The following is a 144,179-nucleotide window of genomic DNA, read 5'->3' on the forward strand; positions in this document are numbered from 1 at the left end:
CAATTCTCTACCCACCGTTTAATTTAGCTAAAGCTTGAACCAATTAAAGAAATAACGGTCGTATTATTTGTGTAATTAACCAATAATACCTTATCATACTTTGACCTTTTCATACTTGTACATTAAAGTAATAACTTAATTGTGCAAGTAAAACTTAAGTATAATTTGACATGCCAGGGTTTATTAGTTTCGCTATGTCTATATGGAGCTGTCCGTCCGTCCACCTTTGGCTAAGTACTAGAAAGCTGTATTAAGATGATACGGGAGCTGATATGTAAATATTTTAGGTGAATATATCCGTCTCGCTAACTAAACTAGTGCGATAAGGACAACGCTAGGTTAGGCGAAAAATCCTGCGTAGTAATCTCAAAAAACGATATTTCGTACTCGACTGTTTCCTCCACCAACACTTAACTAAATGTAACGAAATTTTGAGATCTAAATGGTAATGAAATTATCTGTGTTAGGTCTAATTCTATATCGAATTAATGTCAGATTTGAATACCATGCTTCTCTTTGCGGCCTAGTAAATAAGGCCGTTTTTGCGAATATTTGAAGTGCACTAGCACTTTAAGAAACAAAAATATCAAAAAAGCAAAACAGTCCGACACATATTTCAACACAGATGTGTTGGAAAAATCATTTCTCCAGCTTCAAGAACCACGGAGGAAGCAGTCGAATACGCTTGTATTGAGAAATGGTCACTCCTGTTGCCTCTTAATTCGAGCCCAACATTTTCAAATTCTGTCAATCATGATCAAGTATTACAAAAGGGGTGGTAAGTACACTTAATAATCGCAACTAATGCAGATGAGTATTATCCGCTTCAGCGAGTGTCTTAGAGGGAAGTTCACTGGGGGAACATTGTTCCATTCTTTTAGTGAACGAGCTAACAAGTAAGACTTCTTATTATTATGAAAGCATTTTCATTTTTTCATCTTCGGGATTCTTTTTAATTTGCGGATCTATTTATCTAATGGGGAAAACTAAAGTAAGTATAATATGTACAGTTAATCCAAAATACGATTACTTTTAAATATGAAGAGTTAAAGCGCTACTTATGTTATGTGGATTATTGAACAACTAGTTGGTGGTGATCCTACTTACGAAGCATGAGGCCCCGGGTTCCTGAGTTACGAATGTTTTTTTATGTATTTAAGTATCTATCTACATCTCACTCTTATGGATTACTTCCATTTGCTAACCAAAACTTATGTAAGTTGGGTGACCATGCAATATTATGGTACCTTTGAGCTGATCTGGCAAAGAGATGGCCATATAAATTCTGTGTTAAAACAACGCAACATTATTGTGCTGGCTTTGTTAGAATTGTCTCGATAAGTGTTAGTTGCCTGTTGAAAGAGAAGTACAGTCAGCGATAAAAGCTGGGATCAAATAAATAAATATAATAAATCAATATTATAGGACATTATTACACAAATTGACTAAGTCCCACAGTAAGCTCAATTAGGCTTGTGTTGAGGGTACTTAGACAACGATATATATAATATATAAATATTTATAAATACTTAAATACATAGAAAACACCCATGACTCAGGAACAAATATCCATGCTCATCACACGAATAAATGCCCTTACCAGGATTTGAACCCGGGACCATCACCTTCGTAGGCAGGGTCACTACCCACTAGGCCAAACCGGTCGTCAAGATCAAAAATGAAATTTTATTTTTAGCCGTTAAGGATATTCATAAAAAAGTACTATACTTGCCGGTTGCTAAAGCAGTTACGAATTGGACCTAAAATATTCTATTTGGCAATCAGTGACGAATTGGAATAAGGCATTTGTTATTCTATTCGCAGCTGATTATTTTAAAAAGTATATCTACGCTAAAAGATTAGGTATAATTTGAAAATTATTCGTTTTGTTTTAGTCAAATGTTTAAATGTTTAGTTTTATTTTTTTCTGACATTATTTAAAAGACGTGTAAGCAATAAAGATATTCCTAAAAAAAAAATTGTCAACATATTTTTTGGCCACCTTGTATTTACAACATTGCAAGATTTTACTAGCGCTAGAACAGTTTTTAAACCCATTTAGCTAATAGTGTAGATTGTCTTGTCTCCAGCAGGGAGGGTCAGAACTCGGAACTAGATCCGTAGACAATAGACACATTTTAGCTCCACTGGGGCAGATAACGTGAAAGTAGAGATGAATAAGAAGCGCAATTTGCGCTCGGCATTGTGGGAAGAATGTTCGAGAATTTTATTCGGAGCTGGGGTTTAAAGCACGTTCGGTTTTGTATAGCGTACCTATACAAATCTTATAAAATAACTTAATTAAATTACACAACAATTGTGAGCTAAGCTTCGGTTGGGTTTTAAAACAAACCTTCCGTAGAGATCAAATTATCCTTAAATCCCGGAATAATTTCATAATCTGTGAAAGAGTTGCGCTTATGCTTTTTTATCCTTAATATGTCAAATAAAAGCAACTCAGCGACGCAATGCAACAACAAACCACGAAATGGTATGTGCGGCATAAGACTCGACATGTTGATTTGGTTTATCATTATATCAATAGAAAGGCGTCCTGCTGGACGACAGCCTGCGCTAAACATATTCACAATGATCGATCTTGCACTGCCATTACCCAAAAATTTAAACTGTTGGACTCCAACAATAACCAAACCAGATCGTCACCGTTTGCCATCGTATGCTAACCTCTTCGAAAACGTTGTCGACAGAATATGTTCGTTTCTCCTTCTCGACGGTTGGTTCGTATGGTTCTACAAATTTGATCGTGTCAGATATTTTTGCCTTCGTTGTGTAACTTATTATTGCAAGTGACTATAGTTAGCACAAACGGCACGTTCTCGAGAACGTTCCCCGTTTTGTATGGAGAACGGCACAACTATACATGTGACTACAGGGGTAGGTACGTTGTCAATTATTCCAGTGAATCAATTTAAAAAACATCACAAGGGCAGTTGCCCTTGGAAATAATTATCTCCAAAGGGCATAACAGAAGCGCCATCATACCACCTTCATTACGACAATCATGGCCCTCTGATAAGCGTCTACAACAATGACGTCATATAATGAAAAGCCAAAACTCTTCGACCTACACGGGCCATTTTCAAGTAAAAAATCTGTACCTCCGCTTATAAAAACGCAATTTTCCCGCTCCTAATATAAGCGAAATTGTTTTCCCGGCGACGATATTAGCGCAAAGATAAAGTCGTTTCGCAACCTACTGAAATATATCACGGCCTTTTTCATGTAAGTAGGATGGCCCGGTAATTTCTTGGCACAAGAATAAATAGGCATTATAATTTTCTATCAAATACACATGAGCATTATTCCGATTTAAAAATATGATCTTAATTTCACAGCTATTAAGCTTATTCTGCCCGGTAGGGTTTAAAAACCCCATAACAACTGTTCAGGCATCAGAGGCATCAGAAAATCGATTTGAAAAAGTACAATTCGGTAATTAATTGAATAGGTTTTCATACGTCAATTATGCTTCGATAACCTTCTTAATAAATATCTTAGCATACATTTCCTTTCAACTTTCGACAAGACAATTAATGCCTAATAATCGTAAACAGTTAGTGTAAGATTACAACTTACGCTATCATACCTACAATAAAAATAGTAAATATTTCAAACACAAGTGATGCGTAGCTAGAAATACCCGCACTTCTCTTTTATTGTCTCCATAAATATCCGCACCTGGCCCGCGGCAAAAATCACGGCGCCAAACAATGGCGCAGGAAACGAGCGCGTTTCCTTTCCATCCGAACTAATTAAGCGAACTCTATTCAGATAGTGCCCGTTTTTGCGCAAAAGCAGGCTAACTATTCAATTATCTTACTCTAGTAGATAGTAGTAAATAGTTTTGTCGATCTTACTTGTACTTACAAAGAATATTAGGAGTAACATCGGTAATGGAAACAGAGCTTTGTGTTTAAATATTGCGGTTTAAATATTACGAATTCGATATTTTGGGGATAAATAAACAGCTAGAGCGAAGCCAGTAGAGAAGCGGTGTTCCAAAAAGCTCTAATTATGAATTGTTAATAACGACTAGTAGTAAAATAGTAGGTAATTAATTTATTAAGAAAGATTTTATTAAGTTTAGAATAAATTTAAAAATGTTTTTTTTTTCTAAGCTTAAAAGCATCGTTCGCAGTCGTTTCTGATTGTTAATAATTAAGATTTTAACGTAACGTAAGTTAGAGATATGAATATAGATAGATTTAATGTAGAAACTGTATATATCCCTACGGATAAAACGTTAGCAGATGGGGCTGTTATCTCCTAGCAACTAAGCTGTGTTAAGCACGAGGGGTTCACTCATCAGCTTGATGCGGCTTGAAGCCATAATGATGCCCACGTTATTAGTGTTGGAAGTGTATCTTTATAATTTGACTACCTACGTCAAGGATTGTGTTCCTTTTGATTGCCCCTCGATAATCATTTTCTTTGTAAACATGTCATGTAAAATTGTATAATTTTATTAAATTAATATTACACTTATTTTCAACTGCGTTTATCACTCGAAAACGCCTTTTTTACACCCTTGCTTATAAAACAAATTATTGTAGTAGTCGTACTTAATACTATTATGAAATATTTCCTTAGTGAATTAGTAGGTATAAGGGTTGCTTTATTACAAGGTGGGTACATAGGATATACTGAGCAACTTTTACTGTAGACCCCAAAGGAGTTTAGCTCAAAGTAAGCCTACCATTTTCTCCGTTGGGCTACAGTGTCTATCAGTTCTTGACGTCTTTTGTTTATAGTATTTAAAACATCATCACAGTAGTAATTAAACCAAAAAAGCATTTTTTTCAATATCGTTCGTTAGCGAATGAAACAACGCGCCAAAAGTACCTATCTGGCACCCTGGAACCCTTCCAAATATTGATAAAAATATTGATACAGCTTGCGTTAAAAAGTATCTACCACAGTCTAATTATTCTACATATATTTTAGACTCTTTCTTCTACATTCAACAGATATTTTAGAGAATGGTAGATACTTTTGAAGAATAGTCTGATACGTTACTTTTGATTCTGAGTGTATAGCTTTATATTTATATAGAGCGAGGGCGGAGAATAAGACAGATAAGCCGAAGGCAATTTCATGCTGCAAAGCTTATTAAAGCTATAAACTTCTTATCATAAAAGAAATTAAACAAAAACAATACAAATTTAACGCGAGCATAATTACACACCTCAATTTAGCGTCTAAAGGAGTTAGAGCGATCATAAAGAGGTTTTACTACTACGCCATAAAATCACGTAGGCAGGGAGACCTTTAATGCAAAATCCGCTTATAAAGTGTAGGTCCTTGGGGGATTCCTCAAGTTCATTCTCTCTCTTTATGGATGGTGATATTTAAATTATAATGTTTGAGTTTTAGATGCTTCAACGGAAGGTCGTCGTCTTTTTATGCACATTTCATATGAAGAAAGAAAATTGATCTAGAGAGGTGAATAATATCTCGGGCGGCGGCCGTGTGGTTCATGATTTTTAAATGGAGGTAGTTTGTTGAATCCCTGATTTTTCGGTGTATTATTTTTGGAGCTTTATAGTTTACACCTTATTGTAAGCCAGACTATCAAGCGGGCCGCACTTTAATTTGCTCTACCGTCATACTTGTCTTTCAACTGTCGTCTACTAGCTATTAATACACACCGACGGGAATATCAAACTAATTTCTATGAGGTAGCGTTATTTTGTCACCTAGGTACTATTACCACCGTCGGTTTCCATCATCAGATCAACCCGTTGTCATCATAACATAATAAATGTAAACCCAACTACACAAAGATATTAACTAGACGTTAGGTCACCACAATGAATATAAGCTATTTTAATACTACGGTGCTTTTGATACAACCACAAATGTATTCTAAAAGTAGTTAATATTAGTAGGGCCCAAATGAATTAAATTCCATACGTTTTACTAAAACCTTACGAATTTTATTTTGCTAAAAAAATAATTCAGCAGGTAATGTCACTTGTTAGTGTTTGATCCTTTCGCATTTTCTCAAAGGTTAGCTGGAAGAGATCCCTTTTAGAGATAAGTTCGCCTTTGTATATACCATTTTGTTTTGTCTGTTTTGTGTTAACCTGTTTATGTGCAATAAAGTGACATACATACATAATGTATCAATACTTTGTTTTTATCCAAAACGTCACACTAACTGACGCGACGTCTCAACTTTCACAACTGATAACTACCTATTTACCCAATACATTTTGTTTTAATTTGCGGTTGTATTCAAAATATACGTTTTATAATATAAAACTCTTTAAAATGCCATTTCTCACTTACTCAATTAAAAATGCAATGTTTATTCTTAACTAACACGGAAACAGAAAATATAAACTCCGTATTAATTTCACTCATTAGCCAACTGCTTTGAAAGATGTTTTCGCAGCAAAGTTTCAGAGACAATGTTTCCTTTACTCTGCGAAGCTAATGTTTATTCTTTAACTTTGTTAAATATACGAGTAACAATGAGCGAAAATGTTGGCAGAGGAAACAGAACGAGTGTTTCGCTTTTGAGATTCCATCATAGGTACTTAATTAATTAAAAGGAACAGCAAATTGAAGCGGTTTTGAATTTAAATATTTGGGGAAAATCCTACACATTGATCAATCTTCTGCAAATACTAAGGAATTCATATGTTTACTAGCTTTATAAGCTTCTTTAGAATACAGGCATGCAGGCGCAAATATGAAAAGAAGAAATAGGTAATTGAATACTTAATTCTGAAGTCAGTGGTACCCACCAATAGAGATATTGATTAACTTATATAATTATTAACTAAACCAGAAACGATTGCCTACATTTAGGGCCAATTCGAACGTACATTGGCATCAGAATGATATCTGAATTATGTAATTTAGTTATCGTACGGACAAGTACGAGCGCAATTCACAATAACTAAATGGCATCATTCAAATATAATTATGATGTCAGTGTACGTTTAAATTGGCCTATTACAATATCTATACTCGAGTCGTAATGTATAGCACCAATAAGAAAAATGCAGACATAAGCGAAATGGAGCGACAGTAACGTAGATACACAACGAGTAATATCAATTTGAGATTTCGTAAGTCGAATGCCTCTTATGATTCCTATAAACTATGACAGTTTTATACATCAAAAGAAACGCCCTTCGGATACCCACCAATGATTCATCAACGATTTTTTTAGCACGCAGCAATTTCGATTTCTTTGTTCAAGGGACTGCAAACAATGACATTATTATCTAAAATTATATAACGTTATTACCCAATTATAAATTCCATCCTTGTACCACCATTATCCTTGTCAGCTATGGCCCGACGCGCGCGCCTTCCGCGTGTTTGTTTTCTATTCAAATGATACCTAAGTCATATTAGTCCTTACTATTCCCATAGGATAAGGTACAAAGAATACTTCAAGGTGTTATTTGTGTACCATTTACATGCAGGTGACAAATAAGCGTACAGCGATGATAATGATGATGATGGGCAAAAGATACTATAATAAACTAATAAGGCTGCGGTATGCTTAAAATACCACCCGCAACGGAAGCGTGCCGTGACGTCACGACAGGCGACTAACCGCTGCCCGCCGCGGACACAGATGCCTAGTGCGGGTGGACGACTACCACGTATCATACAAACAGTAGGTATTACGAGGGTTGCTACTTATATATCCGGAAACAAAAAAAAAACAAACAAACGTACACGGCTGAAAATGGTTTTATTGTTTTTCAAAGTATTCCCCTTGATGATCTATGCACATTTGCATTCGTGTGAACCAATTTTTGAAGCACTTCTGCCACTCCGCCTGAGGTACCTCCATAACATTGATGTAATGCTCCATAACGTGTTGTTTGAATGCGTCGACAGCATCTTCAGCGGTCGAAAATCGTTGACCGCGTAATTTATTTTTTATATTGGGAAATAAATAAAAATCATTGGGTGCCCAGTCAGGGCTGTACGGCGGATGACCCGTTAATTCCACATTTTGACCTTCCAAAAATAGAGTTGTTTCGCGTGACGTATGACAGCTGGCATTGTCATGATAAAGAATGATTCTTCGTCGCTGGTTAGTTTTACGAATTTGTTCAAATACTTCCGGTAAGCAAATGGTCGTGTACCAATCTGAATTAACCGTTTTACGGTTTTCTAGTGGCACTGTAGCTACATGGCCATCAATACCGAAGAAGCAGGCCACCATTTGTTTCAATGTACTTTTTGCACGAGTAACTTTCGTAGGGTTCGGCTCATTTTGAAACACCCATACCGTTGATTGTTGCTTCGTTTCGGGATCGTATGCATAGATCCAGGATTCGTCACCTGTATAGATGTTATAAACGGCCTTTAAGTCACCACGGTTATATTTTTTAACATTTTATTGCACCATTCGACGCGAGCATCTTTTTGCTCCTTAGTTAAGTTGTGCGGTATCCAACGCGATCAATTTTTTTTTACAGCTAAATGATCATGTAATATTAATGCTAGTCATAGAAATACCCAGAGTCGCCTCTATCTCGCGGTACGTAACATGTCGGTCGTTTATTATAAGTTTTCGCACAGCCTCAATATTTTGTGGTACAACGACCGATTTCGGGCGACCTGCCTTAACTTCGTCCGTAAGCATACTACGTCCACGATTGAACTCACTAAACCAGTAATACACAGTAGTTTTAGATGGAGCTTCATCACCAAAAGTTGAAGTTAGTTGATCTATGCACTGTTGTTGCGTTAAACCACGCCGAAAATCATAATAAATCATAGCACGAATATTTTCACGAGTGAGTTCCATTCTTGCAGCGAGATGACATTTAAAACCCGTCAAAAACAAAACACTAGCGTTAATAAGAATGAAAAAATATACCAGCCAATACTTAAAAAAGTTCAAATTTTACCATGGAGGTCAAATATACTATTTAAGAAGATTGTAATCCCGGTTTCCGGATAGGTATATAAATAGCAGCCCTCGTAGTAGGCTTACCCAACTGCCTTAGCAGTGTCAAACTGACACTATATTCGCTAACGTCTGCGTATCTTACTTTCTACACATCTCGCACTAATATGCGAGTAGAAGCGAGATACATAGAAAGTTAGACATGGTATCGCACACGCTAGCGAATATGTCAGTGTCAAACTGGACTGGTGGTAGCCGTACAGATTACATTAAACTTATAATATAAGTAGCCCACCGTTTCTTTTGTAATAAGTTCTATTAATTACAATCATACGATCATTACAATAAATGTCGCGGCGGGTTGGACGCGGTATTGCTGTTTGAAGGCCGATCGCCGTCCGCGGCAAGTGAACCATACCACGCACATACATATAGGAACATAGCATTTGTACCAATTTTTTATCAAGCAGACTGATACGTCTGCGAGCGATACTACAAATTTCGTATTAATTGAAGGAATTTTATACAGGAATTTTTCCTTTAATAATATAAAATGTATAGCATTTGGTGTTTAATCAAGCAGACTGCAGCCTAAGGACCGGTATGTAGAGCTACGAAACTTCTTATAGGTACAGCAAAATTAAGGTGTCTGTAGTAGTAGGTTAGTTTATTTGTTAGCATGCATTTTTTGCAGGTGTTATATGAATATCGTATAGCCACTACTAATTTAAAATCATAATCCTACTAGGTTGGTAATATTGAAATGTTGCACACATGTAGGTCAAAATTCTATTCGATATCTCATTTTAGTTATTTTAAAATATGCCTAAAAATTTAACAAGTAGGGTTTTTAGGGAAGAGAAAACGATTGATATAACTTTTTTATTAAATTATGATAATCCTTCAATCCAAATTGATAATAAAGATAACAACTAAATATTTTTACTTAATCTTGGATAATCTCGGTGTAGGTACTTCCCCGATACACACCTCTCACATGTAGATTATCCGAGATTAAGTAAAAATATTATCAACTTTCAATTGATAGCTACAATTTAGATTTATGAGCTACAAATGCTACAACGTTGTTACTCATTAACAGACATGAGAACAGCTAAGCGCAAAAACCATCTCACATCTTTAGCATCTCGATAAACAGCCTATAAACAATGTAATCCCAATAATACAACATAATTACCGACTTCCGAAACGCGCGATCACATTTCCTCAATTACTGAGGACAATTTCTAATTGGTAATCAATACATGTCATAACAAGTCGATGAACCAAACAACAATGAGATGATTTCAATAATTACAATAATTGTGAGCGCAAAAACCTCTGCTGCTCCGACGGTATGATATAAAGACCCGAGATGCGTGGTGACAAATCAAAGCAGTGTTACAGAACGAAGCGCGCGGATTACTGTTGCGATTTAACATGAATTATTTGGTGAGGTTATTTTTATATTTGTTGTTAAAAATATATGAATATTAAAGTGCAGTGCAAAGTGAAAACATGAATAAATATGGTATTCGAATTTCGGCTACGTAAAAGCAATCCATCCGTTAGGCCTTTAAAAAAAATATTACATTAATTAAGTACCTATGTAGAGTCAAAAAGGTGTTTTCAATTTATTAAGACTGAAATCACGTACGACATGTACGTATCATCGGGACTTAATGTACAAAGTTTACTGTTTTTTTTATAGTGATAATACTGATAATCTATACCCATAAGTATTACCTGAAATTTGGTTGAAATAGGTATCTGCATGGTAGCTATAGCAAGCTGCAAGAAGTATATTTATTTAGTTTGATTGGCGGTCAGCTAAATAATAAATAAAATTTTGGGGCATTCTTACACAAATTGACTTAGCCCCAGATTATTCTCAATAAGGCTTGTGTTATGGGTAGGTATTACTACACAATATTTTGGTACCTAATAATAATTAAGAATCATTGGTTAAGAATAATTAGTTCAAGCGTCAATCAGACTTAAATAAGTAAAAATAAGTATAATACACAAAAAAATCGTGTGAACCCTCACAGGCGAGATTCTGACTCACACTCAGTGTTGGCCGGACGCTAATTAGAATTGAATATATTAAAAATTAACCATTACAAATAGAACCGTAAACTGTAACCGTCCGTTACGGTTCTAATTAACGTTCGGCCAACACTGCTCACACTTAGTTTATCAACTTATTACGATTGATATTTATAATTTTTTAATAAAATTTAAAGTTTGCGAGAAAACTACGTGTTCTACAAAAAGATACTATTGTTTATAGTGCATTGCATTTCAACGTCGTTACATAAAGGTGTTACAATATAATTTTGTGTAGGTACAGTCACGTCTGAAAATATCGGTTCGAAAAATATGCCTAAAATATGTATACACCACCTTAATATATGGGCAATAAAGTCGTGTATACATATTTTTGGCACTTTTTTGGTATCGATTACGATTGTATACATATTATAGGTATGATAACTTATATTCCTATATCTATGCTATAGCATTGTTTACTATATGATAATTACTATTAATAAATCGATTAGCTTGGATTATCAGTCTCACGTCTTGTTGGATTTGTGTAACTAGATAATCACTCTGTTTTACGGTATTGATAGAGACGATTTGTGTCATTATCTATAATGGAATTTGAAATTAGTCTTCACGCATGGTTCCTTGGCCAAAATCAATAAATCAATCACAAATAGTTTGCGAATACTACTAATACGAATTTTCGTAATGCAGTGGAAGATTTTTTTTAAACATACGGTGAAATTGCGCTTAATAATGATAGAATGTCACATGAAACTATTAGAGGTTTATTAAAGGTAGACTGGCAGAGAATGCCTTCTGACATTAAGTCCGTCATTTGTACTTTCATGTTTTGTACAAACTAACTATTTCTGTTTAGCCTTGTTGACTGGTAGAGAATGTCTCAAGGCGTTAAATCCGCTATTTGTACTCTCTTTTTGTAAATTTGTGAAATAAAGTTTAAGGAAATAAAAAAAATTATGTTTAAATAAATAAATAAATAAACTATATCTAAATAATACAAAAAAATACGGAGAGAATTTTGAATTTTACTGTTAATGTTAATTTTGGTGGTATTATATGCATGTGCGTCAAACCGTAAATAAATACTCCTGATTTACACCCAATCGCGCTGCAATACCCCTAAAGAGCACAAAGGAGATGCATTTAAGCGAAAATGCCGAGTTACTGGCGTTAAATTATGATTTTCACACCATTAAATTAAATTACACAGCGCTTGCAAGCAGCCCACAACCGGGCCCGTGCATGACGCGTATCTCAACTTTTAATATTCACGAAAACTTTGTCCAACCGCCTCCATTGAACTATTATTACTACGTACGAACCGGCACAGAGAACCAGTATTTTACGCAATGAGTTGTTATTGTTTTACCAACAAACCATAGAAGCGGAGCATGAATCTCGCGACCTAAACGCGTAAGCGCAATTAATTTTTTCGGCCCTTACGACGTTTTGGTCGCGTGGTACAGGTTGTCAAGCCAAGCCATCTTCTCTGCAGTAATAATAACTTAATGACCGCCTCGCAGTTTTTATCCAATATTGAGTCAAACCAAGCTAATACTGCACTGACACTTGACAAGAAAAATAGTGTGAAGTGCCACTACAAACCTAATATTCTTATGAAAGTATGATGTTTACCGTAGAAATGCAGGAGCGAGTTTAATTTTCCAGTTTTAATTAAAAAAAAACATGCGGAATTTTTAGCAGTAGGTCATTGTCATGAATGAACACATAGTAATCTAAATAGGTAGTATGACAAACAGTTCGTATAATACTAATTTGGTATTAATTTGAAAACTATCAAAGTAACCGCATTTTCCTTGTCATCCCATTTTACGGTGAACTTGCATAGTTTAGACGGACTACATAACTTTGACCTTGAGTTATATTAACCTCGTGGTCACTTTTATATTGGTTTCATCTTAGTGTTGCGCTTGTCTTGTGAATAACGTTCCCTATCGCCTCCGTTTGCCATATTTTTGGAGGCTGCGATTCGATCAACGGCGCCGCCGTTAGTAAATAGGATGTTATCCATTCGGCATTTTTGCATAGCAATTGAATGAAGGTTATCGAGCCGCCGGTGATGATGAATTCAATTATATACACAATCATACTGGAAAAACACAGAATATTGCAAAATGTTCATTATAGTTGCGCATTGATAGCACAGAACTAGAAAAAACTACACCTGCATAATATATTAATCATAAGACGCGCTGACAGCGGCATCTGAGTCAGCCACCGGCCAGGCTGCCAGCATGCGCGCAGCACAAAGGTTGCTAGGCCTGTCGCCTACACTACCTAACGAGGGATTTTTCACGAGCGGGAGGTGGTAGTGTTAACTAGATTCGTTTACCCAATGTGTATAATTAATATACATGTGCAATTTTCGTAGGCACCTCCCTATGGCTATGACACCCGCTAAGCCATTTTGGTTGTAGGGCGTGCTATAAAATATAGATACTTGCACTCGAAAAGTATTACCACTAAATTCTTCGATATGGGATATGATCACTTTTTTATTTCAGGTCCTATAAAAAATTTATGAAAAAAAATGGTTTTTTTTTTGTTTTCATTCAAGCATAACGTTACATTTCATTTCTTTTCAGACCATAATTTTAATATCTTGCTCGCTGGCCGTCGCGGCGACGCAGCGGCTAGAAGAAACCAACACGGATGGACAAAGACGAAGCACCGGTGGCTACGGTCTGCTGAGACCCGGCTACGGCAACCCTGGCTACGGCGGTGGATATAACAGGTTTGTCATTACAAGAGGCCTATATGAACACGGATCACCGGTCTGTCTGACGAGACCCGGCTACGCAACCCTGGCTACGGCGGTGGATATAACAGGTTTGTCAGTACAAGAGGCCAATATGGACACGGAGCACCGGTCTGTCTGCTGAGACCCGGCCACGCAACCCTGGCTACGATGGCGGATAATATCCTATAATACCCTATTCATATGTCATATTATAAGAGGTTTGTCATTACCGTTACAAGAAGCCAACACGGACGGACGCCGTACCGGCGGCTCGGTCTGCTATATCCATTATCGATTTCCGTAGCAAGTAGGACTACCGGCTACGGTAATACTACTAACTACAACAGTGTATTAATTATATAACAAATTGGTAGCATATGGCTACGGTCTACTAAAAGCCGGCTAAGAAGAGGATCTTACTCTTTCTTTTTATAACCCGTCTTAGTCTCTCCGCTCTGCTCTTATCTTGATCTTCAATTATAGGTAATAATTCAGCCTATATACGTCCCTGCTGAGCACAGGGCACAGGCCTCCTCTCATGCGCAAGAGGGCTCGGGCTATAATCCCCACGCTAGCCCAATGCAGATTGGGAACTTCACATACACCTTTGAATTTCTTCGCAGATTTATGCAGGTTTCCTCACGATATTTTTCATCACCGAAAAGCTAGTGGTAAATATCAAATAATATTTCGTACATAAGTTCCGAAAAACTCGTTGGTACGAACCAGGATTTGAACCCGCGACCTCCGGATTGAAAGTCGGACGTCATATTCACTCGGCCACCACCGCTTCCATCAATGTTAGGTAGCTTTTACGATCTGCTCAACAAGTTATTATATTTTTTGTACTTGATTGCTTTATAGCGGCTACGGCGGTGGTTACGGAGGTAGTTACGGCGGCGGTTACGGCGGTGGCTACGGTGGCGGCTACGGAGGAGGATATCAACCCGGCTACGGCGGTTACCAACCCGGTTATGGCCAAGGAGGGTACCCCGGTGGTTACCCTGGCGGTTATTCGGGATACCAAGGAGGTTTTGGAGGTAACACTATGTTATAATATTCATGTTTCGTTATTGTTTCTTTTTTGTAAATACTTACCGCACGCTTATCTATCAATTTATCCTTTTTCTTAAATATAATAAGTGTTTATGTTAGTGTTAGCGCTTACAATTTGCTTTAAAAAATATTTTAAAACTTCTTGTAAACCACACCAAAGGTCAAATATTTCTGCCTCTATAAGATAGCGTAGGTAAATTTCAGAAAATTTAGGCCCGTAATTTTGCACACAATGCAAGTATCTTGTAAGCATATGTGCGATTTCCGTGTAGATATTTGATACAGTAAGCAATTTAAGAAAAGATACACGTGTAGATAGATAAGTCGATAATCCACTAAGATACGAGTATTAGGTTACAGGAAGTGTAAATAATAACGATAAGTAAGTAGAAATCACAAATACCTCTTATAATTTATCTCAGACTCTCCCATTAGGATCCACCTCGTTCAGAGCCAGGTTAAACTAATGGATTAATGTCTCCAGGCGGATATCCTGGATATCCCGGTGTTGGGTACCCGGGACCCGGGAATCCGGGATACGGCGGATACCCCGGTTTCGGAGGTTTGTACATACATATGTGTACTTATAATCACATAAACTATGCACAAACCAAGGGAGTAGTAAATTAATGGAAAGTGTAGATAATATTAATTCACGTGCCTCGACAACGCTTTATTTCCGTTGATTTATTTAAAACGGAAGCGTTAATGCCTACGCTGAGGCGTGCTTCCAAATCAGAGAAGATTTATTCAATCCGCAGTTTACAAACAGTTACCAAGTTTCGGAACTGAATATTAACTAGGTAGGTATATTAAATGTCATTTAGCACTTGTTTTTCGGTGAAACGGTGAAAGTATTTCAAAGTTACCAAATAGTATAGTCATTATATCCAAAAAAACCGACCCTACCCGTAAATAATGTTCTTGGATTTTTTTTTCGTAGGTCCCTCGGGGGGGTCACTGGGGGTGTAAATTCAAAAAGTAGACTGAATCAGGCTCCTGTGTATATTCGAAAAATGGTTTTTCTTGAATAACTCGGCCATTTTTGATTTTACAGTAAAACCGTGAGGACAAAAATTGTAGGAAATTTGATTTTCTACAAGTTTGGTCCTCACAATTTTTCTTCTAGGATCGATATTTTGGAAATTAAACCTGAAAAACGCGACGAATTCAAAATATTATCATTATCTCCTATGTTCCACGAGGAGGAGGATGTTAACGAGGGACCTACAAAAAAAAAAGAACTGATTAATCACGGGTAGGGTCGGTTTTTTGGATATAATGCCTGTAACAAAACCACTTTGGACTATCATGGGGCATGTAGCCCGAGCCCTTTGCGCAATTACAGGCCTGTGCTGTGCCCAGCAATGTAATGTATAACGACTGATCATGATAATTTTATAATTAATAGCGTTGTATAATCGAGATACCTAAAATGTACGTGTGTACAGACGATCTATCTATAAGAAAAATATAATAAAACATTTGACGCGATTGATTAATTTACTACTCTCTGAACTAACATAATCTTTCGTTTGGTTTTGGGTGTCCTGTATGTATATTTATGTACTATATAGTCGACATACCTATTCACTCCCTGTTTTGTTTACCTACTACTAATACATAGTTGGGTAGGTAATAATCTGACATATAAATAATTTTATTATTGTAAAATAGTGTTTGATATCTATTAAACCGACCATGTATTTTTAGGTTATTCATAATCGCCAGAGTACTAATTTGCAACTCAAATGCTCAATACTCATTCCAGATAGATTTACTAGAACAAGTCCCAACTTTCGTTTTCCTCCAGCGTTACTCATGCATGACACATTCTTTGTTCTACTGACAGTCCATGCTTCACTGATTTTACCGACTTATACGCCCTGAGGGCAAATTCTGAAACTTAAAATATAATATCAATTTGATTACAACGTTAGTTCATCGAGCTCGCATGTAAAAACTGTGCTTTAGAGTGAGTGCAACGTACCATTGTCGGGAGTCGACATTGTCAACTGACCTTTCTTAATCCTTATTGCAACGACATAAGGTCCTATTTAACTGTCATTAAAAAGTGCTTCTGTCAATGGAAACTGTAATAAAATTATCAATTTCACCCCAATATTAATATCTGAATGCGCCGTCAGCTCGCCAGGCCACCTTGTTAGAAAAGAAAACATCAATGAAATCAGGAGGGGTCAGAAAAACACCTCTATGAGATTTTCTATTTCCTGGAGATATCTCGTTTCCCGGAGAAAATTTACCATTTTCCTCTTACCCCACCAGACCATTATTATTATTTATCGATTTGGCGTTTACACATTCAACCAAAAACAACTGGCACACGCAAATAATGTATTTTCGATATAATTCTGATACGTCAATCCACATCCGAGAACGACATCAAGCCAGAGGTTGATAAAACGTAGCTTCACCGCATTTTAGTGCTCATGAAAATTCTACCTCAGCTTTATCTCGTGAAAATACTGACTTCTGGGCTAGAAATTACTGGCCTTTTTATTACAAGGTCCCTAAACACGTAATGTTCATAAAAATGTTACTAAACAAATGAATCGCAGTCATAAACATCAAACACAACTTATTTGTTACTTATTACGTAACAAATAAGATGCTTGAAATAAATAGTATTAATACTAACAATTTACTTTGCGCAATGCTAATATTTTTTAACAGATTGGATGCGTTGGTTCACCTTAGGTTGTCACCGTATCTTGTAAAAGCATTTTAAAAACTCATCGAAAATAAACCCTCGGGAATGTTGTTTTTCATTTTTGTTTCGTATTATACTTAAATGTAATAATAACTATACAACAATTGCACTATTTTTCAGGGTACCGTCCAAATTATCGGCCGAACTATCCTCCCAACAATTACGGTTACCCGGGCTACAATCAGTGGAGGCCGAGCTACAACCAATACCGACCGGGCTTCGACCGACAATATCCCGGTAATACCTATACATTAACATTATTTAGATTCGAACTAGTGTTTGCACGACGGATTTGAAATTTTGTATCCGGATTGCAAACCCAAATTCGAACATATCTGACGTACGTCCTGTTGAACTTTCCTCATCAATTATACGGGGACCTCAAACTACAATTATGGAATTTATGGTTACCATTACCGATAGAGGTCAGGTTACGTTCCAAACAGGCGAGCATACTGAAATATAAAAATTATATTTTTCAGATAAACACCTACGAGAGAACAGAGTACCAGCAGTCTTACAATAAAAAGTAGAAATTTGTGTAGTGTTAACAGGAAATGTAGTGTTGCGAGCTATAAAATTTCTCTATTCTATATTAATTTCTACTGTTTACTGTCGTACTGTACTTATCTTTTACCTGTGGTGCAGGTAACTCTGGCAACTACCTCGGTGGCTACGACGGCTTCAACGACAACTTTAGGCTGGTTGGAAGGAAGGTGGGCGAGGACAAGAAGACCAGCTCCGAAGAGAAGTTCACTGTGTAATCTTACTCATTTTGTTGTTCATTAAATTATTGTTTTATATATACGATTTTATTTCGTAACACATAAAAGGCTTGGCAGTGCAAACTCCATTTTGAAATAGACGAGTGATATTAAGGTTACAATCATTGACATTATAACTACAGATAGGTTAATAGGCCTTGCAAAATTGAAGTGCTTACAGTTGCTCTTTAGTCGCGCCTACCGAAGCACCGAGCACCCGCATACCGAAAGAGATAAGCTTATGTCCAACAACGAGTGTAGGCTGTGTAACATAGATGAATAGTGTGCGAAAATTAATCAACAAAGATAGTTTCATTCACCTAAGTGATTATACAGTACATATGGCACTACTTTACCGCCCTAGTGCGACAACTAGTACGTGCGTATGTCGAAAATTGAAAGGGCCATATGCTGTACTGTAAAACGTTGTACAATACACGTGCAAAAACGTACTCGCTACTCGTGTCGATTTAAAACCCTCCCTTCGGTCGTCTTTTAATTTATCGCCACTCGTTGCAAATTTCCTATTTTACTCCTGTAAACTTCCTATTTTCGCACTTGTATCGTAATTATACTATTTGTGCTCCATACGTATGAGCATAACCTATCTAATCTATATTTTTACAGTGTGTAAATCCAATACAGGCGATAAATTAAACCAAATATAGAATTAACAGTCTAATCATTAATTAAGAAGTTTTTTTTTAAGTTACTAGACACGAGCTTTAAAAAGCTCATATCTCGTAACTTGTGTTGGTTTACATTGCGGGCCGAATTATTTTGTATGGTTAATATTTTGTATTTCTAAGCAAAATTTATCTCAATAAACTTCTCAGGTCCACCGTTGAAATAATCTCTGCACTGCAAGATATTTTTGGACAATTAAATTAAACTGCGCTCCGCAGCGGGTTTTGGATACTAACTAATAAAACAAAAGTATTAGAGTACATATCTCCTTTTATATCATTACATATTATTACTCACATTTTAAATATATTTGAACGCGACCGGCAAAACGTCACAATGCTTGCCGCAAGGACGTCTTAACAGGTTATTCGTATAAATATACAAGCAAATCTCGTCCTTATGGCAAGTGACAAAGTGGGACGCTTTGCCGGCCGCGGTCACATTTATTAATTTGCTTAATTTATTCACAAATAAACAAAACAGTCACTGGGATTAAATAAAAATTCATTTTATTAGTATTCTACGAGTCAGTCCCATACAAACGCAGTCTTACGTCTTTTAAAGATTTTTCTTCGTTTTTAAATTGATTAGAACTCCTCGCGCTTCTCCGGTTTATTTTGTCATTGAAAAAGAAAGAAACTTCCTCAGTTCAAAATGCTTATACTTTGTGCGGCACCTTTACCTACAAGCTCCAAAAAAGTCGCATTTATACGAGACATACGTAGGCCACCAGTGGGGGGATTTGCCTTAAGGCCCGGGCCCAGAGCTATCAATTAATAATGGGCCTGGGGCCTAGGGCGGCCAAGGCCGCAAATGCGCCACTGTAGATAACACATTAAAATACTTGTATACAATAGTGATATAATCAAGCTTTTCAATCTCGTACCTACTAAGGCCACTCAGCAAGCTTCGTGGTGTTAACACGGTAGTCAACTGAAAAGCTCTGCATTATATCACGATTGTATAAAATACTAAATAAAAACTATATCAAACAATAACTTAACCTTTCATATGTATGTGGTGGTCAAAAATCGTAAGTTCAAATCTCGGTTTTGCCGTAACGAGCAGAAAATCGAAAATCGTTCTCAAAAAATTGCAAAATATGGCTAAAAATTCGATTGGGTCCTTATCATACACAAGAGGTTAAGATCCGCTGAACCAATCGGAAGTCATCGAGTTGAAGAACGACGCAGCGCCAGAACGGGCGTTGGCGAAGTTGATGGGCAGTGATGACGTCATCAGCTCCGAGTTGTCGGCTCTGGGCTTGTTGGGGCTCGCTGACGTCATTGGCTTTTTCTTTATCTAAAAATCGAATGGGGCGTGAGATTTTGAACTTTATGTCGTCGGTATTGGCATAGAGAAATAATTAAGCATAGAGTTCTCACTCCATACATCAGTTTTCTTACCAAAACGTTTATTATTTTCGTAGTCGACATCTAGCATAAAACAGCGGATTTATCAGTACTGCTACTTGACAACAGTTGTCGCGACGAATGAAAAGCCTAATGCTTAACAACTTTCAGCTAATTTTACATATAACCGAATTACCCGGAACTCTATTTTTAGCTCCCTCTGCATGTAATATTAGTTGTATTTTTTTCGTCAGTCGCAACACTCGTGACATGTAGTGATAAGTAGCGGTACTGATAAATCCGCTACTAGACGCTAGATGTCGACTACGAAAATAATAAGCGTTTGGGTAAGAAAACTGATGTGCGGAGTAAGCACTCTATGCTTACTTATTTCTCTATGGTATTGGGTAATTTGTAATGTGTTAGTTGGAGAAGGTAATGAACTAATACTTCTGATGTGCCGTGAGAAAGTTTTTAAAATTGCGAAATTTCCACGTAGAAAAACTTCCGAACTTCTCAGAATTTTGTACGGAAACCAAATCTTTCCAATTCCAAAAAGTAAGTTTACTTTGTTTCATGTGATTTTTTCTTGAAATTTCCGAGAACTTCCAGCTTTTCTTTACAATACACAATTTTGGTCCTTGAAGAATGTATTTAGTCACAAATATTAAATGAATAACTCGAGGACAAAACAGTCAAGATTAATTCAGAAAATAATGTTGTTAGAGACATAAAAATGTTAATCATGCGTTCAGGGTTTTATAATGCCACTGTCACACTGTTCATACCCAAACAGCTTCAGAGAGGGATGAATGCTCCGTTGGCACTAGTACAATTTAATAAAATTAAAAAAGCCATTTGTGACAATCCAAATCAAAAGGGACCTTATGGCGGTCGGCGCTTACGCCATTATTAGCGGCGCGCCAATACTAATACGGTACTACGCGCCGTAAGCGCCGACCGCCATAAGGTCCCTTATGATATGGATTTTCACATTTGATCATACCATAATGATCTATCTTCACATATACGTTCATAACTGACGAATCAGGTCAAAATTATCAAAACAGTAGGTTCCCAGTAACTTTGGAAAAATACCCGGTATTATTGGGAATATTACCAGTAACGTACAGTCAAGTGTAAAAATATGGGTGTATACATCTTACTCAAAAATATATCCCATAGCATCTCATTCCAGTGTAATAAGAGCGTAGTACCATATTTATGAGACGATTCTTTCGATACATATTTGTGCACTTGACTGTACAGCGCCGCGGCGCGGTCGCCGCTGTAATGCTATCTGTACTGAAGTACAGTGTGTGTAGCTTACCGGCTTGTCGAGTTTCTCCCGGCTGGGCGGCGTGGCGACGGGCAGCAGCGAGAACCAGTGCGCGGCGCCGGCCGCCAGCAGCGCCGCGGCGCGGTCGCCGCTGTAATGCTATCTATGCTGAAGTACAGTGTGTGTGTAATGTGTAGCTCACCGGCTTGTCGAGTTTCTCCCGGCTGGGCGGCGTGGCGACGGGCAGCAGCGAGAACCAGTGCGCGGCGCCGGCCGCCAGCAGCGCCGCGGCGCGGTCGCCGCTGTAATGCTATCTATGCTGAAGTACAGTGTGTGTGTAATGTGTAGCTCACCGGCTTGTCGAGTTTCTCCCGGCTGGGCGGCGTGGCGACGGGCAGCAGCGAGAACCAGTGCGCGGCGCCGGCCGCCAGCAGCGCCGCGGCGCGGTCGCCGCTGTAATGCTATCTATGCTGAAGTACAGTGTGTGTGTAATGTGTAGCTCACCGGCTTGTCGAGTTTCTCCCGGCTGGGCGGCGTGGCGACGGGCAGCAGCGAGAACCAGTGCGCGGCGCCGGCCGCCAGCAGCGCCGCGGCGCGGTCGCCGCTGTAATGCTATCTATGCTGAAGTACAGTGTGTGTGTAATGTGTAGCTCACCGGCTTGTCGAGTTTCTCCCGGCTGGGCGGCGTGGCGACGGGCAGCAGCGAGAACCAGTGCGCGGCGCCGGCCGCCAGCAGCGCCGCGGCGCGGTCGCCGCTGTAATGCTATCTGTGCTGAAGTACAGTGTGTGTGTGATGTGTAGCTCACCGGCTTGTCGAGTTTCTCCCGGCTGGGCGGCGTGGCGACGGGCAGCAGCGAGAACCAGTGCGCGGCGCCGGCCGCCAGCAGCGCCGCGGCGCGGTCGCCGCTGTAATGCTATCTATGCTGAAGTACAGTGTGTGTGTAATGTGTAGCTCACCGGCTTGTCGAGTTTCTCCCGGCTGGGCGGCGTGGCGACGGGCAGCAGCGAGAACCAGTGCGCGGCGCCGGCCGCCAGCAGCGCCGCGGCGCGGTCGCCGCTGTAATGCTATCTATGCTGAAGTACAGTGTGTGTGTAATGTGTAGCTCACCGGCTTGTCGAGTTTCTCCCGGCTGGGCGGCGTGGCGACGGGCAGCAGCGAGAACCAGTGCGCGGCGCCGGCCGCCAGCAGCGCCGCGGCGCGGTCGCCGCTGTAATGCTATCTGTGCTGAACTACAGTGTGTATGTAATGTGTAGCTCACCGGCTTGTCGAGTTTCTCCCGGCTGGGCGGCGTGGCGACGGGCAGCAGCGAGAACCAGTGCGCGGCGCCGGCCGCCAGCAGCGCCGCGGCGCGGTCGCCGCTGTAATGCTATCTATGCTGAAGTACAGTGTGTGTGTAATGTGTAGCTCACCGGCTTGTCGAGTTTCTCCCGGCTGGGCGGCGTGGCGACGGGCAGCAGCGAGAACCAGTGCGCGGCGCCGGCCGCCAGCAGCGCCGCGGCGCGGTCGCCGCTGTAATGCTATCTATGCTGAAGTACAGTGTGTGTGTAATGTGTAGCTCACCGGCTTGTCGAGTTTCTCCCGGCTGGGCGGCGTGGCGACGGGCAGCAGCGAGAACCAGTGCGCGGCGCCGGCCGCCAGCAGCGCCGCGGCGCGGTCGCCGCTGTAATGCTATCTATGCTGAAGTACAGTGTGTGTGTAATGTGTAGCTCACCGGCTTGTCGAGTTTCTCCCGGCTGGGCGGCGTGGCGACGGGCAGCAGCGAGAACCAGTGCGCGGCGCCGGCCGCCAGCAGCGCCGCGGCGCGGTCGCCGCTGTAATGCTATCTATGCTGAAGTACAGTGTGTGTGTAATGTGTAGCTCACCGGCTTGTCGAGTTTCTCCCGGCTGGGCGGCGTGGCGACGGGCAGCAGCGAGAACCAGTGCGCGGCGCCGGCCGCCAGCAGCGCCGCGGCGCGGTCGCCGCTGTAATGCTATCTGTGCTGAACTACAGTGTGTATGTAATGTGTAGCTCACCGGCTTGTCGAGTTTCTCCCGGCTGGGCGGCGTGGCGACGGGCAGCAGCGAGAACCAGTGCGCGGCGCCGGCCGCCAGCAGCGCCGCGGCGCGGTCGCCGCTGTAATGCTATCTATGCTGAAGTACAGTGTGTGTGTAATGTGTAGCTCACCGGCTTGTCGAGTTTCTCCCGGCTGGGCGGCGTGGCGACGGGCAGCAGCGAGAACCAGTGCGCGGCGCCGGCCGCCAGCAGCGCCGCGGCGCGGTCGCCGCTGTAATGCTATCTATGCTGAAGTACAGTGTGTGTGTAATGTGTAGCTCACCGGCTTGTCGAGTTTCTCCCGGCTGGGCGGCGTGGCGACGGGCAGCAGCGAGAACCAGTGCGCGGCGCCGGCCGCCAGCAGCGCCGCGGCGCGGTCGCCGCTGTAATGCTATCTATGCTGAAGTACAGTGTGTGTGTAATGTGTAGCTCACCGGCTTGTCGAGTTTCTCCCGGCTGGGCGGCGTGGCGACGGGCAGCAGCGAGAACCAGTGCGCGGCGCCGGCCGCCAGCAGCGCCGCGGCGCGGTCGCCGCTGTAATGCTATCTATGCTGAAGTACAGTGTGTGTGTAATGTGTAGCTCACCGGCTTGTCGAGTTTCTCCCGGCTGGGCGGCGTGGCGACGGGCAGCAGCGAGAACCAGTGCGCGGCGCCGGCCGCCAGCAGCGCCGCGGCGCGGTCGCCGCTGTAATGCTATCTGTGCTGAACTACAGTGTGTATGTAATGTGTAGCTCACCGGCTTGTCGAGTTTCTCCCGGCTGGGCGGCGTGGCGACGGGCAGCAGCGAGAACCAGTGCGCGGCGCCGGCCGCCAGCAGCGCCGCGGCGCGGTCGCCGCTGTAATGCTATCTATGCTGAAGTACAGTGTGTGTGTAATGTGTAGCTCACCGGCTTGTCGAGTTTCTCCCGGCTGGGCGGCGTGGCGACGGGCAGCAGCGAGAACCAGTGCGCGGCGCCGGCCGCCAGCAGCGCCGCGGCGCGGTCGCCGCTGTAATGCTATCTATGCTGAAGTACAGTGTGTGTGTAATGTGTAGCTCACCGGCTTGTCGAGTTTCTCCCGGCTGGGCGGCGTGGCGACGGGCAGCAGCGAGAACCAGTGCGCGGCGCCGGCCGCCAGCAGCGCCGCGGCGCGGTCGCCGCTGTAATGCTATCTATGCTGAAGTACAGTGTGTGTGTAATGTGTAGCTCACCGGCTTGTCGAGTTTCTCCCGGCTGGGCGGCGTGGCGACGGGCAGCAGCGAGAACCAGTGCGCGGCGCCGGCCGCCAGCAGCGCCGCGGCGCGGTCGCCGCTGTAATGCTATCTATGCTGAAGTACAGTGTGTGTGTAATGTGTAGCTCACCGGCTTGTCGAGTTTCTCCCGGCTGGGCGGCGTGGCGACGGGCAGCAGCGAGAACCAGTGCGCGGCGCCGGCCGCCAGCAGCGCCGCGGCGCGGTCGCCGCTGTAATGCTATCTGTGCTGAACTACAGTGTGTATGTAATGTGTAGCTCACCGGCTTGTCGAGTTTCTCCCGGCTGGGCGGCGTGGCGACGGGCAGCAGCGAGAACCAGTGCGCGGCGCCGGCCGCCAGCAGCGCCGCGGCGCGGTCGCCGCTGTAATGCTATCTATGCTGAAGTACAGTGTGTGTGTAATGTGTAGCTCACCGGCTTGTCGAGTTTCTCCCGGCTGGGCGGCGTGGCGACGGGCAGCAGCGAGAACCAGTGCGCGGCGCCGGCCGCCAGCAGCGCCGCGGCGCGGTCGCCGCTGTAATGCTATCTATGCTGAAGTACAGTGTGTGTGTAATGTGTAGCTCACCGGCTTGTCGAGTTTCTCCCGGCTGGGCGGCGTGGCGACGGGCAGCAGCGAGAACCAGTGCGCGGCGCCGGCCGCCAGCAGCGCCGCGGCGCGGTCGCCGCTGTAATGCTATCTATGCTGAAGTACAGTGTGTGTGTAATGTGTAGCTCACCGGCTTGTCGAGTTTCTCCCGGCTGGGCGGCGTGGCGACGGGCAGCAGCGAGAACCAGTGCGCGGCGCCGGCCGCCAGCAGCGCCGCGGCGCGGTCGCCGCTGTAATGCTATCTATGCTGAAGTACAGTGTGTGTGTAATGTGTAGCTCACCGGCTTGTCGAGTTTCTCCCGGCTGGGCGGCGTGGCGACGGGCAGCAGCGAGAACCAGTGCGCGGCGCCGGCCGCCAGCAGCGCCGCGGCGCGGTCGCCGCTGCCGCCCGACAGCACGGCCGCCGGCCCGATGATACCCGACAACTGCCCGTGCTGGAGGATCATGCTGCCTAGCAATGTCTGAAATATGAGGAAACCTGCTCAGAGATTTGATACGGATACACTCCGTCTAAACTAACTATACCGACTTTGACGTGACAAAGTGTGGAAGTACCATTATTTAGATATTTTATATGATATGATTGGATTTATGGTGACCCTATCACACTTTGATACTGCAAAATGTAGAGTTCGCTTGGTTCGACTGCATCGGCATGGTGACAGTAGATTCAATTTTTCATGGGGCCGTGCATGTTGAACGCTCTGCCATCTTGTGACCTAAATCGGACCTTAAACTTGACATTGATACTTCACGCCAAAACAGGTGCTGCCCCCTACAGTACACGCACACTCCCTTGTGCGTTGTAGGTTCTGTCATCTTATGGTCTAAATCGGAAACTTAAACTTGACATTTACACTTTGCGGCAATAATCAAGAGGCTGTGCTGCCCCCTACAATTTATGCACGTTCCCTATCGTGAGTCGTGTGTGAGAGTGTACAATATCGGGCTAACGATGTTCGAAATAACATTGATAAGTCATAATTTTCAATTGTTAGGTTGAGTTAAATATAATACCAGTGTTACAACAACGTTAAAACGTAGTGGCACCAGTGGCCGTCAGGAAACCAGTACCTGACACTTCTATTTTTTATCCAAGAAAATAAGAGCAATTTTTAATATTTCAATAAAGATTTACTTCTGGGGCTCATGACCTGATTACTCACCTGAACTCTTTGCACTGATCTCTTCAAATTAGTCTGCACATACGTATAGAAGACGTCATAGTCGAAAGGATCTATTTTCGACCTTAAAAACTCGCAAATTTCATGAGAAAAATCCATAGACTTCTTATTCTCTCGCGGCACAAGCAATAAGGTCAAATGTCGAACGTCCATCAGTAACTGAAGCGCACACCTCTGATTTATATCTGCCTCTTTCTCTCTTATCACTTTATCATAGTGTGCGAAAGTGACAGTGGTGATTTTCTCTATAAATAATGTGTGGATTTCTACTGGTAAAGTATGTGGTACGACTTCATCGAGTATTCTGCTGACGGCGTACAGATATTCTTGTAGTTTTAAAGATGGTCCGGCCGGCACTTTGATTGTGGACTCAATCGCTTTACCTTCGTCGTCTTTTTCTTCTATTTTTATGACGTCCCATTGCTGTAACGAATTAAAAGAAATATCTACCTTAACATCAAACCATATTGTAAGCTTATCATGTCGTCAAGGTGCAGCAAAATAAATATTATAGATAAACCCAATTCCATACACACGCTCAAAAACACGAAACAGTGTCTTTGCTTTTGCAGCAGTCAGATGAAAAATAAAACTAAAATCATCCAATCATCAATTTTTCAGCTACATATTTATTTATTTTTCAGATATAGCTAGGATTGCCATAATTATTCGGAATTGTTTTTATCATATTGTATCGAAAGATGGCAATAAATTTACTGTGGCTACAAAGTTTTCTTTAACAATCCACTGTAGCCGCCGTGCAGGTCAGGATCTCGACGACTTAAATAAAACTTCGATTTATAATGAAGTGAAGTATAATCTTCCCAAAGGTACTGGTTTACAAGGGTTCTTGCCAAAACGGTTCAATGTAGAAAGTAGGTGTTGATAGTATGGAGGATGATGAAAGAGTGATTTGCAATATTTGATTTGATCAGTACAAAAGGTTTAGATTTAAATGCTTCCAATTGGCCGCGATACAGATTATGTGGAGCGCTCCTATTGGTGCTTTTAAAAAGCCTCCGAATACTAGCCGAGCCCGACGGCTGCGTTTAGCTACTGCATTGATTTTTATATAATAATAAGTTGCATTCGCAACATCCACCTCTATTTAAAAAAATGTTTGCTGCTATGTAACGTTGTATAAACTAGTTACATAGAGATGATTGCAACCATTTATCCATTTATGTAGCTATTCTACGGCGGTAGGTATTGATACTATTGATATACGGGACAAAAACGAGACAGGTAAAGTACGGGACGCGATACTTAAATACGGTGATAGTCCCATATATCCGGGACGTATGACAACCCTATATATAGCACATTATCAGTAAATAGTTCAAGAACACACATTTGAAAAATCTAAAACAGTTCATATTGTAAACACTCCGATACATACATACCATCATCAAATAATCAACGTTTGCTTCCAACGTGAACTCCTGCGGCAGATCCTTAGTCAACTCTTCCACTTTCTCCATCACTATATCTATCCATTTCCCCCAACACACTAAACAATGCTGCTTCAAAAGACCGCACAAATTATTCCATCTTATCAATCCACTTTCGTCGATAGTAAGGGATGTTGCTTCAGGAATATAGCACTTGCGTAGGTTGAGCATGATTATGGGAATCGCTTGGATGAATCGAGCGGTGTATATCGCTGTTGTTTTTCTTTGGGTTTCTGTAGATTGGAGAGTTGGCTCTTCGAAGCACACTTTTATGTATTGGAGCATACTGTAAAAAAGAAAAAAAAAAAGATAATAAATACTTTGTTGGAAAATTTTCATTTTTGGTACAAGCTTTCATCGCTGACTGTACTTTTCTTTCCACAGGCAATTAATACTCATCGAAGACAATTCTAACAACCCGAAACACAATTAGTTTGCCTTGTTTTATCAGAGTCTCCATGGCCACCTCCTGTCTCTGCACAGGCAGATATAGGCTATAGCCCTGTCATCCGATTTACATATACAAGGTGCGATTTATGCGATTTATATGTACAAAGTGCCCGTGAGCATTGCGAGAGATTTTAACGGTGCATTCCTGATGGCAACAGAAGCAAAAAATGATATATGACTTTTCATGAAATTCGAAAAAAAAAATTTTTGTTGTTTTTTTTTCCTTTTTTTTTAACACTCCTGTACATAAAACGTAATTTTTATTGATAAACACATAGCCTAAAATTAACTAAAAAGTTTTTTGTTTTATTTGGGAGTAGCCTCTCGAATACATTTTTTTAATTTTTCGATGTCAATCAATAGGTATGTCCAGACTAGACCTCAAAGTGGCAATACCGCAGTCAAAAATGTGTTTTGTACCGACTTATGGCGAAATAATGATTTCGAAAAACATTTAATTATCTATGAAACTAGGCCTAATCCAGAAAATTTTATATGACATTCTAGTTTCTAAGTATTACCAGGAATGCTTAGTTAAAATGTCTCGCAATGCTCACGGGCACCTTGTATATGCAAAATTTCAGCTCAATCGGAAATCGAAATCGTCTCAGACAAAATGTCAAAATAACTCCACATCATCGTACAAATGTCAATACCTACTCGTACAAGACCGATTAACAGAACTTTGCGTGTCACATACACATACACACACATTTAAAATACAAAATGTGTTGCATACACATTTTGTGTTTTATAGTCACGTTCGAGCCCATTCACATCAGAATTTACAAAATACCTGATTTGTCCGGGTGTCGCCATCGACGGATGCGTCTGGAAGGACATCGTATCGTATTTTAAATATTCAAAAGTTGAAAGCACGATTTATTATTATTTGTCCCGTCGTGGACAGCGTGAAACGTACCTTTCAACACTATTATCCGCTGTATCCCTCAAATACACTTCAATCTCCTCTATCACTATACAATAGCGCCAGTTCCTCCTCATCCTCATATGTAAACAACAGCTTGTCCCGAATCGTCCCCTACTTATCCCTTATTCCGCATTTAACCAATTACAAGTTCCAATATCGAAACATACCTTTAAACACTACTATCCGCCGTATCCCTCAAATACACTTCAATCTTCTCTCTATAACTATATATTTGCGCCAGTTCCTCCTCATCCGCATATGTAAACAGCTTTTTTTTATGTAATAGGCTGCAAACGAGCAGACGAGCCGCCTGATGGGAAGCAGTCATCGCCGCCCATGGACATAAGCAACATCGGAGGAGCCACTTATGCGTTGCCAACCTTTGAGAACCCTAAAAACCTGCTTCTTGAAGAACCCCATGTCATAGCGCAAGGGAAACACCTCAGAAGGTAGCTCATTCCACAACTTGCACGTTCTGGGAAAAAACGAGCGAGATGCCCGCTTGTTCTTGGTTTGCCACGTGTCGAGAAAGTGAGGATGAACTTTGTTTCTTTGGCGGGAGGTGCGGTGATAAAAACGTGACGGTGGCACCAATTCAAAAAGTTCTTCAGAACATTCCCCATTGTACAGACGGTAGAACAGGCATAGAGAGCCAACGTCTCTCCGAAGACTGAGAGGTTCCAAACCGACTGTGAGATCGGGGTCACCAACAATACGAACTGCCCGACGTTGGATGGAGTCAAGTGGAAGAAGTTGGTGTTAAGCTTGTCCCGAATCGTCCCCTACCTATCCCTTATTCCGCATTTAACCAATTACAAGTTCCAATATCCAAACATATCTTTCAACACTACTATCCGCCGTATCCCTCAAATACACTTCAATCTCCTCTATCACTATACATTTGCGCCAGTTCCTCCTCATCCTCATATGTAAACAACAGCTTGTCCCGAACCATCCCCTACTTATCCTTTATTCCGCATTTAACCAATTAAAAGTTCTAATATCGGAACATACCTTTCAACACTACTATCCGCTGTATCCATCAAATACTCTTCAATCTCCTCTCTATCACTATACATTTGCGCCAGTTCCTCCTCATCCTCATATGTAAACAACAGCTTGTCCCGAATCGTCCCCTTCTTGTCCCGATACAGATAGACTCGGAGATCTTCTAGCAGTTTCTGTAACTCGCTGTCTAAGTCTTGGCAGAGTGTCTCTAGGTTGGTCGTGAAACCGCGATCTTGGAGGGACATACCTGGATTGCACAGAAATATATTTTAAACCTCAAACTTATAGTACATACACATGTTTCGATAAACATAGGGTTCTACAAGGGAAAAATTGATCTAAATTTTTTTTAGAGATCGATTTTCACTAAAAACTCTGGATACAATTCTAGTACTCTTTTGCTTGTCCTATTTTAGATACTCTGCACTCTAAAACAAGGGTTTTTAGGGTTCCGTAGCCAAATGGCAAAAAACGGAACCCTTATAGATTCGTCATGTCCGTCTGTCTGTCCGATTATGTCACCGCCACTTTTTTCCGAAACTATAAGGGCTATACTGTTCAAACTTGGTAAGTAGATGTATTCTATGAACCGCATTAGGATTTTTAGACAAAAATAGAAAAAAAAACAATAAATTTTGGGGGTTCCCCATACTTAATCAAGTCATAAAATATATATTTTTTTTTTCATTAAACCCATACGTGTGGGGTATCTACGGATTGGTCTTCAAAAATGATATTGAGGTTTCTAATATCATTTTTTTCTAAACTGAATAGTTTGCGCGAGAGACACTTCCAAAGTGGTAAAATGTGTGTCCAAAGTGGTAAAATGTTGAACGAGATCTAGTAAGTAGATTTTTTTTTAATACGTCATAAATGGTACGGAACTCTTCATGCGCGAGTCCGACTCGCACTTGGCCGCTTTTTTTTTACTTTGAACGCCACGCCTATGGTGTGCGGCGCGCCAGCGCGTCCCTCGTGAACCTTGTCGTAAAGCACGATAATTGATATTGGACTGTATAGTTTTTTTTTTTTGTATTATAAAGAAGGTAAGAGATTTTGACGTGTCAAGCTTCCATTTTTAGACTTAAGCCACTACATAGCAGAACCTACTAAGCAATAGAGCCAGCATGAAGTGTAGGGGGCAGCACCTGCTTAAAAGCGCGAATTGTTTTCGCTTTCCCTCCCTCCCTCGCCCTCTAACTCGCACGGTGTATACCAGTAGGCAGGTCCACACAGAGCGCTCGGGCGAGGAAAACGCGCGCGCCGCCTCAACCAAAGCCCGTCTACACTGGCCGTTTTGTGTAGGAGGAAATTGCTTTGTGCGTATGCTCACTTTGTGTGGTATTTTTCCAATCACTCACCTCTCATAAGTGAGTTCATGACCTTTATAACTTCATTCCTCGACTCTATAACCGTATCCCCAATAAGGTCCTTCCACACGAACCAATTAATATCAATCTCCCCCTCATTGTCCACAGATCTAGTCAAATCGACCAGGATCTGGGTTTTAAAGGCGTCATAGACTTTACTCCATCTGTTATCTATGATAAATTTGACTCGAGCGGTGAGGAGTGGTTGGAAGTAATGGCACCAGACGTGGACCTCTGGGATGTCCAGGGATGAGCATATGGCGCTCCAGTTATCGGGAATTTCTGAAAAAGGCGTGGAATAAAAATATATTATTTCAATTAAGACTTATCGAAATGCGTTTCATAATAGTGTACTCGTAATAAAAATGCAACGGACATTATACGGAAATATGGATCGGATGGTCTGAAACAAACATTTTTTATTTATTATTATTTTCTTACCTATCTTAAATGCTTCTTCACGTATCTCGTGCAGAATTTTGATCCTGGTGACGTTTTGCAGTAGACTCTTCACACTCTCATCTATGAAGGACTTTACCCATATACTCCATTTTTGAACGCAGGTAGTTATTTCGTCTTTTGCTAGTTCTTGGACTTCTTTGCTTGATGATAATCTGAAATTATAAAAAAATTAGAATGTTCTGAGAAAAAAGAAATTTCGTTATCAGCCTCTCTATATGGCTCGTCCGTATTCGTGCGATAGAGAGGCAGATAAAGAAATTTAGATTTTTCGTTTTTCGCGGTAAGCTCTTTGTTACGAGTATGTGGATGTGCCTATATTGCCTATGGTGCTTGCACACGGCATGTAGCTAGCGTAAGTTGAGGCAGTTGCGTAGGTTATATGCAATATGTAACCAACGGACTGACACATTTGATCACGTTTCTATTGTCAATCGTTAGAATAAAGACTAAATAAATAATATATGACCATTCTACACAGATCAACCTAGTTCTACAGTAAGCTCAGTAAGACTCGCATTGTGGGTACTAGACGACGATATATATAATATATAGATATATATAACATCCAAAACTCGGGAACAAAAAAAATAACAAACAAATAAACGCCCTTAAATACCAGGATTCGAACCCGAGCCCTCCTGCTTCGTAGGAAAGGTCATTACCAATAGAATTCGTTTAAGTAACCTAAGCCGCTCCTGTAAATATCTTATGGCGTCTGTAGGTATGACACGAACAGAAAGTAGATTTCGAAAAAAAACTTCTAAATTGGATTCGTATTGATTCGTGACCACCCGACCAGATAACCAGAAATCTTACAACTCATGGACTAACCATGAAAACATCGTGTATGTATAGTCCCCAATCCGCATAAGGGCATTGTGTTGTATGCAAGGGCATAGGCATATCAGCAAATGAGACGTATATAGGCTGAATTATTGTATAATAATAATTCAGCCTATATACGTCTCATTTGCTATTATCATAGACTAACCTATAGTTGGCGATAACAGGGGGTAAAAGTTTCAGCGCGGAAGGGTCACTAAACTGCACTATTTCAACCAAAGTCTCGGAATCCACTCGGAACAAATCCTTCAACTTGGTGAGCACGACTCCCCCATTGTTTTCTGAAACAGAACAAATACTTTCATATTATATTTCATCCATAGCTCTTATAATAGTGATTATATTTACTTTTTTATTAGAAATATTTATAATTACCAGAAAATGTGATAAATAATGAAGTTTAGACAATAATTTATCACTTGGCCCAGTATAGCTTGCCATTATTCATAATACCTGGGCATTATAATGCCCTAATCAATCACACGTAAATTCCGCAACAAGCTTCGTTAAAAACATGTATAAAATGCCCATCCCCACCCTGCAATAAGCCCGGCCCAAAATTTCCCATTATACCGACAGCATTCCCACGCTGTATGGCGATGGATACCTGTTGGATCAGCCAAGACCCAGAGCGGGATCATTACTTCATTACCCTTCTCCCGTAAACGCCTGCCCAACTCCCCTTCTCTCCTTCTGAATGACCTTCACTATAGGGATGATGACACATGTTGAATTGTATAACAAAACTAGTAAAATAGATAGCAAATGAGCAATTTATCGCAATAATGTGGTTATTAAAGTAATTTATTTATTTATTTATTTTTTCAAATATTTACACGGCATTACAGCATATGCCAATACACCGAATAATTAGACTATACAAATACAAAACATATATAAAATAAAAAACAGATATTCATTAATAATCACATGCAAGTGCTGGAAAGCCTATCATCCATCATCTCACAGAACCTCAGACACGCCTGGCACACATTCGCCCATCTCCCCGCAAACAAGTCACACTCTGGTGCTGATGTCAAGAGTGCATTGAGCAGCGATAACGCGCGGAGGAGTGGCGAGTTCCTGCGCGATACTGTGCGCGCCGCCGGTACGGCCAACAGTGGACGCGTTCGCGGCCTCAAGAAGACTCGAGGAATATCCGGGACGTACAACCTCAAGACTCGATCTACCAGTTCCGGGCAGTCCGAGTCACCGCGCAATATGCGACAAGCTGTAGTCAGCAAGATGTTGTTGCGCCTCACCTCTAGAGAATTATATCCAAGGCAGCCTAATAAGAATTTTGTTGGGTACAAGAATGGGAAGTACCCATACCTTTTTTTGTACAGAAATCTCAAAAAGGCCTTTTGGATTCTCTCCAGAAGTAAGGCGTATGAAGACTCGTACGGATTCCATATAATAGATGAGGCCTCAAGCTTGCTCCTCACTAAGGCGTTATTAATATATGGAATGGAAATGATAAAAAATATAGGACCTAAAAGTTTCAAAATTAAAGGTTTTTTAAATTTCCAAAAAGGCATAAAGTAAGAGTACCATTCGATTCCTTACATTTTATTCAAAAAAATATTGTATAGCAAATATATACATAAACGCAATATCTCACCGACAAAATCGCAATTTTAATGTTTTTCATACTTTAAGATGGGCTCTTGGTGACCCCATCCCTACTGACGTCACGTTTGCTTATCGTTTTGTTGGGAGCGTTTCGCGCGTGAAGTAAGACTGTCAAACTTTGACTATCATTTCTGACTTTTGTATTGCTTTAATGCAATGGGTTCCATATAGACATTTGATTCTAAAAACGAACCTGAACGATTGATACCATTAATAAAAAAATGTCATCTAGCCTATTCCGATATTTCACTATGCAAGAAGAAATTGCCATTCCTATTCCTACTATTTATCTGTATCAGTATAAAAAACTCACCAACAAAACAAGCGTATACCAAAACAACAGTCTTCAGAACAATTTTCACAGCATTGACGATTTTCTCCTTGATCTGTGCTTTAACATCTCCTTCTAGAATGTGCTGCAGCTCAAACTGCAGGGTCGACTTCAAGCTGCTGTTGCTGTGGAGACTTATGAAGGTGTTTAGGAGCTCCACCATGGTTTGGGAGTCGAGGATGTACAGGCTTGTGAGGCAGGAACTGGCCACCTAAAATAATTGTGGGAAAATCACCACACGAGAAGAAATTACACTGTTTTATTACATAGTTCCAGCCAACCTTTAGACCAGCTCATATCATATATCAGCTGGTATTATTGGCATTAGGTCGGTCCACACAGAGCGAGCATACCCACGAAACAATTTCCTCACGCACAAACTGGCCAGTGTAGACGTGCTTCGCCCAAGGCGGCGCGCTCAAGCGAGGAAAACGCTTTCTCGGCCGAGGCACGTCTACACTGGCCGGTTTGTGCGTGAGGAAATTGCCCCGCGCGTATGCTCGCTCTGGGATCCACACAGAGTTTAAATTAGTAATACTTCAACAAATCCAACTTATACCTCTACACTGATGTCAACATCTTGCAATCTCTGCCTGCACACATCTATGATGGTCTGGTTGAAGTTGGCCACGGAACTCCACTGTGCTTGTATCAGCCGCTGCAGGGACTGCATGCCCGGCTTCACGTTCTTGCCGCCTATTTGCAGTTGGAGCCCTGAAAATACAGCATGTGATTCAGATTTTATCATTGCTTTGTTAGGGTAAATAATGTAAAACAGAGTAATGTCCATAGCAATGACAATAAAAACAGAATATCAAAAAAATGTGTTACATTTTTTTAGGAAGCTTACAGTTTTAATAGGGGGTTTTTTCAACCCTTAGTAAAATTTTGCAAGGTGAGTATATAGCATACTAAGCAACTTTTACTATGGATACAACTATAAGTTTAGGAATAAAGGTAGATAATTTATCCCCAATTTACTATAGAACAAGGTTCAAAACAAAAAAAGGAAGTGTTTTATGTTGGGCCTTATGAGGATATAGTAAAACTTGTTTAGCATGATCTATATCATATCTTCACCTCGCAAAATATGGCTAAGAGTTGAAAAAAAACACCCTATGTACTCAATATTCAAGAATAGTAAGAATCCTCACTTTCTCAACACGTGGCAAACCAAGAACAAGCGGGCATCTCACTCGTTTTTTCCCAGAACGTGCAAGTTGTGGAATGAGCTACCTTCTGAGGTGTTTCCCTTGCGCTATGACATGGGGTTCTTCAAGAAGCAGGTATTTAGGGTTCTCAAAGGTTGGCAATGCATAAGTGGCTCCTCCGATGTTGCTTATGTCCATGGGCGGCGATGACTGCTTCCAATCAGGCAGCTCGTCTGCTCGTTTGCAGCCTATTACATAATAAAAAAATACTGACCAGTGTTGATGTGCCGAGCCATTATAAACAATCTTGTAGCCTTCACAAAGTCCTCGGCCTCAATGCATTTCCAAATTTTCTCCGGAATCTCCATCAGCATCTTAACTTGTACTGATATACCATTCATTGGGTTAACATTGATGAAACTGGAAACAAGACTGACTATAAATTTCAAAATAGCAATATAAAAATGTTGGATGGTTTGTGTACGTCTACATACCGCACATTGCCATATCAGCGAAATGACTTACAATCGTGTAAAGCAATAAAATACGTAAATGTGTTTGGGCATTTTAAAAGGCCAGAGGGCCAACCCCCAGCTTTTCTATTTTACGCTGTTGGTGGTAGGCCCTCAGGACAACTGTCTAGAGTTACAAAGGATCCTTTCTGTAACATGTAAATCCGGCACTTCAATAGTCCAGTACACCCAGTAATCTGGCACAACACTACTAAAAAACACATCAATATAATAAGCAGATTCACTCTAACTTCCAGTAATCCAGCTCTCCTGTGTCAGTGTTAGTGCCAGATTTGTGAGATTATATGGCAGTAATGCTATAGTTTAATAATGATTACATACTTATACACAGCAAGTGTTTAAGCATAAATTATTACCTTGAAGTATGGGTCTGCTTTTTATCAACTTTAAACCCAACAAGATGTGTATCATGAAGGCTCTTACAGGTCTCCATCATACCAGTGATGTGGTTTAGAGTACTTTCTGTTGTTGTCTTCATTTCCTCTATAGTATCCGCTGCATGGATCAGGTCTCGGTATCTTTCCCTGAAATATTGAACAGCAAACTTTACATAAATACTGGATTGGCAAAAATATTTTTATTTACTGTTGTTGTTGTTGTTGTCCTAAAGCACCCCAGAGGTGCAAATGGCCTTCACAAGCTCGCGCCACGCCTTCCTAACTTCAGTATATTACATTGTATTATATTTTGAGCAATAAAGTTTAAATAAATAAATAAAGCTAATGTTTTGATTCATCTTTCAGTGAACACAATATGGGTTATAGCTATTGTAGGGACCTCTACTTACCCCACCATAGCGCGTAATTCTTCCCTCTTCCTTTCAATTTCATATTGTAGTTTTTTCTGCACTTGATCTATTTCGCTTATAAAATAATTTTGAAATAGTTGTTCAGGTACTATCTCAAGTAAATTAGGCTGTGACATTTTGAAGTACTGTTGGATAATTCACGCCTGATATTAGACAATAAAAGTATCTCAGGGCTTGCAAAATTTACATATTATGTGGAGTAAACATTTTATTTCTGTCTGCCGAATCAAATCCAAATGACTACAAAAATTACAAAAACCAAAAACAGACATGACATGACATGGAATAGACGTGTCAACTGTCATAGTCATAGTAAAAACGTCAAAAAGATCTTTCAAAATAATTACGCTTTTTTATGCAACCGGAATAGCGGAGTCATAGCGGAGTTTCTTCTCATTTTGTTAGGTTGGTGTCTTTGTTACATTCATTTCATTTCATTGAATTTCATTCCATTCACTATTTCACTCAACTGTATGTCGATGTCAATATTATCAAATAATATTATCAATAAAATTTCAATATCTTTTGGTTCTCGTTGAATTTCTTGTTAAGAATAATACATACTCGACGTTACAAAAATCGTACTTATAGTAATGCGTGTGTTTTAAAAAGCATTCCAATTTAGATAAGGACAGAAGAGCTATATCAATATCATGCCAGAAATCAAAAGACGAAATGTAACCAAAGATAGAGATAAAAAAGGAAATATAAATGAAAAAACCGATAAATTAAAACCTAAGAAGGACGAGTGAGTATTCATGCTACAGACGTATTGTTTAAATTGATATTTAAATAGAGTTAATGTAAAAAATATATGTATTCTCTTTTCAGGACTCCCAACCGGAATTTGTCTTTAAAAATATTATCTCGCTCAGTAGTTATATTTTCTCTCCTAATAATAGTTTACTTTTCGTCTAAAGAAGAAAACATAAAAGTATTTGCTAAACAGTCCGAGAAGTTACAGGGAAAGGGTCAAGTAGTTGAATGTTCTGCATCATATATGAAAGAGGTAGACATATATGATGGCTGTTTCCCAAAGTACTGTAAAAGATTTGTGACTGACATGGTAGTGTCAGACATTGAAGCTGATAAGCTGCTAGCAATAGCTAAGAAAGGGCTGAGACATGGTGGTTCAACCGGAGGTGCATCAATACTCGATTTGCACAGCGGAGCAATGTCAAAAGGACAGTATTTTGTTAATTTTTACAAAATACCGGAACTGAGCAATGTCTTTGATGAAAGTGATTTTAATGCTTATAGGGTTGGTACAAAATCATACAATTAAATGTAAATAATCAATGTAATTTGAATACACCCCTTATTTCTTTTTATATTTAATTTACAGGTGGTTAAAGAGAAAATCAAGCATAGTGTTGCACATCATTTTGGAGTATCTCCAGATTTGCTGTATTTAACACATCCTACATTCTTCTCAGAAATTACTTCAAAAGAAGCAGTCACAGTACATGATGAATACTGGCATCCTCATGTTGATAAAGTATGAATGTATTACACTTACAGTTTTAGATATCTTGTTTTTAAAAACATGGTTATGATTAGTCTTGTTTTAAAGATTTTCTTTATCATATAAAAACATAAAAGTATACCTACTATAGATTCTAGTATGAAACTAACTTCAATATGTTGTTTATAAGCAATAGTAGACATTTTGAGTATTGAGACAATTCATTAAGCACATTATACTTCTGCTAAATTTATGCATAAGTATTAGGTTATTGGTTATTCAATATAAAATATTTATATTTTCAGGAAACTTACAAGTCATTCCACTACACTACATTGCTGTATTTAGGAGATTATGGAAAAGACTTTGAGGGAGGAAGATTTGTATTTATTGATGAGAAATACAATAGAACTGTGGAACCCAGGAAAGGCAGAGTGAGCATGTTCACCAGTGGTGCTGAAAACCTGCATTTTGTAGAGAAAGTTACATCAGGCATAAGATATGCTATAACAGTATCTTTTACTTGTGACCAGAGATATGCTATTGAGGATCCTAGTGTAAATAAGTATGAAATTAAACATTCCGAATAAACACAATACGTAATATTATACATACTGGATATTATTTTATTTTACACACCATCTACAAAAGTTTGCTGATGTTATTTACTAAAATGCAATTAAAAAGTATTGCTTCACACTGTTCATAACATAAAACGACTACTATTGTTAAAATTCGATTTTTTTACTGCACTGAAAAGTGTGAATAATGGACTACACGCCATAGTCAAACATTAGGCGAAAGTTTTGGAAACCTATACTCTGGCACTTTGTCAGTAGAAAAGGGTGCGAAATTCAAATTGTTTATGGGAGGACAACCTTCTGCGCCACAAATTTGCCGCGTTTTCTACTGACGGAAAAATCTTGCCAAACTATAATTTAAATCTTTTGCTTGTATGTCACACTGGGTACTAACTAATTGCGGCGTTTGGGGTAGAAACCCTGGGGCCGCGGGGGCCTAGCGCGCGTCGCGTTTATGAGGAGCTGTCAAATCGCCTTATAGAAGCTTCTGGTGACCAGAGGGCTGGCCAATATTTTGCCCAGCGGATCAGCATTGCCATCCAGCGGGGCAATGCGGCCAGCCTTCTGGGCACCCTACTGTCCTATATATTATACTACTCTTTGCACCCTACCGAGCAACTTCGACTTAGGCCAATTTTTTTATTTATAACTTTTTAATTTACATGTTTTTATTATGTTTTACTTGTTTTATGTTATGGTTATGTCAATCAAAGAGCATATAATCACTACGTTCTAATGTCAATCAAATTTACTTGCATGGACCTCGTATAGACGAGATGAATTACTTTGTTGACACAATAACACCAACATAACAAACCTATCTTTGTTATTTTTTTTTTGTTAACACGTTGATCTTTATAAATACTCTGTGGTCTTAACCACAGACAACAATATTTAAAGTGTGCGAAAAGTAAATCACATTTCATAATTATGCATTTCATTCATTCACTAGTGAACGCGAAGGTTGTATGCATGTGTTGTGTTCACTCAAAACAAAACATAATCGTGTCTAATCGAACTGTCGCCTTTCCAAACAAAAAATCTCAAGTGATTCCAAACATGTCGTTTACTATTTTTGTTAAATCAAAATTCTAGTGTAACCAGAAACAGAGCAATAATTTTTAGGCAAATATAAATTCTCCGCGACAGTGCGCAAAGGTGGGCGAAGTTTTGGCTTATTTGTTGTTGTTTTGCGCACTTGCGTAGTTAATATTTTTGGATAATGTAAATATGAAATCATTTCAGAAAATACAAATGGACGGCTCGAACATCGATCACAGTGATTCAGACTCCGGTGAAAGCTGGACCTTGCTGGAAGATGCCCCGACTTACGCCGATGATGCTCTAGACTACTGCGACATAGTTCCCAAACAGGGGTAAGAAATGTTAAATATTTACCTTATAGTTTTTACACAACAATATCGTAGATAACCCATTGTATTGAGACGACCTTGACTTGTGTCCTAAAGCGAAATCAATATTTCTGTAGCGTGTACGTATGTAATTATAATTACCCGGAATATTTAAATTTTATTGTATTTTTAATGCCTTAACGAATAACGAACTTTTTTCTATACATTAATGTATAGCGCAGGGGCTTCGCTCCATCGTAGGTACCTGTTTTAATAAGAATAATCCAAAATGTCTAAATCGGGTTTCAACTTTAACCCTCTCTTAAACCCTCGTAATAAATTACATTTTTAAATTTCATGATATCATGATTATAGTGACGGATGAAAGCACGTCAAATACCTATCTACTACTTACCCAACCCAATCACAGGTACACAGTCAGGTAAAGAAAGGGGCCCATTGTGAAACACCTTGCCCTAGCCTAGGTCCATTTCAATTAAATTACCAAGCAGCACTTACTCGGTTTAGCATTTGCGTGCTCTTAGAGTTCTCTGAAAAAGGACTTAGTAAGTTTTACGATAAGGTGGGGAAAGGGACCTTAATTTGAGTGCAATAAGGTCACTTTTCACAAACTACTATAATAAGCAATAAAGACCACAAACTTGCTCGATTTTGCTATAATAAGCATGCAGCCGTATAATAAATATTTGTACACGTGCGAATATTATAGGTAGTAAGGTAGCTGCTTGCTCTACCTCTATATTTGTTATTAATGGACTGATTGCGCCTAATTTTATTTCGTTAGGTAAGGGTGCAGGTGTGCGTATAGTCAGCTGCACCCTTATCGCATTTTTGACGTGACTGTACTGTACCTACGCGTGAGATATAGAATAAATACCTACTTGTCACTTTCTGACTGGGCAGGTGGTAACGCGGCAAACTTGTGCTATTATTACGAAGTTTCAAGTTTCTAAGTTAATATAAAATTTGATCCCCATACAAACTTTCATCCCCTTAACCCTCTTAGGGGATGAATTTCCAAAAACGTTGAAATTACTTTTCTTCTATTTCAGTAGGTAAAATAAGTTTAAAGTTCCTAGCTTAAAATAAAACTTGAACGCCATACAACGTTCAACCCCTTTAGGGGTTGCATTTATCAAAATCGCTTCTTTTCTGTTGTAAACTTTATAAGTGCAACCTGGTGAGCAAATTTCAACTTTCTAGCTTTTGTAGTTTCGGCCCTGTGTTGATGAATCATTTCGTCAGACAGTCCATTAGAACACGATATATTTAATAACTCTTAAAATGTTTATAGTAAATGTCAAGTTATAATAGTTATCTATATATGATGTAGATGTACTTAAATAAATAAAAAACCTTTATACGTCAATGTATTATACGGTAACTAAGACGTAATAAGGTAAATGCGTGTTTACCTAAGACACCTAGGTCCTAAGGTATCAACCTACCAGAGGTGGTGCGTTAATCGCACCTATACCTTTCCCGTGGATTGATGCTCCCTGTGACAGTTCCCTCAAGTCACTTTTCGTTGGGCTTAATTTAAAAAATAGTTGAAGAAATACGACTTTACTGTATTTCTTTATTAAAACCTTACATTTTTAAATAAATTAACGTGCTAAACTATAAAAAAGAATGTCTACTAACATTTTTCGTGACAGCTACTCCATATAAAAATGAACTCGGAATGCCGGGACAAATTTGGTCTAATTTTCCTAGATACCTTTAGGTTAAGATCCACAATGACCTAACAATTGGATAAGGTGAGACTTGAGTTTTATGGAATGGACGGCGCTGCTACCTACTAACGTGCGCCAAAGAAGGCTAGTCTAAACGATGGATAAACAATAGTTGTCTAGTGTCTATTTTTCCATTCAGTTAAAGGTCACGCGAATCAGTCTTAACTAAATGCGCATATTTAACAAAGTCTTGAAATAAACAAATTTACTGCAAATAACATACCTACTTTGGAAAGTCGAGCGTGAATGTTTTTGGCCGCATATTTGGAATGGTGCCAAACAACTGTGAATGACCTGGAGGCCTTTGTTTTACTTCGACTATATTCATACGGAGGTTTATTTGAAGAGGAAATAAGATAGCATTCGATTCGCGTAAAACATTGTAACTATATCATGGTTTGTTCAAGATACATGATTACATGTCAGGATGAAGATTTAAGTGAAGTTTGGGAACGTAGAACAAGGAATAAAATCAACCCCTCAACTCCCAAAAAAGGTTACCACTGCATCGCAGTCACGATATCACGTCATGTGGTTTTATTTAAAATATTTTACAGTACATATGGTGCTACTTTAATGCACTAGTGCGAACATCAGCGTATTACGTTACTGTGTCGAACATTTAAAGGGCCATATGTACTGCAAAACGTTGTACGATACATGTGCGAATAGGTAATTCGTAACTCGTGTCGATTTAAAACACTCCCTTCGGTCGTATTTTAATTTATCGCCACTAGTTTCGAATTTCCTATTCATATAATTTTCAGTATGAAAATATAAATACTTAAACCCAGATTGTTTTTATTACATGTAAACACATAATAAGTTTACCTAAAAATCTTTTCTTTACAATTTTGATATAAGTATACCTACATAATTATTTTATTTTAAAAATCGAATCAGTCGTTGACCGTTGTATAGTAAGAGAAAACATAGGGGATGGCACGGGGTTGGTCTTAAATTCAGGTCGAATTCATAACCCCCCTTTTTAGTCTCGCCTGCATGTTAGAGGTTTTTGATATTTTGATTTCGAAGTGCTGGGAATTAAGGCGTTAAAATATGTAAAACTGACTGTGATAAACCGGTGCATACGTACTAACTACCTTACCTGGATCCATAATAACATTACCTGCTTCACTAACATTGACTCACTTTCCTTTGATAAGTCTTATCATTGTTTTGCTTACGCGTAATCGAACATAAGTAACATAACATTTAGGTAACGTAACCTATTTACACGGGGATTCGTTGATGTAAGATAATAATAATAATAATAATTAGCTGATTACCAGCCTAGAGCTGAGAAAACCAACCCTTTCGATAATAATAATAAAATACTTTATTGTGCACTACAAAGAAATATACATGTTACAAACAAAAAAAAAAGGACATATGTAAGTAGGTAACAACAGGCGGACTTATCGCTAAAAAGCGATCTCTTCCAGACAACCTTCAGATAGCGATTCAGTGGCTAGAAATAAAGTTATTGGGCAGTGCAAAACCACATAAGTGTAAAGTTTATAAAATAAGTAAATAGAAACTACAAACAATGAGAAATAAACTACATATATTATATAGGCAACAATAATACACTACATATACCTACACAAAATACATAAATACATAATGAGTAATCAAGCAAGAGAAAAATAACGACCAGGATAATCAAATGTGCTATTATTTAATGCGATGCGGCAGTCCACTGCGGTGCACGCTACGCACGAATACGAATCATACGCGGGTTCATCGATTAATTGAAGGGTTTGTAGGGGAGCATATGCCGCTGTGGGGTAGTATTGTGTATAATGCTTATTTGTAGTTTTAAAGCCTCAAAGCATAATAGAAAGACTCGCGAGTATTCTTGTAAGGAAAACACAAACACGCTTGAATGTTATCAAGGCCTGAAGGTTCCAAATAAAACACGTCACGGATGGAGCAATAATATTAATATACCGACAGATATCTTATAGTATAGCTAAGCTCCACATACGCCAAAGTTACTAAAATTTATATCGCTGTCTGTCTATAGTACCTACATTGTGAGAGAGACGAAATATACCAAAATATATCGTAATATATCGTATAAGATATCGTAAGATTGATCTGTATGCTATAGTTTTGTGATCTACCTACAAGACGAGTAATAAAACAGACGTCAAAGCAAACGGTCGTTTTACTTGCTATCGCTCCCGGTTCCATATTTATCATCTGGCTAACGAGGATAATTCGTGCGTTTTAATTATGTCGCAATCGTATTTAGGAAATTTGCCTATTTTTGATCATAAGACTACCGAGTGGGCGATATTCAAGAGCCGGTTAACAAAGTTTTTTCTAGTGAACGGTATATCGGAAGTAGAAAAAAAAAGTGCCATCACGATTACACATTTATCGGATGAAAGTTATCGGTTAGTGCGCAATTTAGCTTATCCAAAGGAGATAGATTCCTTAAGTTATGACGCGCTGGTTTTATTACTCGACGAACATTTCAAACAAAAGCAGTGTACTTTTGCGGATAAGGCGAAGTTTTTCGGGGCGATGAAGAGTGCAGACGAAACGTTGAGCGAATGGGCGGCAAGATTAAGAGGTCTGGCAAGTTATTGCGATTTTGATTCTGCCCTGGAGACGAACCTCAGGGATCGTTTCGTGCTCGGTCTGGGCTCAGGTTCCGTGCGCGATAAACTATTCGAGCAAAAGCCATCGTCACTAAACTTTGCCAAGGCTTTAGAGTTGGCAGAACAGACGGAGAGTGCCCGAGAAGCGAAATTAATTACCATTAAGGAGGAGCCAGTTTTTCGAGCGCAAACGGAGGGTGGATATCGCGGTGGCGCGAGAGGCGCGCGCGGTCGCGCTAGCGCGAGCGGCAGCGGTCAGCGGGATCCACGTTCGACTCTCGAGCAGTGTACGGTTTGCGGAATGAAAAATCATACGGAAATCAATTGTCGTTATAAATCGTATAAGTGTCAAAAGTGCGGCAAAAAGGGTCACTTAAAGAAAGTTTGTGGTGAAAGTGCGCGAGTGCATAACGTTTCCGTTGGCGAATCGTCGTCGTTGAATCGCAGCGAGGTAGACGATTGTGAGGAATGTCAAATGTTTAACTTAAGGTATGTAATTACTAAGCCGATAGAATTAAATGTATTAATTGGCAATCAAAAATTACAAATGGAACTAGATTGCGGGTCTGCTACCTGTGTTATGTCAGAAAAGTTATATAATGACATGTTTTGCGAGTATAAATTGTTAGATAGTGATATTAGGATGTGTTTGTATGACGGACATAAAATTCAACCCCTGGGATTTTTTTTATGTCACTTGACCTATAATGGACAAACTAAGGAATTAAGAGTTTTTGTAGTCAAAAACGGAGGCCCGCCTCTATTGGGAAGAGATTTTATGTCCGCATTTAACTTGACCTTAACGCAAAATGTAAACAATAAAAACTTATCTGCGGACGGCGATGTGGCTACATTATTGGAACAATATCCCGAATTGTGGCAAGACGAGTTAGGGACGTTTAATAAATTAAAAGTACATTTACAATTAAAACCTAACAGTGTCCCGAAATTTTTTAAGCCTCGCGCAGTTCCATTTGCATTGAAAGGGCAAGTTGAACGTGAGTTAGACAGATTAGTTAGTTTAGGTATTTTAGTACCGGTTAGCTATTCACAATATGCCACCCCTATCGTACCGGTATTAAAAGAAAACGGAAAAGTTAGGATTGCTGGCGATTTCTCGGTGACTCTTAACAAAGACCTGATTATCGATAAATATCCCCTACCGAAAATAGAGGAAGTATTTGCAAAACTAGGAGGGGGTGAGCATTATAGCAAAATAGATTTAAAAAACGCTTATAATCAATTTGTATTAAGTGACGAGTCACAAGAGCTCACGACCATCAATACACAGAAAGGTTTGTATAAATACACTCGTCTTGTGTATGGATTAGCCAATGCGCCTGCTATATTTCAGAAGTCTATGGAGATGTTACTTTCAGGTATCGACGGAGTAAGTTGTTGGCTGGACGACATCTGTGTTACCGGCCCCGATAAAATAACACATCTGGATCGGTTAAAAAAAGTATTGCATAGGTTAAATGAAGCAGGGCTTAGATTGCAAAAAGAAAAGTGCGAATTTTTCCAAGACTCTGTAACTTATCTCGGCTACTCAATTAGTAAAAGTGGTTTGCAAAGTAGTTTCGCAAAAGTCAAGGCCATATTGGACTCGCCTGATCCTACTAATGTGGCAGAGGTTAGGCGTTTGGTGGGGATGATTAATTATTATAGGAATTTCATCCCTAATGCGTCTAGTGTTATGCGGCCGTTATACGATCTGCTCGGGGCGAAAGCTCAGTGGGAGTGGGGTGTGCGTCAGCGAGAGGCTGCGCAACGCGTAAAACGTGAGTTGGCTTCGGAGAGAGTCCTGGCCCATTTTGACCCCACGGCTCAACTCGTTTTGGGGGTAGATGCGGGACCCTCAGGCTTAGGAGCGGTACTTAGTTCACGTGACGTCACCGGAGTCGAGAGGCCGCTCGCCTTCGCGTCAAGGTCACTTTCGGCTAGTGAAAAAAATTATAGTCAACTTCACAAAGAAGCGACGGCTATAATATTTGGAGTAAAAAAATTCCACCAGTATTTGTACGGTCGAAGCGATCCGTTTATTTTGAAAACTGACCACAAGCCGTTGATATCTATATTTAATAATAAAACGGGAATTTCAATGACGACAGCGCTGCGGTTGCAAAGGTACGCAATAATTTTATCTGCTTACAATTACAATGTGCAGTATACATCGGGCGAAAACAATATAGTGGCCGATTATTTTTCTCGCGCACCGTTAGCGGATACTTGTTGCAAAAGTGACCATGAGCATGATACCTATTCCTCGTTAAAGTTTTTGAATTCATGTTCACCAGCTGTTTTACATAAAGACATTCAGCAAGCGACCGAAACTGATAACGTATTACAAACCGTTATTAAGTACATGCAACGGGGGTGGCCAAGGAAAATTAAATGTATGTCGATTCTTCCTTATTTCCGCAATAAGGCAGATTTACAGTATGAAAGTGGGTGCCTATTGCGGGGCCACAAGGTCGTAGTTCCCGCAGCACTCAGGGTACGCATATTAGATGAATTGCACAGTTCTCATCTGGGAATTGTAAAGATGAAAAGTAATGCACGAAGTAGGATGTGGTGGCCAGGTATAGATAACGATATCGAACAGAGGGCCGGCTCGTGCGCGACGTGCGCCGCGATGCGCGCCGCGCCGGCGCGAGCGCCGCCCGCGTCGTGGCCGCGCCCGGGCGCACCCTTCCAACGCGTTCATATCGACTATATGGTAATCGGTTCTCGAACGTATTTGATTCTGGTAGATGCGTATAGTAAGTGGATAGAGTGTTGTCATATGGAAAATGGAACGGCAACTAAAGCGTTGATTGGCAAGTTAAAGCAAATATTTTCATGTTTTGGCATCCCTAACTTGCTTGTATCTGACAATGACGTAAAAATTGCTTCCGCGGAATTCAGAGAATTTTGTTCCAGTAATGGTATTAAGCACATGACGTCTCCTATCTATCACCCGTGTAGTAACGGACAAGCGGAAATAAGTGTAAAAATTTGTAAAAAAATCTTAAAATCAATATTAAAAGAAAATTTGCCAGTACAAGCTGTACATGACTCCTTGCGGGGATATTTGTTTACATACCGAAATACTGTACATACTTCTACTGGGGCGACACCTGCAAAATTAATGTTTGGTCGCGAATTAAGGACACGATTGGACCTTCTACTGCCAAAAGATAATGACCCAACATTTTTTTTGCAGGAAGCCTCTAATATTAGTCGGGAATTTCGCACCGGCGATTTAGTATGGGTTAGATGGTATATTGATAGAAAAGAAAGTTGGGTAAAAGGAAAAGTGCTAAATTCAATTGGCCGTAGAATGTACAAAGTATTTGTAGCTGATTATAATACCGAATGTATTCGTCATGTCGACCAAATATTTAAGCGTCAGGAAACAGAACAAAATTCTGATTTAATTAGTGAAACCATTATGTCACAGTCACAATCATTTTCACCCCCACCTGCTCCACCTTCGGCTACCATTGAACCTGGACCGAGCACAGAGCTCCCAGAAATTCTGTTAAGTGAGAATAACGAATCAACAGAGGGCAGGGAGGAGTGGAATGACTGTGAGGACGCTGACACAGAGGGTGAACGAGAAATGCCTCATGTACCGCCAGCGGAGGCACCGTCTCTGCCGCAGGCAGCCGCCGGTTTTGATAACACGGCTGATCAAAGTGAGGATTTGCCGTCCGCCCAACGACGCTTGCGTCCCAGAGTCAACGTAGATTTTAAGAAGTATTTTTAAGTTAAGCACCTGTTAATTAGCGTGTTTGTTTGTTTAACAGGTTCCAAAATTAATGGTGGAGGATATGATCTGTATGCTATAGTTTTGTGATCTACCTACAAGACGAGTAATAAAACAGACGTCAAAGCAAACGGTCGTTTTACTTGCTATCGCTCCCGGTTCCATATTTATCAAAGATACCAAAATTTGTGTGTGGATTAGTGCGTAAAATATATCGTAAGATGCCTTTTGCTATAAGATATGTTTAAATATATTTATTTCAAATTACATAATACAATCTAATTGATACTTAATTATTTTTTTTAAGTGATGTAGTTATTTATTTATTTTATCTTTTGGTAATTTTGGTATATTATCGATCCGTCTATGACGCGGTTAAGCGTTAACTCATTTCTAGTCTAATCCATCAATCAATCCATCTTTTATTTATTTGCAAAAATACAGTAACATAAGGTGTTAGGACTATTCAGGTACAATGTGTATTTTACTTGCAAGCAAGCGTGCAAATATAATGTGTCAAATCTAAGCATTGAAAAATAACAAAATTGAAATTAAAACATTTTCATTTGAATAGAATTCGTATTTTCAAATAATTTGCTTAACTCTTAGCGCCTACACTGCATGCATATTATGGCTTAAAGGCTAAATTTATTAGCGCTGGCATTGGTTGAAAAAATAAGGAATGAAAATAACATATAATTCAAAATCCTGTATAAATAAACGAAATTAATATCGTCGATACGCTGCGGTTTCATAATTCATTTTACATAACTACATACAATCTTTTCGTGTCTAGTCGTTTACTTACTACTTAGTCATAATTGATACTAAGTAGTAAGTGTAAAAAATAAGTTGCCAATTTAGTACAAAACAGGCAATTACCGATGCCTAATTATCTAGCTACTGGACTGGTTTGTCTAAAAAAATCACTACACGTACTTATACTTATCCTGTTAAATGGCGCAATTACACTATGTCGATTCTAGGTTATTTGCCGCATCAGGCATACTGATTGCAAACTCAGTACTTTGATTCGGCGACCGTTATAGGTGTAGGTACAGGTGAACGATCAGATAAAATTTTAAATGGCTCATTTAACACTCTTGCCAGGTGTAATCAATCGGCCTGTAGAAGTTCTACAGTTTCTACATTATTTCCTTGACCTACTTATGCCGAGGTAATGCCAATGACGCCTTAAGAGGCCGCGAGCTATCATCATGCATGTCACATTCATTGCTAGTGCGACAAATTTAAAATAAACATTCGCACTCTAAAAAAGTTCACACTTTTTTTCCTTCAGAGGGAAGAATAGCTTTGCGATCCTAACGAAATAACGGTACTTTTTCTATGAAATTCCATTTCGGGAGAAAACGGTTTCCACTAACTAAATCTTAAGAAATAACTTTGATTTTGATGTCGATCGCTTCAGCATAATATATTCTAAGTTGATAGGTTTCGCTTTAATAAAAAAGTTTTTGTATTGCAAATTTCGAAAAAATAGAAAACCTATAGGTAAGCCTTGTTTTTTTTTATTGTATCAATAACATACTAAAAAATCCTGGAGAATGGAAAATATTTAGAAGTGGAAAAACATTTTCTCTTTTTGTATGGACGAGTAGTCAGCCAAGAAAGTGGTTCTTGACAAATAGAGTCGAAAAGTGGTAAACCACTTTCTTGGCTGACTTTACGTGGTATAGTTCCCTCTAGATCAATTCCTTGATCTTTGTTATAGGATTTCCGGTAATCTAATGGTAGATAAAGAACCATTAGCTGTATTTTATTTAAAATTGTATGCCCAGTATCTAGTTATTTCCTTTTGATTTACAGAACCCTAAAAAGTTTCATCCTTGTAGCAAATACGTCAACAAAGCAGAACGCGTGTTTTATTTTGCTACTTTTAGCAGCAAACAGAATCCATTTTTTCATCGACACCAAGGAATCTTTATCTTGAAATAATACTATCCAGCTATAAAAAATAGGGGTCGTATAGATAACAAATTCATAATCTATCGGAATGAGTTTGTTTGGCATTTTCGGTTGTTTACGTTCATAAACATGCGTTCAAAGTTCATCTTTTTATTGTTTAAGGAACACCGCGGAGAACATCGAGAAAGATGAAGACACCGACGGCATCTCCGTCATCACCGACAGCGAACCGGAGTCCATTCCGTGTGAAATTACAGACGACATGCCCAAACCAGAAAACCGTCCCCAGTTCATTTCGGTCCCGTTCCCCGACAATAAACACGACGAATCCATAAGAAGCACAGACGACTTACTCGGAGACAACAGCAGAAAGTTCAAAACGTATGTCCACAGGAGGAATAAACGGCTGAGCACCGTACTCAACATCATAATGCTCGGCAGTGTCATCACGGCAGCAGGCGTTGCCATAGGTCATATGTGGGGTGTCAGAGACGACTGCTGTATGCACACCACACCTTCTGTAAACAAAATACTATCCAACCTATATAAACTTCAAGAAGAAAACGCCTACTTACGCAACAAGCTGAAAGAATTGACATTGCTAAATAACATAAAGCTGCAAAAAACAGCAGATAAAGGTCTAAAACCGCCTCGCTGTAAAAAAATGTTTGAAGCTCCGCTAAACAGCGAAAATGTGGACAAACTGACGAAATGCCTTGACGAAGATAATGAGAAGAAGTTACTGGATAACACGCAACCGCCATATGAAAAACACTATCTACGTGATGTAGATAAGCTTAAGAATGTTTATATGCAAAATAGAAGCTGGCTGGATGAAGCTATCGCGAGGAGGTTAAAAAATGAGAAGCAACAAGTTATAAAAGATAAAAAAAGTTTAAGAAGCGTACTGGTCGAGGAGAAATTAAATCAACAGAAAGGAGAAAAAAATGAAGGAGGATTCAATATAAATGTAATTCCAGAAATAGAGATAACTGTTGAGGAAGATGTCAAACCTTCACAAGTAAAGAAAATCACTTACGCAGACTCACTGAGATCTGATAACAAAACAAAAAATACTTCCGATAGAGATAACTTTGAAGGTGAAGGAATGAGGACAAATTACCGCAAGAAAAGGCCAAAGCGATCAATTGTTTCGCAAGAAAAAACGTTAGTAGAAGAAAGTGAGGAAGAGTTTAAAAAAGATGACAGATATATGGCACCAAGACCTAGACAGGAAAGGAAACGCGATCGCCACCACCCGAACAAGAAGCAGAAAAGGAAAAATAAATATGAAAAATTTGAAATTAACAACTATATCAATGATGATGAATTTTCAGTAACTTCTCAAGAGAATGACTTTATCCTTAAACAAGACAAAAACGAACATAGTCGTGATTTTGAACGGAGCATTTATATAGATCAGTTTGTAGAAGCTAAAGACACGAGATCTACTCAAACTGATGTGAAGCGCAAAGGAAAAACATTAAAGGGAGAGAAAAATGACAAACCGAAAGAAAAAGATGCTTCGTGGTATGAGAAACGTGCCATGTTGCGTACTGAGGCTAGAAAGAAACTAGAGCATGAATTGTTTGGAGACAATAATTCAAACAGCGGCTGGTATTTCAAACGTATGCAGAAAAGAGAGCAATGCCGCGTAAAGGGAGACAACAGCACTCACCGAAAGCACGAAAAGTCCAAGCGAGCTATGAATTTCAAGACAAAACGCTAGTAAAATAAGATGTTGACACTGCTAGTATTAACAGCAGATTAGAATGGTTTCATGTAGACTGTTGTGATGTTCGTAGAAAATGTTTAAGATCGGGCTGGATGCTGGCTTTGATATTCTTCACTTCATTCTACACTATCTGCTGATGTATATTCTATTGCATTTGCTATAAGCGTCTGAGAGATCTTTCTTAGAATAGCCACCTCAAAGGTGCTTACTAAGTAAAGTCAGCGGCAGATGTAGCTAAGCAGACAAAGTTATTTTATCTTAGTTATTTTATTGGGCCTTTACGGCTCATGAACATATTCAAAGATTAGATTAGTTCAAAATGAGAGAATTGTTGTAATTTCTACAAAAATGTCATACTAACTATCATTTATTCCAGAGATGCGTTTATTGAGTACCGCACCGCCTATTAGTCCCGTTGTCAGCTAAGGGTTTAGTGGTGAAATATTTTTGAATACTTTGTTCGCTTAGCATCTTTTGCTGCTGACTACATTTTTTATTATGTTTCTATAGCATATCAAGCTTTTTCGGTGCTTGTCTCCAAACAAATAGCTTTTCATTGACATTAAGTCAATTGTACATTTTGTACTATTTTTATCGTTACAATAAGCTAATATTACTTAGTGACACCAGTTTTTACTTTTTAGCTGTTAAGCACATATAGCTCATTTTCACTATCCAGGGGCTTATTCGACTCGTAAAATGAACAAGCAATCATATGTCCACATTCCACACAAATGTACACGGAAGATTGAATGGTATATATATGGTAGACAGGTCAAGCCTGTTACTTGTACGACTCGGAAAGCCCCGGGGTGGTCACTAATAGACTACTTAAAGTATTTACTTGACATGACTATGATGGTATTTGTGTTAAGGGTTGACCCCTATAAAAAACACTTGATAAATAGTATTAGTTTATTTTGTAGGTATTATTTACACTTGCCCTTATGGATTCATACATCCAGTGATATTTAATTTTAAGCAATCTTCAAAATTTACAGGTATTAATTAAATTCGATTAAAAACTTATATTGTTTCACTTCAATTTTATTCGTTCCGAACTAATTCATGGTTTATGAAAACAAAATCACAAGTAGAAAGTAAAGGCTCCATAAACTATTGCACGGACTGATATTTGGCCCTAAAAGTTGGCCAAAATCACTTAATTTTATTTTAGTTCTACCCCTTTTCAAGTCATTGTTTCTTAAAACTAGTATAACCGCTCCAAATAATAAAAAATACATCACGCTAAATCATAGACATGTCAGTCGCTTCGCTTGACAGACAGATGAAGTGTGCGAAAGGGAAGCCATGACGTATATGAACAAGTCATAAGTGCAAAAGAGGTAGACTACATATGAGAAAACGTAACCAATTTTGAGTTCGAAGGCGGCCGAGGCGGCCAAAATCATATTGCCGTATTTTTTAACGTGAAAAATATAAGCGAATCAAAAAGAAAATTATACATTAAGTAATTTAGTGACGATAGTGTCATGTTGTGTGCCGGGTTGTGGTGTTTCAGGGCCAAAAAACCCAAGAAAATACTCATTTCACAGGTAATTATGATATTCTGTACTTTAATTTTCTTTTTGAAAGTCTTGAAGTACGGGTAACTACGGAACACTACACTGAGCATGGCCCGACATGCTCTTGGCAGGTTTTTTACTTTTTGTAAGGTAAAACTATAATAAAATATTGTTAGAAAGCCATTAGGGCTACAAAATATTTTTGCCCAACTTTTAGGACCTTATACCAGTCTGTGCGTTGACTGCCATGTCTGATACTAATCAGGCACTGAAGATCATTTCGGCTATTACCCCCTGGAATCCCATCGACTCAGGGTCAGCAACGAGCGTCAAATTAATTCTAAATGTAAAATGAAGTAAGGGTCACCAAAGAGCGTCAAATTAAATTCTAAATGTAAAATTTCAAAGTCTATTTCTAGCTATAGCTAGCTATTCTATTGATGACTTTTAGGTTTGGATTTATAACGATATTAAAATCTATATCTGGCTGTGCAAAAAGACCTATTCGTCTGCAATAGCGCCACTGAACACCAGGTTGATAGCTGCGTTGACGTCGCCTGAAACAAAATTCTTGTTATTACCTGGTGGCTGAGCAAAAAGACAAATATGTGGCATTCTCAATCAAAAGGTAACTTATTGTATTGAGTTATAGCTACCAGCATCAATGGCATTGATGGCAAGATGTTCCCCGTTTCAACTTAAATTGAAAAAAAAAAAGTATTCAAAGTAAACCTTTGGCACTTTTCAATATTAATTTAAAAAACCCGCAGGCACTAAACTTTTTAGTGGCTGGAAAAGATAACAAGTTCCCAACCTATCTTACATTTTTCGAAACCTGTATTTTTTTTTTAATAACAGTGAAACAAGGCGTTGGTTTATAAAAATTTCATATATTAAAATTCCTAGTGGCCCTTATTTTCTTTTGAGTAGAGTGTGCGGAAAGAGAAGAGTTGTGGAATGTATGGGGCCCAATACATTCCAAGACTTCTCTTTCCGAACAGACTAGAAGGGTTATGTATACCTGAGCAGATAAGTAGCGCGCGAACGTTGAGTGCGTCATCCAGTAATCCCATCTCGTGCATCCGCGTCAGCTGCGACGAGAAGTCCTCTCCCACAGGACTCGCAGACGAGGATGCTGTGTAGAAATAAAATATATCAATGATTACAGTCAGTTTTAGCCTAACTATGCACCAACTTGACAAGCGACAGGGTGTGTGACACCATAAACGTTAAAATCCTATGAAAATATAACGTATACAGTGGCCATGCAAACACATTTGCCGCTGCAAAGCCAGTGTATTGTACAGTCGTATTCGCGACACTATTTAAATTCAAATAAAATAAATGTTTTCAGTGGTTTCCGTAATCTTAGCGAATATTGGTCACTTTCATCATGCCAACAGGCCTTGTACATCTTTACAGATGATTTAAGCAGCATCTATGATCTAGCGACAGCGCCGCTTGTGGCTATATAACCCGATTTTTCAACGGCATAATTGCGCACATTCATGACAAGTAAATGAGGTTCCGCACCGAGGCGATGTGTTTTATTCCCAGCCTTGAAACCAGGATCTATAGATGGTCACTTTATTCCTTAATAAACTAGTAATTACCCGCAGTGCTTTGCTCCATAGGCGTGCCGGAGGATCTGGTGCCTGTTCCAGTCCGGTTGAACACCTCCGAGATGGCGTCGCTGAACATTTCCGGGGTAATCACAGCGCGACCGGTACCTAGGAAAAAACAATTAATTAGATGCCTCGTCATTCAAACTTTTACGATAAAACGCCTGAATGCAAAAATAATAATAACTACGATTAGCAAGCCTTTAAAACAAATAGTGAAAAATAGCGATAAGTAGACCCCAAAACCTGAACAAGCCAAGCTTTGACCTGTATGAATTTATCTGACGTGCTGTTTAGCTCTTGGGCCAAAAAGTTTAGAAATCCGCAGTCTAATATATTCTGGATTCCTCTATCACTGTAATTTTATTTTAACTCATCATCATATAATATTACAAGCTTTTATTTTCTCTGCTACTCTTACGACGGTCTTGCTTGGTCTATAAACACTAGATGTATTTATTATTATTATTGGGGTGTTGTCGGCTTTCGAGTGCCACGTCGACCAAGCAGTGATCTATTGTGACAGCCCTTTAAAGTTCCTTACTGAAAGCAGCCGTACGTGCCGCCCTAAGTAGATACTTCTTTTTGACATTAGGACAGTAGTCCACAGGAACAGAGAATGTGCGTCACAGTCTCCTCCGACTCCTGGCAGAACCTACATGTAGCTAGTGAGTTGATGTACCTGTAGCCGAGCCGGTAGCGGGCGCGTCGTCGTTGCCATCGGCGCGGCCTGCCCCGGAGCCCGCGCCGGCGGCCTGCAGCAGGCGCAGCAGCGAGTCCTGCCCGCCGCCGCCGCCGCCGCCGCCGCCGCGGCTCGAGGACGCCGACACCGCCTCGGTCGCCGCCTGACACAACAATCTACGTAGAAGTACGGGTTGATTCACGAAAGAGGGCACGAATGAACGAACCTTGCATTGTATGAGTGACACCTGTATCGGTATACAGTCAGAGCCACCATTTTATTGGTTAATGTGATACACGCAAATATTTTTTATTCACTCATTCATTCCATTCGTGCCAGCTCTTGTGAATCGACCTGTATGGCACACACGAGTCGATTTTTTTTCAGAAATTCTGTGTTGGAATCTCTATACTCCATGACCATCAAATTTTTTCTATCCAAAAAGACAGCTGTATTTATTAAGTGACCATAGAGATTCAGCTTCTGAATTTCTAAAAAAAAACTGCCCAATAGCCCCGGGTCCACACGCGCGTATGCTCGCTCTGTGTGGACCCGGCTATTGGTTAGACACACAGTTAACCTTTAAATGAGAAATTCTTGTATATACTTATGTATTTTGGGGATCTCGGAAACAGCTCTAACGATTTTGATGAAATTTGCTATGTAGGTCTTATCGCTGGGAAAACGCGCATTTTTAAGTTCTAATCACTAAAACGGTAGGTGATGAATAATAAGTGAATGTGATTTAAATCCATAATAATTAAAGCTAAATTGATGAAACTTTTTGTTCAATCTCGCAGATGTTTTTCAACTACTAACTAAACTGTTGATGAAAATCTGAGATGTGTGCGCGTACGTGACTTCCACTTCAGTCACGATAATTATTTTATACGTATTGGCCTAAGTGAAGAGCGTCCAGCAGCGGATTCGGTGGGGAGTACAGTGTAGCATTGTTTCCAAGAGACTTGAGTAGCGTGCACTGTCGCCGCACGCATATCGTCAGGTGGCAACCCAAAATTCACTAATAAAAAATTTAAAAAAAAAATACAAAAATAAACCTTAGTACTAGCACGGTTCACCAAGGCTCTTTAATTTGTGATAGTAGTTAGTGAGTTTTGGTTGTCACCTGACGATAAGTTTGTATTTGTTGGTTTCATTGGCTCTAAGGATTTATTGAGATGGGTCGATACCTGCAACGCAGCAGCAAACTGTTCTTGAGTGATGGTATTCCTTTCCCCATCCTCATTTTCTTCTTCATCTGCGTCTTCGTCTTCAGACAATGCTTCAAGAGAATATGCGAAACCTGATGTTGGCACTGGAAAAAAGAAATAGGTAATGATTAGTTTTGCGAATCTTGAAATACAGCTAAGAAATGCTGCCAGCAACCAACATCTACGGCACTATACCGCAGAGGGATAGTCTTTAGTATCTTATTTTAATATTAATATTGTTTATTTTTAGATCTAGGTTTTAAGTTTTATAGTTTATAGAACTATAATTATATTGAATGTTTGTATAAATACGGTAATAGGGTGGTCCACACAGAGCGAGCATACGCGCGAGGAACCAGCCAGTGTAGACGGGCCTCGGCCGCGTTTTCCTCGCCTGAGCGCGCCGCCTCTCTGGCTGGTTTGTGCGCGAGGAAATTGCCTCGCGCGTATGCTCGCTCTGTGTGGACCCGCATATCGATTAGGTTTAATTTAAATCCAGACTGTTACCAATAATTTGTTCAATGTAACAAAACATCATCTTACTAGCATTGTCCTAGTTTTTATCCAAGACTCGCTGAAGCCTGAAATATGCTTGGCAAAAGTTTTTAAATGTTACTCATTATACAAAAAATATAACTTTACTTGGGTACTTTATCAATTATCACTTACACGTGTAAATTATCACCTAAATTAGTAGTTTCGCTGAAGTGACGAAGATTGTAGAAAATGTAAATATTTATTTTTAGCGAGTTCCAATAATTGAATACTAACTAACTAAAGAACAATCGGGGGAATAAATTACACGTTTTTCTGAAAATGTGCGTTATTATAAAAGTAGATGGTAACTGCCTCCTGCCTCGTAAGGTTTTAAATATGTCGTAAGTATTTTATACAATTACAATTTGACAAACATCATTTTTTCATTAATGTTATAAGACAATGCATGCTATCTGACTGTATAATACAGAAATGGCAGTAACATACAGTTTTTCAGAAACACTGTTTTGTATAATGGGTTCACTCTTTATTTATACAAATCAATGTTTTCCGAATTCAAATTCTCATCACCTGAAAATCAGGGCTAGTGAGTAGTGACCTAACCACAATTTAAGTGTTTTTATTTAACCCTTTGAACGCCACGTCATCGTGGACCTTGTCGGAAAGCAGAAAGGTGAATAGGGCTGTAACCCCGCGCGGCACGTGACGTCTTTGGCGGGTAAAAGGTTAAAATAATTTCAATTAAAAGCACAAACCATTGTCATTAGCAGTAGAAGTATTGGCTCTGGTGTGCACCAGCCTTGTAAGATGCCTTAGGGCCGCCGGCAAATCTGGGTGTGCGTTGGCGGCACGCCTCATCGTGCTTACATTGGCGCCCAACGCGGCCAGCAGTTCCACTTCATGTAGCATTGACAGTGTAACGCAATCCTCTCTGAGTGATGGGGCGTGTTCGAGGATTTCGTTCATGGCTGATTCGTCATTTAAAAGCTGCAAACGAAAATAAATTGCTGATATGGGTGACAAAAAAATGGGTACTTTTAGAGGAAATTTCGACTAGTGAGTTTAGGTTTCCATTCCATTCTTCTTAGATCTCTTAGTCACCTAGGCCACAAAAATTACTTGATTACCACCTTATTTATTATAATTAGTTTAGTTGTCTTGATTTTATCCTGGGATATGCAACAGACTTAGTCTTAGATTGATAGATAGATTTATTTAATTTTTTAGATTGCTAAAATCATAACCTTTAATCTTCATTTTCCCATTACAGAGTAAAAATGTTTTTTTTTTTTAATGTGTCAACATTCACTAAGTAAAAGTTTACTAAGTACAAATAAATATGTTATACACTGTACCTGCATAGCCCTAGTCCACCCAGGAGCGTTGGGTGTGCATCCCAAAGTTCTCAGGGAGTTAGCTATTTGTTGCAGCTCAGCATCAGAGTAAGTGGGGGGTGGAGGAGCAGCTGCCGGGACTTTCTTTTTGACAACATGTACCATTTCACCACTCTTTACCCCACAGTCTTGCAATGTGGCCTCTGGTTTAAGAATTTTCCCGTGGTGAATTAATTCTGGAATGTTGGATTGTTAATAATAAAATACAAGTCTTTTTAATTGACTGCAAATACTGCAATAGCCTTTTTAATGATAAGTTATGTGAAAATCTAAGACCTTTATGAATGCATAATGTGGTCCCAGCGCACACAATTTTTTTGTTGAAATCGTGAAGTGTCTTGTTGACGTAACTGGTGACTAAAGAGCTGGCAGCTTCCTTGCACAACATATCAGTATTACAATACAATGAGGAAATGCCGCCAGCATCCTTGGTACAATGCCTCAAGGGCCTATTTTAGATTTAAGCCCGTTATAGTAATCCTCTGTATACATCCATTATGTATATTGTTATTGTAAATAAAATGTTTTTCTTAATAATAGACAATTTTCTTATATTCTGATACCATCAGTCTTTTCATTCTACTGTACCCTTTGTCAACTGTGGCAGTAAAAAATCCTACAACTAACCCTTTTTAGGGTTCCGTAGTCACCTAGGAATGTCCGCCTGTGAATTTTTTTTTTTGCTTAAACCCTACAGTGTGAGATATCGTTTGAAAGGTCTTTCAAAACTAATAGGGGTCTTCAACAAACATTTTTTGATAAAGTGGATATATTCAGAGATAATCGCTCTGAAAGAAAAAAAAGTGTCCCCCCCCGCCCCTCTAAATTTTTAACCATAGGTTAAAAAATATGAAAAAAATTGTGGAAGTAGAGCTTAAAAAAGACATTAAATAAAAACTATAGCGGACCTGATCAGTTTAGCTGTTATTGAGTTATCGCAAAAAGTTTCCCCTTCATAGTAAAAAGATGTACTATCCACAGTTCATCCCTTAGTTATTAATCTACTATACTTTAAGCTCCAGTTTAGCTTATTGTGATGGAAGAGTAACTACGGAACCCTACTCTGAGCATGGCCTGATATGCTCTTGGCCGATTTTTTATATATTTTTTTACCCTCTTTTCATCTTTTTTGCAGAGAATTATTATTAATAATTAATAATTATCATTTTGTTATCATTAGGACTGAACAAAGGACAAGAAAGAAAATTTCCATAAGAACCACTTCAGTATATCCATCCTATATGCAAGCATATAGGATCACATGCAATAATATATATATGTATTAATCAAGTTAGAATATTCCAAAAATTTTCATATGTCTATGACAAAATTAATACAAATGTCGGCCTATACGTTACAAGAAACACAAAAGAATTTTACAATGTAAACAAATGCATTTACAGTAAGGTTCAATCACATACTGAAAGTGCAACATTTTGGATACTTGCCCAAAGATGCAGACGGCACGTTAGACTTCTTTTCGGCCTCAATTTTTAGGTTCTCTACAGTGTTATCGAGGCCGAAGTTTTCTAATTTAAACCGTTCAATAGGCCCCGGCTTTACTTTGATGCCTAAAAATACGCAAGGTGCACCATCCATGATTATTTTAAATACAGGTAAATCCAACAAGTGATATGGTATCCCGCTTTTCACAATGTTTAAATATACGTCACAAAAGATGTTCAAAGTAAACAAAAATATATTTTCTTGCGTTTGCTAACAAAACCACAATTCATCCCAATATCACTTCAACGCACACACGTCACCGTCACTGTAAGTGAATCGTGATTTTTTGAGATTTGACTTTGACATAAATGCTCGGGAATCCATGATTCTCAAAAGGCGTAGACCTTATTCCATTTAATGGCGTTTACGTCTTTTGGATTCTAGAATCCTTAACCCAAAGACTACAGAGTATACGTACTTTTTTTTATAAAGCGACCCTTACACTATCGAACATTGATCGAACTTCTGATCTGCAACCAGAAATTAGAAAATGGATACTTCTTCTACTTGCGACAGGTTAGGTTGGGTCTTTTTATAAAGATCTCAACTTGTAGTATGACTGTGGCGTAAGCGAGAACTTTGTTTATTCATAATAGAAGAAACTGAAGCATTTTATAATTATATATTTAACAAGTCTTAGTACAATTAAATATGTTTTTGAGAATATTGATGTTTCATTTGACAGACATATTTTTCCTTAGATAATTGCCTCCACGGCAACGATTGTCATAGACAATTAGTCTTCTAAAAATAAGAAGGTATGTTAAAGTAGAACATACTTCACACCCTCAGAAGCTTTAAGAATTTTAGGTAAAATTCTTAAGTCCCATTCTAGAACTCAAATTCTGTAGTCTGGGCCCAAATAGCGGCTTGGTAAATAAGTCAGCGAGTTGGACTTCGCCTGGAACTTGTTTCACACTGAACTCTTCATTGCTCACACATTCTCTAACAAAGAAGTGTTTTAGTTTGATATGTTTGGTGCGCTTGTGATATTCGTATTTGGGGTTGTGCGCTAAGTAAACTGCTGATTTGTTGTCTAAGTTTAGGATTGGCTTTTCCGTCTTTGTTAGATCGTTAAACAGTCGATTCAGCCATAGTATTTCTTGAGCCGCTTCGCTCGCCGCTATGACTTCAGCCTCCGTTGAAGAAATGGAAACTGTAGTTTGCTTTTGGCTTCTCCAGCTTATAGCGGCGCCAGAGAATAGGCACCATACCGGAAGTTGATCGTCCAGTAGACTGGTCTCCTCCATGATCTGCGTCGCTGTAGCAGACCAAGTGCGGCGTTGACTTTTTTGTAAATATTAGGCCCTTTTCTTGGGTTCCTTTCAGATATCTGAAGATGCGTTTAACTAGCATCACATCTTCCTTTGTAGGTGCTTCTAGGTGTCTCGAGGCGACTCCAACAGCGTAGGAGATATCAGGCCTCGTACCTACAGACAGATAGGCCAAAGCGCCTACAGCTTGCCTATAAGGAAAGTTCGACTTCATGTTTTCATCCGCTTCCACATCATTATCTTTGATCATGGGTGATGGTGCTGACTTGCAATGAGACATTCCATATTTTTCCAGGATTTTCTTGATATATGACTTTTGGCATAGAGATATGAAGTCCTTTTGCACGTTTATTTCCATTCCAAGGAAGTAAGATGCAGGTTTGGTCGTTATTTTGAATCTAGCTTTTAATTCCTTTAAAAACTCGTCACCTGCTGTCGTTGAGTTGTGCGCTACAAGTCCATCGTCCACGTAAAGAGCTATAACGACCTTGGATTGGCCTTTGGTTCGCACGAACAAACATGGATCTGCCTCACTTTGCTTGAATCCAGTTTTCAGTAAATACTCTGCTATGCAGGTATTCCAGCAGCGTGGCGCTTGTTTCAATCCATAAAGGCTGCGTTTTAATTTACAGACTTTTTTGGTTCCATCACGATAACCTTCGGGTTGTTTCATATATATTTCTTCCTTTAGTTCGCCGTTTAGGAAGGCGGACGTAACGTCGAACTGTGTCAGTTTCAGGTTTTCACGAATAGCGACAGCCAGCAATGAACGTACAGTGCTCAGACGAACCACTGGGCTGAACGTTCTGTCGTAGTCCACTCCAGGTATCTGGGAATAGCCTTTGATGACCATTCTGGCCTTGTACCTCTCGACGGAACCATCGGGGTTCATTTTTAACTTAAATACCCATTTGCTTGGCAGGGCTTTGCGTCCTTTGGGTAGCTCGACCAGATCCCATGTTTGGTTGTCCTCCAATGAGCGAATTTCACTTTTCATTGCTTCTTGCCATTTTTCACTGTCTGGTGATTCCATAGCCTCTTTGAAAGTTTCAGGTTCCTTCGGTTTATGAAGATTTTCGACTTCTTCAGCTGCAGCCAAAATAAAATCGTCATATCTTTTTGGAGCTTCGATAGTAGACCTGTCTCTCAAAGTTCGAGGTCGAGTTGAAGTTTGTGGTGGTTGCTGAACATCTTCAGTGCTGTTGACCGAGTTTGGATGCAACATATCGTCGAGATCTTCGTCTTCCGTGTCGTTATTGTCGCTACAGTCGCTATAGTCGCTTAATAGAATGCATTTTTGATATAGTCCAAATATAGTCTGTCAACCCATGGTCAAGCTATTTCAGTCAGTAGAAAGAAGCGGCGAAGGGTTAGCGTCCCATAGAAAATATGAAATTCGCGCCTTTTTTTACTGATAAACTTGTTTGACCGGCTGCAGATTTTTTTAAAATACGTGTGCAATAACTGTATGTAAGCCGCACTATATATTCCGTTCGTTTGGTTCGTTAGTAAACTGGTAACACTGTATGCGAAAAGCGTCGTGATTGGTTGGTGATGGTGATGACGGCCATCTTATTTTAGTGTCGTGTTGTGAATTGTGATGGTGTTCACGGTAATTTACACATTTTCATTATAATTGTATAGACTTGTGGTCTAAGAGACATCGAATAACTGAATTAAATATAATTATTACTTTCGCACCTTCTGAATCAAATAGACAACTATGGAACTGGTAAGCAAAAACGGATTTTATAAATTGACACGAGCTGTCAAGAAGTAACCTAACCTAGTTATTTTATATCATTGCTCTTTTCCTATAACTTTTAGCATTACCTTCGTGGCTTTATATCTGTCATTTAATTTGTCTAACAAATACGACACAATTTATGTACTATTTATATAGGTATGTGTAATTTTTATCATTCCTGTATATTTTTTCCTGCCATTATCCTGCAATCGTAATGTTTTCTAGAATGGATCACTTATGATTTGTTGCTATCTTTACTTTGTAAATCTGTTTTAATAGTTTTCTTTTGCGGTGCAGCAAGGAATATTTACTTGCTGAAATTTAGAACTGTTTTAACGCTCCCACAACAACATACAATGTGAAATAGAAGTTTTTTTCTTGTAAACTCCTATTATAGACTCGGAATACAAAATATTCTTTTTTATGGTAACTTAATTTCCATCAGTTTCTCGTAAGTTTTGAGCCCATTTTTAACTTTCCCAGATGAGACCCTTTTTTTGCTTTTATTTAAAACTACTTTTTTTAAGATACTAGCAGGCTGAGAACCCAATACTATTAATATTATTATGTAGTTCCCTGTCACAAACTCTTACAATTATTGAGTAAAGCCCTGGGGGTTTGCATACATCACTTTGAGAAACCCTTTGGCTTAAGTAGCTTAAGAAAATTAATAAAATCAGGAGAAATCATTCGTGTAGTTTTGTAAATTGGTATAATTATACCTTGTACCTTGCGGACTCCAATACTAAAAATCCCCAAGGGTGGAGGGTGTAGAAATAAAAAAACGCAATTTGTTTCTCTTGTGTCTGTCAATAAACATTAAAAAATTAAGCATTAGTTTGGCTAAAACAATACATTTTATCTACTCAATTATCTCCCCTATTTAATTAGACAAATAAACAATAATTGTCATTAACATCAAATGTCAAAAATCTTTTGTGCCACCAATGTAAGACTATGCCAAAGTAAAAATAAGTTCATAACTACCTGTGGTGTTATTAAGTTTCATATACTTTTGATATCTCTTTACATGTAGAATTTATGTAGTTGCAGGGTGGTGACACAAGCACTATGCAGATGGCTGGCATGCATGGAATGCCCAGCATGCCCATGATGGGTATGCCAGGCATGCAGCATCCTGGCATGCAACATCCTGGCATGCAGCATCCTGGCATGATGCATCCCAACATGCCCATGGGCAACATCGGCATGCCTGGCGTTGCCATGCCAACCATGCCGCCGGGTATGCCACCAGCGCCGTTGCCGGGCGCGCCGCCGCTGCCCGCCGCGCCGCCGCCAGGTAAGTACCCAGTGACCTTGCTCGGTAAGAGCGGCCCAAGTGTAAGGCGCATCTAACGCCGCGTGCCTGTGCTCGCTGTTGCAGGCGCTGTCGCCGCCGCCGCCGCCAGCCGCTGCCTACTCGTCTCGTTGTGTTCGCCATGAGAAACATCTCCTCAGTGATCAGTGTTTCTGCTTTCTGTTTCAGACTAGATATTAAGTTAGGTTATTGCGTTACGCTTCGAGCAACGCCGCCCGCCGCCGCCGCCTGCTGCAGCACAATGTACCTACCTTCCCTACTCGGCCGAGCGAGTGTGCTAGGGCGCCGCCTGGCCGGCGAGCCTGACTCTTTCCGCAGATTGCGGTCTCATGGGCTCTCCCGATTGAATGAAAGTGGGGATGTAACGCTTCGAAAAAACTGGCATCGCGTAGTATATACCAATCAATGACACAACACGACACTCACATTTGTTGATTTATTTTCAGTTTTTATTAGCATTACGGAAATGAATGATTTAATGGAAAAGAAATATCGTAAAAGGCGATTAACCAATACAAACCTGAAGGAATTACCGGTTTCCGAATTTTTGATGTTTCACAATTTTCATTTCGTCGAAAATATTTTTATTTTATCTCGAACGCAAACAACCACAATACAACCATTCTTTGAAATACCTGAAAGCAATTTCTTAAACAAAATCAATTTCAAAATGACGTGGTCATAGTATTTATACTTATTATCTGTAATCTATAGTTTTTCGCTATTGAATGTTTATTTACATATATGGAAAAAATAAATACTCATGAAACATGCTTTGAAATAACAAACACTACGAACTAGGTTTTCACACATCAGTGTCACCGCATAGCAGTTTTTGTCGTTGCATCTTTCTATGGAAGGTTACAAAGCGTAATAGGCATGCACGAAAGGGCGATATGGAGTATGATAGAGGAAGTTTCACTAGCCCGATTGGGTTCCTAAGCCGGCCAGGACGCGCGGGTTGACAGTGGAAGTGTGCATGTTGCGTGTATTAATACAGTGCCCGTGTGGACCGCGCCACCGCACCGCACCACTAAGTACCAAGACGAAATTTTGAGTAGCCCTTATTTCACAAACGACTAATGAGATAATAATCGGTCCCAAACTGCCATAGCTGCTTGTAATCCCATAAATGTATAACTAAGTTGAATTGTTAAGTAACAAAGGTCGTTGGTGATATAGGGGGACCACTTTGAATCCCAGATCCGGTGCGGTGGCGTGGCCCGCCAGGGCGAGGTGCGAACTCTTGACTGACCTAAGTCCTGTTGCAGGCGGGGACTTCAATGCACCAATCTACGATTTGCAACAGATTGGCGATGTCTACACGGGTAAGAAACTTTTGGGTAAGAAATGATCATTATTTATTATTTATCATAAAGAAAAAAGAAAATTTGAATCAGAACACACAAGTCGTGGGAAAGGGGTGAAAATCACTAGAAATGTTCTCTCGAGTTTTTCTTTAAAAAAAGCAAAATAAATTTAACAAACATGCTTTTTAAATTATCCATCTACTATGAATTTTAGTAGAACATTGAATAACATTTCTTATAATATAACAAACAGTGAAGCGCTGGTGGCCTAACGGTAAGAGCGTGCGACTTGCAATCCGGAGGTCGCAGGTTCGAATCCCGGCTCGTACCAATGAGTTTTTCGGAACTTATGTACGAAATATCATTTGATATTTACCAGTCGCTTTTCGGTGAAGGAAAACATCGTGAGGAAACCGGATTAATCCTAACAAGGCCTAGTTTACCCTCTGGGTTGGAAGGTCAGATGGCAGTCGCTTTCGTAAAAACTAGTGCCTACGCCAAATCTTGGGATTAGTTGTCAAGCGGACCCCAGGCTCCTATGAGCCGTGGCAAAATGCCGGGACAACGCGAGGAAGAAGAAGAAGATAATATAACAAACAGTGGTGTATCCGTCTCCCTGCGGAGGTAACAGTAAAATAACAAGAAAATAGTTGATTCATTCAATTCTTAAATTTATATATGCCTCAAATTTCAAGACTTGGTATTTCTATTCTAAAAATGATTAAGATTGGGAGTCATAACATATTGCGCAATTTCTGACTATGCTAAATTTGAACTCACTTGGCAGTGGCAAATCTACATATCTCATAGGAGCGATATTGATTGAGCACTGGGCATAAAAACAGCGTGGTCCAGCTCTAGACTAACCACGCTGACTTTGCATAAACATGGCAGTAAGAATGAATACATATCCCGATAAACTCCATAATTGCAGCACTTGGCATGAAAACAGCGTGATCGGACTACAGCTTTTCCCGTTACACAGGTCCAGGCGCCAAGTGCTCAACTCTCCCAGCAATCCTCGGCGGTTCGCTACCGCGTCTCTCCAGTGAGCAGGCGGACGCGGTCGCCCGCGCCAAGAAGTACGCCATGGAACAGAGCATCAAGATGGTCCTGATGAAGCAGACGCTCGCACATCAGCAGCAACAGATGGCTTCGCAGAGGACGCAGGTCCAACGGCAGCAGGCGCTAGCTCTCATGTGCAGGTACGATACGATACTTACCCTTTAGGTTCTTGTTCTTATTATGATGTGTGGACTCGACGACGTATGTTATGATGTGTGGACGACCGGTTTGGCCTAGTGGGTAGTGACTACTAGTGACCCTGCCTACGAAGCTGATGGTCCTGGGTTCAAATCCTGGTAAGGGCATTTATTCGTGTGATGAGCATGGATATTTGTTCCTGAGTCATGGGTGTTTTCTATGTATTTAAGTATTTATAAATATTTATATATTATATACATATATCGTTGTCTAAGTACCCTCAACACAAGCCTTATTGAGCTTACTGTGGGACTTAGTCAATTTGTGTAATAATGTCCTATAATATTTATTTATTTATTATATTATATTACATTTCTGTTATGAAAGACATCTTCACATCAACAACAACAGCAACAGATGGCCTCCCAGAGGACGCAGGTGTAAGTTCCACAGGCGCTAGGTTTAAACCAAAAATCATAAATAAAATATTTACTGTATTTAATAATCATCGTGGGATTCCTCAGGAAGTTTATTAAGCTTTCAACCAAACAAACATTTGAACCGGTTAATTAACGTAGTTCGCAGATGGCAAAAAACTAATCAAATATTCCCGCATCCCTTTTTTGGACGTAATGTAATTAACCCTTTGAAAGCTTTATGTCATAAACACAAACATCACTCAAACTTCAAGGTCACGAGCGCAAGGGAGCTAATGTAAACCTTACTCGAAAGCACGACTAGTAACGACGGCTTTAGGTGTTCTGGACGTTCAAAATGTTAAGCGTGAATGTAATTATGGCAATGATGAAAGCGATACCGGTAGGCTCCCGCTTCGCGCTGGTCGAACCTGTGACCCCTAAAGCTGAAAAGATCTGAGCCAATGCCCACGAGTAAAATTTGACTAAGGGCCTCTTGCGCGTTCCAGGGATAGCCAACTTACTCGCAGTTCAACTGTACTGGTTTAACCCTGTATAAACGGTTTGGCTGGCAAACATTACATAAATAAAATAGATTGAAGTTAGTAAAAATATAATTACCGGTTATAATCGGTTTTGTTGCAGAGTATACGTAGGCTCCATCTCGTTCGAGCTTAAGGAAGACACGATCCGGCAGGCGTTTTTGCCGTTCGGCCCCATCAAGAGTATCAACATGTCGTGGGATCCCGTTACACAAAAACATAAGGTATCTTTTTTCAAGCTTATATTTAGTTTTACTTCTCCAGGTGTCTGTAGGTAAATCTTGCAACTTGTACCCACTTCTCGATATCTGGTTGAGCTAAAATGTTATAAAGGTATTTACCATCAAACTGGCCTATTATGTTCAAACAAGCTTGACTTGAGACTGAGGGCCTACCGCGAATACCAAAGTTCGCAAATTATGGGTATCCTTTTCTGTCACTCTAATTACGCCTTAATATGAGTAAAAGAGAAAGATGAGGGTTAAAGCTTGTTTTGCATCTATTTTGTAATTGAAAATTTTAATTTAACTTATTTTTACAAGGGCTTCGCATTCGTCGAATACGAGATACCAGAAGCGGCGCAGCTCAGCTTGGAGCAGATGAATGGCGTGATGCTGGGCGGGCGGAACATCAAGGTCGTGGGGCGGCCCAGCAACATGCCGCAGGCTCAGGCCGTCATAGATGAGATACAGGTGGGTCCATCATCGTATACCTACAGAGATTTTATTATTATTATTTATTTAATAAGCAGGCAGGAAGTTATGACAACTGATATGACCTATATCCAGTAATCATAGAGATAGTTGTCATGACCGAAGTAGTAGATATATCTAATTAATAGGTAGAGTATGTCTAATTTATTTTTAAACTGGTTCACATTTTGTGCTGAAACCACGTCTTCTGGGAGTTTGTTCCAAGCCCTCACTACTCGATTGCTGAGAAAGTGTTTGTGTGGGTTACTGTGAGACCTATGCCTTTCTATCTTTAAGTAATGACCTCTCGGATGGTTGTTTTGATGCACTTGAACATCTCTTGAACATTGTTGAGGTGATAGTGCCCAGATAGTTAGATAATTTTTTTAGTGTTATAAGTGGGAATGTGGTGAAAACGAAACTTCAATACAATAAAAGGGTCTTTATACGGACGGAAGTTCTTTTCCTATAATTTACTTATCGGTCCTGCCTAAATTGGAGTTGGAAATTCATAATTCCTATACCACCTTAAAATTCATTCTAACACTCGCGGGATTACAATATTCGTAGGAAAATTTAAGTTGAACTGATTGATCATGATCAGACATTTCTGCACGGCATTTCTTTGGTTACGTTGTTATTATTTCAAACTCGACTACTACACACTGGTTCGAAACAAATAATTATTACCACAATAGAAAAACTGGTAACGAAATGTAGAATGATTAATTTGTATATGAACACAGGAGGAAGCGAAGCAGTACAACCGTATCTACGTAGCGTCAGTCCACCCGGAGCTCAGCGAAGACGACATCAAGAACGTGTTCGAGGCGTTCGGGCCCGTCACGTACTGCAGGCTGGCGCACGGCGCGCAGGCTACGAGGCATAAGGTTAGAACACTTTGAACTCATGCGCTTTTGCGATTTTTTCACATAGATTTATAACGGGCAGTTCTACTATTATCAGCTAGTTTAGTGTTGAGTGTTGTTTACATATCTTGCTGAGACATTAATCATCTGTAACTACAGCTGGTGCAAGCCAGCTGAAACGTGTGAAATGATAAATATAGTTAAATTATGTCGCGTAGTAATGGGTCTACTGTTCCAACCACTTATGGCGGAGATAAAATTAGTGCATTTCATTTTTTGACCACTAAAGATGTGTCGATATAATTTTCTGTACAGGAATATTTCGATAGCTTTGCCTACCTTAAAGAAACAATATGTTTTGGAATAAAAATGTTTTGGCGTTGGGTTAGCGATCGAGACGAATAAAGAATGAGTGACGAACACAGAATGAGGCGGACATAAGAAATGAACGAAAAACGAATGGGACGAATTACGCTGATACCGCTCCTAGTATGTTCTTGTTATTTTGTGGCTTTATTTTCTTAAGTGTGTGAGTTATTAAAATATAGAGCAAAATAATCGACAACCAAACAGGAGGTTGAAAAAGGTGGTCATAATTCATAACAGAGACAAAGGTTGACCGGTTAGTTAAAATAAACCGGTTTTTCAATTAAATTATCCATTCATTTTCAAACGCGATCAAAACTATACCATTATTATGCAAATTGAGACTACCCACTTGCTCGAAAATTATAACTTAATAGTAAACGATTTTTTGGTAGGGCTACGGGTTCCTAGAATACGCAACACTAAACGCGGCGCTGGAAGCCATCGCGTCGATGAACCTGTTCGACCTGGGCGGGCAGTACCTGCGCGTGGGGCGCGCCATCACGCCGCCGCACGCGCTGGCCGGCCCGCCGCCGCCGCAGGCCATGCCCACCGCCGCCGCCGTCGCCGCCGCCGCCGCCACTGCCAAGATACAGGTGTGTGCTCTCATGAACCTGCTCGACCTGGGCGGGCAGTACCTGCGCGTGGGGCGCGCCATCACGCCGCCGCACGCGCTGGCCGGCCCGCCGCCGCCGCAGGCCATGCCCACCGCCGCCGCCGTCGCCGCCGCCGCCGCCACTGCCAAGATACAGGTGTGTGCTCTCATGAACCTGCTCGACCTGGGCGGGCAGTACCTGCGCGTGGGGCGCGCCATCACGCCGCCGCACGCGCTGGCCGGCCCGCCGCCGCCGCAGGCCATGCCCACCGCCGCCGCCGTCGCCGCCGCCGCCGCCACTGCCAAGATACAGGTGTGTGCTCTCATGAACCTGCTCGACCTGGGCGGGCAGTACCTGCGCGTGGGGCGCGCCATCACGCCGCCGCACGCGCTGGCCGGCCCGCCGCCGCCGCAGGCCATGCCCACCGCCGCCGCCGTCGCCGCCGCCGCCGCCACTGCCAAGATACAGGTGTGTGCTCTCATGAACCTGCTCGACCTGGGCGGGCAGTACCTGCGCGTGGGGCGCGCCATCACGCCGCCGCACGCGCTGGCCGGCCCGCCGCCGCCGCAGGCCATGCCCACCGCCGCCGCCGTCGCCGCCGCCGCCGCCACTGCCAAGATACAGGTGTGTGCTCTCATGAACCTGCTCGACCTGGGCGGGCAGTACCTGCGCGTGGGGCGCGCCATCACGCCGCCGCACGCGCTGGCCGGCCCGCCGCCGCCGCAGGCCATGCCCACCGCCGCCGCCGTCGCCGCCGCCGCCGCCACTGCCAAGATACAGGTGTGTGCTCTCATGAACCTGCTCGACCTGGGCGGGCAGTACCTGCGCGTGGGGCGCGCCATCACGCCGCCGCACGCGCTGGCCGGCCCGCCGCCGCCGCAGGCCATGCCCACCGCCGCCGCCGTCGCCGCCGCCGCCGCCACTGCCAAGATACAGGTGTGTGCTCTCATGAACCTGCTCGACCTGGGCGGGCAGTACCTGCGCGTGGGGCGCGCCATCACGCCGCCGCACGCGCTGGCCGGCCCGCCGCCGCCGCAGGCCATGCCCACCGCCGCCGCCGTCGCCGCCGCCGCCACTGCCAAGATACAGGTGTGTGCTCTCATGAACCTGCTCGACCTGGGCGGGCAGTACCTGCGCGTGGGGCGCGCCATCACGCCGCCGCACGCGCTGGCCGGCCCGCCGCCGCCGCAGGCCATGCCCACCGCCGCCGCCGTCGCCGCCGCCGCCGCCACTGCCAAGATACAGGTGTGTGCTCTCATGAACCTGCTCGACCTGGGCGGGCAGTACCTGCGCGTGGGGCGCGCCATCACGCCGCCGCACGCGCTGGCCGGCCCGCCGCCGCCGCAGGCCATGCCCACCGCCGCCGCCGTCGTCGCCGCCGCCGCCACTGCCAAGATACAGGTGTGTGCTCTCATTTCTCTTTTTTTTTTTTTTTAATTTATTGAGAAACAAACAGTCTTAAAATAAACATATGAGCAACTTAGCTAATAGCTATGGATTGATTTCGTTATAGACCTATATTTCCTAATTTTAAATTATTCGATGTACAATTGAAAAAATAATAATAGTGTAAACTTATAGCGTACATAACAAAAGCGTAAATGTATATAATATATATATATATATATATATATATATGTAGAGAACTGAGAAAATACTTATGAAAATACTTAAATCACAGGTACCTATTATCAGGTTGCTGCAACTTTTAACCGTTATTTTAGAAAAGAAAATACTGCTCTTTTAAAGAGGCCTACACAACCTACTACTTTTATACTACCTACACAACTGTATGCGTCCCTTTATCATGGCCGTAAACTTATACATTCCCTCGTATTTGCGTTATATCGACTTAGAGTCCGCATCAAATAGTGACACTCAAAGTGGCCAAATTTAACGCAACACGCCTCGTTACCATAGAAATAGGAATTAATTCTTATTTATTTCTCTACTTTTGCCGACACTACCTATTTGATGATGACTTGTTTTATAAAACGTTGACTAAATATAATTTTCTCAAACTTGCAATGAAATGTTGACATGACTTACTGTTTTGGACTACATTTTATTTATTTCTTTCTTTCTTTTTTCAATTGCAAGTTTGAGAAAAGTACTATACAAATCTCGGCGAGAAACGGGATTGCTGGCCGCGTATCCCTATCGGGCCTCGCTACGCTCGGCAGTCTATATTTACTTGTCCAGCAATCCTTCGTTTCTCCGCCTTACCGATATACCGATCTCTCGAGAAACTTTTATGGCGAATAATTAGCAAATTATATTTCGACAAGTATAAAAAAAACCAATACTTATTAATTTTTGTATGCGCAGGCGATGGACGCGGTAGCCAGCAACGCCGTAGCGCTAGGGCTGACGAAGCTGAACGCCCTGGGCGTGCCGCCGGCCGCCGCGCTGCCCACGCTGGCGGCCGCTCTGCCCGGCGCGCTGCCCGCCAGCCTGCCGGTGCCGCTGCCCGCGGCGCTGCCGGCCGCGCTGCCCGTCACGCTGCCGGCCGCGCTGCCCGCCGCGTTGCCCGCCGCGCTGCCGCCGCCCGGCGTCGTCATCCCGCCGCCGCCGGTCTCCGCAAGACCGCAGCCGCCACCGCAGGTATACAATATGTACCTCTTAAATCATTTTCGGCGATATGCATATTTTTTCTAAACGTCAACTTACGTCACTTTAAAAAGAGCCCATTTCTCGAACGGTATTATACAAATATTAGTAGTCCACAAACTGTCATCGTATGGATTACCATGGCCACATACATAATATTAGACTAATACCTACCGTTCGAGAAATTGGCCCCAGGGTCACCTTACATCTGAGTGCAGACTGCATACAAAAAAATAAAAAATAATATCGATAAATTCACGTAGTCCTATTTAGCCACAAGTTCTAACTGGTGCATCATTTTCCAGACCCAACCCCCACCAGTATCAGCCGCGTCCGCAGCGGCGACAGGCGAAGCCGGCTTACAAGCGGCACTGCAGAAGAAACTCCTAGATTCCTCCCCCGACACATTGCAGCAGCAGGAATCCTTGTCCATCTCGGGGCAGTCGGCGCGCCACCTGGTCATGCAGCGGCTCATGCGGCGCCGCGTGTCGCGCACCGTGCTGCTCGCCAACATGGTGGCGCCCGAGGAGGTCGACGAGGCGCTGCACCACGAGATACAGGTACAGTAGCCGGTCTACATGCCCTACAGACACTCCTGTCCCCCGACACTACAGCAGGAGCCGCTACATCTCGGGGCAGTCGGCGCGCCACCTGGTCATGCAGCGGCTCATGCGGCGCCACGTGTCGCGCACCGTGCTGCTCGCCAACATGGTGGCGCCCGAGGAGGTCGACGAGGCGCTGCACCACGAGATACAGGTACAGTAGCCGGTCTACATGCCCTACAGACACTCCTGTCCCCCGACACACTACAGCAGGAGCCGCTACATCTCGGGGCAGTCGGCGCGCCACCTGGTCATGCAGCGGCTCATGCGGCGCCGCGTGTCGCGCACCGTGCTGCTCGCCAACATGGTGGCGCCCGAGGAGGTCGACGAGGCGCTGCACCACGAGATACAGGTACAGTAGCCGGTCTACATGCCCTACAGACACTCCTGTCCCCCGACACTACAGCAGGAGCCGCTACATCTCGGGGCAGTCGGCGCGCCACCTGGTCATGCAGCGGCTCATGCGGCGCCACGTGTCGCGCACCGTGCTGCTCGCCAACATGGTGGCGCCCGAGGAGGTCGACGAGGCGCTGCACCACGAGATACAGGTACAGTAGCCGGTCTACATGCCCTACAGACACTCCTGTCCCCCGACACACTACAGCAGGAGCCGCTACATCTCGGGGCAGTCGGCGCGCCACCTGGTCATGCAGCGGCTCATGCGGCGCCGCGTGTCGCGCACCGTGCTGCTCGCCAACATGGTGGCGCCCGAGGAGGTCGACGAGGCGCTGCACCACGAGATACAGGTACAGTAGCCGGTCTACATGCCCTACAGACACTCCTGTCCCCCGACACACTACAGCAGGAGCCGCTACATCTCGGGGCAGTCGGCGCGCCACCTGGTCATGCAGCGGCTCATGCGGCGCCGCGTGTCGCGCACCGTGCTGCTCGCCAACATGGTGGCGCCCGAGGAGGTCGACGAGGCGCTGCACCACGAGATACAGGTACAGTAGCCGGTCTACATGCCCTACAGACACTCCTGTCCCCCGACACACTACAGCAGGAGCCGCTACATCTCGGGGCAGTCGGCGCGCCACCTGGTCATGCAGCGGCTCATGCGGCGCCGCGTGTCGCGCACCGTGCTGCTCGCCAACATGGTGGCGCCCGAGGAGGTCGACGAGGCGCTGCACCACGAGATACAGGTACAGTAGCCGGTCTACATGCCCTACAGACACTCCTGTCCCCCGACACACTACAGCAGGAGCCGCTACATCTCGGGGCAGTCGGCGCGCCACCTGGTCATGCAGCGGCTCATGCGGCGCCGCGTGTCGCGCACCGTGCTGCTCGCCAACATGGTGGCGCCCGAGGAGGTCGACGAGGCGCTGCACCACGAGATACAGGTACAGTAGCCGGTCTACATGCCCTACAGACACTCCTGTCCCCCGACACACTACAGCAGGAGCCGCTACATCTCGGGGCAGTCGGCGCGCCACCTGGTCATGCAGCGGCTCATGCGGCGCCGCGTCTCGCGCACCGTGCTGCTCGCCAACATGGTGGCGCCCGAGGAGGTCGACGAGGCGCTGCACCACGAGATACAGGTACAGTAGCCGGTCTACATGCCCTACAGACACTCCTGTCCCCCGACACACTACAGCAGGAGCCGCTACATCTCGGGGCAGTCGGCGCGCCACCTGGTCATGCAGCGGCTCATGCGGCGCCGCGTGTCGCGCACCGTGCTGCTCGCCAACATGGTGGCGCCCGAGGAGGTCGACGAGGCGCTGCACCACGAGATACAGGTACAGTAGCCGGTCTACATGCCCTACAGACACTCCTGTCCCCCGACACACTACAGCAGGAGCCGCTACATCTCGGGGCAGTCGGCCCCTGGTCATGCAGCGGCAGTCAGGGGCATAATTCAAGTATTCGGCACTTAGTGGATCTAATTTTTTGCTCTATGGAATTTCTTTATCATAATTATTATACATTTATATATCTACCTTTAAATTTGTTTTGACACGATTGACGCCGACACGTACTGAACCACTGACCATTCCTATTTTCAGGTTTCCATAGTCAACTAGGAACCGTTATAATTTCTCCATATCCTTCTTCGTTTCTTTGCATAAATAAAAATAAAAACTTGAAACGCAATTTTTATTTTTTTTCTTTATGAATCGATTTTGATAAAAAATATCCAAGGACCACCGATAGAAATCCTGCTTTCAAATAATGAAACCGCATCCTAAAGCTGCGTTTTCACTTGGTGCTCTTAACAGTTCTTGGCGAACAATCGTTCGTTCGTTCGGCGAATGGAAACAGTTGCTCCAATAGTAAAAAGGAAGAGCAAATTGCTCTAAACAAAATGTTTGCTCAGAACACTAAGTGAAAACGCGGCTTAATTGGTTTACCCGTTTAAAGCTACGGAACCACATACAGACGCACACATTGTGATCACAATGTGTGGGTGTTAAGTTTTTGCGTCGGAGGTTAAAAATAAGGCATTGCATGATATTTTGAAAACAAGGAAATATAGTCCATACTTGAATGGCACATTGACACACTTTTGACCAAATATTTTGTTTACAGGAGGAATGCGGCAAATGGGGCGCGGTTGAACGGCTAGTGATCTACAACGAGCGGCAGAGCGAGGACGATGACCCCGCGCACGCATTAGTCAAGATTTTCGTACAGTTCCAAAACCCTGACGGTCAGTATCACGGTTGAACATTACAAAAATACTTTTTTTTTATCATAACTCTTTCCGCGTGGATGGAACCATCTGTTCCACTAGTGTTCTATGCAAAAATATTGTCTTTAAACCGCTCTCCACTCGTATTATAAAGGACATTAATTTGGCGAGTGGGCCACTTTGTGAAATAGGTCCCATTAATTAGACGTCCTTTTATTAAATTATATTTCTATTTTATTCCCATTCGCATTCTTCGAAATTCGAAAAAAAGACAGCTAAACAAGTTATTGCGGATGCTTCTTTATAGTGAAAACTGTTTTGTGTTCTGTTAAAAAAAACGGATTTTACAAACAAAATTTAATAATTATTATCTTATTAGACGATACATTTTACGAAAGGCGCATTTTTAGAGAAATGAAATTTTTAAACTGGGTCCATAGATAATTTTACGCCCTAACCATAAACGTTGTACTGTACAGAGGCGGCGGCGGCGGCGGCGGCGCTGAACGGGCGCTACTTCGGCGGCCGCACCGTGCGCGCCGCGCTCTACGACCAGGAGCTCTTCGACCACGGCGACCTCTCCGGCTAGTGCGCGCCCTCACCGCTAGGCGGCGCTCTGTAAATACTCCTAATATAATCTAGGTTCCAAAATGAAGATCGAGGTACATCCATGCTAGTAACCCGAAAGTCGCTAAAAACACTAATTCGTTAAATGTCGCTGACAAGGAGTGAACGCGAAAATAATGTATCAATATCAATATTAACAGTCAACGTTGTCAATTTAAGCCAATCGTGTGTTTTTTGACTGAGGCATAAGGTATGTTCCATTGACGGAACAAATGTTCCGAGGGCATAAAAAACCGGAAATATGCGGCCGCCACTCTAAATTGTCCCGGTTTCAAAATGGCGACACAAACCATAGACTACAAAATTATATATAAACAATCTTTCATCATTTGTCGAAGGAACATTATACAAAAGGCGGGAAGCGCCTTCTGTAGACTGGCAGTGTTTATGGACCTATTATTATTAAATGTTCTCATCGAAGTTCCGTGTCACATAACATAACCGATTGCAAATGGACTATCGATTTAAAAAAAAAAACACTTAAAAATAGGCCACAAGTACTGCGACACTGGCTGTAAAATGTATTCGAATAGTAATGTCATGGAACGCTTTGTTCCTTTTTCGTAACTATGGTCTCTCGTGATCAATGCAGTACAGACATAGATAATTTGCCAGACAAAATTCAACCTTGCGCCATTGTCTCAAAGACGTAGCTTTTTCTTATATTTGCGGTCTAAGATTAGGTAAATATAATTTTGACTGATATGGCTAAATTGTATTTTGGTATTATCAATTTCTTAAATTCAATCTAGCTGTTAAATCAAAGGTTACGAAAATGGAACAACGAAATGAATATATGTAAACAGGTAAAAAGTTCATAAAATTATCCATGAATGTCAATACTATATGTATTGGAAGTTGTTTACACATTTTTGACTTAAGTTTAATAAACTGTAAAATGTTACTTGGTACTATCAGAACGAATTAGTAGCGAAATGTCTAACAAGACAAATAAATAGATTATGTAGATATAGGTTACAAGCCGGACAGTAATCAGTTTGGCCCTTTCATCCCGAAAAAAATACAATTATAGTAGTGCTGCATTTGATTTGATTTCTACTGAGAATTTCGTACATACCTAAGTTATATTCTCTTGTTCGACATTCATTACTAACGCGTTATGACGAGCCTGAAGAGTGGTAAAGAAAAGATCTAAGTATAATAAAACTAGTTTTACGTATGATTATAATTGTTAATAAATTAAATTACTTATAAGAAACTTCTAGTTTACTTTTCGCATCCTCCAATAGAGTATCCCCAAAAAAATGTATACAATCATGAGAGCATGTCACCGTCTTCAGTTTTTTTTTTTATACTACGTCGGTGGCAAACAAGCATACGGCCCGCCTGATGGTAAGCAGTATCCGTAGCCTAAGTACGCCTGCAACTCCAGAGAAGTTACATGCGCGTTGCCGACCCTAACCCCCCGCCCCTCGATGAGCTCTGGCAACCTTACTCACCGGCAGGAACACAACACTATGAGTAGGGTCTAGTGTTATTTGGCTGCGGTTTTCTGTAAGGTGGAGGTACTTCCCCAGTTGGGCTCTGCTCTAGATCTGGAATGACATCCGCTGTGCTGTGCCCTACCACACAAGTTTCATTTTGACAAGTTTTTATTTGATTCCTAATGGTGCACACCAATTATTATGATCACATCTAAACTTCTTTATCTGAGTATATCCCCCTAATAAGCGATAGAGGGGCAAATAACGAAATTTTGATATTGGTTTTTCGCGGTAGGCCCTCTGAATCCAAAGGCAAAGCCTAGTTGGTCAAATAATCAGCTAAGTAAAATAATGGGTAAGTCAATAAAACATCATTTTGGGAACGTAATATTTATTGAAATGAATAATACTATATCTTAAGAAATCAATACATATTAAGCCAAATAAAACGTAAAAATCTGAAAATGGATTTTATGGAGTCGAAAATGAAAATGAATATTTCATGAAAAATCCCCAAGAATGATAATGATGATGATGAAAAATGGTTATTTCTTAAAATGAATGATTTGTCAACGATAATTCTACAGTGATTAAAATGCATTAAGCTATTACATTTTCTAAAATAAAAAATGGTTCCATTAAAAAAGTTAAAGACCATAGATAATTTATGACCACCGATTATAGACCGATTATCGATTCCCTTAGTTCATCGCCGCGGCGACTCGCATCGATTTTCGATTCGATCTTCGATTGTTCAGCCAAGTCCGTGACGCGACAAAAACGGGTTCATCTTTTCTTGCCGGTTTTGTTTACGGTCTGACGCCACTTCGCATAGAAGTCACCTGAAAAATTATTAGTTTTTAATATGCTATTTTCAAATAATAATATGGGTATACAGTCCAATTAAATTATTTATGCACCGACTTAGACAGACAAAGTGTGGAAATGTATTTTAAACGTCATATTTGCATAGACATTTTACGTTTATAATATTATCACACTTTGTCTTAGAATATGACATGACATTGCCACACTCTGTTCATGTAGCGTTAGCTTGGTCCGACTCTAGTATTCCAAAACTGTTAAAAGGGTTATGGACCAACGCACTTTAAAAAAATCTTTAAATAATATCGCTAAACATTGAGTCACCCTCAGCTATACGTTAAACGCTTGTTCGTAAATAATAGACAGACTACAAAAAAGACAACTGCTGCTCAAACTAGTTTTAGCTCCATAAAAATTCGTAATCGCCAAGCAATGTTTGCATTGATGCTAGTGTGACAGAGAGTGTAAGTACCTATATGCTACACAGTAACGCCGGCCGCCTGCCCGGCGCCCGCGTCACGCTGAACTCTTTATACTCGTCGGTTCCCGGCTGGTTGCCGACTAGTAGTATTAGCAAGTTGGATTTGTAATTTGCATTGATGCTAGTGTAACAGAGAGTGTAAGTACCTATATGCTGCACAGTAACGCGGCGCCCGTCACGCTGAACTCTTTATACTCGTTGGTGCCCGGCTGGTTGCCGACTAGTAATATCAGCAAGTTAGACTTGTAATTTGCATTGATGCTAGTGTGACAGAGTGTCAGTACCTATGTGCTGCACAGTAACGCCGGCCGCCTGCGCGGCGCCCGTCACGCTGAACTCTTTATACTCGTCGGTGCCCGGCTGGTTGCCGACTAGTAGTATCAGCAGGTTGTTGGTTTTGCCGCGGTCGGGCTCGCCCTGCCCGCTCTGCTTTTCGTCTGCCGTCAGGTGGTGGCAGAACTCGAGGATTTGAATGAAGTTTGTCACGTGTGGTGGGGCCTGTGGAAAAGAACTTCATTTAAATTGCAATTACAGAATTTACGATTCATCATCATCATCATTTTAGCCTTCAGTCGCCCACTGCTGAGCCTGGCCTCTCTTCGTGTACGCCACTTATCCCGGTCCTGGGCTAGTCGCAAGCAGAAGAATTTACGATTATTTGTTTGTTTTTGTCTACACTTTATTGCACATAAAATATTAAGTACAAATGGTGGACTTAATCTCTGTTATCTTTTCACCCAACTTCATTAAAGCTATGAAAAATCAGAAATGAGAATCAAATTCTAAGCTTTGCTCAAAGCAAGACAATCGAAACGCCTTATACTGAATGGTCTCACTCTGCACTGCACTCTGTGACGTCACATAAATAGCGCCTCGAACTATTGGATTGCGTCACGTTACCTCGTCCAATCCCTCCTCGGACGCTCACGTCGTGCGTGCAGCGGGGCGGGGCGTGCGGCGTGCACGTTAAACAAATGCAAACGTACAGGAGCGGCCGCAGTGCACGCTGCTCACATCACTCGTGAGCCCGACGCCACGCTGCACGCCCCGCCGAACGCTCCGCTACGAGCGACCACTCAGGACATACTAAGTCTTCTGATTCGTGAACCAACTTATCGACGTTGACTTAGTTAACGCACCATTCGTTAACCTTATTACAATATCATAAGAACTACCAGCAGTCAGTTTAGTTATATATTAGTTACTGTTAGTACTTGAAATTACAAGTTGTTGCTATATTCATAACCCAAACTAGTTGAAAGTGTACTGACCTTCTTAAGATACTTGTGTACGGTAGCGGGCGCGATTGGCCTGGTCTCTGTGCGCGCAGAGAGCGCGAGCCGCTTCAAACCAGTGGATAGCTTCACTTGATCTTTACTTATCCCACTCTGATATCGGGAATAAGCTGTTACCCAACCTGCCTGAACCGGCACTGACCTTCTTAGGATACTTGAGCAATGGCAGCGGGCGCGACTGGCCCGGCCTCTGCGCGCGCAGGAAGCGCGAGCCGCTGCGCAGCGCCGCCTCGAGCCAGCGGATGGCGTCGCGCGCGCTGTGCTGTGAGCGCTTCAGGTCGTCTAGCTCTTGCAACACTGCGGTAGAACGTTGTATTATTTTATTTATTTGGGTCAATAACAATACAAAACATCAATACGAAGCGTAAAATACTATTGACTTTTTTAATGCTAATACGTCGTAACTAGCCGTGCCTACAGCGTCAAGGACAACCATAGATGTTATGGCGGACGTTGTCAAAGTAACCTTCACACTTTCGAGTAAGGTTTACATTTAGCTCCCTTGCGCCCGAGATTTAGGCTTTTGAATTTGTCTTGGTGTGTTTAGATGGAAACATGCAAATAAATTGGGAAAGGGTCCTTTAGTACAAAACATTTTTTTAAATGTATATGTGAGTGTATTGTTTTGTATTCATTGATACATTTATGTGCATGTTACATGAACACTTTAAAAATTATACGTAAAGTTTTTTTTTCACAAAATTTGACAGCACATGAAGAAAGTACTCGTACCCGTTTTCGCCACTAAAAAGGTGCACCTTTTTCATTGAATTTTTACTCATTTTACCTTAAAATAGATTTCGTAATGGCCATCTTCAATACCGGTATTCATTCCGGTATTTAGATTCGTCCGATATTGGATGTACTAGACACGACCACCTAGTATAGTCATGTATATGTTTTCTAATCAAAAGAATGTTATCTCGTATCAGTTACCGACGGTGGGCACGAGCAGCACGAACGAGCGCGCCTTGAGCAGCTGCTTGACGCTGCGCAGGTGCAGCAGCAGCGCGGCCGCGTCCAGCGCCAGCAGCGCGGGCGCGGCGGGCCGGCGCTCCAGCTCGCGCACCTGCGCCGTCAGCCACAGGCGCCCGAGGCGGCGCAGCAGGCCGCCGGACCCCTCCTTTATGATGGACAAACATTCCCTTTATATACTCTGTTTTTGACAGTTTTACTTTAATAACAATATGTGGTTTGGTGTAATCGACCCAAACCGTCTGTCACTGGTAAAGTGTTTGCTAAGTTTAATTGATCCCTGCTGTATGACCTTGATTAGTCTGTTAAATGTGGTCGGTGGTCGGTGGAACTGGCCCTTATGGTGGCCACTTTTCCATACATTCCACCTGTCCAATATTTGATCAAATGTGCACGAGACACAAATATAAATTTGATCAAATATTGGACAGGTGGACTAGGGTTCGTATATTATACAGAAGTTAAGAGTCACACGATCCTAGCCCCTGCCATACACTCGACATTAGACTCTCATTTAAAAACGGTGATTCAAATAACATATCTATGTCTGGTAAATACTAGTTTACATTGCTAGAAATTGCAATACAAAGAACTTTAGCAAAAGTATTTCGGACAAGCCTAAATCGAGCTTAATTTGAGACTATTTACCGACTCCTTGGTACGATTTAAAGAAACAAAAGGTTAATATGCTGCCAAAACATGTTATCAAGTGTCCTCTTCATGGTTGCTTAATTGAGCATCTGCAGAATAAATGTGGTGAATTTTTATTTTTACATAAAAACAATTTTTCACGCAACATTTTGGATTCCCGACAATTCTGATGCAACCGAAATGAGGGAGACAGTTAAAAGAATCAGCTAAAAATCAAAGCCTAACGGACATTCATGGCGTTGAACCATCGCTAGAGCGAGTCGATAGAAACGCTCCATTATAGTTATATTGGATGTCAGTCGGAGTTGTCGTAAGTAACATGCCATTTTATCTAAAAGGCCACATTGCACAGATCCTAAACTTTTTTTAAACTAAAACGTATGATTAGACTATGCCCAGCTGTTTCGCTTTACGAATCATGTGTAATTGCGGTTCGTATAGTACGTTTTTTTTGTGTAATGGTGTCTTGTTCGCAACCGTTACTCGGGCGGATTGGGTAAATTTTGTCTAAACCATATGCTTTACGTCGAGCTCCCAGAGAGAAATGTGTACCTTATTAAAGCACTAATTAAACACATATGTATTTTTTAAATAAAAATGTAATACAAAAAAACGGCTAAGTGAAGTTGTATTTATAATAAACGATACAGTCTTTACTTGCTCTATTTTTTTTAATAAAGACCGTGCGCTCCAACATGCACGCGGTCTGCTATCTCTTGACCTAGAAAACAATTCACGCTTCTAAGCAGGTGCTACCCCCTAGACTAAATGCTATCTCTATTTCGCATAGACCATCTAATGGCTTAAATCTAAAAATGGAAACATGACAATGTTTCGCGCTAATGTAGGCGGGCTTCTGTGTTGCCGTCTACAGTTCATACACGCTCCCTATAGCAATTTTTAGCAATGAAAACTAATACCAGACAGATATGTTACGTAAATAGTCATGCTAAGTGATATGTAATATAAGTATGTCCTTTTAAAATGACAGTCTTAACTTTGATTCTATGTGAGTGGAGAGACCCAAGAAGTTTGTTTATTAGGAGGGTCAACTATCTCTGCAGCTTATCAGTTGTAGTATCTTATAGTTTTACAAAAGGAGAATAATCATAAGGGTATTTACTTGTAAACCATGTACTTATGAAGCAATTTGTTGTTTTTTGTAGTTTATACCAATTTATACTTACATGATGGGGTGTCTTCGAATTGTGCCATTCTCTACTTTTCTTGTGATTTATTTTAGTGTTCAATTTCGGAGCTGAAATCTTCTTGAAATAGAATATCTTCATTGATCTGTTAAATCTTATTCTAGGGACAATTTTAGCAATTTGATTGCCAAAATCAATAAAATTCAGGATCCTTATTACATTTTCTTCATACACTGATGGTTGGTACTTGTTTAATATCTGCCATTCTGCAGCATCTTTGTCAAATTTACAGATGTTAGTGCCTCGTAAATTTAGGTCTTCCGGTAGGGGTATCTTCTTATATTCCAATTTTAATTTCATAGCAATATGTTTGGCATAAGATAAGATTTTTAATTTGCCAGGAACATCATTGTTTTTGGGATAAAAGTAAAATGTGAATATATTTAGCAGATCTACAACACATTGGAAGAGTGACTCACCACTGTCTCCACATGATAGGATCAACTCTTTTTCTAAAAGTACCCAGTCTAGCAAGAGCTTGATGCTTGGCAAGTAGTTATCACCCATTAAGAAGTCTTGAATTTCTTCTTCTTTCAATTCAATGTCTTGTTTTTTAGTGGTATTCTTTTGAATATGATCTATTCCATTTACTTTAGAAATAGGAGTATTGGCATCTTCAATTGGCTTAGGAGATTTATTCACATCACCATTTAGATTTCCTACTGTTTCCTCTTCATCCGAATCATCAAATATGGATTCCTCACTTCTAGAATCATCATCAGACTTGTATGTTGAATCTGACAGATCATCTTCATTATCATCATCAGAACAAGCGTCATCTGAAGTCATGATACTTTCACTATCTGAACCAGTCAAATCTGAACTCTCAGAGGAATCAACTCTTCTCCTGCGCCTGCGTTTTGTCTTTTTAAGATTTGGCTTGCTGTCACCATTTTCTAACTTTTTATTATCACCATCAGATATTTCTTTTGCATCTTCAGTTTCAGTCTGCGGTGGTATTTTCTCTTTATTGATGATGGTATCTTCTATTACTTCAGATTCATTAGCATTATTAGCTTGATTGTCAGATTTTTCAGATTCTACATCATTTATTGATACAGATCTGACTCTATATTTTCGAGCAGGATTTTTAAAACCCAGTTCTTCCATTTGCTTAAGCAATTTCTGTAACAGCTGGGAAAGTAATGCAAGGGTGAAAGCTTTGCATGCAAATGCTTTTTGTTCATCTATTTCCATCATTTTTGATACTGTAAACAGGCAAATCTGTACCATTTTATGGACAAGATTGCCATTTAAATAAGAAGGAGTAGTGCTTTCTTCTTCTACAGCCTGTGTATATTCAGTATAATTTTTATTCATGTCAGGAAATGGGGATTTTGCAAATTCCATTGCTATTCTCAGATCTTGTGCTATTTTGTTACACCTCTGTGGCACATTAGTGTCATTTTTGCTAAAATACCATATGTCAATTAGCGATAGGAAGTTTGCAACTGTGTTTTGTATGTGTTCTGCTTGAGTGTAAGTTTCTGCATCATTTAAAGTTTCACAATATTGTGTTTGTTTTTCTAGGATCTTTAGCAAATTACCAGTAGCACCTTCAAAAGGTGTTGTGCAGCTAAGGCAATGGATGTAATAGCAAACAGATTCTAAGTTGTAATTTTTATCAAGATATAGATTGCCTAGTTGGTTAAATGGCATTCCGGAGCACATGTCAATATGAGCAGCTTGGAGGTAATAGCGAGCTGCTGTTGAAGGCTCATAGTTTTGGAATATTTCCACTTGATACCGACTCAAGTCCCCAAGGTAGATCAAACATTGATAAATGACATAGCGACCAAGCTTTACCTCTTCTTCACTAAGTTGGGCTTCACTTTCTGACTCTCCATCCTCGAACATGAGCTCATAGTCCAATTCTCCAGGCAAAATTTTCATAATAGCTTGCATCCTATTCAAGATGTGATGAAAATGACCTATTCCACACCCAATATGAGTAAAAAGAAAGTTATCTATTGCAGTATCAGATTCCTGATATTTCCTTGCTGCTGATACAGTTTCATAGTATCCCTTCCTCCACAGAAGTTCAAGGGACTTTTTGCCATAGTTTGATGGATCAAGAAAGAGCAATTTTTCGCAATTGTCTCTAAGTTTTTGACGAAGAACTTCTATTTTGGTGGAAAATAGGTCGACTATAGAGCGGCTGGCCGCTGAGGCTTCGTCGACACGTCTAGCGACGTCACTCACATACCTGAAAATGAAATGTAATGATTATACGTTCCATAAACCAACAAAAGACCCTTGTTTACAATCACATCACAGCTGTCACCTTTGACCTTTCACTTTACAAAAAACTCTATATTGACACGATGGAAATTAATATTATCTAGTCAATATACCACAATAACTTACCGATATAGCTTTTTGGCTTTTTCATTGCGTTCAGCAACTTTAGCCTCTAAAATATCGCTACATCCTGTCTGCATCCTCAAGTCATTTTATGAACTTGTCAAGGTGTTGGTTGAAAAAACTGTTTCTAGTTCCAAGGGTGAAATTTTTCACCAATTTGGATAATCCAGGTCATTTCCCTACAATCATGGTTTTCCTTTTTTTTCTTTTACGTAAAATTTAATTTTGCTTTGACAATCAGCCTCCATAAGCATGGTTGGTGATAAGAGACACAGATAATGACAAAAAAGAAAAATACTTATACCATAAACTAAAGGACGCTATACATTTACATTTTTGCTATAAGACTATAGTATGGCAAACACATCTTATTAGACAGTAAGAGCCAGGAAAGCTATACTTATCCCTTTCTTTTACGTGCAAGTACTAGCATAACACAAAGACAGTAGGATTGTCTTCTTTCATTTACCCTTAGGTGCGCACCGCGGCGATTTATAGTAAAGTATTATAGATAGAGCCTCAAGAAAATAAATGTGACGTTCCACGGGTAGCCATACCTTATGGTGGCCGGCGCTTACGCTGTTATTAACAACGCTCCGATGCTAATGCGCTGCTATGCGGCGTAAGCGCCAACCGCCGTAAGGTGCCTTTCCGTGGCACGTCACAATTTTAGTATGTTCCGTATTATCATCATACCTTAACCAATCATATATGCTACTTTGGGTAGCAATGGTAACGTTGGTTGGTGGACAATTACCGCGCTAGTCATTCTATTGGTCAAAGCAGTCGTATGGTCAGTCTGTTTGACAGTTAATATGTCAAGATTGGTCAACAGAAATCATTCTCTTGGCCGTCGTTTTTTACAGAAGTATTATTAATTTTATTTTTAGGCAATATTTATCGAAAAAATAATGTGCTAAGATGGCTGGTTTTGATTACACTGGTTACAACAGGCCATATGGGTTGGATCCCAACAGAGAAAGCAATGACTTGTACGATTCCCGCTATCAGCAAATATACGGATATCACACACCTATGACTGAAGAATACCAGGGTCCCCCTCTTGTTATGGATGATAATTCTGATGAAGGTAACCTTTTTTAATAATATTAAATCAATAATAAATATTATTAAACATTATTACACCAATTGACTAAGTCCTATAGTAAGCTCAATAAGGCTTGTGTTGTAGGTACTTAGCTTAAAACTTTAATCACAGAAAACCCATGACTCAGGAATAAATATTCGTGTTAATCACACAAATAAATGCCCTTACCAGAATTTGAACCCGGGACCATCGGCTTCATAGGCAGGGTCACTGCCCACTAGGCCAGACTGGTTGTTTTTGGTCCTAAAAATTAAATTTCAAATATTTTAGTTTTTTTTCTTAACAAGTCTATTTTTAAACGTATGTTCTATATTTGCAGACTGCTGATCATTTGCATTACAAAATAGTATTTACCATTTGTTTCCTAAATAATATTTTTATGGCCTCTTTTGGTTCTCATAGAATATTTTTTTTTGGGCACAGGAGCTTGATTTCTTTTTGTAAGCAGTCCTTAGTCGTTTTCTATAAACTTGTATTGTATAATGTACAGTTGGCTGCAGATAAATGTAACTCAAAAGGGTTCTTTTATCTGAGGGAGGTTAACTCTTGTTTGAAGCTATGTTTGGCCCTATGGTTTACCTTTTGATATGAGTAATAAAGTGTTAACAAATAACTAAATACATTATATATATTTTTTTCAGACAACAATGCATATATTACAACAGCAATTAGTGTTGCTAGTCTAATTACTGAGAATCTCCTCAGCCATCCATTTATTGTGTTAAGAAGGCAATGCCAGGTATGTGTGTCATGGTCTAATTAGCTAATTAGGTTTAGAACTACTCATACTCGTTTATTGGTAATATAAAAGAATTTAACATGTCAGCAATTAAAATACTCGGGTGAAATTAAATATACAATTAACAATTATTTAGTTGATCTACATTACATTAACAACAACACTAAGCTACCTTGAACTAAGAACATTATCAAGTAAAATGAGTCAAGTTTTAAAATGTCATGGAATTAAAAAAAGTTAGATAATCAATAATGCATCACATAAACTAGGATGGATTATTAAGAGACAAAATAAAATAGATTTTATCGTGTTTTTTTTAAGTTCTAGTACATTTTTATTCTTTATTCTAAATTGATGATCTGTTATGTTATACAATTTTCATCATGTAACCTTTATAACCAATTAAAAATTTATTTTGTTTGTTATTATAATTTTTTAACCTAAGTGTTATTTAAGAATGGTACTGTTTAACAAAAAAAAAATAGTTTTAAACTCAATCAAAGGAACTAATTTAATAAAAAAACTAAAAAGGGAATTAAGATTAAATGATTTAGTCTCATTATTATAACAGTATAAAACTTATTATATGCATGCTATAAAAACAATACATTTCTAACAGGTTCACAATAATCTCCGCAACTACCATATAGTACCTTACACATTAATGCCAGTTGTGGTGCGGCTGCATCGGCGACAGGACTTCACAACACTGTGGAAGGGCATCGGCTCAACTTGCATTGTCAAGGGACTCAACTTAGCTGTGGAAGATGTGGTGGCTAAAGCAACAGGGTGGCCTAAGTTAGTACCTAACAAAGAGAATTTGAAATCGAGGTGGATTGTCAAAGAAAATCTAGTAGTACAGTTAATTTACTGCTATCTTTTGGTTTGTTAAATATCAAATACTGGCGCCATCTAATAGATCAAAGGCCAAAGGTATGGCGGATGGCGCCACAACCTTTAGCCAATGCCCGGTAAGATGGCGCCACTTTTTGATATTTATCAAATTTAACACATATCAGTGAAAGAATAAGGATCTAAGTCCAATGGCGTTCTAAAAGTTTTAATCTTGTGTCGAAAGATGGCAGTAACTACAAAGTTTTCTTTTTTTATGTTTAATAGGAGAAAAACCATTGATTAAAACACAATTAAAGTTTTCTTTGATAATCTACCTCTATTTCAAATTCTCTTTGGTACCTAGTAATCATAATGACTGAGCAACTCAATGCCGGATTTAGAGGTCTGGAGGCCTCGGGCAATAAAGGAGTGGAGGCCCCCTAGCCCCAAATTTTTTCCAAAATTTAAAATGGTAAATTTTCCGAATTCTCTATTGTGGGGGCCCCTCTTTTGTGGAGGCCCGGGGCAGTAGCCCCGGTTGCCCTCCCCTAAATCCGGCCCTGGAGCAACTGAGTCTTGCGGTTTTTTGTTTACTTTTAAAATCCATATGGAACATGGATCATAGATTATGATCTTATAGTTGCAATTCAAAGTATTCAAACAAACGGAAGCTAACTGTACTATTAACTTTTTTTTATTTATTTCATAACGTAAATAATCACATGAGCTTTACAATCAGTCATTTTTTAATAGGTTTAGCCTGTATCCAATCTTTTCTACTGCTAGTTCTCTAAGTTTTTGATTAATTTTATGTTTTGCAGGGAAGTTTCAAAGTGCAATTCAGTATTGCAATTCCTCCAACATGTGACTCTAAAATGGTAATTATTTATTTTCGTATTCACTTCATTATATTGCTTTAAGAGTTTGTTCGGAAAGTCAAGAGAATGTATAGAGCTCAATACATTTTATGACTCTTTCCGCACTCTAATGCAGATTTATATATTCTTAGAAGTAAATAGGCGTCTATGGTTTCTTTATGCCTGCAGATAAATTTCATTTCTATTTTCCAACTCCAACTAATAATTTATACTTTCAGCATAAGCCTAGCCATTATCACGCCATTCTACTCAGCAAGCCTGGTCGAAACAGTTCAAAGTGACATAGCCAGCGATAAGCCAGCTCTCCTCGATGTGTTCAGAGAAGGCTTCCTACGTATACTAGAGTGGGGAACGCCTAGCAGAGGCAGAATGCTCCCTATATGGGCCATAGTCGGACCGACTGCTGCTTTTGGAGTTACGAAGTATTTGGCTCAGTAAGTTTTGGTTTGAGATATAACTGTGTCTAGTCCAATACAATGAGCAAAGACCGTATTATAGAGGGGTACGACAATATGGGGCCGACTTTTGTCTTTATAAATAGGCCATACTGACTATGGCGTAGTGATGGCGCCCACGGCCTCGCACTTAGGGGCAAAGCCAACATTTTTATTACCTTGGGAATACACATTGAAAAGGCACCGCAGATGTGTTTTCGCCCACTACGCCACTAGCATTTTGTAAGCATTTTAGTGGTGAAAAACTTCGTGCTTAACGCAGTAGAAAAGTTTTTCACCTTTCGTGCCTTGAAGGGTTTTTCGCAACTTAATCTCTAAATTAAGATTTATCTAAATCTTAAGTTAAATATTCAACGCCGCTTGTCGAGACCGAGACTAGGCAATGAGTTATCATTAGTGAATTTGAATTTTCCGCGCACGAGCGCCTGGGTCTCACCCGTTGGTTGCATCGCCCGGTTGGTGTGTCGGACCACGCCCAATGGAAGGTTCCGTACCTTCATACAATACAAAAAAGCCGTACAAGCAAAAGAGCATTATGTTAGTTGTGGCACTTCCATCGTTTTAATAAGAAGACCAGTTTTTTTTATAACTCTTAAATGGTTTAACCGACCATATTAAAAATAATTTTCCTGAAAAAATATTTGCTTATTAAGTTTTTTATTTAGATATTTTTAAATGGTTTTGCTCTCCTGGTTCAAAAGTTAGAGGGGATCACACAATTTTTTTTTGAGCGATTATGTCCAAAAGTATTTACTTAAACAAAAAAACGTTTTTAGCAATCTTTATGTATTTTTAAAGACCTATCTAATGAAGAGCCAAATGCTTTTTTTTAAATTTTAGTTACATTTATATGGATATTTGAAAACATATTTTACATTTTTTTTCGAAACTAACAAGCGACTTACATAATACATCACATCATTTATATCCAAATTTGCAACGTAGGTGTAACGTTGCAAATTTGGATATAAAATATATCGTATAGTTTTTGAGTAAAATGGCTGTGATATACGCACAGACCATTATTTCTCCAGACCATTAGGGTTCCATTTTTGCTATTTTGGCTACGGAGCCCTAAAAATACTATTTAATAGCGCTACGAATCGATTATGGTAACTTCTTACTGATAAATCGTCGAATTTAGATAATAAAAACATTTTTAGTGCAAAATTCGTCTTTTTTTTATATTTTATAAATTCTCGGTCTTGGTCTCGGCCGAGAATCCCATTGAATATCGGTCTAAAAAAGCGTTCTCGGTCGGACCTTAACTTAATGCTACTATAAAACACTTAAAATGGATTATTACAGAAGCATTAACATAGAAACAAAAAGGTTATTTTATATTACGGCCATATTGGAGCCTACGACTGCCTTTGGTGTAACATAGTATCGAGTTTAATCTTTTTATGTAGGTACGAGCATGTGTTTTCTTCCAATATGAGGAGATTCTAAATTAAGCAAAAGACTTCCACTGCTGATACTGTTGTCATGATGTGATGTCGATAAGTTACCAAAATTGCAAAGTCTCCACATGGAAAAACATCTCTAATTTTTGTATGGATATCTAAATCATCCATTTCCTAAATGAGAGTTCCTTTATTTGCTGTGAAATTTTCCTGAAATTTCCGTGAATGTTGCCAACTTTTTGGAAACTTTCCGCAACCTGCAAACTGTAACTGCTGAAGAACCCCCAGGAATCACTTCCCAATGGCTCCGTCTATACTTGACAAGCACATCACATCCATATTGTCATTTTCGTAATATAGTATATGAAAGATTCCTTACTGTTTCAGCATAACGCTAAAAAGCATAACGGTCCGTATCCTCCGCTTCCAACAGCGCCACCGCCACGAGCTCAGCGATTCGTATAATGTTAACTACAAACAGTCACAAAACCCGCTCATTGAGGACATCAACTTGAAGGCCAACATATTCTCCTTCATAACCATGGAGATATTGTTCTATCCCGTGGAGACGATTATACACAGGCTTCATATACAGGTATTATTGTGTAACTTATGAAATATAATATAGTTCACAAAAAAACTATACTACACAGCTGAGCTGAGTAAAAGGCCTTCAAATAAGTATGTTAATTAAATTGGATAAAAAAATGCTAATATGGGACTCTCTCCCACGGGCGCTCGCTCCGGCTGTGGAATGCCGAGGTTTTCTTGAGGCTACAGTAACTTCAGTTCTTCAAAAACGAGTGTACAGGTTTTTAAGGGGTCGGCAACTGTTGGCAAATTTGACAAATTTAAGTCATATCTCTCGACTTCTGTCTTGACAAGGATGATCGTCGCTCCACTTGCGATTAAGGCATTTTAAAATATTATAAAAAATTTAGTTTTCAAGGCTTTCAGCGTCTTCCACCCAGCTCAGAATGTAGTTGAACTGAAATATTCAAATAATCAGTTAGATATTTTTAAACTCTAACCTAACAATTATGTTTTAGGGTACCAGAACAATAATCGACAATCTCGACACGGGTACGTCCGTGACACCGATCCTGACCGGGTATGAAGGCTTCATGGATTGCTATAACACCACAATAGCCAAGGAAGGCTTGTCGGGACTCTACAAAGGGTTTGGAGCCCTTGTACTGCAGCTAGCGGCCCATTTGGCCATAATAAAATTGACAACCTTGGTTGTGTCAGAAGTGTCCAACCTTCTCAAACCTGCCAAGACTCCCACAAGTGAAGATTCTGCTCACTCCCAGCAAAAGTACCTATTTAACTAGAGATTTTAGAAAATTTCGGGATTTGTTTTAAGAGTAATATGCAGAAATTAACTCTGTATCTGTATGCAAATTAATCAATTTTTATATATGGACTCTGACTTTGTTACTGTGGAAATAGCTGGGAAAAATGGTGTACAGACTACTAACTTAACTTACAATAGCCAACAGATTTATATTTGTTACAAATGTTCTTTAATGAAAGTGGGTAAACTATCCATAAATAGGCACAGATTAGTACCAGTTGGTGGCATATCACTTCTATGGAAGTCAGAACTACATCCTTAAAATAACATAATGGAGGCCAACCATTGTTGGAGTGCTGACAATAGGGTAACATTTAGGGTAATATCACGTAGGGCTGCCATGGACAAGTTCAAAAACCCAGGACATTGAAAAAGACAAGAATTCAGCAAAAATTGCACTATTGCCCTGGACACTATAGGACAATTGTTGAAAAATTTACTTATAGGGTTGATAATAACAAAATGTCTGGATTCTAAAAAACCTGTCTGGATGGACTCAAAACTTAGACAAATCTGGGAGAACATGGATGGTGGGCAGCCCTAGTAGGTTATTCTATTCCCACTCGTAACAACTCAGCAGTAAATAGTAGGAATAACCCCCTAGTGTCATGTTACTTACATCTTGGTTACAAAGAGTGACATAAGAGTTGGCTCTTGGCCAGAGTTGAGGGTATGAACCACTCGAGTGTCTAACCAGGTATCGAACCTGGTACTACTGAAGCAGAGTCAAGTATCTTAACATTATAAATACCAGGTTAACATTAAAGTCATCACATTAAACAGGATGACAAAACTTTGAACATGAAGTGTTAAATTGCTGATGGCAACTATCTAATCATAATTAATATATCTGACTTGGCACAATAAACCTTTCCTCGTATTCCCAAAATCCATTACATTGTTAGACCCTTTCAGATGATGTATAGTCAATGTTTGTTTTGTTTATGTTTTTCTACAGTAGATAGTTAAGTAAAATGCTTATAATTCAAAACTGTAAAAAGAAGTTTTAATCATAAAAACCAAGTTGGAAAAAAGAGATTCAATAAACAATTTGTTGCTATTTTATAATGTTTTTTATTTTCTAAAACTATTTATCCTATGATGCTATATTTAGTGGGTCAAAACAAATCTGCCTTTCAGTAACCTCCGCATAATGATCCTCCTACCCGTTGGTGTGGACATCCTGGCTTTCCAACCATGTCGACGGACTCTTTTCACTTCATTGGGCCGTGGGAAATAACAGCGAACATTTGTTCTAATTGATTGCAATGAAAAGCTCTCTGGCCTGACCAAACTAGTAGTTGGAGTTACTTGACTGATCGTGTGAAGCCCTTGCCTTAGAAACCTGAAAATGTTTGTCATTAGATTAATTTGCACTTAATGCGCACCGTTGCATCTTTCCAATTTAGTTTAACTTACCGCAAAGGTTGTAATACTGCAGACAATAATCCCGACATAATAAATTAGCTATTATTAAAACCTATAGGTTATTTGAAATCTTGCTAGTTCGGGGTGTCGATAAATCTTGATATTCTTGATCAAAAAAGAATGTTATGTCACTGTCACTCATATGACGTGCCAATGGTCAGTGTTGCTAACTAATGGGCATAAATAAACAAACTATATATATTAGTATTTTTCTTTCGTCGAGGACAATTTATTAATTGTTCATTATTTGTGGTATTAATTTATTATTAAGCAATTCTAGGTACTTCTATCAAAAATTTCGTTATTGTAGAAAAACCGGTATTTTCGGGTACATCCTTACTGTCGGTGTCGATATCGATATGAAAATTAATATGGCGGACCAAAATAACAAGGGCGCTAAAAGAATATTTTCGGTAAATTGTGATTGAATCGCCGAGCCAGTGACTGATTGATGTTTTATATCATAGAATTGATATATGCAGTCTTTTACGTAGCTAAATTTTCAAATGTTTTAAAATGTAAGTATTTTTGTTCAATTCACAAGTCATGACTTGTAAACAGAATCTGATCTTAATGTCCATGATTTATTTGTTTTTTATTATTAAATTCTCTATTGTTAAGTTTTCTATGTTGTCTTCCAGAGTAAGTATGTCGGCAATAAAGGTGAACTTTGAAATCGGGCACGAAACTTCCCTGCGCACGAAGAAGACTCCAGAGGGCTTTACTCATGACTGGGAAGTCTTCGTGCGAGGACAAGAAGGTGTAGATATCAGCCACTTTGTTGACAAAGTGGTCTTTAACCTCCACGAAACTTTCCCTAGACCCAAGAGAGGTAAGATTATCCAGAATCTTATAAGATTAATTTATAATCATCAATTATTTACCATTTGAAGAGTTTCGCGGTATTACTGTAAATTCTAGAGTCGGCAAAATATCTGATTGTCTTTTAATGATACTTTCAATAAACCTTCAATTGTCATATTACCTAACTTGTACAATTATCTGCTATTATTTCAACAAATTGCAATAGTTTCTTTTATCATATCAGTCATTAACTTTGTGTTTCCTGAAATGATAAGCATGAATCTGTATTAAAAATGGAAAATATTTTATTTCATGAGCTCCGGAGAACTGGAGTAAAGCAATTATAGTATAGAGATAACGCTTGTATATTTTACATATATATATTTGTATATTTCGGGAATCTCAGAAAGGGCTTTAACGATTTTGATAAAATTTGCTATTATGGGGGTTTTCAGGGGTGAAAAATTGATCTAGCTAGGTTAAATCTGGGAAAACGCGGATTTTTGAGTTTTTATATGTTTTGCTCTGTCTCCCAGATATTGTACATAAACGAAAAATCTTCATTCAGTGCAAAATTCTAGTATTCAGTGTGGTGTCATTGTAAAGTTTAGGAGAGATGAGATAACTTGGTTTGATCAAGGTGTACTTATTTTTACTTACACTCATTCTCCCCACTGCATGCTTAGCAAGTATAGTTGTGCCATTCTCGAGAACCTTCTCCGTTTACTATGGGGAATGTTCACCTGCGAAAACAACCAAAATATCTATACAAAATGGAGAACATTCTCGAGAACAGCACAACTATATAGCTGATACCACTAAAAACTATTGGCTCTGTGAGTTACAAATCTTGTGAAACCCCATTTTGATAATTTTCCATTTAGACAAAAAATCTATATATTTATTAAACCTGTTTACCAAACTTTACAAGAATCTGTTGATCAATGAGGACATCCAGACAGACATACAAAAGCATTTTATGATGATTAATGATATTTTGATGTGTTCCTTAATAATACATTTTTGTGTTTTTTTTTGTTTCAGTTGTTAAAGAACCACCATTTTCTGTAAAAGAATCTGGATATGCTGGTTTCATGATCCTAATTGAAATATACTTGAAGAATAAGGATGAACCCAAAAGGATAACATTCAATTATGATTTAAATCTAGCACATGGTGGTCTTCTGAAGGACCGGTATATTGTTCAAAACCCTAATGATGAATTCAGAAAGAAATTGGTAAAAGGAGGAGGAATACCCCTATCTAATAACACATTTTATACTAATCCAGACCAGGAAAATAAAAGTCGAGACTCATTTACAAATGAGAAACCACTCAGTAAATCAAAACTGTCTTCAGATAGTGTCAAGAAACACAAATCTAAAGAGCACAAAGAGGAACTACCACACAGAACCAGTAGTTTTGAAAACTTATTTGGCCCGCCCATTCAAAAGCCACCTAAAGTGTCACCAGATCCCAAAAAACTTGAAAAATCCAGTACTGTTGTTAAGCCAGATAAAAAAGAAAAAGATAAAAGCAGTTCTGATAAAAAGTCTAAGTATGAGAATAAAGAATTAAAACCAGAGAAGGCTAAGCTGAAAGAAGAAAAAGAGAAAATTCGGCCAGAGAAAGTTAAAAGTCACAGCAAAGAACCAGAGAGATCTAAAGACAAGAGCAAAAAAAGGCAAAGTGATAGGCCACCTTCACCAGAGGTACCCAAAAAAAAGCTTGCAATAAGCCCCAGCAGAAAAGCAGCTAGTCCAATTCCTCGCTCTAGCAGTGCCTCCAGCATTAAGGAAGAATATAAGCCCCCTAAACATAACACAGAACCAATTGAGCATAAGAAACCGAAAATTGAAGAAAAACCTCCCAAAATAGAGGAAGTCAAACCAGATAAAGATCTCAAAGAAAAAAAGAAAAAGGAGAAAAAAAGTCATGACAAAGACAAAGAAAGAAAAGAGAAGAAAGAACATAAGAAAGAAAGTCATAAAACTAAAGAGACTCCTAAAGAAGTCATCAAGGAAATACCAAAACCTAGAGAAATTCCGAAAGAAAAAGAAATTATTAAAGAACCAGTAAGAGAGAAACCTATAAAACCTGAAAAACCCATCAATAAGTTTTCTATTGAAAACCTTAGAAAAAGCCCTCCACCAGAAAATGAGGAGCGATCTGAAAATCACAAATCTAAAGAAAAAGGTGAATCCGAGAGAAAACATAAACACAAGAAAAAAGATAAAAAAAGGGATGAATCTAAGGAAAAACACAAAGATTCAAGTAAAGAGAAAAAACACAAGCATGATAAAAATCGGGAAATACCACCTGAAAAACCAGAAGTAATTGAGCGCAGGGAAACACCCACTTTCAAGGAGAGACCTCTACCCGAACCAGCCTCGCCTATATCTCTTGATACAGCTTCACAGTGCAGCTCAAAGAGTGGTGTAGCAAAGATGTCTCATGTTGGCACAGAGGATATCCATAGTAGCCATTCAGATTCAGAAAGTTCTATGATTGCTGATGAAGAAGATACCAAAGTCAAAACAGAAATTACGTCCCCAGTGAGGCACAAGCGTGAACCATCTCCAGAACTCGAGCCTGAGCCAGAATTAGAACCCGAACCAGAACCTGAACCGGAACCTGAACCAGAACCTGAACCTGTTGTGGAAGCCCCAATTCATAAAGAAAAGGTGAAGAAACACAAGGATAAGAAAGACAAAAAGGAAGAGAAGCGACGTAAACGAAAAGCAAATGAAGATGAAGACGCAGATAAAAGAAAACTTGCCAAAAGCGACACCGGGCCTTCTAACCATGAGACTGAACGCGGTGAGAGCAGCGGCTCCATCATAGAAACTAAAGTTCAGGACAATGGAGTATCTAGCAGTTTAGGGGAGGACGCGGAACCCGGGGATCTATCCCCAGACTATATGGTGCAATTAAAGGGATTGCAGAAGAGAATAATGATGATTAAAAACAATGAAGAACTTGAAAGGGTTGTGAATCTAATAGCCGAAACTGGGAGGTACGAGGTGACAACCCAAACGTTTGATTTTGATTTGTGCCTATTAGATCGTTCGACGGTGCAGCAGCTTATTCAACTCGTCGGATGCTAGTTTTGACTTTGATCTTTTAATGTAAATATTAAGACTATAGTAGATAGTTTGAAGCAGTTGTACAGAGTTGTTAAAGGTATATGCCAGTGGGCCTGAACGAGCAAGGAATAATTAAAACAACCTCATAATATTTTAATTAAAACCATCACTCAGTCACTTGAGTTTTGAGTGCAATACTGTATAGGTACCTATAAAGATATAAGACTGTTGAAAGATTGTATAAAGCGGTAATGCACTTATTGTGCGTTATTGTATTTATTCATTATTATATAAGTTAATAAACTCAGAGGTTTTAACTATAGTATGTTAATATTTTGTCATTATAAGGTTAGATATATTTGTTTTTGGGAGGACTTTCTACAAAAATCAAAACTATGATCTACATGATATCATGATATTGTAAAATGAATTTTACAATTTGCATTTCTAAAACTTCACATGGTTAAGTTTGTGCACATTGTTAATTTTAATTTCATTTTATAGGTCTAAAGATCGCATTCTTATTGCATTACTTAGGTTTATTGCTGTAATTATTAACCGTTCAAACCATGGGATGTAAAGAAATCTCACCTAATGGATTCTTGTTCAAAATTATCTTGGTTGGTTTGCTCATTGGCTCCGGTTTTGTAAACTGAGCCCGTAAGCCGTTGTAAATTATGTTTGTTACATAACTTATTATTTAATTTATCTAGTATTTTAGGAATATATTAAAGAGTGTATACAATAAATTTGTTTTATTATATTTGTCCACCAGAGGTGTCTTGGGGCCTTGGTAGGGGCTGATATGATTAATGAAAACAAGGTAGAGACATAATTTTATTAGTGTTTCGGCATAAAAATCCCGCTTCGTCCGAAACTAGAACAAAACCAAACCTTCAATTCAAAAAATCTGATTTCGGACGGAAAATAAATTTGAAATAAGAATCTATCGTACATCGTACCCAATCACTAATACAGAGTGTAAAATTTAGTCACCTGCAATAATTTACGATGTGAATAGTTTGATGGTCATACTGAGCAACTTTTATAACGGGGCCAGCCCCGAAATCGCGAAAAAGAATTACTCTCCCATAGTAAAAACCAGCCAATTTTTTTTTATGATTTCGGAGTTTAAGTCACGCATTCACTGCCAGAGGGCGTGGCCTAGGAACAAACTTGTATGACGGTGAACGCATATATGCGTCTGTGGCAGTGAATGCGTTAATAAAAGTTGCTCTGTATGATCCATTAGGGGGTCCACAGCCACAGAGCGAGCGAGCGAGCACGTACGTGCGAGGCAATTTCCTCACGCACAAATCGGCCAGTGTAGACGTGCCTCGGCCTAGGCGGCGCGTGCGTTTTCCTCGCCCGAGCGGGCCGCCTCGGTTGTGGCACGTCTACACTGGCCGGTTTGTGCGTGAGGAAATCGCCTCGCGCGTATGCTCCCTCTGTGTGGACCCGGCTATTGACTTATATCTAAGGACGTACCTTACGGACAATAAGAATGGGGTTTGTACAGGGGTGTCACGCACACGAATTCGAGCCAATCGTGGGGTAAACTGTCTATTACCGGCCACCCTCCAATTATCTTATACTAAAATGGCTAAAATAAGAATTCAAGTAAACTAAATAACTATCGTTCTGATGATTAACTTAGATAATTCTATTTGTGTGTAATATAATATTCTACTTTTGTAATATTTCTTTAGAATAAATAAAAGCTTTAGATCGCAAAACTTAGATTGTGTGATTATTAAACAGAATCCCTTTTAGTATAAGGTGGCCAGTAATTAATATACGGTTTACCCTATTAGTCTTATTTATTAACTTATTGGTTGGAACTCATACAGGGTGTAAATTTAGTCACCTGCAACCCTGCAATATTTTTTACGATGTGAATATATAGCTCATACCATTGATATATATCTAAGGACGGGCCTTACGAGCACTAAGAATGGTGCTAGTTCTGTGGTGTCACCGACGAATTCGAGCCAATCGTGCCGTCTAACGCAACTAGTTGCGTCCAATCGCGCGCGTGTTGCGAACTCATCAACCAATCGCGATGTGGCGTTAGAGTGCACGCTTGGGTTATTATTTATATAATATATATATATTATATTTAAAAAAAAAAACATTTATTTCAGACAACACTGTTACACAGGGTCCATATGTTACAAAAAAAACTAAAACTATGACCTAAGCCTATACTTATAAAATAAATGGCCTCTTTGGCCCCCTCCTTCCCTGCTCGCCTCTCCGATTAGGTTGTACATGCAGATCAGTGTACCGGGCATGGACGGCAGAGTCCAGCCTACCTGCTATCATCTTTAGGATCCCGTTTCCGCTCGCCCACATTCGCCGTACAATGGACGCCGACTTTTTCCGCATTATTGCATAAAAATCATAAACCGCTGCGTCAACGAACATTCCCGAAGCGCTACAAAAGCGGGGGAGCCGAAACAGGGCCCTAAAGACATTATTATATTGCACTCTCAATGCGTTATACGCTCTCTGACTAAAGTGTACCCATAAACCACTTGTATAGAAACTTTGGCAATAAGCAGTAAAAAGAGTTACTTAGTTTTACAGGCACAGAACAACGCGTAAATCTATGAGCCAACATATTAGACCAGCGGTTGAACAAAAATGGGTTTCGATAATATTAAAGTTTTTTCTTTTTTGATCAGTCATTGGGAGTATGTTAAATAATACTTTGGTAAAAAGTTAGAAATTTTAAGGTTGAGCTTTCGGTTATATTTAAATATTTTAATTTTTGCTAATAACTAAGTAAATATAGAATTAAAGTTACAGAAAACTTTATCATATCGAATAACACTTCAATTTATGTACAATTTTCAGTTTTTAGAAATCTGGAACAGCTGCTTTCTGGTAAACGTAAAAACACGAGTTATTTTGTAAATATAGAATTAGAGTTGCTGATATTGCAAAATTACAATATTATCGATCAACTTAGTATTCTAGTAAAAAGTTAGACATGTAGACAATGTGCTTGTCTAGATATTGATTTCAGGTTAAGCAGTATAGCTGATATTGAATTAAAGTTTGTAGAGTTAATAATAATCGATCATCAACAATGATCTCAGTTACTAAACAAAAATTTAGAAATATAAAATCACGGCGACACTCATTACTGATATGTATGCATTCCTTGCTTATATAAATACGTTACGTTTCAAACGCGCGGCAAGTTTGCGCGCGCCGCGCCCTGTGGCAGGAGGCAGCGAACAACGGTAGTGGGGAGCGGGGTGCCCTTGACTACGTCTACGGTCCATCAAAAAATTCCTAAAGCGTGTTTTAAATTAATAGCAATAGAAAATTGTTATTTTGTTGTTACTATAATAAGTATTGCCCGCGGTTTCGTTCACGTAGAATTCGTTATCGCGTTACATGAATATTATTTATTTATTTTAACTTTATTGCACAAACAAAAAAAAAACACAAATGGCGGACTTAATGCCAAAAGGCATTCTCTACCAGTCAACCATTGGGTCAAATAGAGACAAAAAAAAAAAACACATTCTCATACAGATGACCACCCTTCCTTGTACCATTTTAAAAGCCAGTTGCAGCTTTTCTTTCCCGATTTTTTTCAGATGTTTGGACTTGGTATTTTCCTCGCGATAGTTATTTGTTTTAAGGGGAATGTTTTGTCGTTATTTATGTATATATTATAAGAAATATAAGTATGTATGTATTATGTATGTATGGTATGTTATTGTATTATATTTGGTTGTTGTTGTTAAAGTAGCACCGCCCACAATCTCTCTGCTTTGCCTAAAGGTTGACTGGTAGAGAATGCCTTATGGCATTTAGTCCGCCTTTTGTACTATAAGGTTTTCTTTTGTGCAATAAAGATTAAATAAATAAATAAATAAATGTTGTTGTTAACCGCTAATGCTAATATTGATAACCGATAGTTATATAGAGATACGTTATAAAGTATATGCACCCTCATGTTATTTATTTCTGATAAGAAATAAATGTAAGACAAAATTCACAGTGACACATTTCAAGTAGGTTGCCTTGTAAGATTGCGTACGGATAGTTTTTTTGTTTGTTATTTCATCGTATGATATATCAAATGAGGCTTATTTGAAAGTTGCCGTATTAAAAAAGTTGGTCCAGTTAATGGTCGCCTAGATTAACCGATTTTTATATAAAATGTAGGCAACCATGGACTGGACCAACTTGTTAAAAAGGCAACCTAGTACAGTTAGTAATATAGTACCTGGGCGACCGAGCTTTGCTCGGTTATAACTATTTATTGTAATATGGTGGTGATAATCTACATAAACTTAAAAGGTAAAATGAACTGACAATTATTATTATTTACAATCGATTTTAACCTTACAGCACTTGTCACAGAGTAACGCCATCTATTGTCGATTTCTCTTATTACATAGGTCATTTTTTTTTACTAAATTAAACTTATGTAAAACAATAAAAATTAAAAAAATTATATATAAATTTGAACATATAAAAAAACAAAAATTAGTCACCGGGCGAGATTCGAACCCGTAACACTCGTTTAGCAGTCCGCGTCTTAACCCGCTGGACCAGACGGACAGTGGCCGGCAACACGAAATTAGTCACCATATTCTGCGTCGAAAGAAAAACGCATGAAAACTCGAAAACACGCGTTTTCCCAAACATAAGACTAATCTAGATAGATTGTATACCCCCAAAAACCCCTATATACCAAATTTCAGCGAATTCGTTAGAGCCGTTACCGAGATCACAGAAATATATATATATAAAAGATATAAGATAAAATAACTTTTCTTTTGATATATCATGTGACGTTTTCGTTTACACAGTAAAAGCACAGTGTAAAAAGTAACAGTGGGCCGACGCCTTTGATGTTTGCGTAAATGCCGACACCGCTCAAGGTCTCCGTACCTACCTAGGGTTATCACAGACTTACACAACTGCCCAAAAGAGGATGGAAATGTTTTTAGTTTTCATGTTGTATGATGTATGTGTACTAATTTTACAAATGACGTCCATTTTGGAAATAAATATGGTGGACGTCACTTTTTTGAAAAAGTCGTCATGGGTGTTGTTTTCTGGGTTTTTAGGGGTGTGGATTTCAAAAATGGCATCTATTTTGAAAATAAATATGGTGGACGCTACTTTTTGAAATGGGTGTCGATGTGTGTAGCCGTGATATCAACCACCTTTAATTCTAAAATGGTCTCTATTTTTGAAATCTGCACCAACAAGAACCGCCAAAATTGACGTCATTTTTGTAATTGCAACCCCGAGGAACCTCGGAGATGACACCCATATAGATTTTTAAGAAAAATTAATGTCCGCCATCTTGGCTTTCAAAATAGACGTCATTTTCGTAATCGGAATCCCGAGGAACCTCGGATATGACACCCATATAGATTTTTAAGAAAAATTAATGTCCGCCATCTTGGATTTCAAAATAGACGTCATTTTCGTAATCGGAATCCCGAGGAACCTCGGATATGACACCCATATCGACTTTTAAGAAAAAATAATTTCCGCCATCTTGGATTTCAAAATGAACGTCATTTTCGTAATTGGATCCCCGAGGAACCTCGGAGATGACACCCATATCGATTTTAAAAAAAATTAATGTCCGCCATCTTGGATTTCAAAATGAACGTCATTTTCGTAATCGGAACCCCGAGGAACCTCGGAGATGACACCCATATCGATTTTTAAGAAAAATTAATGTCTGCCATCTTGGATTTCAAAATAGACGTCATTTTCGTAATCGGAATCCCGAGGAACCTCGGATATGACACCCATATCGACTTAAGAAAAAATAATTTCCGCCATCTTGGATTTCAAAATGAACGTCATTTTCATAATCGGATCCCCGAGGAACCTCGGAGATGACACCCATATCGTTTTTCAAGAAAAAATAATGTTCGCCATCTTGGATTGCAAAATGGACGTCATTTTCGTAATCGGAACCTCGAAGAACCTCGGAGATGACACCCATACCGATTTTTAAGAAAAACGAATGGGTTCCATAATGGATGTCATTTTCGTAATCGGCACCCTGAGGACTTTCAAAAATAATGAAAACATCAAATACTACATGATACAATATATACAAACAGAAGCAAGAAACAATTTCTTGCTTTTTAAAGTCTTAAACTACTCATAATTTCTTAAAATAAGTTATAAAACATGTCCGCCATTTAGAATTTAAAAATTGATATCATAATTATGATATATTTTTGTTTACACTGAGACAAATAATTAGCACATGTCGTATGAAATATTTTAATTGTGTGTTTTTTTTATTTTTTTTTTATACTACGTCGGTGGCAAACAAGCATACGGCTTGCCTGATGGTAAGCAGTATCCGTAGCCTATGTACGCCTGCAACTCCAGAAGAGTTGCATGCGCGTTGCCGACCCTAACACCCTCCCACCCCTCGTTGAGCTCTGGCAACCTTACTCACCGGCAGGAACACAACACTATGAGTAGGGTCTAGTGTTATTTGGCTGCGATTTTCTGTAAGGTAGGTACTTCCCCAGTTGGGTTCTGCTCTAGATCTGGAATGACATCCGCTGTGCTGTGCCCTACCACATAGAGCCAGATGACATTTACAATGCCCATACCTCTCTTATAATGCCTGTGCTAAAAATGTGATTGCGAACTACCTGCAATAACTATACAGTACCTGGGTTCGGTTATAACTAACTATTTATTGTAATATGGTGGTGTATAGGTGATAATCTTAACTACATTCTTTTACTAAATTAAACTTGTCTAAAACAATAAAAATTAAAAAATTATATATAAAATTGAACATATAAAAAAAAAAAAGTTAGTCACCAGGCGAGATTCGAACCCGTAACATTCGTTTAGCAGTCCGCGCCTTAACCCGCTGGACCAGACGGACAGTGGCCGGCAAAACGAAATTAGCGACCATATTCTGCGTCGAAAGAAAAACGCATGAAAACTCGAAAACACGCGTTTTCCCAAACATAAGACTAATCTAGATCGATTGTTTACCCCCAAAAACCCCCATATACCAAATTTCAGCAAAATCGTTAGAGCCGTTTCCGAGATCCCGGAAATATATATATATATATATACAAGAATTGCTCGTTTAAAGGTATAAGATAATTAGGCATTAAAACACTCGTGTGATCTTTTTAAGAAACTCACTCCGTTCGTTTCCTAAGTCCACACTCGTGTATTTTAATGCCTTTTATTATGTAGCAGTAACATAAACTACTAATATATGTTGAAAGTAAGTACAGGCGGCTAACACAATGGTAACAAAAGACAAAAGTTTTGAAAATGTAATTTTCATCATCGTCACTTGGCTGTACATTTGAGGGCCTATCGCGAACCACGTTCGACGTGTTACCTCTCTGTCGCACTTGTAAATTCGTACGTAAGTATGACAGGGAGGCAACACGTCGAACGTGGTTCGCGGTAAGCCCTCTGATGCCACCTCCATTAGTCTTTTGTACGCCGGTATAGCCTTCGACTCAATGTATAATCTACACTTTTTATGGAAACGTAGTTCCTCCTTCCCGTAGAAATATTTAACTTTCCCATCACCAAGAAAGATTATTTGCTCGCAGTTATTAGCTGCTCAATTCCTCGTTTTTTCTCTGTTACTAAGTCAGTACAGTACACATATCAAACATTTTTCACTCATTTTGAAGTCATAATAACTTTTATTCTATAATTAAATTCATGTAATGTCCGCATCTAATTTATGTGCACGATAAACAAACAAATGAATGATTTGAAAGAAAAGACAAACAGCGCTTGCGAAGCTGAGCGGGGGGCGCGGGCGAGGCGAGGTATCTATCGCTCACTAGGTCGGCTACGATAGGCTCCCGCGCGCCGAGCCGACATGTTGACGGACCAGCGCGGCGTGGTTATGAATTTCGCGCCTTTTTAAGTTGATTTTTACTATTACAATGCAAGCTACACACAGATATTTCTTACTTTCCATAAAATGGCTGCATATATTATTTTATAGTAATAGACTTATCTCTACGGACTTTAATTCAATATTAGATCTTACAAGACAAAAAACGCATATTAATTGTAAAGCACATATCCTATTCTTCTAATTTTTTGCCTTGCCTATTAACTCAAGAATTTAGATATGATATTGTAGATTTTTCAAACTTTAATTCAATATTGACAAAATAATAAGCTAATTTGAGTTTGACAAAGTAGCACGTTGATTTTTTTTCTAAAAATTTGATAGCATAAAGCCTCATACATATTATAAAAGACGATGCTTAAATTTTGTACTTTAATTCAATATTCAAAATTCATCAATAAAAATACATAAATACCTTATTTATATCTAACGCTCGTTCTAAATTTTCTTCATATATTACAAATATGCTTAAAAATATGTCCCATAACAGATAAACATCACTTTTCACTCTTTAGAATTATCGAAACTTAGAGGGCAAAAATCCGGTCCCACTATTGGTCTATATTTCCTCGCACAGACAAAGACCTACGTTCTCGTTCCAAGTCCTTGTCATCTTTGAGATCATCAGTCAATATATGGCTCAAATATTTGAACTGTGACACCTGCTTGATAGGCATATTGCTTAAGAGAAGTGGTGGAATGTAATACTCGTAAGATGTGATGCGATGAATATTTATCAAGTTATCATAAAATCATAATTTTAAAATCTGATTACGCTTCAATCTTCTGAGATCATTTATGAACGTAGTACTTGGCAGTATCTAATTAATATTTTTCTGCAATTCATGCTTGTTATTTATTATTATTATTAGCTAAGTATGTTAATGTACAAGGATGTATGTATAGGCCTAGTTAATATTTCTGTCACACAATATGCAGTATGCACATAATAGAACGCCAAATTCATTAAGTTCGCAGTTAAAACACTTTGTTAATGGTTGGCCAGTGGAGAGACTTTTTTATTTTATTTTAGAACTTTTTTATTATAGAAATATTAGTGTCTAGCGCGCCATCTAGAAGCCATATCGTAAAGTAGGTAGAGCGAAAACACGAGCGAAGACTTCTTCCACGGGCCCGTCTGCGTCGCGGTGCCTGTCCCATAATGTAGGTGGCGCTGTTACATACGAGAAATACGAGAATTAGAATATAACGTCTTGCCAAGTCTTGCATAGGTATTTAAAACATCCATCTACCCGCCGCCGCCGGAAGAAAGATTCTAGCAGCAGATGTAGGATAAATTCAAAGTTGAGTATTGACCCTACCCTAGTTTACATCTTGTATGAGAAATACATTTTTTGTCAAATTAAACTGACTTCCAATTTTCTCCTTCAATATACTTAGAGTTTAATATATAGTGTAAGGCGGGAAGCGGGGGGGGGGGGGGGGGGGGGGGGCAAGATTTAAAGCCTGAGGTTTACGCGAATACTTACTGGTTTTATTATTATACGTTCTTAGTGTTTACAAATATAGACCGCCGTTGCTGTGCCAGAATATCCAAACTAGTAGTGTAGGAAATAAAGGTAGTGTACCCCGCAGTAATTCCTCTGCGAGAAAAAACTTTAATGTATGATAAAGTATCAATAAATAAAAAGTATTGTTTAAATTTCCAAAGAATAATAATAATAGGTTGAAGTAAATACCTAAAGTATTAAATCGTTAATATCTTTTTATGGAAAAATGCTCCGTTCAAACTTTCTTTACCAGACATATTCATGTAACGTATTGCAGTAATATATGAAATATCCAAAAAAAAATCCCAACAGAAATACCAATATTAATAAAATATAATTTACAGTACATATGGGGCTACTTTATAGCACTAGTGCGAGAAGTAGCATATTACGTTACTGTGTCGAACATTTAAAGGGCCATATGTACTGTAAAACGTTGTACGATACATGTGCGAATAGGTAATTCGCAACTCGTGTCGAATTTATCGCCACTCGTTTCGAATTTCCTATTTTTCGCACTTGTATCGTAATGTACTATTTTGGACGTGTCTTGGACCAGAAAATTACTCCGTCTAATTTTTTCACTGGAATGCCATTTTATTGTCGTTTTATAGGTACAAAATGAAAATCTAAAAAAAATCCATGTAACTATACTATTTTCAGAAATTGTCTTTTTACTCGCTGTGAAATATTTCTCTATCCATTTTATTTATTGAATTAAGATTACAGTTGTATTTCCATCCAACCAAGCCGACGAGCGTATTATAGTACATTACGATACAAGTGCGAAAAATAGGAAATTCGAAACGAGTGGCGATAAATTAAAACACGACCGAAGGGAGTGTTTTAAATCGACACGAGTTGCGAATTACCTATTCGCACATGTATCGTACAACGTTTTACAGTACATATGGCCCTTTAAATGTTCGACACAGTAACGTAATATGCTACTTCTCGCACTAGTGCTATAAAGTAGCCCCATATGTACTGTAAAAAACTTAACATATCGGGAGCAGTGTGTAGGGACTAGGGACCGCGCCTGCCCGCCGGTGGCAGCTTGTTTCTTCTGTATTCGTTCGCGTTCGCATAGGTGAATAGGTGACTGTTTTTAAAAATATTGCTACTTGTTTCTATTTTGACCTGCCTAATGTCTGCCTGTCTGTGTAGTACCTACCGTAAGTATACTTGTAGTCTCTACTGTAACTACAAATGAAGTAGGTAGGTTATGCGATGTGTCCAATTTAAATATTTATATTCTTAAATACAATTTATTCAATTCGAGTCGTACGTATTCGGCCACCAAACGAAGGAAAAAACGGGGAAATAATTCGTGTATAAGTGAATTTTGGCATAGTTGTAGATAAAGGTACCTTACATAACATACTGAAAGTACTGATGGATGGGGTGGCAGTATTATGTAAGATTTACGGGGGGGGGAGGGGGATAAATGTCCCTTTTTTTATTTATCTTAAATAACTCGTAAACGGTGGCCCATATCAAATAATGTTCTTTCACGCAAATAATCTATATATAAAATTTCCTACAAGAAAAAATCTGTACACTTTTTTGCTAGGATCATCAAGGGCATTTATTGTGTTTATAACGATTATTTGTTCCTGAATTAAGGTTGTGTTCTATGTATTAAAGTATTCAGCTATACCTAGTACCTTTATGCATTGCCAACTAGTGCCCAAAACTCAAGCCTTATTAAAATTAAAACAAATGGGCTAAATTATTAAAATTATTTTATTGGCGCTTCATCACAGCCAGATGAGAAAAAGAAACCCGATTGCTTTTTATGAAGTGTAAAATAATAACTATAATGGCTCATATACTTAATGCAAATCATACTTAAACGTTAATATGCTTTTCAAGTTTGGGTTTTTGCTTGCTAGTTCCTAATTCAGAATATTATAATATGTGCTGCTACAGGATCCGAAATCTTTCGTTAAGGAAACTTCTTTCTGGATTGTAAATAAAATATCCCAATATTTATAAATTTTAATTCAAAAGTTTTGCGTAGGTAAGATTCTGGGCAAGTATAAATATATGACTCTGCTTTATACTTCGTTTTAAGCATTAGAAAAAAGGTAAACAATGTAATCTGTACCCCTAGTGTAAATTTAGTCGATAGCGAAACGTGACGTACGCGTTTGCGTTAAGTCTCATTTTGTATGGGTTTTTGGACAGCGCGCCAAGCGGGACGTTTTGGAAAGTCGAAAATCTCATACAAAATGACACTTAACGCAAACGCGTACGTCACGTTTCGCTGTCGAAAATATTTACACTAGGGGTACAGGACGTGTCTTTTTATTGAAAAACGACTTATTTTTCAAACGCGTTTTTCAATAAAAATACATGTCAATATCGCTCACATTCTTTCTAGTGCTAAAAACACGAAGTCTAGCAAGTAAGTATCAAAAGTAAAAAAAAAAAGATTATTAATGCGGCATATTAATACATGCGGCTCTTCAGACTTTTGTTAGCGACGGCTAATAACACCATCATACTCGTAGTGTAGTTTATTAACGATTTTCAGTAGTAAACGCAATAAAATCTAATGAAAGTACTTAATTCCAATTCAGGAATTTTCGATATTCAGTGGTTCCGGAATTGTAATATCGGAACATTCTTCCGAGATTCCGGAATTTCGAAATTCCGGAATCTCGGATTGCAAGCCCTACACAGCAGGTGAGCTGACATTTTGATAGGCTGACGAGGGCGCTCGCACTTAACTTGTGATTCAAACTGTAACTCGAGTTGGACGACAGTTGGGGCTCTGGGGAGAAATCGCCGCTAGTTCGGACAGAGTTAAACGAGAACTTTATCATACAATATAAAAGCACAATGGTCCGAGCGCGCTAATGAAAATGTTGAACGATATTCTCAGTTCAAAATACCGGTCCATCGTCCACCGTCGCGTCGTCGTCCCACTTTGACCCTTTAGGTAGGTGTATATATTTATAAATATACATCTAGTACGAGTACATCTACCTACACATACAGTAACTTATTATGCGCCTACGTGCGCGTTTCTACGCTACGTGCCCCCCTCGTAAATCTCAAATTTTGTGCTTTTGAATTTGGAACTTTTTTTCTTTAGTTTCCAAACTTGAATTTAATTGGTACTTGTACAGTGAGCTGCGAAATTACATACATGGAAGGATTATGAATGAATTTATTTATAAAGTCACCATGCACTTTTACGGCTGATGGTACAAGTACAGGGGAGTTTGCCAGGCTGAAGAATTGCTGAATCTAAAGAGTACCTAAGGTAAAGCACGTCTCTTGTCCGTTGCCATCACCACAGCGACAACAGCGTAGCAAAAACTGTCTGATATTTAGGTCTCACTATCTATAAAAAAATATTTATTTATCTCCCAGCTTTCCACGAAATTGTCTAATGTGTGTCTGACAATTACTCGTAGTTATAGACATTTGGACGTTGACCTACAAAGAACATCTCCATAAAGTGTCTTTAGAGGTTGCTTCGCGGAACAACATCTTCCACAAACTCTGCGGCACTACTTGGGGCGCATCCGCTGATTGCCTACGTACGTCAGCTATGGCCCTGGTCTTCTCAGCTGCTGAATATTGTGCTCCAGTACGGCTAGAGAGCGCACATGTTCAGAAAGTGGACACTAAACTTAATGAAGCTATGCGATGTGTATCATTGGCTCCTGGTGCTCAGCCATATTGCTCCGCCGCATCTGCGTAGACTGCAAAAGCTAAAGAAAGAAGCGGCAAAAATACAAGAGAAGCAGTCTCTACCTTGCCATCAGCCCTTCTGCCACCTTCCAACCCAAAGTCTTAAGTCTCGCCACCCAGAATGCGTTACAGCCCCAACAGTGATTTTGACGTCAAACAGAGCTGGAAGTACGAGTGAAGCAAAATTACTGCTCGAACTACCCTACAAGCCATAGATCCCACAGAGAATCCAGACGGTTTTGATTAATAGGAAAACCGTTCGAATGTCTAAGTAGTTGTACGAGTACAAATGTTACTAATTATATGTAGTTTATTTACAGTCGCAAGGTGCCGCATAATTAGTCTCCTAAGGCGCCATACAAACGAAACATTAAAAATTTGCCACTGGAATTTAAACCTATAGAGCATTCATTCATTCATTTTCTTTATTCATAACAATTGATATTGTGAAGAAAATTGATCATTACTAACTAATTAATTATAATATAAAATAAACTGTTGTTTATTTTATATTATACTACTGTTGTGTTCAACATAACAATTAATTACAAACAAAAAAATACAATACCGACATTAAAATTATCAAAGAATGAATAAATTAAATATCAATTCAAAACAATAAATTATGTCCAATTCATTAGAAAAAAAAATAACCATCTGCTATAAAGTCCGCGATCGAGTAATAAGATTTATGCAATAGATATTGCTTGAGTCTTGTATTAAACATTTGGCTATTAGTGATAAATTTGAACTCCGATGGCAGCTTGTTGAACAGCAACACCGCCTGATAGCTTGCAGCGTGCCTCATAATGTTAAGCCTCGGGATAATGCAGCTTTTAATGTCCTTACGTCTGGTTGACAGCCTAATAATTTCTCTCTCGGTTAAGCTCTCATACTTATTCAAATGCTTGATCAAGTCCGTCAGTAGCGGCAAAAATATCTCTGCAAGAATCCCTTTGAGATTTGCCAAGCATTATCCTAACAGCCCTAAAGCATACAGTGGATTTTATTTTGTTTGAAAATAGAACGAAACAAAACAAATGCAACGCCGTTCCAATTTAATATGATTTAAATTTCATCGAACTGAATACGATAAGGTATTTCTTGTTGTCCATTTGTTCAGTCACTCAGGAAACAGTTGTGCAGTTTGAAAACTGTTGTAATTATAACACATTCTACTAATAGGCTGATAACATATTCTACTGTATAAGTATGTGACCGAAACCGGCAAAACCGGAAAAATGCTGATAACACGTTAAACAATGGTAAAGAGCGACACAAGAGACTTGACTAAGGTACGAGCTCGTAGGTGGGCTCAAAGTAAGTACCTAAAAACAGAGGCGTATTTCAATATTTGGCGCCCCGGGCCAGTGGGTCTCTGCCGCCCCATTAAACACAAATGCATAATTTTTTCTCAGTGCCATTCTGCAGAGCTTGGAATCGAACTTGTAGCCGATTTTGTGACCGAGGTCGACGGGCGAGCTCTGCATAAGGTCGGAGGCCCGGACCGTCCGACTGCGGTGTGATGCCCTGTGAGGCTGAAGGCCGAATTGCAGAAGGGCAGAGCATAAAGCACTGATCATGTCTAAGCGAGGCTGCAGGCTACGAATATGATTACAGTTTTCTGCGGGCCCAATGACTTAAAGGCCGAGCTACAGTGTAGCTGAGCTGGGACAAAAACCTATGGTCAAGAATAGCTCTGCAAAGTGCTAAAGTCCCGGATCGTCCGGAATTTGAAATCAAACCGGAAAGTTAAAGTGACACCAAATGCTTCGCATAAAGCGCTTCTATGCAAGGCCGAAGACCGAGCTGGAGGAAGGGAGAGCTTGGAATTGGCCTGGAGCTTGGAATCAATGTGATTTCGGCTCTCCTGCTACTGGACTTTTGGCGTCGCTCATAAGCGAAGGCGCGATTTGCTGGAATGCTTCGGGTCTTCTTCTACTAAGCAAAACTTTTAAGCTTCTCAGGGCCCGCAACCTGAGCCTTAAGTCCGCCATCATTTTTTTGACCGAAGTGTTAGCGAACGTCTCCATTTTCGTATGTCTAGATATTCTCCTCTACAGTAGCAATTCTGAACCGATTCTCTTGAAATTTTGTGACCACTATGATTAAATAGATTTTTTTGTCGATACCGTTTTGGATTTTTTTAATGCGGTAATTGGCAGGACTGAAACGCCAAAAACGTATAACAGTAACAGTGTAGTCGTATAACAACTTAACAAACGAAGTAACGAACGAAGAACGCGAGATCTGCAGCTCACAGAGCCACTAGTAACACTAACAACATTGTAAATTGGGTCGTACCTACAATAATTTTAGCTTTATAGCAGGTGAATAATGGAGTACGAATACGCTTGAAGCTGAATATAAGAATAAAAGTTGCATAAGAGCTGTGAGTTTTCAAGTTTTATAACTCTTAAATGGGCACAAATTTAGGCAGCCTTAAGTTCACATAGCTGCTTAAGAGCGTTGTAGAAGCAATTTAACGGAGTTAAAAGGGGTAACAGTAAAGCAGGTATAAGAGCTGTATCACTGACTGTGTGTCTGAGCTGGGTAAGAGACCACCAGTTACCCTTTATTTAGAGAATATGTTACATGTACGCCATAATATCGGGAAAGGTTGACGTTGGGCTGAATAAAAAATAATTAATATCAAAAATACATTTTTTTTACCTCTATCTTAAATTAAAACAGCGTGTGCTTTGTTTTTTGTGCGAGGCTCCGACTGCCCCGTTCGCCACCTTCCTAAGGCCGCCTCTGAATTCTTTACTCAATAATTTTACGGTTTTCGGTTGACGTCGGCGTCAGCGTCTGGACGTTGTGCCCCACAGAGGTACCTTTATTTAGTGTAAAAATTAATTGGGGCGCCACTGAGGCACCCAAAACTGAAAGCCAGCGGCGGCCTGCGCCGCCCCCCGCAGCCTGCCGCCCCGGGCCATAGCCCCCTTGGCCCTACGGTAAATATGCCCCTGCCTAAAAAGAAAAGTTTGTGCACCCTATTTCTAATGACCTTAATAAGACGGAGAAGGCCAAGGAAAATTTAAGTAATTTTAAATTTATTTGATAACATCTAAATAAAAGCTATTACATTTATGTCTAAGGCCGTAATCTCATTTAATATTTAATTAAGTCTGATGGGCACATTGCTCAGGTCATCAAAGGAGTAAATTCTTAAGTACATTTTATTTATTACCTAAACTAAGTCCAATTTTTTGTACTATAGTTAGTCTAATCTCTTTACACATAATATTAAATTTACCATACCTATATACCTAGGTACCTATACAAATACAAAATACAAATACAAATAATTTATTTATAACGCCAAGTTACATGTCATGTTCATGATGATTTTCATATCATTAGGTAATTAATTAATTTTAATCAATTTAATTATTACACATTTAATTTAAGTATCTATGCTTTATACAAGTGACTAGATTATAGTAAATGAATAATATTTATATGATATGCAGATCAAAGAATTCGTCTATGGAATAGAATGTATTGCTAAGAAGCCACTTGCGCAATTTCAACTTAAAGGCCACCGTAGAAGCTGCATCCTTTTTTATTTCATCCGGTATTCTGTTGTACACTGCCGGGCCGACGACGTACACCGACCTTTCGGATTTGCGCAGCCTGTGTACGGGGGTGACGAGGAGATGGGCGAGCTTGTTACTGCGCATCTCGCGGGATGGGTTTACGCCACGTTGACGGAACGTACTCAAGTTGTTGTGCGTGAAGAGAGCTATCTGATAGATTAACTCGCAAGGAAGGGGCATAATCTTGAACTCCTTAAATAGCTCTCTGCACGATGCATCGGCGGGCAACCCGGCAATGGCGCGCACCGCCCGCTTCTGCATTCGGAAAGCTCGCCCGGCGTCCGCAGCGCGTGCCCACAGTTCCACGCCGTAGGTGAGGAGACTGTGGACAGTCGCATAGTAACACGACAATACTACGTCGCGCGAAGCCGTGCTCGCTAGACGACGGAGCGCGCAGCATGCGCGCCCCAACTTGGAGCAGAGCTCTTCTATGTGGTGGTCCCACTTTAGGCCACTATCGACATGAAAGCCTAGCAGATTTGTCGTTTGGACCATCTGCAGCGCTGTTTGCTGGTCAGTAGTGACCCGGCAGGGTGGCTGGGATGTGCCATTAAGCTGGAATACGAGAAACATAGTTTTTTCCTTATTTAATGCCAGGCCATTTAATGGATGGGTTCCAACCACCACTCCAGCCGCTGAACTACTGAATTTAATTTTTTCTCCAGCTCCTGTGCCGTTTTCGCACTCACAACGGCGGCCACGTCGTCGGCATACATATATATTTCCGCTTCGTGAATGACACTAGGCAGATCATTGAGTAGCAGGCTGAAAAGGGTATTTGATAAACACGAGCCCTGTGGAATGCCCATCGTATTTATCATTTCGGTCGATTTAACCCTTCCGTTGTCGCCGACAACCTTTTGCGACCGATGTGCCATGAAAGATGTCAGCAAGGACAGGACCGGGCCACGCATGCCATAGAAATTTAATTTGTCGGCTATAAGATGGTGGTTGGCGGTGTCGAACGCGCGCGAAAGATCGCAGCACAGAAGCGCAACGTGCAGAGTAGTGCAGACCAGCCTCACGCGCACTTAGAACCCGCCACACCACTTCGCGAACCAGATCGGTAGTGGCGCGCCCGGCTCTGTAAGCATATTGCCTTTCCGACATTATGTTCAGCTGGCTGATAAAGGACAGAAGCCTTTTGTTCAAGCCCACTTCAAGTACCTTACTTACATCAGGAACCAGGGATATCGGTCGGTAAGATTTCATGTCGGTTTTTTTGCCCTTTCCTTTGAAAAGGGGTGATAAAAAACTATTTTTAGAGGTGAAGGATTACTGATCGGAGTAAATTTGGTGATATGCCGTATAGGTCAGTGCTATTCTTAGGGGCTATATGCTTGTTTATTATTAATATAACTTCATCTGGTGAGAACGGTGTCAGCTGCAGAGAAGCGTCGGCGGGCGACGCGACGGCGCGCAGCGCGGCGTGCGCGCACGCCACGTCGGCCGGAGGCGCCCTGCACCTGCTAGCAGCTGTAATAAACTCTGTATTAAGAGCATCCACCGCCTCCTGTTTGGTTTTAAAAACTACCCCATGGGCGTTTTGTAAAATATCAGTATAATCGACCCTATCGCAGTTTCGTCGGCCAAGTTCGGTGTAGATAATTTTCCACATACATTTAACTTTATTTGGGTGATTTCGGATTGTTTTAGAATAGTGGTTAGTTCGCTTATCTTTTAGCAGAGTACTTATCTGCGACATTCATCAGATCTATGTTTTCCGGGAAAAGTTCTTTTAGATGGAGAATATCGAACAACAGGTTTTTTGAATTTAGAATATCTATCCAGGAGTTATCCTTTACCAGGTATGGTTGTTTGCGTATGGGAAAGCATATGTTAAATTTATTGACTACTATGTTTAACAATGCTTGCGCGAGCGTGTGACAGTCGCGCCCCGAGCGCTCCACCACCGCAGTCCAGTCGACCGACTCCAAAGCGTTTGAAAAGTGTAGTTTATTCGCGCTAGTGATGGACCGCCGCGCGGTGCACAGCGGCAGCGGTGCGGCGGTAGGTATATGACTTCATATTAAACTAATGAATAAGTAAGCTAGGTAGCTATTTAAGTATAGTACATAAAAAAATCTGTCGGTCCGTCTGGCAGTAGTACTCGGTCACCTAAGTCTTTTTGCAACCGTTTTGCTGACCGTTTAAAGGTACAAAGCGATGAGAATTTTATCTGAATTTATTATGGATATGATCAGTCAGTGTGAAAGAGTGAAATTTATTCCACTAGAAACGTTACACTGACAGATTATATCAATACAGATCTAGATCGAAGTCAAATCAGAATACGCTTCTAGGAATAGTTCCTTCACATTAGGTAAGGTCCTTTCGTAGCTGCCTTGTGCTGAGCTTTGCCTCCTTTAACATAGCCCAGTAATCAATTAAAAACAAATTGTCCGTGCCAATTTGACAAGCTTAACTCTAGTAAAGCTTGTAAGTAGTGCGCTCTGAGTGTTACTACGCGTAGAGGAGGGAGGACCGATTATAAACACTCGGTCGACACTAACGCGATTTAAGGCTCTGCCCCGGCGTCTGCGGTGCGGTTCACGGGCGTCGGCGGGGTTTCACTCCAATACTAACTAAACGACTGAAGTACCTGCATCCTGAAGATGCATACAGGTATGTAATGTACACAGTATTTACGATTTGTATCCCAGACCACGACCACAGCGGAGCCACGACACGATAGATGGCCACGACAGCGGAGCGCAAAGTAGGTAGCACAGATTTCTTGGATTAGATTCAGAAGAGAACCTAACTTAAAGGGTTATCACAATGATACTCGTATCATGCCGCTCTGGGGTGTGAGCCAGGCAACGCTATGCATTATAGTTTTGCTTGTCGCGGCCTGCGATTCCGTGCCCATAGTGAAGACCGCCACGGTAGAACGGTCCGGGTCTGGGCCGAGGCCTCCTACACTAGTGATGGGTGATCGGTGATCACGCGATGCTTTCTATAAAGAAACGAAGTGTCCAACGCCTCGGCTCGGACCCGGACCGGGACCCGGAGCGTAAGTCATCCTTTACACGAGGGCTACAGATCGCACACTCGGCTCCAACCTATACTCGTAATGTATGGTCGACGGCGTAAGCGTCGGTCGAGCGTTCGTTCCGTGGCCGAGGCAATAGACTTCTGCCGCTAGCGCTCGTGTCTCGCGTCGCGCCGGTAACCCTACGACTTAGACGCGTTCCCTTGCTTAATTTCGTGGAATGAGCTCTTAAGCGGAGCCCTTTAGTTGTCTTACTCGGTGTTCACCTGAAAGGGTCTCGTTGTAAGTTTAATACGGGTTTGAGTTGTTGTGTTTATATGGCACTCGCCAGATTGCTAGCCCGGATTATGAAGCGATATCACGACGGGCTATGTTAATTGGATATATTTATATGCTGGAATGTTTTTGAACTTTTTGATAATGCCAATCGAACATACATTTTTAAGAATAGCAAATAAATGTCCTAATCATAACCAGGAGTCCGAATGAGATTTAACAACTTGTAACGGATTGGAACTGGTTTTGATACGCGCCTTGACGATCGTCTTTGTGATTGGCGAGCACGATTTTTACTTCGTTTCGCATGCACCAATCAGCGTGAGCGATCTTCAAGGTAGTATCAAAACCAGTTAATAACCATAACAAATTCTAAAGTCTAAATTGGGTTCCAGAGGTCACGCCTATCGCGAAAATGTAAACTCGCAAATTGCGGGGATCTTTTTTTTTTAATACTACGTCGGTAGCAAACAAGCATACGGCCCGCCTGATGGTAAGCAGTCTTCATAGCCTATGTACGCCTGCAACTCCAGAGTTACATGCGCGTCGCCGACCCTCAACCCCCCCCTCGTTGAACTCTGGCAACCTTACTCACCGGCAGGAACACAACACTACGAGTAGGGTCTAGTGTTATTTGGCTGTTGTTTTCTGTAAGGTGGAGGTACTTACCCAGTTGGGCTCTGCACTAGATCTAGAATGACATCCACTGGCTATGCCCTACCCTACCACACAAAGCGAGATTACATTCACAATGCCCATACCTCTCTTTTGGACGTCTTTCTCTTTTACTCTCACTAAGACGTAATAGAGTGACAGAAAAAAATACCCGCAATTGACGAACATCGATTTTGTGCGGTTATAGGCCTGAATTGGACAGTTTCAAGATCTGTCTGGCTTATCGCGAAATAGAGGTACTTTACATAATAGGATAAATTTAAATAGGTACCACTTTAGCCAGCTTCAACAGACCATATTATAATAATGTTACCGGTTTTTAGATAACCTGCTTTCTTTAAATAAACGGAACAAACCAAAATATGGCCATTTCTTTGATCTAATTTATTTATTTAATCGTATGGCATATTTTTAAACAGAATACAGACAGCTATAGATGTAGATTTAGGGCAGTCAGCCACTTGATGGCCTCGTCGCTAAGGGTGATCAGGTCTTCAGGAGGTCCATTGACATAACGCGTTATGGGACACTCCTCGATAATGTGCTGGATTGTTTGGGCAGCCTCTCCACAATTGCAGGCCGGGGATTCCACCCATCCACACCGGTGTTTGTAATGAGCACAGCGGCCGTGGCCAGTGCGAAGTCTGTTCAAGTTGCCATCTTGGTAGGTCAGACCCTTTAATAATGGTACCTGGAATGATCCCAGAGCCCAACTTTCCCGCCATCAATGAGTTCCACGACTGTGTCCACTCACGCTTCAGGTTGAAGCAACTGACGAGAAGACCTTTGGAGATACTGTAGGAAGCATTCCTAGATCTTAAACGACGACTTGCTGGCTCCTGAAACTCCACGTGGATTGGGAGGGCAGGGTTTTTCTGGATCTTTGCTACTTCTCGCAACAGGGCTTCTTTTCTTCGCAAGTCTGGCGGAGCGATCCGAGAAAGTACTGGCAGCCAGTGGATGGGGGTAGACAGTAGCGTGCCGGAGATGAGTCGCATGGTTCTATTCAATTCAACATCAACTCTGGTGGTGTGGGTACTGCCTAACCATGCTGGAGCGCAGTATTCAGCCGTGGAGTATACCAAGGACAGAGCAGAGGTTCTCAGGACATCGGCACTTGCACCCCAAGACGTCTCGCTCAATTTCTGGAGAATGTTGTTTCGGGTCTGGAGTTTGCGAGCTGTGCAGGTTAGGTGTTGCTTAATACGTCAAAGAACGATCGAGTCTGATCGAGTTTGATCTAATGTGAGAACTTTAAATTATTCGTTTCCAGTTATTCCATAAATTACAAACGACTGGACGTATTAAGAAGTCTGTAGTAAAACAATGCACCCCTATCAAGCCTGGGTTCACTTATAGGTAGAAGTAGAATTATCTCTGACTCGTTTGAGCAAGAAAAGGACCTAGAGACAGTAGTAATACTAATACCTAAATCCCTATCAAACTTGTTTTGTTCTGTCTATCAATAAGGATAAGTTTTGTAAATTAGATTGTGATTGTTATTGGGAAATTGAAATAGAAATAAACGAGCTGCTGAGAGTAGTGTTGTTAGGAATTCGAGTCTTTTGAGTCTAAATAATGCTGCTGTAAAAAGCAATGAAATAAACGTTTAAATCGTTTAAATGAAATATTTGTATTTGTACATTTCTAGATCTCGTTTTTACGCTACTTTTTGCTGCGATATTTTAAACTATTTTTTTTCTATCAACATTTTATTTACAATAACAATATACATAATGGATACATATATACAGAGGATTACTATAACTAGCTTTTAAATCTAAAATAGGCTCTTGAGACATTGTACAGTCACGTCTGAAAATATTGATACGGACCAAGTGCCAAAAATATGTATACACTTCCTTATTATATGGGTGTATACATATTTTTGGCACTGTGTCCGTATCGATATTTTCAGACGTGACTGTACCAAGGATGCTGGCGGCATTTTCTCGTTGTATCGCAATACAACGTAGGTATCAGTTGTGCGAGGAACCCGCCAGCTCTTAGGTCACAAGTTACGTCAAAACGTTTAGCGATTTCTGCAAAAAACTTGTGCGCGCTGGGACCCCATGGACGAGTTTTAACGCCAAATGGTACTTTGCGCTTAAATTCCGAGTCTCTTAAATCCCGAGTCAAATCCCGAAAAAACTCTTGACTGCAATTTTATCTTTTAAGCGAACCTTAAAAGGACTCGAGCCTTCGTATAAACTCCGTCAAAAATGTTGCTGGTTTTTCTAAATGAACACTAAAATAAAGAAAATAGGCGTTAATAGTATGGTGTGTAACTAACTAATTTGAGAGTTCTCTTTAAAGGACTCAAATTTTTACAAAATATCGAATAAATTTTATTGACTAGAGTCTGAAAAACTAAGTCGAGTCTTAAAGCAGAAGACTCAAAGAACTTAAGTCTTAAACAACACTAGCTGAGAGTCAAGTAACAAAACAAAGTTCTACGCGGAAAATTCCAGATATAAACTTAACAAGAACCTTCAGGATCCAATTTTAAATAGGTACCTACCTAAGTAGCTGAAATTATTGGAACAATAAAATTGTGGATGAAATTGAGTTCTAACTTCACGATTGTACAAATATTGGTATTTCTCAGGCAATGATTGAAGTATAAATGCGTGATTTGCATTCGGAAAGGATTTCCAATACATGACGCGGAACAACTGGCGTGTAATGGATTCGGAAAACGTATTGACGGCGGAGAAATAAAAATTAAGTTGTCTTCGTGTCAACATCACGTCCGTCAGCGGCGGGAAAGCGGGCTTTTACGTTGGCATTTAGGGTGCCGTAGGTTCAGAGAGTTTTTGAAAATTTGTACCGCTTTTTAACACGCTTTTTATTAGGTCGACCTGTATGGAATCTAAGGTAACTAATTTAACCATCTTCCAAGGATCGTAGCGTTATGAAAATTGGCAGCTGTATGTAGTTCTGATGACAATACAAATGATGATGGAGCCGGAAGATATGAACTGGAACTTCATGATGGAACATCGTATCATAGCTGTGTTTGGATTTGTTAGAAAAGTCTTGTAATGTACTTTGGCCACATTAGGTTTCAAGGTCTGATGATGAAGCCGGAAGATAGGCACTGGCATTCCATGATGGAATATCGTATCATAGTCGTGTTTGCACTTGTGAGAAAGGACACGTAATGGACTTTTTACGTGCATTTATAAAAGCGTGTTTTTCTAGTGTTTTTTAAACTATTAATTTATTTAGATAACAATACGGTTACCAAAAATTTTATTAGCAATTTCGTGGATTTTCACTAGAGACTCCAGAAATCCATAGAAAAAAAAATCACGATCATAGGTCTAAATTTAATAGGTTTAAATTTCTAAAAATGCGCAATTTTATTATATTATATATCCGCGGCCCCGAGCACGCAAATCCATCTCGCTCGCTTACGGTCAGTGAGAGTGAGAGAACACGAGACGGTTTGTTATTTGTTGTTGATTACGCGACGTTGAAGAGTCTTCTGCGTATAACAAATCTTCATGATAAACACTAATATATGCCCTTGCCGGGATTCTAACTTTCTACTCCGTAGGCTGAATTACCATCGACTAGGTTAGGAGGCCGTTCAATTTTTACATCATGGCTGGGTCTTACGATAGTGTGCTGTCAGCATCAATAGTGGCAAAGATACATTGATTGAGTAAGATGTGTAAAATCTAAGACAATTTCGTGCTTAGAATTTGACAGGTAAACGAGATGGCGCTGTACAGCTCCATACATTTTGCGGTAACTGTGACTGTCAAAAGTGGACGTACAGCGCAGTATAGCGCCATATGTTTTGGATGTCAAACTAAGGGGCACGTTTTTTTCTTAGATTTCACCTCTCTATTACAATCTCTATATTCTCTCTATATCTCTATTTTCTTCTCTTTGATAGTAGGTAGCGAATTAAAAGCGGGCCAAAAGTACCTATCTGACATCCTCTAATATATTTTTACAAATCGATATACATATAATCCTGTCCTGTTCACGTTCAAATCTATCTCCCTCGATTTAATTGTTTAATTACAATAACAATATACAAAATGGATACAGATGATTACTATAACTACATAGCTTATATCTGACGACCGGTTTGGCCTAGTGGGTAGTGACCCTGCCTACGAAGCTGATGGTCCCGGGTTCAAATCCTGGTAAGGGCATGTATTTGTGTGATGAGCATGGATATTTGTTCCTGAGTCATGGGTGTTTTGTATGTATTTAAGTATTTATAGATATTTATATATTATATATATCGTTGTCTAAGTACCCTCAACACAAGCCTTATTGAGCTTACTGTGGGACTTAGTCAATTTGTGTAATAATATCCTATAATATTTATTTAAAAAAAATATTTATATCTAAAATAGGCCCTTGAGGCATTGTACTAAGAATGTTGGCGGCATTGTTGTATTGCAATACTAATACGTTGTGCGAGGAAGCCGCCAGCTCTTCGGTCGCCAGTTACGTCAACCAGACGTTTCGCGATTTCTCCAAAAAACTTGTGCGCGCTGGGACCCCATGGACCTATTGTTTCAACGCCAAATGGTACAAAATGGTACTCTCTACCGAGGCTCCTATATTTATTACGTTACATAAGTACAAAGTTATTAATAACCTCATCGATGCCCCTTCGTTATTACACTCGCTTTCTTTTAGAGTACCCCGGCGTTGTGAGCGAGCTTGTAGGAAAAAACCCCTATTTCATATCCCCCGTAGTCATACTTCATATGCAAAAAATGGTTTCATTAGGAGAGCGTGCAGGCTCTATGACGAAAAATTTAAAAATGTAGGTGTTTTCCATGAATCACTATTTAACTTCAAACGATTATCTTTAGAATGTATTCAACAACCATAATATTGTTATAAAATTATTGCAGGTTTTCTAGCACTGTTTATTAACACACCGTTTATGTTATTAACGATTCATATAGATAACTCGTATACTTTAATCATTTAATGTTTAGGTTCACATATTTTAATGAAGGAAACTGTAAGTCTACAACATAAGTAACTACTATTGTATTTAATATAACAATACAAGACTGTTTGTTTCTGAATAATAAAATAAAATAAAAAATAAAAATTATAATAAGACATATCTTTTTGTAAAATTATTAGGGAATAGTAAATTAATCCAGTAACTTTGTCGCCTTTTGTAATGCGGTTCGTTTGAGTCGTTTGAATGCTAATGTATAAAGTTACTGTATTAGGTAAATAGTTTATAACGCGTAGTCTCATCCGTTAATATTGATGCTGACTACAAAACCCAGTGCGTGGGCCGGTTATGCTATGACGAAAATCAACTTGTTTGAATTTACAAAATTGCATTTAACAGCATAAAGCATAAGTGTAAATTGAACAAAACTGCGCGAGCTACTGCGAAGATCGATACAAGCCTGAAGCAGCAAATTGTGATAAATCAACGTCAGACAGACCGCTCGTGCTAGCGCTGCCGTGTCTTGACAAAACACTGTATCTGAAAACCACCATTTTAAGAGTTTGCGCAAAACAGGTTCTAATTTCATAACTTCGCTTTATGACTATTCAAGGATTTCGAATATGGAGTGTGGATTTAAAAGGAGTAAAATCCGAGAGAATTGTTGCAAAAGTGTCCAAAATAATTAAATTGTTGCAAAATAATAGTTCCAAATCTCTCCAGAGTAGCGCTAGAGTAGCTAAGGCGTTATTGACGGAGTGAAGTGCGCTGTCTATGATTTGATTTTTTTGTCAAGTATTCTAGGTATTGTAGCGCCACCTATTTAAGGTTTTTTGATGACACTTTTTGGTACATGGAGATTTAATTCCTTACCTTCCATAATTTCGAGGTTGAACACATAGGTACCTAGAAGTTATTGTAACCGATAAAATTACATTTTTCTTTTTTGCAATAAATATAATCTACACAATCATAATCTACACTAAAAATGTTAACTTATTTATAAAATCAAACGAAACTAAATTTAGAGACAAATAATAATTAAAACTAAAATACCTACCTCTGAAAATGTTAGCCCCTTTGGTATGATGCTGACGATGTTGGCAGCATTTCCTTGCTTAAAGATGTCGCTCATAGATAGATTTAGTAGTAGTTGCACTGAAATGGCTGCTTTCATATAAATCATGAAAGTAAAATACTTAATGAAAGGAACACGGAAAAATTAGAATATAGTTATTTGTACAACAAGAGAGCAAAGTTTGATATTTCTTCGAGTGCTTGTTTTGAGTCCCGTGCAAGCGTAAGATTCTATAATAGATTCACGAGCGTAGCGAGTGAATCTAATTTAGAATCTTGAGCGTAGTAAGGGATTCAAAATCGCACGAGATGTAAATAACTTTGATCTCGTGTAGTACACAAAATTTTTCACGTCAGTCAGCCATCAAAAAATACAACCTGAAAAAATGTAATCCAGACGGACGGATCACTATTTCACTCATGTTTTCTGAAGGTATTCTAACAATTAACTTTAATTACCGTAATAAAACAAAACGAAAGAAATTTCAATAAAATAATACGAAAATAATGAATAAACGAACATCAATTGACAGTTCAATCGATCACTTTTTTTTTTGTAAATTGCGGATACTACTATTTGTCAACTATAGTAGAGATCGTTAAAAGTAGTTAAGTAGAATTATTTACTGCGTAACAATTGCGTAAATTTGTATAAGTTCATTGTTTTGATTGTATAATAAAATACGTAAAATATGGTGTTTTTATTAAATTTTAAACTTTTATTTCATTAATTAATTATTACGAATGAAGACTCGTAGGGTGTTTTGGAACGATGCGGTCTGACTTATTTCGGGGGTCTATTATAAACCGTCAATATACCGTTGAATTACGTATGCACTTTTTTGTCTCTTTATTTTTGCTTATGACGTGAAAGGGATAAAGACAAATAGAATCCAAATATTTCGAACTTGTATTAGGCCCCGCACGTTGAAATTACATTCGAATCCAAAGGTCACTTGAATGTTATTTTGTCGCACTCGGTGAGCAAAATGCGATTTTGCTCACTGTTTTTAAGCAGCAAATTACCCTTGTTCTAGCTGCTGACGTGAAAAACATATTTTTGGGCTTTCTGTGATGATATGATCTATTTACATATAAACGGGATTTATTACAATATATATTATTGAGACTCTCTCTAATCGTTTTAAGTCAAAATACCTCTTTTCAATACAATAAACGAGATAACGACAATGTAAATTTGCGATGGCAGCAAATAATAAAAACATACCAACGTTTGGTATTTTTAATTTGACATAATATAACATTTAAAACTTTCTCGTTTTGAACACATATTAAAACATACTTTTATCGGGTCTTTCGTGAATTTATTTTGTTATCTTTACCCGTGACCACGACAGTGCAACCTGTGTCGAAAAGTCGAAAATAAAGTACCTACCTTTATTACAAAATAAATTCGCGGTAAACCCAATAAAATCTAGTTTTAATATTCGTATATAGTATTTTGCCACAACACGGCAGGCAGCAGTCCGCATATCTACTTCTCAACATTCTCCGCTCATTTTAAGGCAGCAAGTAAGTAGTTTTTAATTTGAAGAAGAGTTATGTATAGTAGCGAATTAAACAACGTACCGTACGTATTTTTTTCGAAATCTATAAACAATTGGCAGCGGGTTGCCAATTGCAGTAAAATGTCCGGTCTCAAGCGATTCTGGAACACTGTGCAGCCGAAAAACCTCGTGAATAGGACTGTCCGCACAACGCTCTGCAATCTTGAGATTATTCGGTCTTAATTGTACGGTTGATCTAAGTGTGGCTCTCATTAGCGGAGCGTTCATATACTCGTAACTCGGTTCCCATTGGCTACCTAATTTGAAAGCATCTAATTCCTGTGTCTGACGCGACGCCACCGGTTGGTAATATATTATTATGAAGTGTTGCCCAAAGCTAGTTGAAATTGTGCGCTAGACTGCTGCCAGTATTCAGTCCATATGTCAAATCAACTAGAATACCGCCGAACTGTGACTCCAGCTCCGATAATTTCATTTCCTAATTGTCTGAGCTCGGTGAGACATTAATCAATTTCTTGTACATTTCGACCGGATCCATTTGTAAATTTAATTCTCGAAGTCGGCAATTCCACGGCTACCTGACCGAATATTCTAATCGAGTTCTCAGTCGAGCTCACGCGCGAGCCAACGTAAGGTGAACTCAAGATCTATAGTCGCCATTCGTAATTATATAACGCACTTATACTAGTTCCAGTCAACTCATGACTCGCCTGTAGTTACTTGATAAGTGGTTGGAACGACACACCTGGGCCCACCTCTGCTAATCAGATTTCGTTTACAACAGTTTCAATTTATTCGCAAAAGTTCGCAATAGGAATTGAATTATATATTTTTTCGACACTTCAGCGGGAGTTCTCGTTTGCTGATGATGTTCTTCAAGTCTCTGAAGGCGTTAAAGCGGGTTAGATTTGTATTACTTACGTGTCTATCTGATTTAAGAAAAACATGTTAAAAAAAAGGTTTACCAGCTGTAGGCTATGTTCATACGTGCATCTTCATGCCTACTTCAAATATTTGCCTGTTATGTATTCTATAATGGGCAGCACCCAGAGTAAAGCTACGGAGAAATGATATCTCAGCGTGATGCTTAATACAAGACGTCTGAAAGGGAGTGTAGCGATTAGAGTAAGGGCTCATTTACACGTTGCGAAAACTCGCATGCGAGTTTCATTACATTGCGGTTTTGATCGGTCGGCCGAATTGGTTGTAACCTAATAGTCCGCAATGTAAATAAAATTGCATGCGAGTTCACGTACACAATAAATGAATGTGGACAAGATAGGAAAGTGACGATATAGGAATGTTGACGACTCAGAACGGTTGACCATGTGACAATAATGAGTTAATGATAAGTTAAATAAGAAGGTGACGAAATAGGACTGTGGACGAAACGGTCCTCTAGATGTAATCTCAATGCATGAAAATAATTGTCAGGGCTGCAACTAAGTAGTTGCAAAAATTGCAAGTTTCTAAGTTGCTAAATTAGCAAGATTTTAAGTAATTCGGTGCTGAGTCTGACGCGTTGTGCGAATGGAGCGCGGCAGAGCGGTCAGCGTCTCATTAGAATGACAAAGGCGCATGAGGCTGAATAATGACGCAATTAGCCGCGCACTTCCCGCCACTCCACGCCTGCTGGCTGCCTCCCTGGAATGTGATCGACATGATTTGATGCCAGCCTGTGATATGGCCATATGATAAATTTTCTTCGGGGACATTAATATATGCGAGACCCCTTTCAGAGATAAGTTCACCTTTGTACATATTCTTATACCTTTTTTGGTTTTGTATATTTTGTGTAAGCTTGTTTATGCTTTATGCGCAATGAAGTGAAATATATTTACACACATAGGTACAATACAATGTTTCACGTGTATCGCAATTTATAGATGACCTCTAGCAATGTAACACAACGTTGCTTGTACTCTACGAGTATTAAAACTCAAAGTTTTAGCTTTAACTTCAATAATTACTTAAGCATTTCGTATTGCTATTCGTTTTTAAGTCACACAGGAGTGTAAGGTTTACTTCAGACTAAATTCCACGAATCGATGAATAGTGCATTGCTATAGAGGCCGGGAAACGAAGGGTTTCCGACCAAATAGATATATGGATAGGGATAGGTGGCCGTTTCTCGCTGAGATTTGTATAGCGCTTTTCTCAAACTTGCAATGAAAAAAATGCAGTCAATTTGTTTTATTCGTAGATTTACACTACTTACACTAAAACATACCACAGTCTCCTCACCTACGGCGTGGCACGCGCCGCAGACGCCGGGCGTGGTTTTCGAATGCAGAAGCGGGCGGTGCGCGCCATTGCCGGTTTGCCCGACGATGCATCGTGCAGAGAGCTATTTAAGGAGTTCAAAATTATGCACCTTCCCTGCGAGTTCATCTACCGGATAGCTCTCTTCACGCACAACAACTTCGGTACGTTCCATCAACGTGGCATAAAAGCGCCCCACCCCCGCACACAAACTGCGCAGATCCAAAAGGTCAGTGTACGTCTTCGGCCCGTCAGTGTATGAATATGTACCTAATGATATGAAAACCATCATGTTCGTGACATGTAACTTGGCGTTATAAATAAATTATTTGTATTTGTAAAAAAAATTACGAATTTACTACTACACATTTGTTGATGGTTGAATGCCAAGAAATTGGGTTAGACTTTGACGTTTAAAAACAAAAGAAGGTTGCTTTACAGGCCTAGGTGTGTAAGGCTGTATGAAATTCCTTAATATATGTAATCGCACCGGATACGTAGTATTTCCGGACCTAATTTAAAGTTTGCAAGTTTGAGAAAATATTTTTCCCATTAGTGCGAAATAGTTGGAAAATTGTATAGCTTTCAAAGCTTTGAGCGTGCTAATGTCCAAGCAAGCAGCTGAAAGACAATATTTGGCAATAACCGAAATCATTTTAGCGTTCGCCACTATCTTGGTAGAGTCGTCTTTTTCTTGAACTTTATTATTGTTTTTTATTTTATTTTAAACTTTATTGCACATAAATAAGAGTACAACAGGTGGACTTAATGCCACTAGGCATTCTCTACCAGTCAATCATAAGGCAAAATAAAAACAAATCTTCAAGGTGGGTGAAGTGAGAAATAAACAAAAAACTGTAACTTTTGAGCGAAGTAAAATTTCTAAATAAACATTATGTGTTTGTCACTTTATAAAATATAACATCTGTTTTAGCCGATCAATAAGCCGCTCTCATACAATCGAGTTCAAGCTCTTATTTTAAAATGAAAACTTCAAATTCTTATTTTGGAACTAGTCATTATACTCCATACATACACTGTGATAATAGGTCTCTCAAACGTCACGTTTCGGGCGCGGCGAGTCCGGTAATGGAATATTATGATATTACAGGACTGGTATAGGTCTATAGTGGGCTGATCCATACGTGACGCGTCGCGCCGTATATTGAACTTTCGGGTTATATTAATAATTTAGCGATCAGGGTAGGTATAGAAAAACACTGTCCATTTTCGGTCGGAATAGGAATAACCATTTTTGTGTTGCTGAACGGCCTCATTATTCGCTCGCACGTTATATGTTATCACATTTAGCTGGCAATTCCGTATTTCTTGGCTCTTAAAATAAATAATAATATATTCTTTATTGTGCACTAAGTTTAAAGTTAAAACGAAATACAAGTTTAAGATTAGGTGTTACCTACAGGCAGTCTTATCACGAAAAAGCAATCTCTTCCAGACAACCTTTGGGTAGCGAGAAAATTATGTACTTACAACTTTGAACGGGTAGTGCTGATATACATATAAAGGAAATATGGCCTCCAGTGCCCAGGGTTGGAAACGAACCAGCGTCCTCTTTTACGCGATAGATGCCTGAACCGCTCGGCCGCCTGAGACGCCTTTCCTTCTCTTTCCGCGATCTCGGCTTTGGTCCCATAATAAAAGTTGTTTAGTATGACCTATAAAGTCATTACGCAGAGTATGGCTGGCGGTTAAAATTTCACCCAGTATCTTTACAGTTCGCATTCAAAATGATCTGCCACACTCTAATTGCTCTATACCGCGTGTTTCTTGTAACACGAGCAAATAATTAAACCATATATTGTACTCCTAAAACGATATAACTTTTGATTAACAACTTTTGAATATTATGAAATCTTTTGATTTAAACTTTTTCTTAAAAATTTAATAGAATTTTCAATGTACGCTGACATCAGTGTGTTTGACGTTGCTTGTCACGCTTGCACGCATTACATTGCGTCTTAGAATTAACTTCAATGTGTAGTAAAAATCAAAACATAAGTCTGTAGTGCGTCAAGCATGTTTGCAGAAGTGCGAACGGACGACTTTTTCGCAATCAGACGCAAGCGTGTGGGATCAGTACTCAGGCGATTGCGTGGCAGCAGCAACGGCCTCCTCAGAGTACTGTCGGAGAGTTTTGACTGCCCTGTGACTAAAGCCCTGTTCCTACTAACTTAGTCAACATTGTTACTAACATCCTATGGATCAATGATCTGCAATAAATATTATTTTTCAAACATGTTGAACAAATGTTGGTCAGTTTGAGGAGTAGAGCCTACAGTTTAATTTATTGCTCCTGTTACAGGAAACACCCGGTATATAGAGATATACAATACAATACAAAGATATACAAAACAATAAAAGAAACACGAGCAATAGTCGCAATAGTTGTATAACTGTCAACAGTGTCAGAACACAATTTACGATTTGATACATAACTATATACCTACACACGTAACGCTTACTTATCGTCGACTGACATTTGTAATTTGTTGTTGATCGCCTAACTATCAACAGTGTCAAACAGAGAATTTAGAGGTCCAGTAGAGGTTCTTATAATCCAAAAGAATTTATTGCGATACAATTCTGCCATAAGACTTGTACACACATGGAAACAACTTGATGCTGACTTTACTGTGGTTAGGTAAAGTATTACATGAAATCTGTAAACAGCTCAGTTAAGACTTGGCCCGCTTCCGATAACAAGGAATAATGTAAGTTTAGTTGGTGAATGGCGGTTGATCGACGCTGCAGCTGCTGGAAGTTAAGTTGCTGGCTGAACTTCGTAGACGGTCGGCCGGCGCTTAGTCTTGAATATTCCTATCGAGAAACACATTACATGCGCTTTTAATAGTACGAGTAGATTATTGTCGAGGCTCGGAAGTAGCTACTTGCTGGCTGACGATTCGCTCGAGAATCGGACGACCTTGGGAGTCCGTTTAATTGAATCCGAAGCAATTTGTATGCAATATTGCAGTTCCGAAATCGAGACTGCCATATTTTTAATAATTTTTGACTGACCTACGCACTTCGCGACCTACTTTGCCGTCCATTTTTGTGAAAAAATATTTACTGTCTAGCTTTTGCCCGCGATTTCGTCTGCTTGGAATGATGACGAAGATTTATAAACAATGTCAAAATCGATGTCGCACTGAAATACTGCAGCATTACTGCTGGTGCAGTCTGAATCCGAACGTCGCCTTAAGTCGCTAGCTTGGCTTCGCAGACGGTCGGTGGCGCTGAATCATATTCCAGTGGAATACTTTACATACATGCGCTTCATATATTATACTGATAATAGTGATCGCCTGAATCCGTTTAGCTAAGCGTAGCCGAGACCGCCCGAATGCTTTAGTGTCCTCCCACTGCTAATACTAGCAATTTACTAGTAAAGGAAGTCTAAAAAGGTAGGTACTGTCTATGTTTTACTGTGTAAAGCACTCATGAATTTCGACTTCAATACACCTATCTATAACATGACTCATTAACAGATGAAAAACATTATAAAATAAACGTTATTTCCTTAAAAAGAGTTTTCTACCTACTGAATATATTCTTTTAACCTGTGTCACCAACTGACTAATTTGTACTTGCACTGAAAAAGTGTGGAAGTGTCACAATAAAGGACAACTCACGCTAGAATGGTCCGGGTCCGGGCCGAGGTCTCCGACAGTTCTTTTAATATACAGCATCTTGTGATCATAATTCATAATTTGTTTGAATACAGTAACAACCTAAGGTCTTAAATTATTAAAAAAAAAACCGTGTGTTCAGCATGCAAGCAAACGTACAAATTTTAATTAAATTTAACCTATAGCAATAATAACAATAAATAACCTAATTACTATATGTATGTATACAAATATATTCTACATATTAAAATATTTGAGTACCTCACACATCAGAGAAAACGAAAAGTTGGATGTTCATTAAAATACTACAATTATCAATTCACTTTGGAACTATGTTATTTACAACGATACTCCACACTTTGCCACGCCGAAGTCAGACTATAGCTATCACGTGACGTCATCCCCTTTTCTCTGACTTACCATGGATAAACCTTATCTTGTTGAAATAAGGTCCACTAATGAGCACCATTGGTCAGTTCAGACATACCTAATAGAACCACATCCTAGATTCAGAGCTCGACGGGCGTTAAGTGAATAGTTGCGGGTAAGTTGATCTAAGCCGCTAAGTAAGTTGCCGGACACTCGACGCCTCGCAAGGGGGCTTGTGACTTAGAAGTTAGAACTAAGATATGTCTGCTTGCGATAGGCTCCAAATTGGTGGTATTGCTACTGTAAAACCACCCAACTGTCGTCCTGAGTTCAATACTTTATGATGGGTAAACATTAGTGGTTATTTTGCCATAGAAACGGTCTGTACATTTGCCTGTTTGGATTTTGGTCCTAGATGAATATTTTATATGAGTTCAATATTATCAGTACCAGTGAATGTACGTTTTGCTTTTTTGATATTCTTACTTAGATCTAGATTATTTTAAAAAGCGCTGAAAAAAGATGCCTAACATACAAAATCAGCAACAAAAATTCAAACGGTCAGACATAGATAATTCCTAAATAATTAACCAAACTATGAATTAAAAACAGGTAGAGCTCCAAATGTGCTTAGATTAGAAATGTTAAAATAGTATCGATTTTTATAATTTTCACCATTTCTTTTGTGTAGTGCTTTAAACAATACTGCACCAAAAACCCCAATGTATGTGATAATAATGACGGCAACAAAGACATACAAGAAGAAGTTATTTGGAGACCGAAAATGGTTGTAAATATTTATCTAAGTACAATCATATTAGATATTTACTTATCAACTGGGTAATATATTCGACAGTTCGACACACAGAACAATAAGTTCAAAGCAGACCAGAATAGTAAATGAGGAGCAAATGTTTTGTTTGATCACAGCAATGCGAGTTAGCAACTTCACGAGAAGTTGGCTTGAATAAAGACTATTAAATAACAGAGAATGATAGTTTATTTTTGCGGTGGAAGGGTGGGAACATTAATTACATGTAAATACGTAAGTAAGTATAACGGGTTAGCACTGATTGTCTTTTATTTTCGCGTTATCTTTTCGCGGATAAGCGAAGTAATATTTTTTGTTTTACTTAATATGTCGACCTGTCTGGCAGAGTGTGTAGTGCCCCTGCCTATGAAGCCGATGGTCCCAGGTTTAAATCCTGGTAAGGGCATCTATTCGTGAGATGAGCATGGATATTTGTTCCTGAGTCTTTGTGCATGGATATTTGTGCCTAAGTATTTATAAATATGTCATATATTACATATATCGTTGTCTAAGTACCCGCAACACATGTCTTATTAAGCTTACTGTGGGACTTAGTCAATTCGTGTAATAATACTTATTTGAAATTTTTTTTAAATATGGATTTCCGCAAAGTAACGCCTAATTCTATTCACTACCCATATACAGTTTCCTTTGTTGTTTACTTTACCTTATGCTCTCACGCTCATACAAGGCGTAAAAAATAGAGGGGATACGTATCGAGTTCTGATTAGGAAATAGTTAAAGAAAAAATTTTTTGACGCAAATTTTTTTTGGCTTTTGTATGGAAGGTTGGCCGACTGGGACGATGAAGATGAGATTCATGAAGACGCGTGCCTTCACTCGTATTGTCATGATATTAAAGGTTAAATTTGATAAATCTGCGCGTCATGTTTGTTACAGCCTGTATATATATTTGGCATACTTTTTATCATTTTATCTTTTCGGGACATAACATAATTGACGTATTTCGATGACTAATGAAAGTTAGTGTTTTAAAAAACTTACTTACTTAGGTTAATTACTTAGTTAGTTAGTTGAGTATTAAATACCCTTTGTCTTGTCTTGGTACGGGTCTTCTAAGGCGCACTATTATACCCCAAGACTTTATTAGGAAACTGCAGTCTATAATATTTATTTACTTATCTCAGATATGAACTTAGGTTAACATATCATAACATCGTCAGCTGCATTGTTCGCTATTATAACAATACGAGAAACTTTAACTTCCCAGTTGCTTCCCAGAGCATGCTTGTTCTTTACGAAAGACATACTTTACGAAATATATATACCTACTTGTGTACTTTTCTTTTTGAAGTTTTCTACTAGGTAAGCACTCATCAAAACGACTCGGTTGTCAAAGATTGCGTGGTTTTATCTCTTTATGGCCACCTTCTGTCTTTAAATCATCGAACCTAGTGAAGAGGACAAGCGTTGATAGAAAACTCCAATCGAAACTTAAATAATATGGAAATACCTGCCGGTGAGTAAGGTTGCCAGAGCTCAACGAGGGGGAGGGGGGTTTAGGGTCGGCAACGCGCATGTAACTCCTCTGGAGTTGCAGGCGTACATAGGCTACGGAAACTCCTTACCATCAGGCGGGCCGTATGCTTGTTTGCCACCGACGTAGTATATAAAAAATACCTTTCGTAGCATCTGTCACCCTGATACATTTTTTCGTTTTGTTTGGTGTTTGTCGACGTATGATTGTCAACTTGGCTAGGCCCCCAGATTAGCCCGATGTCATCACAATATAACGTACATTATAAAAATAAAGATAGTTTATTTTCCAAGTAGGTATATTACAATGCGCTTATGAACGTCAAATAAAGCTACGCCGGCTCTAACCCCACACCTCTGACCCGAGAAGATTTAAATCCCTCCTAAATTGTAATAGGAGGGTATCCCAATATGGGACCGGCAAGAAACTCGGCGGGACAACATTGAAAACAACGGCGGCACAACATTGACAACAACGGCGGGACAACATGGACAGGACAACATTGTCACCGTGTCTTTCATAAGTAGGTATACTTAATTTGAGCCCAATCGACCCTTAGGAAATGGTTCTCATTAGCGTCCAAGATATAACAGCCAGTTACTAACAGCCCGATTCGAACTTTAACCCTTTTCCAGGCCGCCCCAATCTACAAGGTTTTCTCAAAAAATCCAAATAAATTCCAATTCATCCAGCTTTGATGATTCATTTGAAGACAAGTAACATTTCCTGAAAGTGTAATCTAATTTGAACCTTAAATCGGAATGCTAAATTTGAAATTCTAATGGCGCGTATGTGGTCGATAAATCGTACTATGCCTAGAAAAGGGTTAAGATACGTCAAATATTAGGTCTAGATACGGTATGGATCGGGTATGTCAGTGTCCAAAGTGACATTTTTGTTTTACGAAACTACACTTTTGACACTAACATGGATCGGTATCGTACGTAGACCTAATATTGGACGTGTCTTAAATTTCGAACCGGGCCGTAACTCCAATACTAACAAACATAAATAAATAAATATTATAGGACATTATTACACAAATTGACCAAGTCCCACAGTAAGTATAAATATATAAATATTTATAAATACTTAAATACATAGAAAAGGATGACTCAGGAACAAATATCCATGTTCATTACACGAATAAAGCCCTTACCAGGATTTTAACCCGGGACCATCAGCTTCGTAGGCAGGGTCACTGCCCACTAGGCCAAACCGGTCGTCAAAAATACTTATAACTAACGCGGAAATTGAAATAAAAGTTTATGAAAAAATCGGACAAGTGCGAGTCGGACTGGCCCACCGAGGGTTCCGTACTTTTTAATATTTGTTGAAAATGTATGAAGCTATCTAGCTATCACGGTTCATGAGATACAGCGGAGTCTTATATGAGGACACCGTAATCGCTATACAATTTACTTAAGAGCACCACATCAACGGAATTTCTATGTTTTTCCATCTCACAGTCCTTATCTAAGGGCATTGATGTCAATAAAAACAAGTAATAAAGCTTTTCGTTCACGACAACGTTCACACACGCGACTACGCCACGACGACATAACCATATCTCACCAATCTATTGACAAATCACGATTTGACGATCAAAATAAGTGCGTGTCGAACAACGTTTGGAGGGTTCCGTGCAAGATTATTGTAGTGATACGAAAGTTGACGTACTTATCCAAGTTTTTCAGGAAACTAGTTAAAGAGTTTTGGGAAAGGGAAGAAGGAAGTTTGGTGAATTTCGGAGCTATTACCGGAAATATTTACTTATTTTTTGCCACTCATAAAATTCAAAAGTGTATTTTTGCAAACTACGTCATATTGAAGTGTTGGACTGGTTGTATAACATGTAGGCAGCATTCTAAATACAATCTATGAGCATTTCTAAAATTTGATATTTAGAAGAACATGTCAAATAATGGGGATAAAATTTATTAATCTCATTCAATGATATCCTCTCCATGGCTGCAGCAAAGGGAGGAAGGGGCAGGCCAGTAACTACCTGGCTGACGAATGTCTGAAGAGATATGAAGGAGTTGGGCCTGTCCAGTGACGACGCTTATCAGCGATCAAAGTGGCGCCTCAAGATTAGGAAAGCCGACCCCGCGTAACGGGATGAGGCGAGGATAAAGAAGAATCTCATTCGATGATAAAAAATGAGTTATGTACCTACTTATAAAATGAAAGACGGGCCATACTTATAGTTGTTTATTTGAGTATAATAGTTATATGTAGTCCGGACGTCAAAAGGGCTTTCTAAGTTTGCCTATTTTTTCTGCGACACTAACAAATGTAAACATCGAGACACTACATGTTTGTGTCTTTATTTATCTAGTAGTGCCAGTACGGGACAGCATAAACTCTCGAGGATTTTAGGAAAGGCTGGCCGGTGGCCAAAATACGCCAGGCCAAGTGTCGGGCCGTTCACAGACATGATTTATATAGTGCTGAGGAAATGCAGATCTCTCTAGAATGTAATCAGGCCGAGAGTTGCCATTGCTAGCCGACGGGCGACTCAGACGCTAAGAACTGAGCTGAAGTTGCCATCCGAAAGTCACCCTTAAGGTGAACTGCAGCTGAAATACTGTTGTGGCTTTACTGCTGCGGCATTGACGCGGGTAAATCACTGTCAATTTCCTTGATAAACTGTGTTAATGTGACATCAATGGTCGTTACCACTATCATAGACAAATGGATGTATGGCGTGAGCATTCTATGTTTACTTCTTATATCTCTATGCTACTACTAAGTTGACTTTTGGGTGTCAACTGCAGCTGCTGTGTTGCGGTGTCATTGTTGCCGCTGTATCTATTAAATTCTATGTTAAAAAAAGTGACGGAATTAATGAATGTCATAATCGCGGCAGTGATGCGGCGGCAAACGTTAGATGAAGACTATCACATTTCGATAGGATCTTGAGTCGTGTTGTGACCAAAAGTTGAAGTGACTAAAGCTAATCACTAAAGTGATTGTCAAGGTAGTATTAAAACCATAACAAGTTATTGAATCTGAATCTGGCTCTGGGGCATTTTCCGTGGCCGAGACGTCAGTGTCTGATAAGCATTTGGAATACCACTAGGGACAGTGAGATATACTCGTATCTCTAAGTTGTGACTACTCTGCCGCAACCGCGTGCCAGTGGTACAACACTGAGATCTCAGTAATTTATCTGGTACGTATGATATCTAAACGGAAAACGGATTAAATGTTAACTGATATATAGTTCGTGTCATCCAGGATGACGTGCAGATTTGTCAAATCTAACCTTTAATAACATGACATTGATCCTTTAAGTCTAAGGTTTAGCAGTATTGAACCTTTAAGTCTAAGGAGAGACTTTTCCTCCTTGTGTGTGTTCTACCGCTTGTATAAGAGCTGTGCTCTGAAGAATTGTTTGACATGATGCCAACGGCCGCTATCAGCGCATCGCTCGCCGTCAGCAGGGTGTTCATCCTGACATCCTAGAATCGAAATTTAAGGTTTAAGAGGAATTTCCTCCCGCGGAGGCTTCGGCTGTGGAATGAGCTTCGTGTCGTGGTTTTCCTGATGACCTATACAGTATGGGGTTCTTCAAAAAAGAAGTGTACAAGTTTTTAAAGGGTTGGCAACGCGTACGTAATATCTCTGGTGTTGTAGGTGTCCTTGGGCTACGGTGACTGCTTACTATCAGGCGGGCCGTATGCTTGTTTGCCACCGACGTGGTAATTTTTTTTATTACGAATCAAGGCACGCGTCTTCGTGAACATTTATATGATGTAGGTAAATGATTCCCTAACCAGTATGACTCACACTAAAACGGTCCGGATCCGGGGCGAGGCGATCGATGCCAGTTTAGTATAGGAAGCATCACGTGATCACCGATCACCCGTTATTGTAAATGACGTGTTTGAAGCCTCAGCCCGGACTCGGACCGTGAGTCATCCTTAAAGGTGACCAACAAATCTACCGATGGTCCAAAATCACCCTGACTAAATTGGGGGCTGAACTTTTAAAATCTAGGTTAGATTGTAAATATGAAAGAATCAATAACGAACTATAATGTTGGATTTGTCAAAAATAAATAATTGTAAAAAGCCAAGAGCTCTTTTGTATTTTTTTTTGTAAGAATTACTATTAGAACTGACACAGGTTTTTTTGAGTAGGTATTTTATTATCCTCAATAAAGTAAATATTATAAACTGTAGGTGAACGGAATACAAAGGTTTCAAATCCCCCGCAGGCAGACCCGCGGGCAGAGCTAGCACGTAATAATCAAGAAATTGTGCATGTACAAACATAGATTGTTTACCTGTTGATGTTGAGCAACCGTTTCCGATAAGAGCGGCCATTAATAATGCATGACCGAGAACCGGGCATGTTGTCTTCTCATTACGGAACCCATAGATTTATTATAAGAACGTAGATTTGCCAGAATAAGGGCCACCCCACACTGGCGTCTCCCGAACGTCGGCGTCTAGTCAACTGTATGGCAGGTGCTCGAGTTGCTCGACGCAACTGCGGAGCGACCCCATAGCACCGTCAAGACACCGATGCTCAAAAGACACTAGTGTGGGATGGCTCTAAATGTTTAGAACTTTTCATTGAGATAGCTAACGTAAGAGATTAAAAGTGTCATTTTGTTCAACCAAAAACGTCACTTTTGACACTGAAAGATCGTCTCCATAACAAATCCAAATCAAATTCATAACCCGTTATTACAATTGGAATAAGCCTCCTAATCAAGGCACTTCAGGAAGCATGTGCCACTTTTAATACTTTACGCATCTACTGGAAGGAATGTTTTGAGTCTACGACCCGCATATGCTACTCCGTAGCGTAGCATATGTCTTAGCCGTAGCCAGTGTTGGCCGAAACTTTAATCCTATAGATCATTAACCATTACAAATTGAACCGTAAATTGTAACCGTACGTTACGGTTTACGGTTCAATTTCTAATGGATAATGGTCAATTGCAATTACCGTTCGGCCAACACTGGCCGTAGCACACGTTGCTTTGCAGCAATAGATGCCATGTGGGCTTTGCATATAACCATCTCGAAGCGGTTTTCAAATTCAAAAATCTCGACGTTAATCGTATGTTACAACTTCTAATGCATACAACTTCTGTGGGCATTAGATACATGAAGCTGCAATGTAACTTTAAAAATTTGAAACGAGTTGCGAACAAGCTACACCTACTTTAATTTATTTATTTTTATTTCATTTCATAATTACTTGCAGCGCTTTCCGCTCGCACAAATTCGACTCTATTATTACTGTTGGCTTGGAAGCCGCACAATTTACTCGGCCACCAGTAATTCCAGAGAACTCTTTATTTGAGAGTGGCGTTTCTCCTATAGATATTGTATCTATGGTCTATAGGACAGCGGCTTTCTCTCAATATCTGTTTGCTTTTACTTATTCCTATAATATCTATTAATGTAATAATTGAATCCATTTTGTCTTCTCCTGTGGATGCTGGGCTCATCAGCATCAATTTGATTCGGCAAGAGCAAAAGGTGACATAGGCACACGTTGCTAGCTACCAGTGTCTGTTATGCTGGCACTTCACATGGCGTTGCGTGTTCGGTCCAAAAATCCATGTGAGGAGGATTTATTCGTCTATATTTGTCATATTTGCTCGAATAAGCTAAGCGCGCAAATAGGCAAACACGCATATCCACCCGCTTGTCGGTTTTTGGTCACACATCAAAGCACACAAATAAGGAAAATATTTGCGTTCACCGTCTAGACATGGCTCGCTCATACTTATTGTTAGTAACTTCAAACATCTTCGTGTCTTACCCCATGTGTGGATGTCGTATATGTGATGTGCGGACTGCATACGAATATTTAGACAAACATGGTGAATACGCTATTACGCGAACACGCAACGCCATGTGAAGTTTTAAATTGTGTTTTTAAGTTGTGTTTAAAAACCAGGATTAAATTGTGTAATTACTACCTCTTAAAAGAATGGCTTCCGTCAAATTTATGATGATTTCGCAAAAATCTAAATCAGATCGTGTGATTGTAGAGCATGCCGTTGTTCGGTAGTTGCTTTCAGCCTCCAAGGCCCTGCCATACAAATGATAAATCCAAAATTTGACACTGAAATTTGAACGTATAGTGCAGGGAATACAGTTGATTTTATTCTGTCTCAAAATTTAACGAAACAATAATGTAACTGTGTTCCAATTGAATATGATGAAAATGTCATCGAACAGAATAAGTTCTATAGGTAGGACCTTGAGCCTTACGAGATTAGTAAAGTGATAGCTGGACTTTATAAATAAGCATGATGGATTGCCAGGTGTTGTTAAATAATGGTTTAACACTTTAAACTCTCTCGTTTTGTACACATATTTAGTGAAATGAACCGATCTACCGTATCTATAATGAACCAATAACATCTGTCGAGGTGGAAAGAAGATTTTCCTTTTTGAAGTGGATATATTCTGGTAAAAGACGTAACCTAATCGCAAGTCATTTAGAACAACGCCAATAAATTAATCGATTGACAATTGACTTATAAGTAATTTATGTCGTGAATGCCTGATTATTAAACTTTAATGAACACAGCTGTATTAATTAACACCGGTCTATTTACTCCCCAAACTACTGTATTGTTTCGTCATTGCGACTAAACTGCGTGATCTCGTCATCGCATCGCCACCTAATCATAGCAATGTCACTGTCAATCTCTTGATAAAACGGTGACATTGATCCAATAGTGGTAGTAGGGGCCTAAAGCGGCTACGACATCATATTTCAAGGAAATTGACATAGACATTTCCATTTCAACGCTGTAGCAGAAATGAAACTTCAGTTCATTAAATACCTAAATCAACAACAGTTAAGCCTTCTGTACAGGTTACTCTGCAAAGACGTAAATATGGATCAGGCTAGCGCGGGCTTACGGGACTTTTCTAACGAATTTATAATTCCACAGAAAATAAAAACGTAATCCCGCGCCGGTCCGCATAATTAAGCAGTTACCGCGCTCGGCTTACTGCCACAGTCAAACGAGTAGTTTAATACAATCTGAAGGTGACATTCGTATGATAGCTGCAGCTGTAATGCTACTGTTGCGATATTGCTGCTATGGTCTTGACGCGGGGGCTGTCATTGCCAATTTCCCTGATATTGACGGATTGAACTGTTAAATCGCAGCAGTCATCGTAATGTCACTCATTTTATCAAGGAAATTGACAGTGATATCGGCCGCGTCCACGCCGCTACAGTAATACAGCTGCAGTTCATATCAACGTCAATAGCAGTAAGTGTAAGGCTTCAGTGGACGCTCGAAGCGGAGCGTTCGGTGGGGCGTGCAGCCTAACGTCGGGCTCAAGTGATTTGAGCAGCGTGCACTGAGGCCGCTCCTATACGTTTGCATTTATTTAACATGTACGCCGCACGCCCCGCCTCGCTGCACGCTCAACTCGAGCGTCCACTCTGGCCTTTCACTAACGCTGTTGTAACGTAGCACAGCTACTGTCGCCATCCAAATGTAACCTCAACTCAATTTGGTGATCCATTTAATTTAACTAAGTAGCTTATTCTACACGTATAAATGAACGCTGAAAATTTTGATACAGAGTTATTTTATATCTCCAGTCCAAAGGACAAGAGTACAATACTTATTTTCATTTACTTCGTTACGAGGTTACGGTCTCTCGGCCCGCAAAGGCCGCCACAGATGCGTTCCCTAACCCATTTCGTTCCTAGTATAAATTAACCCCAAGAATATTAAAAACTATGCGACATCCCAGCTCCAATTTACACTGGTCCTTCGTCACTAAGTAGGTAACCTGGTGAATACGAATCCTGTTGTGGGGCTGCTCTCTATAAAATAATTCTTTGCTCTGTCTGATGCTCGTTTTGCATTCTCGTTGCGTTTGCTTCGTGCTTTAGAGATTTAAAAAATGTATTTGCAGAACTAGTTTACTGCCAATTTTAAACGTTTTTGTGCCGTTACGTTAAATTGCTGTT

The 144,179-nt window shown here is 39.8% G+C and overlaps 10 protein-coding genes across 17 annotated transcripts; 6 read left to right on the top strand and 4 right to left on the bottom strand.

Moving 5' to 3' along the window:
* The first annotated feature begins 10,206 nt into the window (after positions 1 to 10,206).
* LOC133527203 (prisilkin-39-like) lies at positions 10,207 to 18,332 on the top strand. Of its 2 annotated transcripts, XM_061864102.1 has the most exons (6): positions 10,207 to 10,360; positions 13,588 to 13,736; positions 14,607 to 14,782; positions 15,283 to 15,360; positions 17,650 to 17,766; positions 18,178 to 18,332. In XM_061864102.1, the coding sequence occupies exons 1-6, from the start codon at positions 10,349 to 10,351 to the stop codon at positions 18,291 to 18,293; spliced, it is 648 nt and encodes a 215-aa protein (XP_061720086.1). In that variant the 5' UTR covers positions 10,207 to 10,348; the 3' UTR covers positions 18,294 to 18,332. The 2 variants fall into 2 exon arrangements, with proteins under 2 accessions (XP_061720086.1, XP_061720087.1); XM_061864103.1 differs by lacking the exon at positions 15,283 to 15,360.
* A 900-nt stretch (positions 18,333 to 19,232) lies between these two features.
* On the bottom strand, positions 19,233 to 37,728 carry LOC133527207 (conserved oligomeric Golgi complex subunit 1). Its single transcript, XM_061864106.1, has 13 exons — positions 37,592 to 37,728; positions 37,161 to 37,328; positions 36,546 to 36,691; positions 35,680 to 35,834; positions 35,103 to 35,331; positions 33,306 to 33,438; positions 32,294 to 32,466; positions 31,844 to 32,134; positions 30,489 to 30,729; positions 28,046 to 28,379; positions 26,625 to 27,065; positions 25,740 to 25,919; positions 19,233 to 20,282 (listed from the first exon to the last, which is right to left on the bottom strand). The coding sequence occupies exons 1-13, from the start codon at positions 37,726 to 37,728 to the stop codon at positions 20,124 to 20,126; spliced, it is 2,787 nt and encodes a 928-aa protein (XP_061720090.1). The 3' UTR covers positions 19,233 to 20,123.
* A 326-nt stretch (positions 37,729 to 38,054) lies between these two features.
* Positions 38,055 to 40,816, top strand: LOC133527202 (2-oxoglutarate and iron-dependent oxygenase domain-containing protein 3-like). The gene is made up of 4 exons (XM_061864101.1): positions 38,055 to 38,360; positions 38,444 to 38,873; positions 38,958 to 39,110; positions 39,383 to 40,816. Exons 1-4 carry the CDS (start codon positions 38,266 to 38,268, stop codon positions 39,665 to 39,667), a joined length of 963 nt encoding a protein of 320 aa, XP_061720085.1. The 5' UTR covers positions 38,055 to 38,265; the 3' UTR covers positions 39,668 to 40,816.
* Positions 40,623 to 53,818, top strand: LOC133527196 (guanylate cyclase beta-like). Its single transcript, XM_061864095.1, has 3 exons — positions 40,623 to 40,816; positions 40,904 to 41,034; positions 51,219 to 53,818. The coding sequence occupies exons 2-3, from the start codon at positions 40,913 to 40,915 to the stop codon at positions 52,783 to 52,785; spliced, it is 1,689 nt and encodes a 562-aa protein (XP_061720079.1). The 5' UTR covers positions 40,623 to 40,816; positions 40,904 to 40,912; the 3' UTR covers positions 52,786 to 53,818.
* On the bottom strand, positions 53,693 to 61,531 carry LOC133527200 (ubiquitin-like protein 7). Its single transcript, XM_061864099.1, has 8 exons — positions 61,173 to 61,531; positions 59,686 to 59,900; positions 59,086 to 59,317; positions 57,812 to 57,936; positions 56,622 to 56,784; positions 55,931 to 56,047; positions 55,339 to 55,452; positions 53,693 to 54,874 (listed from the first exon to the last, which is right to left on the bottom strand). Exons 1-8 carry the CDS (start codon positions 61,321 to 61,323, stop codon positions 54,819 to 54,821), a joined length of 1,173 nt encoding a protein of 390 aa, XP_061720083.1. The 5' UTR covers positions 61,324 to 61,531; the 3' UTR covers positions 53,693 to 54,818.
* A 2,359-nt stretch (positions 61,532 to 63,890) lies between these two features.
* Positions 63,891 to 79,250, top strand: LOC133526981 (poly(U)-binding-splicing factor half pint). Of its 7 annotated transcripts, XM_061863867.1 has the most exons (12): positions 63,898 to 64,236; positions 65,299 to 65,551; positions 66,841 to 66,897; positions 67,865 to 68,084; positions 69,144 to 69,264; positions 69,583 to 69,732; positions 70,479 to 70,622; positions 71,363 to 72,964; positions 73,892 to 74,167; positions 74,479 to 74,733; positions 77,302 to 77,422; positions 77,884 to 79,250. In XM_061863867.1, the coding sequence occupies exons 1-12, from the start codon at positions 64,228 to 64,230 to the stop codon at positions 77,991 to 77,993; spliced, it is 3,318 nt and encodes a 1,105-aa protein (XP_061719851.1). In that variant the 5' UTR covers positions 63,898 to 64,227; the 3' UTR covers positions 77,994 to 79,250. The 7 variants fall into 7 exon arrangements, with proteins under 7 accessions (XP_061719845.1, XP_061719846.1, XP_061719847.1 ...); XM_061863861.1 differs by lacking the exons at positions 77,302 to 77,422; positions 77,884 to 79,250 and having other exon boundaries at positions 63,891 to 64,236; positions 66,841 to 66,912; positions 74,479 to 74,797; XM_061863862.1 differs by lacking the exons at positions 77,302 to 77,422; positions 77,884 to 79,250 and having other exon boundaries at positions 63,891 to 64,116; positions 65,305 to 65,551; positions 66,841 to 66,912; positions 74,479 to 74,797.
* Positions 79,251 to 79,850: 600 nt separating this feature from the next.
* LOC133526982 (nonsense-mediated mRNA decay factor SMG5) lies at positions 79,851 to 87,559 on the bottom strand. The gene is made up of 6 exons (XM_061863868.1): positions 87,279 to 87,559; positions 84,891 to 87,117; positions 83,014 to 83,200; positions 82,220 to 82,374; positions 81,067 to 81,280; positions 79,851 to 80,318 (listed from the first exon to the last, which is right to left on the bottom strand). Exons 1-6 carry the CDS (start codon positions 87,350 to 87,352, stop codon positions 80,263 to 80,265), a joined length of 2,913 nt encoding a protein of 970 aa, XP_061719852.1. The 5' UTR covers positions 87,353 to 87,559; the 3' UTR covers positions 79,851 to 80,262.
* Positions 87,560 to 88,086: 527 nt separating this feature from the next.
* On the top strand, positions 88,087 to 95,112 carry LOC133526984 (mitochondrial outer membrane protein SLC25A46-like). The gene is made up of 7 exons (XM_061863871.1): positions 88,087 to 88,365; positions 89,025 to 89,122; positions 89,742 to 89,920; positions 90,778 to 90,834; positions 91,053 to 91,268; positions 93,083 to 93,290; positions 93,745 to 95,112. The coding sequence occupies exons 1-7, from the start codon at positions 88,197 to 88,199 to the stop codon at positions 94,027 to 94,029; spliced, it is 1,212 nt and encodes a 403-aa protein (XP_061719855.1). The 5' UTR covers positions 88,087 to 88,196; the 3' UTR covers positions 94,030 to 95,112.
* A 7-nt stretch (positions 95,113 to 95,119) lies between these two features.
* On the bottom strand, positions 95,120 to 95,626 carry LOC133526985 (large ribosomal subunit protein bL34m). The gene is made up of 2 exons (XM_061863872.1): positions 95,472 to 95,626; positions 95,120 to 95,397 (listed from the first exon to the last, which is right to left on the bottom strand). Exons 1-2 carry the CDS (start codon positions 95,507 to 95,509, stop codon positions 95,163 to 95,165), a joined length of 273 nt encoding a protein of 90 aa, XP_061719856.1. The 5' UTR covers positions 95,510 to 95,626; the 3' UTR covers positions 95,120 to 95,162.
* Positions 95,627 to 95,826: 200 nt separating this feature from the next.
* LOC133526983 (protein AF-9) lies at positions 95,827 to 100,119 on the top strand. Its single transcript, XM_061863870.1, has 3 exons — positions 95,827 to 95,998; positions 96,122 to 96,312; positions 97,329 to 100,119. Exons 2-3 carry the CDS (start codon positions 96,129 to 96,131, stop codon positions 99,389 to 99,391), a joined length of 2,247 nt encoding a protein of 748 aa, XP_061719854.1. The 5' UTR covers positions 95,827 to 95,998; positions 96,122 to 96,128; the 3' UTR covers positions 99,392 to 100,119.
* Positions 100,120 to 144,179: the final 44,060 nt, after the last annotated feature.

This window comes from Cydia pomonella, chromosome 17, assembly GCF_033807575.1.
Source record: "Cydia pomonella isolate Wapato2018A chromosome 17, ilCydPomo1, whole genome shotgun sequence".
NCBI lineage: Eukaryota > Metazoa > Arthropoda > Insecta > Lepidoptera > Tortricidae > Cydia > Cydia pomonella.

Bases quoted from the DNA above. Each gene is read 5' to 3' on its own strand.
- LOC133527203 (XM_061864102.1), top strand. The intron at 14,783-15,282 runs GTAACACTATGT...TAATGTCTCCAG, and splicing joins ATACCAAGGAGGTTTTGGAG to GCGGATATCCTGGATATCCC. The intron at 17,767-18,177 runs GTAATACCTATA...CCTGTGGTGCAG, and splicing joins CTTCGACCGACAATATCCCG to GTAACTCTGGCAACTACCTC.
- LOC133527207 (XM_061864106.1), bottom strand. From the start codon at position 37,728: ATGTCACAGCCTAATTTACTTGAGATAGTACCTGAACAACTATTTCAA. The intron at 37,329-37,591 runs GTAAGTAGAGGT...TCAATATTTCAG, and splicing joins GAATTACGCGCTATGGTGGG to GGAAAGATACCGAGACCTGA. The intron at 35,835-36,545 runs GTCAGTATTTTT...CTGTATTTTCAG, and splicing joins GGCTCGGCACATCAACACTG to GGCTCCAACTGCAAATAGGC.
- LOC133527202 (XM_061864101.1), top strand. From the start codon at position 38,266: ATGCCAGAAATCAAAAGACGAAATGTAACCAAAGATAGAGATAAAAAA. The intron at 38,874-38,957 runs GTTGGTACAAAA...TTTAATTTACAG, and splicing joins GTGATTTTAATGCTTATAGG to GTGGTTAAAGAGAAAATCAA. The intron at 39,111-39,382 runs GTATGAATGTAT...TTATATTTTCAG, and splicing joins GGCATCCTCATGTTGATAAA to GAAACTTACAAGTCATTCCA.
- LOC133527196 (XM_061864095.1), top strand. From the start codon at position 40,913: ATGGACGGCTCGAACATCGATCACAGTGATTCAGACTCCGGTGAAAGC. The intron at 41,035-51,218 runs GTAAGAAATGTT...TTATTGTTTAAG, and splicing joins GACATAGTTCCCAAACAGGG to GAACACCGCGGAGAACATCG.
- LOC133527200 (XM_061864099.1), bottom strand. From the start codon at position 61,323: ATGGATGGTGCACCTTGCGTATTTTTAGGCATCAAAGTAAAGCCGGGG. The intron at 59,901-61,172 runs GCAAGTATCCAA...CCAACATTCCAG, and splicing joins CGTGCCGTCTGCATCTTTGG to AATTAATTCACCACGGGAAA. The intron at 56,048-56,621 runs GTACATCAACTC...GTTTTTTCCTAG, and splicing joins CGCTACCGGCTCGGCTACAG to GTACCGGTCGCGCTGTGATT.
- LOC133526981 (XM_061863867.1), top strand. The intron at 70,623-71,362 runs GTTAGAACACTT...ATTTTTTGGTAG, and splicing joins CGCAGGCTACGAGGCATAAG to GGCTACGGGTTCCTAGAATA. The intron at 72,965-73,891 runs GTGTGTGCTCTC...TTGTATGCGCAG, and splicing joins CCGCCACTGCCAAGATACAG to GCGATGGACGCGGTAGCCAG.
- LOC133526982 (XM_061863868.1), bottom strand. From the start codon at position 87,352: ATGCAGACAGGATGTAGCGATATTTTAGAGGCTAAAGTTGCTGAACGC. The intron at 83,201-84,890 runs GTAAGTATAAAT...TCCATCATAAAG, and splicing joins ATTCGAAGACACCCCATCAT to GAGGGGTCCGGCGGCCTGCT. The intron at 80,319-81,066 runs GTACTGACACTC...ATAATTTTTCAG, and splicing joins CGTTACTGTGCAGCACATAG to GTGACTTCTATGCGAAGTGG.
- LOC133526984 (XM_061863871.1), top strand. From the start codon at position 88,197: ATGGCTGGTTTTGATTACACTGGTTACAACAGGCCATATGGGTTGGAT. The intron at 88,366-89,024 runs GTAACCTTTTTT...TATTTTTTTCAG, and splicing joins GGATGATAATTCTGATGAAG to ACAACAATGCATATATTACA. The intron at 93,291-93,744 runs GTATTATTGTGT...ATTATGTTTTAG, and splicing joins TACACAGGCTTCATATACAG to GGTACCAGAACAATAATCGA.
- LOC133526985 (XM_061863872.1), bottom strand. From the start codon at position 95,509: ATGTCGGGATTATTGTCTGCAGTATTACAACCTTTGCG. The intron at 95,398-95,471 runs GTAAGTTAAACT...AAACATTTTCAG, and splicing joins GCAGTATTACAACCTTTGCG to GTTTCTAAGGCAAGGGCTTC.
- LOC133526983 (XM_061863870.1), top strand. From the start codon at position 96,129: ATGTCGGCAATAAAGGTGAACTTTGAAATCGGGCACGAAACTTCCCTG. The intron at 96,313-97,328 runs GTAAGATTATCC...TTTTTGTTTCAG, and splicing joins TTTCCCTAGACCCAAGAGAG to TTGTTAAAGAACCACCATTT.